Below are 144179 nucleotides of genomic sequence, written 5' to 3' on the forward strand. Positions count from 1 at the left end.
GGGGTACAGACTTTGGGATCCCGAATCCAGAAAGGTTTTCCGCAGCAATGATGTTCACTTTAATGAATCCAAATATCATTCTAAACCAGAGAGGGTTGAGGAGATTAGAAGAGTTGTCTTCCAAGAAGATGGACCTGCACGTGCAAGACAAAATGTCAGGGCTCAAGAGGAGCAAGGACAGGATAGAGTGGAACCACAGGTTGTGGCTGAGCCTGAGCCACCTATTGTGCATAGATCTGGACGCGTCACGCGACCTCCTGATAGGTTTGTTCCATCTATGAACTATGTCATGTTGACTGATTGCAATGAGCCTTCATGTTACAAGGAAGCAGTGCAAATGAAGGACTCCGGGAATTGGCAATTGGCCATGCAGTCAGAGATGACAGCTCTGCATAAAAACCAGACATGGAAGCTAGTTAAATTACCACGGGGCAAAAAGGCTCTACCCTGTAAATGGGTTTACAGGTATAAGATCACCGCTCATGATAGTCAGCCAAAGTACAAAGCAAGGCTTGTTGCCAAGGGCTTTAAGCAAGAACAAGGCATTGACTTTGATGAAGTCTTCTCTCCGGTGGTCAAGATGACTACATTGAGATGCTTTCTTGCTTTGGTTGCCATATTAGATTTGGTGTTGCACCAAATGGATGTCAAGACAGCGTTCTTGCATGGTGATTTAGATGTGGAAATTTACATGCAGCATCCAGAAGGGTTTGTTGAGAAAGGCAAGGAAGATTGGGTATGCCAGTTGTTAAAGAGTCTTTATGGCTTAAAACAATCACCGAGGGCATGGTACCATAAAGTCCACAAGTTTATGCTTTCTCAAGGCTACAAACGTAGTGAGTTCGATCATTGTCTATATACAAAGAAGGCTAAGGATGGCAGTTGGCTGATCCTTATTTTGTATGTGGATGACATGTTGATTGCTGGCAAGCACTTGGAAGAAATTTCAGCTTTGAAGTCAAAGATGGCAAAATCGTTTGACATGAAAGACATGGGTGAGGCAAGTCATATACTTGGTATGCGCATTAAGAGAGACAGATCAAAGAAGTTGATTTGGTTATCTCAAACAGAGTATATTGACAAGGTTTTGCAACGTTTCAATATGGAGAAGGGAAAGGCACTGAGTGTTCCATTGCCACCATATGTGAAACTTAGCAAACAAGATTGTCCTGTGTCTGAGGAAGAACGGGCTGAAATGGATAAGATTCCATATGCGTCTGCAGTGGGTAGTTTGATGTATGTAATGATTGCTACTCGCCCAGACATTGCATTTGCAGTGGGAGTAGTAAGTCGATACATGTCAAACCCAAGCAAGAAACATTGGGAGGCAGTGAAAGGAATACTGAGATACCTGAAAGCTACAAAGAGTATGCGTATATGCTATGGGAGTCAGGAGCTAAGTGTAAAGGGTTTTACAGACTCAGATTATGCAGGTGACTTAGACAACCGAAGGTCTACGTCAGGGTATGTCTTTACATTTGCTGGTGGAGCAGTATCATGGCATTCTAGATTACAAGATTGTGTTACTCAGTCTACTACAGAGGCTGAATATGTTGCAGCATCAAAGGCATGCAAAGAATCAATTTGGCTTAATCGACTAGTAACAGATTTAGGAATCAAAGAAGAGATGCCTGTGTTATATTGTGATAGTCAAAGTGCTATACAATTGGCTCGCAATCCAGTTTATCACTCAAAGACAAAGCATGTGGATGTGAAGTATCATTTCATCAGGGAAATGCTCGAGGATAAGCAACTTCAGCTTGTCAAAGTTCACACCACAGAAAATCCTGCTGATCTACTTACAAAAGGACTTCCCTTAGAGAGCTTTGCGCATTTTCGCAAGCAGTTAGGTGTAGGGTAGTACATCACTTCTCTACATCTCTTGTATATTAGCTTGTTATCGTAGCTTCTCTCACACTTAAAGTACCACATTGGACTTTAAGTGGGAGGTTGTTGGGGTATAAAGCCCAATGTGGTCGCCTAGGTAAGTGGGCGGGCCGCCAAGTATGTACACATATTCTTTTGTAAAAACCTAATAAGAACTCACTATGCTCTACACATTACACTAGAGAGAGTTCACCATATCGTCGTGCTCTTCTTCTCGCACTCTCTCTCGCGTCGCACTTCCGCTCGTACTTCTTCAAATTGATCTCATCACTAATCTTCGTACAAAGATTGTTCGACCAACTCCATGGGTGGTTGATCTAAGCAAACTTCCTCAATTGGAGCCGACTTCAAAGTGAGGCTTCCGTCCTTTATTCCCTTACTTATTTCCATAGATGATTTGTCCAATCTTCCTTTATTGAGGAAACTTCATCTAGCCATTCCTTACTATCTGGAACTATTAATTCAGATTTGTCATTCCTTACTAAAGATTCCCTCGATTCTTTAACATCCTTTGTTTCTCCAAATTTTGGTTTTGTTTCTCTTTCAAATAGTTTTCCTATGATTTCTAGTTTTGGCTTTTGTGTTTCCAACATTGGCTATGTGATTTGTACCAAGCTTCTTATAAGCTTCAAGTTTTGTGGCTTCCATGTGAGGTTTTGGGTAGTTTTTCCATTTTGTTTCTAGTGTTTGACCCGCTTTTAGTCCTGCTTGGAAGTCTTCCAAGGCTACATTGATTGGTTCATATATTTTTTCTACCAACACAAATCCTCCCAATCTTGGTTTTGATTCTTTAAATTTTGATGACACTGACTAAGTAAGTTATTTCCTCAACCCTATTCTGAACTTTCTCTTCAACTTCCCTTTGTTGTTTTTGTATTTTAAGATTGTATCATCTACATCTCTCTTTCTTGGAGTCTCTCAAAGGCTTTTTTATTATATCTAACTCGCTTGAATTGTTTTGCTTGCTCATCTTGGCCTATGCCCTGGTAAGTACTCAAATTGCACAAGAGTATGGGGAAGTCTCATGCCTTGAGGACATGATCAGTCCACAAAGGAAGTAAGCTCAAAGCTTTGAACTTCTCACGAGACAATTTCTTTGTGAAAACATTAGGAAGAGGATGGGGTCTAGGAGGGCCTCTTTATTTGCCATGAAATTATGGAGGTAATTAGCATTTTGATGAATAGGTGCATGCCATGTGTGCAAGAATGGTGGGTGTGCGGTGTAAGAGTGGTCAAAGGATGCACTTTTCCCCCCCAAAAAAAAAGGGGGGGGGGGGGGGGGGGGGGGGGGGGGGGGGGGGGGGGGGGAGGGGAGGGGACAACTTATGGTTTTTGGCCTTCCATAACTTCTACATACTATCTCCTATTTGAGCGAAGACTATAGATCTATAATCTACACACCAAGCTCTTTCCATAGATATGCTACATGATATGGTTTTTCCCACTAGATTTTGAATTTCATTTTGGGGGAAAACTTGAATTCAAATAAACTAGTCGTTTTACCTATTTGAATTCAAAAACTATTCTTTGATTGCTTTCTTAATACTAAAGGTTTGACTCTCTTAAACTGCCAAATAAAGAGGCACGCCTAGACCCCATTCTCTTCCTAATGGATCTGCAAGGTTCTCCTGTGTTGGCACATAAGCCAAGCTGATCTCTCCTACTAAGAGTCTCTCCGTAGCATAGTGATAATGCACCTCAATGTGCTTTGTGCAAGCATGAATAACTGGGTTCCTTGCAATGCCAATGCGCTTTGATTGTTAGTGTAGATGATGTTGGCAGTGTCCTTTACAACACCCAAATCATCCATAAGGCGTCTGGGCCATGCACACTCAATCGTAGCTGTGAAGACTGCCCTATACTCAGCCTCACAACTAGAAGTGGCCACAGTAGGTTGCTTCTTGATCATCCATGAAATGCATGAACTACCGAGTATGAAACAAATACCGCTCATGGACACTCGCATGTCTTTAACCAACCCGATCTGAGTCTGAAAATGCATGTAAATCTGGTGGCAATGATCCCCCCTTGGGATAAAACAACCCAAGATGTAAAGTGCCATTCATGTATTGAAGGATCCTCTTGAGAGCCTGCCAATACTTAGCCTTGGGCTATGCATAAATTCTGCTGACCTGTGAGACTGCAAACTAAATATTTGGCCTGTATTGCATACATAAATAATGCATCCAATAGCAGTTTGGTAAAGGGTGACATCAACACAGTCAGCAACATCATGAAGACTCAACTTCAAACCTGTTTCCATGGGAGTGACAATAGGTTTGTAGTCCTCAATTCCAAACTTACATAGCAATGTCTCTATGTAACGTGTCTAACATAAGGCGATACCACCATCACACTACTTAAAGTGTATGGCCAAGTAATGATGCAACATCCCAAATCTTTCATCTTGAAAGTAGAATATAAATCAGCCTTAAATTCAGCAACATGTGCCTCATTTGGACCATTGATCAACAAATCATCCACATATAGAACAACAATGAGAAGTACATGACTCTCACACTTAACACACAAAGTGATTGGATTGTTATTACGAAAGCCTCGTTTGACTAAATGAGTGTCAGCTTTCTGACACCAAGCACGAGGAGACTACTTCAACCCATACAAAGATTTCTTACATTTTCACACTTTATCCTCTTGTCCTTTCTTGACAAAAGCATGAGGATAAGTTATAGAAACTTCCTCAAATATGTCACCATTCAAGAAAGCAGTAACAATCTCTGATTGATGTACATCCCGTCCAAATTGAGTTGCCAATGCACATAGGAAACGCACACTAGTCATACAACAAGTGGGAGCAAAAGTCTTTTCATAATCTTTGCCTTTCTTTTGTGCATAACCTTTTACAATAAGTCGAGCCTTATAGCGATCAATCTCACCATCCAACTTACATTTCAAAACTTGTAAACCCCTTTTGTACCAATAGCCTTTTTCCCAAGAGGCAAATCACATAAAGTCCATGTGTCATTTTCTATAACTACATCATATTTTGATTGCATGGCAACCATCCAAATTTTTGAATTGTGTGCTTCATCAAAAGACAGAGGTTCCTCTACATCACACAAGCTAGAAACAACCAAATCATAACAATCTCATGCATAAGATGCATGTTAAGAACCTTAGCGAATACAGCTAGACAAAGGTGCATCCAATTTATTGTCACGCAAATTATGCACCAACCATTTTGGCATACCGCTAGCCTACTCATTATTGACCCTTTCCACATCAAGTACAACAAAGAATCAAGAACGGTCTGCACAAGGGAATTGTCAGAAATGACTTCACCTGCAGCAATAAGTTGCTCATTTAAATCCTTGACACTAGCAAGGAAAGTGCCCATTTCATCTTCCTGATGCATAATTTTTTATTCCAGCTCTTTACACAGCAATGGAATTTTAGCCTCATTGGGACTTATGGCGAGCTATCATAAGGTGTGGACTTATGGTGAGCTTGTAAATAATAAGGTGTGGACTTATGGTGAGCTATCATAAAGTTGGTAGTGAGTTCTTTTATTATTCCATTTATAAAATGAGTACCATTGTCACTCACAATCTCAAAGGGACAACCAAATCTTGTAATAATGTTCTCAAAGAGAAACTTGGCAGTTGACCTTGCATCAGCCTTACGTGTCGCCCTGGCTTCCGCCCACTTTGTCACATAGTCAGTGGCAACGATAATATATCGAGATTGAGTGCTACGAGCTTCCCGACTAATTGGGACTACAAAGTCCAAACCCCATTTTTCAAATGGTTGAGTCACTTTAACAGGATGTAAGGGTATCCTATCCTTTCGTTGTGTGATCTTGTAACATTGGCATCCATCACATCCTTTTGCAAAAAGTGATACATCCTTGAATAAGGTAGGCCACCAATAGCCTGATTCCAACACCTTTCTAGCTGTTAGTTCCCCTGAGAAATGTCCTCCGGCTATACCCATGTGGGCTTCTTGCAGTATATATAAATACTCATCCTCACGGGCAGAATGTCTAAGAATATTATCCTTCCCTAGCCTGTAGAGAGTTCCTCCAATGAGAGAGTAAGGTTCACATTCTTTTAACAGTTTTTGAGCTATGTCTTTACGAAGCTCTTGGGTGGAAAACCATTAACTAGAAAGTTCACAATCTTCTCACTCCATTCAGGTATGGTTTCGACTAGGAATAGAGAAGTATCGGGCAACTCATCATCGACTCCAGTAGGGGCTTCACCATGCGAGACAAATGATCCGCCATGACATGTCTTTTACTAGGTCTCTCCACAACGGTAAAATCAAACTCAAGGAGAATTAACAACCATCGTGTAATTCTTCATGTGGAACAAGGTTTATTTACTAGATACAACAAGGCTTGGTGATCAACATAGAACACAAACTTGTTGGCCAGAAGGTAGTAGTGAAATTTCTTCACTGCATAAATCATACCTAAACCTTCTCGCTCTGTAGTGGTGCAGTTTCTCTTTGCATCATTCAATTGACGACTTGCAAAGCTAATGGGGTAGTCCAGTTTATGTTCTCCTGGTTGAGCTAGAACACACCCAATAGCAAAGTTCGATGCATCAATATGCACATGGAAAATTACATTTCAATCGGGCACTTGTAGAATAGGAGCTCTAGTCAAGGTCTTTTTCAATGACTCATAAGCATGGTCACACTCCGCAGTCCATTGGAACTCAATAAGAAGCTTGTACAAAGGACGGGCTATCTCGGCAAAGTTTAAAATAAACCATAGGTAATAACCAACATGGACCATGAACCTTTGAACTCCTTTATAGTTTGTAAGTGGTGGCAATTCAGCAATGGCTTTAATTTTGCTCTCATCTATGGAAATCCCATTTTTGGACACTATATGCCCTAAAATGACTCCATGTTTAACCCAAAATTGGAATTTGAAAGGGTATAAGGAGATGCGATACAATCTACACTTCTCAAACACTTTTTGTAGGCATGATAGATGCTCTTTCCAAGAGGAATAAACACAAAGGTCATCTAAGAAATCTTCACAAAACTCCCTCAAATATTCTCTAAAAGCAGTGTTTATTAATCTTTGAAAGGTAGCAGGGGCATTGGTTAAGCCAAAAGCCATAACACGAAATGCGAACACTCCAAATTCGGTTATAAAGGTTGTTTTGGCTTAGTCCTCTAGCGCAATTGTGATTTGATTGTAGCCAGAGTACTCATCTAAAAAGCTATAAGCTTCCTTTCCTGCAACTCTTTCAAGCACATGTTCTGAATATGGCAAGGGGTAATGGTCCCTCCTAGTGGCGGCATTGACCTTCTTGAGATCCACGCACACTTTGAGTTTCCCACTGTTTTTTGGCACAATCACTATTGGAGACACCCATTCTGAGTGCTCAATAGGGTATATGAATCTGGATTCCACAAGCTTTTCAATCTCTTCTTGAACGATTTTTGCATATTTAGGATTCATTGGGTAGGGTCGTTGATGAATTGGTTTAGCCATGCTATTCATGGGGATTGTGTGTTGCACCACGGAAGGTGGAACACCTCTCATATCATGATATGTCTAGGCAAATATATCCCTGAATTCTTTGAGAATTTCTTTAAGTACACACTCCTCAGTCTCTGTCAGATCTTGGGCAATCAAAATAGGTTTGGACTATTCTCCTGGGTCTGCTAACTCTATTTCCTTAACTATCGTTGGACCATCATAGACTCCATTGCTTCCATCGATAGGTTTTCTTTGAGCCTTTGTATACACAACCTTACGTTCCTCTGTGGTGTAGGATTTGAAATGTTCAAGTGCAGGGTATAAGTTTGTGGGGTCCTGTTGTTCTGTGGACTGTGATTTCATTTCCGATTCCTTTTGCTGTTGAGCTAACTCTCGATTTTGTCGTCTCCTTATGTTACGGCCCAACTTTGGCTTCTCTGTAGCCTCTAGTTGTGCGATGTCAATGGGTTGTGGGCTACACCACATAACACTTTGAAGGTATTCACCCCAGTTATCTACCAACTTTCAATGAGCATCACATGCCCCTATATAATTAATCCATTCTGCGGTAGATTTCTTTTCATTTATTCTAGCACGCACATTTGCTCAATATCGTCGCCTCTTATATCTCTTACTCTTCTTGTCTAATTTTCAATTACAACAGATCTCTAATGAAGAGTCACCTAAATGAATCGCTTCTTGTGTCTTCTGCTCCCTTGGACAGATTGTCATCTGGGGTACCATTGGGCCCTGAATGGTTTGTCCCTACATATGCACTAAGATTTAATTCAGATTCTTCGTCCTCAAAGTCAATTTCAATTGATGATTCTGACCCCAAATCGTGTGGGCTATAGTCTTGTGAGGCGCTATTGGTTCCAATGCCAGTCAAACTTTCATCTTGTAGGTCATCACAAGCTATATTCATTGCTTCTAGCATATTTAAGGGTACGAGTGGTGGCATTTTATCCCCCTCAGGTGTTACCCAAGTCGTCCCCCTATTTCCCCAAGTGTCTATGGTTGTTGCTAGGTGGACCCAATCCACATTGTCTGACTCAGTCATCCCAGGTAGTACATCCATATAAGGAGAATCTTCCCCAACATCAGTGTCCGCTTTACATGTGTAACAATACTGCAATGGGGCCAAGTGAACTGTGGTTTCAGATCTATGCTCAATTATAAACCTGTTTCCTAGAGGATGTGCTCAACGAGTCACAAGATCCACTCGAATGACAGAATTTTGGAACTCCAAGTAGACATGTTTTTTAGACCAGTCATGCACCATTTTTGCTTCCCTCATGAAAGGACATCCTAAGATCGTCTCCAATGCCATAGTGTGTTTGGAGAAATCCATAACAATTAAGGTAATCCTTATTTTATGTCCAAAGACCTTGATCTTGAGATCTTCTAGCATCCCAATAGGTTTAACAATAGACCCATTGGCCATCTTCACTACTATGGTTGTGGTCGCAAGGTGAGGTCTTCCCATAGTTTCCCATCAATTTTTAGTCACAATGCTAACCCCAACGCCACCATCAAGGATTCGCTTCACAATTAATTCCTTAGTAGTGATTGGTATGGTCGCATTGGATTCATCACCCTCAAAGTATTGTCCCAACTTGTTAACATGTATTTCTATAACAAGGTTCTCATCTAGGTTGGGTTGTGGATCTAAGTGTTCCTCCTCTATTGGCATCTCCCCAGCTCCATCCATCTGTGCAAATTGTGGTAGCCCAAACTTTAGTTCTCCATTGAGGAAGGCTCGAAGAGCTGAGACTAGCTAAGGGTCTTTATATAGTTTGGACATGATGGTGGTTCTAAATTCTGAAGACATGAAATCCATCAATTTGGCAATGTTTAACGGCACCTTTTGGACTTCAGCCCCTTGATGTGGGGAAGATGGGATCTCCATTTCTTCGATAGGATCGGGTAGTCCCTCTGTAAACATTCTTTCCATTAAGAAGTGAGTACGCCCACTTTCCCATGACTTTAAGTCACTTTCTTCTTGGATGACACTAGGTATGGCTAAGGGTCTATGGACTTGGTAAGGTTGTTGTTGCATAGGGAACACGGTGTCTGTAATCTGGATCTGCCTAGGTGCTGGTTCTAGATCCCTTTGGATATCTTCTACCAAACTCCTTAATTGCTTGACTCGCTTAATCTCCTCTATAGGGTTTGGATAAGTTCATATCTTCTTCTTGGATCCTCGCCATTGTGGATCATGAAGATCTTCCTTGTTGGTTTCTATCTTAGTGGTCATTTTGGTCTCCATGGTTTCACCTGAATCAAAATCTTCTTCAGCGTCGTTCATATATATGGGGTCGTCACCAGTCCCTATGTTGGTCTTTGAACTGGGGTCTGACTTCGCTGCTTTTTGCGATCTCTTCCTTCGTGTTTTCTTCTTTTTCTGACATTGGGCAATTGATGCCGTGTCTCTTTCCTCAAGAATATAATTTTGTTTTTGGAGCATCGATCGTGTGAGTACGTTTACTGGTACCACATGTGTACTTTGTGATGGCTCCTCGGTAACTTCAATCAAGTTTAATGGTGTGATCTTCGGTGCATTTGGATTATTTGGACATTAGGCAATCAACTGATCTATGCCACATCAATTACATATGAGTATCGGCATTGTAGATGTGCTCGCTTGATTGGTTTGCATTAGTGTGCGTTCTTTTGTAGCCTAATAGGACACTCAGCTACACGATGCGGACCTCCACACTCATAGCATTGAAGAGGTGGTCTCTTAGCAGTGTAATTGATATTTTGGCCTCTTTCCGCAAGAGCAGCTACTTGATATACAGGTTTGACTTGTCCCCAATAGTCCTCCATGTAGTATTGTGGACTTTCTTCAAGCACATCCATCCCATAGGCAAAATTAGGGTCCATATCTTCCTCACAGCATTCCAAACAAGCAATAGATGACTCACAACCCACGTGATTCATAGAAGTGATTCTCGGATGTGATGGTTGCACGATTGTCTCTAAGACTCTCTTGAATAGCCTTGGTGAGATCTGCTAAAGTCATCTCAGGTATCTTTGGCTCCTTAGCAATAGGCTTTAGGGTCATTGGCTAATGCCCTGATGCTTGCGAGCTAATAGATTTAGGCTCAATAGACACTCTTTCTCCTTGAATCATTAAATTATCCTCCAATTGGATCGCATTGGTGGTGACTGCGTCCCAAGTGGTGATACCTCTAATGACTAGGCCATTGTAGATATCCTCCTGTCGTAACCCCCTGATGAATCTATCAAGAAATTGATTATTATTGAAGTGCTCATTTGGATTACAACGAGAATTCAAATGCTTCAAGCGACTAATAAAGTCTCTCACCGACTCTCCTTCCTCTCGTTGGGCTTTCTGGAGCTGAGAGGCTACACCCCAAAGCACTCCCTCTCATATGTATTCTTTCAAGAACAGTCTCCTAAGAGTAGGGTAAATCGTTTTTTCTTCCACCCTTAGGGTTCTATACCAATCCCCTACCTTCCCACTTAAGGTTAGGCTTAAAGCATTACTCTTATGCAGGTCATTGTGTTCTCCTTTGAATCGCATATTTGTTCAAACACTTCGATCTGCTTTCTCACATCCCTGTCTCCCCTAAAGTTTTGTGTGAGCTTGGCTATTTGTACTGCCTTACTTCTAGGCTCTCTATCAGGTGTGTTACGCATATTCTCAGCAATAGATCGACCAATAGCTTGAACAAATGTTGCCAAGTCACCTAAGTGAGCAGGCACCGTGGGTGAAGGCGCTCCAGAGACTACATGTGGAGTAGCTATTGGCATTGGGCTTGGCGCATAGGAAGCCCTTGGGTTACACGTTGGGTACAATGTTGTGCCATGTGGTGGCCCAAGGTTCATATGGGTGGCCCTAGGCATAGCAGACGTCGATGTGACATACTAATGCTAGCCGGTATAGTCCCATGGAAATAAGAGCTTGGGTGTTGTGGTTGTGGAGCATAGGTAGTTGAAACAATGGGAGGAGTAGGGACTACATGAGTGCGATGACCCATAGGTGCATACGATTGGTACACACTTGTAGGTACTGTTGCAGGCATTGAGCTACCATGTAGTGGTGCTTTACTAACAAATGAGGTCCATGGCGTGTTTCTCGGCATGCCCATCATTAGGGTAGGCATGGTAGCCGTGGTGTCATCAAGGGAAAGATGAGTTTGACTTGGAAAGGTAAAGCTATCACTTGTGGGCTCAGATTGCACCGAGACCCCTGGTGAAACAACATATGGGGGATCCATCGGATTTACCGAGGGAGTCTCCATTTGCGATAAGGTCGGTTGTTTAGCCTTTCCTGTATCCAAGAATCTCATGAGACCCGTTGAAGGCATGTTGATCCCCTTGTTCTCTCTCTCTAACTCAATGACCCTATGGATGACCTCACAAACTCTTTGTTGTTGATCCTCCACACTAGTAGCACCCATTGTGGATTGTAGGACATCTAACCAACCCACGTGATAGGTGTGACCTGTGTATAGGTCGGTTAGAGTTTCTGTTTGTAGTTCGTACTCCCAATTCTCATTTAAGAACGCTCCATCTAGGATTGAGGTGCTAGGGGTGTCCTTTGAGCTAGATGCAACGTTGCTTTCTAGGGGTTGGCCCTTAGCGGTTGCTAAGTCAGGAGCACTCGATTGCTCTCTTAGCAAGGATATTGACATAGGGGCTTTCTCTTTTAACTCTCTTCGTTGCTCTGCCTTGCGTAAGCTCTCGACTTCCTTTTCCCTAGCCGCAATGATATATCGCTCAACCCTCTTGCACTTCGGTAAGGCTTCTACCATCGAGTAATATGACCTCGGAGGGGAATAGCTATGAAGAGTCCGGAGGTGCAGTGAATGAAGTATTCACGTGCACATTCTCTAAGGGCATAAGGTCTACGTTGGTCATGAATGGAGAATTTACTTCCCCACCCCCCTCATTTACCTTATTAGCTCCATATTCGGAGCGAGTGGCTCTACTAAAGGTTTCCTTCAAGCGGCTAAGTACGCTCGGCCCGAACCGCGGGCCCATGGCATGCATGTCTTGGCTTGAGCTATCGGGATTAGGCATTGGGAAACCCATGACGTCGTAGTCAGAGGAAGAGTCACTAGCCGCTATGTTCAGGTCTTGGTTTGTACTACCTTGGGTCCCCGCCGAGGGCCCGGAACCTAAGGTAGGTGGATTCAAAACTTGCGTTAGTCAAAATTCTCTCTAGTTGCTCCATCTCTAGCACACGACAAGAGCGCAAATGCATGCGCCTTTGGCACCCTACAAGCATCGGCGAATAACCTCGAAGGTTAACCGCTTACTTTTTTAAGCGTCCGTTTTCACTCGTTTTTTAATGATTTTAATGATCAGTTTTTTTATTAAAGTGTGTGATAGCTCAAAACGAGCTTATCACTCAAAGGGTCACAGTGTGCTTTACAGCACAACGTTCGGTCACCTGAAGCTCCGTTGGTCCTCAAAAAGGTCGATTTTTAGCTACGTGTGAGGCTAAAAATACGTAATTTTAAAGGGCGACTAAGGCCTAAGCATGAGAGTGAGCTTGGGCTTGGGTCTGGGAGATATTCTCGATCTCGGTCCTACCTTTTTTTTCTTTTTTTTTAGCGATAAGGTTGCTGCGGCCTGCGCGCGAGCACACACACACTCTACCTACCTACTTACAACTAATACACCTACTGTTACACACTAACACACTTCATTAGCTCTAGCAGATCTACTTCCTACTTATTGTACTTTACATAGAACTAGCAACCTTAATACTAACACCTTATCACAGAGAAAACACAGTACCTTTCAAAACCTCATTAAAAAAGAAATACACAGTAGCAAAACAAAATCCTTCTTCTCAACACACACACACCTTCCTTCCCTACCTTTCCTACAATTGAAATTGCACCACAAAGAAGCACAAAGTGCCACTCAAGCTTAGTGTATGGCATTTCCCAAGCAGCGGTGCCAAAAATGTGCGCGTCTGTCACACATGTCAATGCAAGGAACTTGTCGATACACTGTGTGCGAGCCACAAATGGTTCCAAGCACGCAACTAACCTAAACTAGTAAGCTCAAAGATGGTGATGGTGTGTCACTCACCGCTCTACGCTTGCTGTCATGGAGGATTCCTCGCCGCGAAGAAGAAGAAGACGTCGCTACACCGCACTCAACCGCCTCACCGCCGTCACAATGCTCGATCGCACTCTCTCTCTCTCTCTCTCTCTCTCTCTCTCTCTCTCTCTCTCTCAAGGATACACACACACACAAGGAGATGAAGAAGAAGAAGATGGAGCAAGAGCAAGAGCACTCTTCAATTGCACAAATGAGAGAATGAGTGAATTTTAGGTTTAGTTGACTTTTATATGAGCTCTCCCCATTCACACTTGGACATGTACCCATGCTTAGCCAACTAATCCCTTGAATGTTCTAGTTAGAGTGCACCTCTCATCGGCGATCACTCTTACCCTTTTCCTATTGGACCGACAAGCCCGGTATCTGACTCTACCAAATAAATAATACAACATCCGTCGTAGGTGATAGGAATGTGCATAAGGGTTAACACATCCTGTGGTGAATAAATGTTTATCCATATGGTTTCACACTCCTTTTGATGTGTGCGACCATAAAGTGATGCTACAAATGATGGGCATATGATCAAGGCTAACTCAAATTGCACTCTCATAGTGTCTTAACGTAGTGAGAGTGGATCATGTGTTGAACGCTAACCAAGGCATTACACTCATAAATCATATTATACCATCTTGTAGAGATACTATAGTAAAAGGTGTAATAGAGTGGTGAAAAAATGTTTATCCATATGGTTTCACGCTCCTTTTGATGTGTGTGACCATAAAGTGATGCTACAAATGATAGGCATATGATCAAGGCTAACTCAAATTGCACTCTTGTAGTGTCCTAATGTAGTGAGAGTGGATCGTGTGTCAAATGCTAACCAAGGCATTACACTCATAAATCATATTATACCATCTTGTAGAGATACTATAGTAAAAGTCATAGTAGAACTACTTGCTATGTGTCAATTAACTTAGTATAATGTGTAAAAGACCCTAAAAGTAGTACATATCTTCAATGCCTCTTGATCTACAAAAGTCTAGTGAAAGATAGTCCTTGGAAGAAATTCCTACCAAGCAAATCATAAAAAAGACACTTTGCTTAAGCACCAAAGTCTTGCAAAAAGAAGTTAATTATTATAGAAGCATCTATGGATACTTCTCTTGGCATCATATTAAAGAAAAAAATTGCAAAGCTACAACAAAGCACAATAGAGAGGTGAGAGTAGGAGCCCTTGGCAACAACTCACCCAATGTCCATAGAGTATTCTCAAATAAACCTTGCCCAATGCTACCATGACATACAAATCTCCAAAATATGCTACATCCGTACCAAATTACTAGTGGGATATGGCTCGAGGTTCCACTTTTGGCCTTACAAGGGGTGACCAACATTTTTTATGTTGTCACTCTTTCAAGAAAATAATTTGCCAAACCTTGGTTTGTGCCACAAAGGCATTGATATCCATTATGTTAGCTGCTCAATCAACAGAAGCCTCAAAAGAACATCGTCATCATTTTTTATTCCCACTTATTGTATCAAAACTTCATGTATTTATGGGCTTCCAAAGTTGTAATTAATTGCAGTTCCCAGCCTTATTACCGAGCCAATCAGCTAGGGATCCATTTCTTAAACCTTGGCTAAGGTATAAAAGCCAATTTTTGTAACTTTTGACCTAAGTTTTGGATATGAAAGCGAGCATATGACTATTGAGTTCATTGCATGCATTTGTTTTCTCTTCTCTTTCCCTCGTGGGTTGCCACATTGGCATTCCGTGAAGTGCATCGGACTCGCAAGTGAAAGCTCTTTGATTTGACGTAAGTTTCTCACATCATTTTTGTGTTTTTAGTTGTGCTCATCTACGAGCTATTTCGGCTCATAACACACAAATTGACATTCTAAATCAACTTTTAATCATAGGAGGGGATAGAGCACGGTCTAAAGATGTTGTAGAGTGATTAGGAGACCAAAACAACAAACCTAATTTTTGTTGTTTATTTTTGGCACAATTTTTTCCGGATGTCAAAATTGAAATTTATGAGTTTGAACTCGTCTTATATGACCTCGTAAGTTAGTGTAGCAAGTTTGGGTCCATTCGGACACTCCTAGCTATCTCAAAAGTGATGTGACAGACTAGCAGCCGTATTGACTAGTTTTTAGTAAGTGACAAATCCTTGAGAAAGATAGGATAAAGAACACTTGGGCGAGGGTTTTTTGAGAAATTAGCTATCTCGTGTAGCCTCCATGCACTAGCCAGGTCAGCTACATCCCATGGATTGACATTTTATGTATGTGGTTGTCGCTTTGTTAGCATCGATATGGTGAGGCTTGGTAGATGGGTGACATTTTGGTGCCATTACCGGGGATGAGGCAACCTAGACTAGAGAAAAACCCAAAGCATTCACTAAATTTCCATTACTTTCTCTAGTTTCAACTAGAGGAAAATACTTTTTGACTTTATCACTACTGAGAGGTGCTTGAGAGTGAGATACTCAATAAGGACCTCGGGAGCATTACTTAGGTAGGACGGAGTAGGTGAAGGACTAGGTAGCAGTCGGGAAGGATATTACCTAAGTAGATATTAGAGATTTGGTAAGGAAAGTTTATTTTTCCACATTCAACACTCTTTTTTCAAGTTCAGTAGGAGTAGGGTAAGTAAAAAACAGTCAGGACTGCATCTGATCTGAGGTGCACTAGAAAAAACCAAAAAAATATCAAACTTATCTTTGGCACGCCAAAGATAGATAGAGGATTTTGGGGGATGAAATTGGGAAACTAAACCTACAAGGTGAAAGGAAAACTTGTTTAGACCATCCCCATTGATTTTGGTATCGTTTGGACCACTCAAAACCTGGTAAAAAACCACCAATTGTGAGGAAATTAAGGAAAGTAAAGCAATTTTTGGACCAAACATTGAAACCAAAGCAAGGGTAAACCTTAAACCAAGGGAGAAGTCAGGCTGTGAAACCAAATCTACAAAAGATTCATAATTCTGGAGAAATTTATCTTTGGCACGATAAAGATACATCTCCCACCAAAGGGTAATTTTGCAAATTTTCAATTGATAGAGCTTCATTGAAACATTATACAGCTCTTGAGCAAGTTTGAACAAGTTTGGAGTTGTGCAAGGGAAAGAAACACTAAAAAGTTGAAAGCCTTTACCAACAAGACCAAAAAGGGTGGCAAAGCACTGGTGAACAAGTCAAACTTTGTGGAACTCATTGGACAAGCTTGAAATCACATAGAGAAACCTAGGCAAGTCACATTGGGCAAAAATACTTGAAATAGGGAAAATTTATATTTGGCGCGCCAAAGATAAAATTTTCACCAGAAGGGAAACTTTGTTGATTTGATACCAAGGTTATCTTTGTCATGTTATGAGGACCCCATCCAAGTGATCAAAGTTAAATCTACTCTCTCAATAAGTTGTAGCCATCTTTGGCACGCCAAACATAGCATGCACACAATTACAAAGTTTGGGGCACATTGAGTGTATCCAGTGATTGGTGATAGGAATTGTTAGATATTTTATGACTTCACATTAACACTATGGAATCACATACGGTTTGAAGTGCTGGTGTGCAGGAAACCACGTCTTGGTAGAAAAAGGGCTACACACAGAGCGGAGGCACCGTGACTGAAACAAAAGGCATTTTTCCAAGTTTGAAATATCTATTTAATTAAGTTGTTTGAGTCCATATATGAACATAAGATTTGGTAGAGTGCTGGGAAATTTGGGCACATTGGGAGAAAATAGTAGAGCGTCCACGGAAGAGAGCGTAAACCAAGGGAGACCTTTAGAGACTATAGCGGAAGAGGTGCCAAACACTTACTCGGACTCAAGTTCCAAGATGTCTTATTTTTTCACTCAATCAGGGACTGGGACCTCACTCAAGTTCAAGCATATTTTGACCTTCTTTAAGACTAACAAGTACTGGATTTATTTGGATCCTAACAAGGAATTTGTCATTAGGGTAGATGACCATACGGTTGAGTTTTAAGAGGAGGTTAAAACAAACAAACAAGATAATTTCTACAGGGATTGAAATGGGGTGCAATACCTCAAGATACAAGATCCTAATTCGGTAGACAGATGGGGATTGGAAGTTGACACTCTAATTCCAAACAATGTTGTGAAGGAAGGACCACATGCGCTAGAGTTAGAGGGATACAATTTGGTAGACACTAAACCTCTAAAGCGTATACCCACTGACAACCCTAGGCTTGGAGTCTATTTGGAAAGCCAACAATGTTAAGAACTTGATATGGACTACTCATGCCAAACCAGGGCAGTTGACACCCTTGAAAATTGCATAAATTTTCAAGATAAAAGAGGAGGGTTTAGCAGAGCTTCCCACTCACCTCTTTAGGGATTGTTATAACAACAATTTTATTATGATGACTCCAAAGGAGATTGAACAAATAAGATACCGCGGATATTCAATCCGAGAAGTCATTACAAGGACAATACCTGAAACTGAACAGAACATGGGATCAAATGAAGGAGCCTATGATAGCATGGTCAATCAAAGAGAAATCACCACCATACGCAATCACCTCAATGATGGAAACCACCTTTAATAGGGGAAGAATGAGTGACACTAGGAGAAGAAGAGGTCCACATGGGTCACACATACCAAGTAGCTGGTTTGAAGGCCTAACAAGAGAAACACCAGTCAAAAGAGCGGGTGTAGAACACAACCGTAGAGTCAGACCAATAGATTTCCAAAAATGGATCACAAAATACAACAGTTTAGGGGATCCGTATGACCACTTAGCAAGCTTCAGGCAATTTCTGAGAGCCATTGAGGGAGATTGGCTACACCACTTTTGGAACGAGTCAGGGAAGCGAACGAAGGGAGTTTGACTCTAAAATCGGCTTCAATTGAAGAAGTATAACTGTATAGACCACCCATGGAATTAGATGAACAATCTTTGTATGGAGATTGGGGATCAGAGTAGTCAAGCTCATCATAAGCTGGAACCTTGCAAACAATGCCTTCATAATTGGGAGAAAACAAAGAGAAATCATTGGTTTGCAAAACAACAAAACTAAATAGACCAAAGCAAACTTTGGATATGGTGAATTTGCAATCCATTGTGTCAACTCCAATCCAATGCACAATCACATTAAATGAGTTACTTACGATACAACCACACCTATGGGGAGATTTTCAATCTACTATGGAAAAGATAGGCTTAAAGGGAGCAACCCAAGAAAACTTAGACAAATTACAAAACAAAGAAAAACTGTACGCAAAAATTGTTCACTCTATGCCCATGAGCAAAGTAGGAGACTATTGTGAAGAGAATGAAGGAAACATGACCCTTCCAATACAATACAATGGCGTAACAACCATGGATGTTTTGGACACTAGAGCAGGCATTGCCATAGCAACGAAAGCTATCTAGGAAGCTTGCGGGAAACCAGTAATTAGACAAACATGTATGAAACTGCAACTGGAAAATGATCACATTGAGATATCGATGGGCTTACTAGAGAATGTGATAATCAACTCTTATGGAATTGACTACCAACACACTTTCTCCATTGTAGATTATGATAAGAAACTCAACTACAAAATTGTCCTGGGAAGACCATTCATGAGACAAATACAATTGATCCAGGATATGAAAAATGATTACCTTTACCTGAAACAAGTTGGATCAATTACTTGGGTAAATTTGAAGGATCATTCTTATTAGGATGTCTTGAGGACACCAATCCAAGAGTTGGATTCAAAAAACTTAGCAAAAACTAAACTACCATCATGGATACAAAAAGATACTCCAATTTGGATGTGTGGGGCTTCTGAATCAAGCAGTTTACGACAAGAAGACTACGTACTAAACAGAGAAGTAAATGAAGCACAATACACACATGAACCGTTCCCTGAGCATCTGTTTGAACCACCTTTGAGTGGACTTAGATTTTTGGCCACTATGGATGTGTGTGTTAACAAATCCACACCCACATAATTTTTTGATGAGGAAGGCTATGACATAGTTCCTATCTGGATGGTATTTATTGAAACGATCAAGGAGCAACAAGTCTTCTCTGATCACTACTAAGATGCCATGATTGAGCTGGAGGAAGAAACACAGACAACGGAGGGAACAGACTCTGAAAAGGAGCATGTAAGAGAAAACCTTCTACTCAGGAAGGTGAAAAAAAACTTTGAATCCTCAAACCAGCATCGTAAATGTCAACAAGGATATCAAAGAAAATGAAAAAATAACATGAAAAGGAAAACATCAAAACCAGCAATGGAGAACAAAACTCAATTATTGATGAAAGTCGATGCATTGGATTGCATCACCAACGGGACGATATACAACAAGGAAAAACATGGGACGATGCATGAAAACAAAACAAAAACTGAGCAAACCTAATGAAACTAAAGGGAAGGAACCTCTAATGTCAAAAATCAAGGAGTTGAAACGGACATTAAAAAAAAGTATGGACCACGGAGATGGAATCAGAAAGCGATAAACCAGGAGCAATTAGTGTTCCATCTCATTACAAAAAAGACACTTTGCAAGAAGAGGAAGAAAATCTCATTCGAGCGTTAAAAGGAGTAAAAGGATGTTTTTGCCTGGTCCTATAAAGATCATCTACACCTCATCATCTACCTCTACTTCTATTATTTCAGAAGACATGTTCAGACCTACTTGCACCAAGTTATGAAGATTATTCTTCAACAGTGTTTTTTGCTTCCACAATCATTATAGACATAAGATCTATAAAACTCAAAATGTTTTCAGAGTACAAAGGGAGGTCTTGAATTGCTTATACATTGGCCCTAGACCACACTAGTAGGTTTCCACCTTATCAAAACAACAAAAATCTCCCACATGTGTCCTTTATCTTCAAGACATATTCTTTTGCAAATGGGTCATTTTTTGCATAGTATTGAGCTTTGTCTTCAACTGGAAATTCCTTTCCTTTTTATTGGTCATATCAAGTGAGTTCAATTTGTTCCACGCCTCCTTGGGGGAATTGGCATTCTATTTATAAGCAATCATGGTATCTTGTGGGTTGTCAGATAACCAATACATAATCTTCCATGCTTCTTGGTTCCAATCTTTAAAAGATTTCACCTATTGAGGAGTAGGATTCTCCCTAATCAATGTTGGTGCATCTTCTTTTTGCCTTTAATGTACTCCCAATAACCTCTACTTATCGAAAAATTGGTCATTTGAACTTCCAAGCATGAAAGTTGTTCTTGTCTAGCTTCTCAATGATAATTGTGTTGATTCCATCATTGTTAGACATGTTTGCAAAAAATAAAAAATTTGCACAAAACCTTTAGTATCGGACCAAAAATATAATGTATTAGTCCACAACCTATGACCAAAATATGCCTACATATACACAAAATACAATGTTTTACACGACCATACAATATTATGAAATCACCACACCAACCAAGCTTCTTGAAACACCAAAATGGGAGATTGATAGTACCCCAAAGCTTAGCATTCCTACAATAAAAAACACTTTAGCTATAAAATGGAGATTGGAACATGCCCAAAATGGAAATTTTGTTGCACAACTACAGTCTAAAGGACTAAAAATTTTACACGACATGATCTTCCATAAAAATTGTTGAAATAAGATATTGTTGTTGACACCTCCCAAGAATCCCCAAGGTGGGTGTAGCATCAACACACAAGGGAGGAGAGAAGCCCTTACCCTCAACTACTTATTCCACTGCTTGTGCTAGCTATTCACAACACCTTAGCCACAACCAAGCTCTCATATGCTTTAAACAAATAAATAAGGGGAGGGATTGAGCTCTTTCAAGGACACATGCACATAACCAAGAGAACACATAGTGGATATGGAGGCTAAAAGATGCTTCTTCTTCTTCACTACTCAAAGTGATCATAAAGTCTACAAAACATAATAAGGGAAACACAATACAATAGGAAAATATGTACAATGGTGAATGTGAAATTTCTAGTGAGGTGAGCTAACAAGATAAGGGGTCATTACTCTTGATAAGTAGACCATGTTAGTGAGGTCCAAATGCTATGGTACATATGGTGACGATCCTCTGTCCACTACCTCATGCCACTGATAAATTTAGGTGAGAGGTCACCCAAGCATACCATGTGTTGAACTTAATATCTCAAAAGTTTGTCCTTCATGGTTCATAGTTAATTTTGAGAGCTCTATAGTCACTATTTTTGTTGCTTGTACTCTGGAGTTTAGAATCAATGCTTCAAGGGGGACGCCCTCAAAAATTCCAACCCTCAATACTATGTCACTTGTCTAATTAAGCTTGATTTTAATAAACATATTTTTTGCTACTAACATAAGTAGTTAAGGTAGGTCCAATTTGACTTCGTCGGTATCAAAGCTTAGGTATTTCTTTCTTTTTGAAAAAGGAAGCAATCAAATAGAGTAGACCTTGAAAGGGGAGTCTGACTATAAGCTAGATTAGGAGAGAGGTACTGGAAGTTATTCACAGCTCCTTGTTCCATTAAAAACCATGATTGTATTACCAGAGAGGCATGATATATGTATTTTCAACGTATCACTTGCAAATCAAACACAACATGGAGAAACTAAAAAAAATTAAGAGAAGATAATAGGTCAAAAAGCGAAAAGTGTACAATTTGTTTCCATGTGTAAAATAATGGATCAACATGAGGAGGTTAGAATCACAATGGAATTTAGACTCGATTTAGATAGGTAAGAGAACTTCGACCATAAACACAATTTTTGTGGTTGTGGTGTAGTTGTGACTTTGATAATAGGGTGCATTATGTCTATTCTCTTTTGTGTAATTTTCTCTTTCATTTGAACAATGTATGTGAGTTTGTTTCTGTGATTTTTCTAGATGCATCGATCTACTCTTCTGCAACTATTCGGGGGGGGGAGCGAATTCTTGTGTGTACAATCATCAACAAGAAAAATTAGGCATGAGGCAATGGAGGAGCTATTTAGCTCTTAGATAGAAATGGATATGGAGGATAAGTCACCCAGTGCCACTTTTATAGGTAATAGATAGCAAAGCATCAAAGAAAAAGTAGAAACTACCGATACATAACTTTCAGCAAGAGTACACACGAAGATATGCATTCCTAAAACACATTGTTCAAGGTAAAGAAGAGTTGATGAATTATGGATGGTGTGAAAGGTAAAAACTAAAAGGTCCTTTGGGTAAGGGTGGTGGTTTCAAAACCACCATGTTGTGCTATTAGAAAGCATAGAGTCTAATGTGCATGCATGGGCTGCAACATGATTTCATAGTGAGAATGTTGTACAATTGCCCACACACGGGGACATTATGACAAGTGCAAATTCTTTGAAGGTAATCACTATTAGGTCTCCCCAATCTCATAAAAAATGAAAATTCTTTCAAAACATATTAAGTGCATAAGTAAAGGGTGAGTTTTAAGAAATGAAAAGACAGATGAAGATGGAAAGTCAAAAGACATATGAAGGTGGAAAGTCAAAAAACCTTTTGTGCCCATATAAAGAGATGTTTGACTTCACATTGTTATATTTGTGTTTCTCTTCTCCCTTATTTTTCCTTTAGCATTTTCTTCTCTTTAAAGCGCCCTCTCTCTCTCTCTCTCTCTCTCTCTCTCTCTCTCTCTCTCTCTCTCACAAAATTGTATCCTTCCTTCTCATGCCTAGCTAATACTGCTGCAAATTTACGTGCTTCATCATTCACCATTGCTGCATTATATAAGACTAGCATATCTCTTTTGTTGATGTTGAGGGAATCTTTGAATTAGGTAAACCTTTTAATTTTTTTTGAAGCCATTAGGAATATCTTTTAATTTTACGTGTTATGAAACTTGCATGTTTTAATGCAAAAGAAGATGGCCTTGAGAAGGTATGGAAATTATGCAAGCTAACTTATGCCTTGGGTTTGGACAACATACCTATTCAACATGAGTGCTTACTCTTCTTACACAAGTACAATAACATGACAAAAGAGTTTTGTATGTTTGCATATTTGAGTATGTAAAGAAGTGTTAGATTGAGAAAATGGTTCAAAGTCCTTTCTATGGTGTGGTCTGAGTGTGGTTGTAGATGAGACAACATGGGCTTGGACAACATACCTATTCAACAAGACTACTTACTGGTCTTACACAAGTACAATAACATGACAAAAGAGTTTTGTGTTTTTGCATATTTGAGTATGTAAAGAAGTGTTAGCTTGAGCAAATGGTTGAAAGTCCTTTCTATGGTGTGGTCTGAGTGTGGTTGTAGAGGAGACAACATGTTGAAGTCTTGAGAAAAAAATGATTGTATGTATTTTCCTTTTTACTTATGAAGGAAAAAGGTTATGGAAAACGTTAGTGGAATTGCAATTGATGGAGATAGCTCTATGCTTGGATACCACGACGGTTTGGTAGATAATACAAAGCATTAAATTCAACAACTTTTAAGCATACTTTGCATTGCACATAGTGAAGTCATTGCCATTCTTGATGCAAAGCACTTTGACTACCTTTCATACATTGATTAGATTGCTAACAATGTTTAGTACAACAAAGTTTCAAGATTTTTTACAATAGTTTGTAGGTTCTTGAAGTATTTCAAATAAATGAGGTCAAATGGCTTGCAAAGAGGTAATGTTATGGCAAGATTGACTCAGGTGATTCGTATGTGGCAAGATGGTGCACCTTCTTGGTATAACAAATAAAAAATATATAAAGTTCTCTTTTGCACTCACATGCTGGAAAATATTCTACATGATATGAACATGGTGAGTAACTACTTTTAGAAAAACATTATTGACCCGTCTTCTATCAATATTTAAAATGATGTTATTGTAACTTTATTGAGAAGGAAATTCTTGTAGTAAAATTTTGGAATTGGCACTATCTACCTTAAGGAGTTTATGGATGATACAAAGTGTGGAGCATCAAGATGACCACAAAAAGATTATGTACATAATATTTCTTATAAGAGTATTCTAGCAAAGGATAAGAATGGGATTGCTTGATATTCCTTTTAAGGTGTTGTCACATGTGAGTGACGGTTTTTCAAACAGAACACCACTAGAATCGATAAGCACCTATGTTTGGATGTAAAGACCCTTGATGCACTATTGGGGATCTCACTTCTGGGATTGAATGTGAACGATATAAATTGGAATTGCATTCATGTGTAAGGATATGAAGATAAGAAGGGTCTGTGATAGTCTTTGAGTCAATTTCCCTCGTCATCAACATGACTTGGAGATGTGCTATAAAAAATTATGCAATTTTTCCTTCCCTTTCTCTGCTCAAACTAGTGCATTTATGTATAATATTTCTAGAATTTGTTCTGTTTTTTATTTGAAGATATTGACTACTGGTTGCAATGTTCCATCCTCTTAAGTTTGGTGATAAGTAGACAAGTTTTCACCATGTATTCAGAATTTGTAAGTTTAGAGGAAGAGTTGTTTATGCCAAATGTAGGATGTGCAAGCTTTTGTTTTCAAGCACATCTCGCATGCTAGCCCTTTTGATGCTAGGTGGTTTTTGTTGGATGCTACATTCTGTTGGAGCCTATGTTTGCTTGCAAGTCCATCTCATGTTCGAGTTACCCAAGCTCTTATTGCTATGTGGTTTTACCATAATTCATGTCTTGTTGGAATCTATGACTCTTATGTTTGATGTACTCTTTACATGACTTATGAAGATGGGTAAACCAATATCACTTCGCCTCCTCTAACAACCACAAAATTTGAGAGTGTAGTGTACAAATTGCAATACTGCAGTTTTGCAAGAGAAGGTACTTGAACAGTCATTCACAAGTGGAGGCATTATAGTCCAAGGCCTATTTAACCAAGTTCTACATTGCATAATGTGGAAACCATCGAACAAGAACATAGGCAGCAACATTGGTTTTCTAGCCAACTGCTTCTCAAATCATCATCGATTCCTTTTCATGTGAACCGCAAACAAAATTGGATTGATAGAAAGTATTAGATCAAAGTACTTTACTGTCAAAGTTGCCATTGCTATAATATGTATCTTGCTATTTCATTATCGCCCAACATGCACATGGACAATACTACATGTCACATTTCTAGCATTGACTTAAGATACATTCGTTTACATGAGCCAATAGTTAATTGATATCAGTCAGCTTTATTCTCACACTTTCTATCACACACTAAATATAACCCCCCCGCATGCGCTTTCTTGCTCTCTCTCTTCCATACTTTTAGTCATGAGGGGCTCTTTTTTGGCCTCTAAAGGCCTTAGTATCCATATGGATGAAGATCGTCCAAATCTTGGTGTTTGACAAGTGTCCCTTAAAGGAGTCTTAAAAGTCTTGAAAGCATTGAAGAGAAAGCCTTTCACATGATCTTTCCCAACGCTACATTTACTTTATTTTGGAAAGGGTGCGGCAGATAATTTGAAGTTTGTACATAATAAAAATTTTAAAACTTTTGATTTAAAAAAAAAAACCACAAATTGTTTTAAACTTTAGAACAAGGCTTACCAAAAGCATTTTTCCTAACCAAAGAAATTAAGGGCACACTTGAAAGTCTTTTGGTTTTTAGGTCAAAATATTAAAGATTTGTCGGTTTTTACATTAAAACTTGTAAATATTTACAGGTGTTTGTCAAGGCCATCTCATAATCTAGCCAGTATTTTACAAATCTAACCGATTAAAAACACACTAAGCCCCGTTTTCTTTCTACCACTGCTTAAGAAGTAAACTACTTCCACAACTTTACATAAAGGACTACATAAAAGATTTCTTTTAAACAATACCCTCTCTCTCTCTCTCTCTCTCTCTCGGAGATCAGTATGAGCTTTGATTTTGAACTCTCAAGACCCCTCAATAGCTAATTCGCCTTTTTGCCTTTTGAAGGCCCTGTGAATGTTTTTTTTTCCCCGTCTCGCTTGCACTAGCTGGGTGAGTGGGCGCAATCCCGTCGTGAGGGGCTCTTACAAATGCAGCTCGTGTTATTAGCACTTCAGGATACACTTGGGAGTGTTTGAACTAATTGTTTGACATTCCAAGCAGCGACGCAAGCAGCGATGGGTTCGGCAACAATGTTTATACTGGCATTGGCATTCCTTGCCTGTCTGAAAAGCAGTGAGGCCATCTACTGCGACGATGCCAACTGCTATGACCTTCTCGGGTATCTTTTTATTTGAGAGAGAGAGAGAGAGAGAGAGAGAGAGAGAGAGAGAGGATCTCGAACACCATGCCCAAGAACCAGACATTGAGCTGTTCATAGAACATTGTCCACTTTAGTCATTGAGATTAAAAGTGCCGTGCAGCAGATCAACACTTTTTTTTGTGTGGAAAATGCAAATATAGCAAGCAATTCCCGTCAATTAGCTCATTGGGTCCATGAGATATTTGGGGCCACGCATCTTTTCAGCTCTAAACACTTTGGTTAAACAGTGATGGATGTACAACAATTCTAGGATAAACAGAAAACACCAATGTACTTTAGAAATTGGGAGTTCCAACTCAAGATGATCTTGGGATGGTCAACAAGTTTGGGATCATAAATGGCTTCTAGCACATAATTGTTGCCGAAAAAGACCCAAAAAGCATTCTTCTCAAGGCTCTTTAACAATTTTTATATGAGGAAGTCATTTGTGACTTTTATTCTTTGTACATCTTCTAAGCCTCAAAGGAACCTTACACATGGTGAATAGAGATAAAATGTTGCACATAGTTGTTATTGAAAAAGACCCAAAAAGCATTCTTCTCAGGGGTCTTTAACGATTTTGAGTCTTAGTTAGCTTAGGATCTAGCCTAGCAATTTGTGAGCCTCTAGAAGGACGTGCATGATCAGGAAGGTCATAGTTGCATACCCTAACTTGCATAGTAGAGTCATTTGTCAGGTGCAGCGGAATTGAAATGGTGAAGATCTAGACTTTACACTTCCACAAATCTTTACTTCTTTCCTTGCTTGAATGTGTGCTACTTAGCACGAATGAGGGCCTTTATAAAGAAAGAATGTGTGAGAGAGAGAGAGAGAGAGAGAGAGAGAGAGAGAGAGAGAGAGAGAGAGAGAGCCGATGGGGTCCCAACGAATCCTCTCAAGGCCTCCCCACACCGCTGTCGATGTGGTATTTGCATTAGATTGCGTAAATGGAATGACACCCGATGGGGTCTCTCAAGGGCCCCCCACACCGCTGTCGATGTGGTATTTGCGTTTGATTATGTAAATGGAATGTACGTAAATGGAACCTATATAAGCAACCCCTTAGTCCCCATTGGGAGCATCAGAAGATGAGAAGGTCAGTATCCAATACCCAGTACCCTAGCGTTTTCCCTCAGCATCCATCACCGTTTCCATCACCAACACCTTCAGCATCAGCAAATTAGCCCTAGAGTGTTTGCATCAGATCAGATCTGCCAACGTTTTTGCACCAGATCAGCTAGTGTTTTTGCATCAGATGTCACGTGCACATCTAACCCTATGTGTACATGGACAAGCTACTTCATGACTAGGGTTCAATTCAGTTAGCTTAGGAAGTGTTTTGGCACTTTTGTGAGTCTGTTCGCAGACCATGCATGTCCAGGTACTTAAGTGTAGATGCATATCCTCTGGTTGCACACAACATGATCATCAGATTACCATCATAACCCATCAGGAGCATTTTACAGTGCACAGGAGCTATTTTCCCTATTTTAGCCATTTTTCACTTATTATTAATAAGTGACTTTGTTGGGAAACTAGGTAGGGCAATTTGACTAAGCAGGTATATATAGCGCTAGTGTTTTCTGGTAGAAGAGGCAGCAGGGAACAAGTGTCCAACAGAGCACCTTCTCAACAAGACTACCCCGGCAGGCAACCTAACGTTTTCAGCCAACAAGGACCAGCGTTTTTCAGCATTGCAGATCAGCCCCAGCATTTTGCATTTGCAGATTAGCTTGGCGATAGCAGGACCTAGCAGATCCCATAGCGTTTTTGCAGCATATCAGAATCAGCCCTAGCGTTTTTGGAGTTGCAGAGCACCTAGCGTTTTGCAGTCCCTTGGCGACAGATCCAACCTTTGCTTCAGTGTTTTCAATTTTCAGCATATAGACACCGCAGAATAGTCCCCCAAACCTCGCAGATCTCACCTTCCCGCAGCAGATCCTCGCCGCACGATTAGATCAGCCAAAGTTTGCAGATTCAGCCCGCTATTTGCAGATTTCAGCATCTGCGTTTTTAGCGCGCCATCGTTGCATCGTCGTCATCGCCGTCGTCACCGGCATAGAGTAAGAATTCAACAGATACAAGATTTGCAGATTTCAGCTCTTAGCGTTTTCATTTTTCAACGCTTCTCATCGTCGTACTCATCGTCGTCGACATGGTCAGCAAGTCCATTGCATTGTAGAGATTTGTGCAATCAATAGTAGACCACTCGCGCCATAGAGAGTGGGGCCTTCGAAGGAGGGTTTGACAACATTCTGGTGTCGTACTCTTTTCTCTCTCGCTCTCAGTCTCAGTACCTTCATTCACAGTGTTCACCACTTTGTTTGTGATCATTTGCAGTCTCTCACTAAAGGAACGGAAGGCTCTGCCTTCCATAAGTAAAAGGAACCCTTGAGCACAGTTTGGAGCACTCATCTTGAGCAAAGTTCAACATTCACTTCCGCTGCACCTTACATTGGTATCAGAGCTTTGGTAGTGTTCTGTATCACTCAAGGAAAGAACCACAAGAATTTTTTTTGCTTGTGGTGGTTGCACGTAACCCAAGTCCACTTGGTTGTGTCGATTCCTAATCGTGATTTGAAGAGTGACAGGAAACCTGTTGCTAAATTGGCTTTATCTTACAGAAAAAAAATTCTAAATGAATTATTGGATTTATAAGTGAGAGGGTTTTCTCGCTTGGAACACCAAGGAAAAATAATTCTAAATGAATTATTGGAATTTTAAGTGAGAGGGCTTTTCTCACTGGAGGCATCCGAGTACAGAGTATTCCTAGTGCGTCATTCAAAGTAATGACGGGAGTACTGAGAACGGGAATATCTGTAAGGCCACCAGGAACGGGTACTTCTGATGCGTCATATCGGATGGGTGACAGGGAGCATCGGAAAGAAGTATCCGACCATCCGGGAACGGACATCTCTAATGCGTCATAGGATGGGTGACATAGAGCATCGTGAAGGAAATTGTACCGTAAGTTCAGTAGGAAGTGACTAGGTGATGGGTATTCCTGATGCGTCACAAGGTGGGTGACGGGTGCATCTGAAAGGGAATATCCATAGGTGAGAGGAAATTCCGAACTGTGTTAGAATTGTGCACAAGGAAAGGCAAGCACTTGAATGAAGATGGGTTCAGAGGAAACTTTGAGGAAAAATAGATGCTTTCTGAGAAAGCGGGATTGCTTTTCGGGAAAGCAGATACTTTCCCGCGAGGAAGTCTATGTCTGCATTGCAACTGTGCATGTGATTGCATCCAGGGACGCCTGGGAAGTGCTGTGAAAGCATTGTTTTTAACTTATAAGGTTTTATTGAGTTTTTGGGCAGGTTCAGACTATTTTTAAAATACGCCGGCCGCCCACTTAATAAGTGGGCAGCCATCTTATAAATAAGGCAACAGATCAGCCAGCGTTTTCTCTCTCTCTTTTTCTGGCAGAATGAAAAAAAAAATAAAAAAATAAAAAAATTAATAATAATAATAAAAAAAATGACCACGATCTCTACGCGAGCAGCTATTCGTGCCCGTGGCTAGGAGCTATAAAGCATCACATGCCCTCACTCAGAGAGGAGGACCAATCTTTGCAAGGAGGAGATACTGCTGCAGATTTCAGCCGTAAAGAAGACGTTGCCGGTGATGTCCATGGCTGCCCCAAGTGTACCAGATGTCGCCAAGACCCAGTGAGTGAGTTCCCTCGCGAAGAAGTGCCTACGAAGCGTGTTTCCATCGCGACAAGTTGTTGTTTTTCTCTGTTTTCAGCCCATAAACGTCGTAGACGGGGCTGATTTACGAGAAGGAATCCGAGAACACACCTCTTTTGTGTGTAGGATTGGAAGAGAGGATTTTCTATGGAGAGATCTCTTCTGGGGAATTGCTTTTCGAGAATCGAGTTGCGTTTCGATCGTCGAGACTTTGAAGGTAACGATTTTCATGTTCTGATCTTTGAGTATTTGATTGTAGGTGTACTTCCTCTTCGTGAGGGAGTAGGAGCAGAGGAAGGCATGAGCCTCTGCAGGAGAAAAGCGCTATGAGGAACTAGAGCCAGATCAGCCCAAGGGTTTCGTACCCGAGTTTGGGATGTAGATCCACGGATCGGAGAGAGGTAGTCTCTCAAGTTGTGATCCGAAAGTTGGGATTCCCAAGTAAGGACTTCGTGTCCGGGAAAGCAGAGTTGTTCTGCGGGAAGAGGACTCTGGAAAGAGAGTTAGAAAAGAGTTGCAGGGATGCCATGCCCTGAGTCTGGAAGGTGAGATCCAGAGGCGAGAACCTTGATTCTCGAGGAATTGGAATAAGGAACGGAAGTTCTTTGGAATAGGGTTTTGCCCTAGGAATTGGAAGCTGAGGCTTCCAGGAACCATCAAGTCTTATTCTAGAACGAACATGGTAATACGTTCGGTTCAAGTGCTTGTATAGACTTCTCCTCAGTGATAAAGATACTATTACGGGGGGGGACCAACCCATCTTCTGGTCCCAGTACTGTGTCGATCTTCTCACTCTCTCTCTCTCTATTTATTTCTCTCTATATCCTCTGGCTTCAGTATAAGTGATAAATCCTATTTATCCGAATGTATTTTATATTGTTATGCGCTCCCGTTTGTGACAAAACCCAAGAAAGAAGGGCTTGTTCAGCCTCCCCTTTTTCTCTTTTCACTCGTTGAGAGCGGACCGTGCACTTAGCGGCTGGTCAATCGACGTGAGGTGGGAAAAAGCAACCTTGGTGTGAGCGCAAGGCCGCCAAGTGGTGCGCCCGCGGGAAAGAGAAGAGCTTGGGTAAGAGAAGATCCTTCTCTAACATAGATTGCAAGCTAAGAAGAACCTCAAGAACTCAAGAACTCAAGGACTCAAGAACCCAAGAACCCAAGACCCACAAGAACCCAAGTTCCTCGTGAACTTAAGAACCCAAGACTTCAATGTATGGTCATCACCCGAAGCGGAATGGATACTTCGCATGGAGGTGATGAGCATTGTAAGGTGCAGGGGATGTGGATGTTGAACTTTGCTCAAGATGAGTGCTTCGAACTGTGCTCAAGGTTCCTTTTACTTACGGAAGGGAGAGCCTTCCGTTCCTATAGTGAGAAAAAGCAAATGATCACAAACAAAGTGGCAAACACTGTGAATGAAGGTACTGAGACTGAGAGAGAGAGAGAGAAGAACACGACACCAGAATTTGTCAAACCCTCCTCCGAAGGCCCCACTCTCTATGGCGAGAGCGATCTACTATTGATTGCACAAATCTCTACAATGCTTTGGACTTGCCGACCATGTCGACGACGATGAGGACGACGGCGAGACGGGCTGAAATCTGAAAACGCTAATGGCTGAAATCTGCAAATCTTGTATCTGTTGAATTCCGACTCTATGTCGGTGACGACGATGCAACGACGATGCGCTGAAAACGCAGATGCTGAAATCTGCGTTTTCCCAACTGAAACTGCAAACTTCGGTGGATCTGAGCGTGCGGCGAGGATCTGCTACGAGAAGGTGAGGTCTGCGAGGTTTGGGGGCTGCGGTACGGTGTCTGAATGCTGAAAACTGAAACCCCTGATGCTAATCTTGGTTCTATCGCCGAGGAACTGCAAAACGCTGGGCTGCTGTGCTGCTCCAAAAATGCAAGGGTTGAACTGGGGTCTGCTGCAAAAACGCTAGGCTTCTGCTGATGCAATCTGCTAACGCCAAACTTGATCTGATGTGTGCAAACTCCAGGGCTGTCCTTGATGAAAAACGTTAGGCTGATCTTTGGTCTGTGGCTGAAAACACAAGGTTGACTGCCCGAGGGGGGGGGTCCTTGCTGAGAAGGTGCTTGCTAAGCACTTGGTTCCTGTTGCCTCTTCTGCTAGAAAGTGCTAGCGCTAGGGTTTCTTATATACTTGGCTTGCTAAATTGCCCTACCCAGTTCCCAACAAAAGTCACTTAATAATAATAAGTGAAAAATGGCTAAAATAGGGAAATTAGGTCTGTGCACTGTAAAAATGCTCCTGATGGGTTCTGATGGTAATCTGATGATCATGCTGTGTGCAACCAGAGGATATGCATCTACTGTAAGTGTCTGGTCATGCACGGTCTGCAAACAGACTCACAAAAGTGCAAGAACACTTTCTAAGCTTGGCTGACTGAATTGAATTGAACCCTTGTCATGAAGTAGCTTGTCCACGTACACATAGGGTTAGATGTGCACATGAGATCCCCTCCTTTTGAAAGTGAGGTACTGGTACCGAACTGTATGGCGTCGAGGGAGATCGCCGACAGCGTCTGGAATCCTGGAAAGGACTCTTCGTCGGCCCACTCTGATGCGTGGGTCATGCGATGCTTGAACTTCATAAAGGTCTGCAACGCTTGCTTCTTTTGGCCGCACCGAAAGCGACACAAAGTCATTTGTGGCTCCTTTAATGCTTCAACTTCGTCTATAGTCATGCGTCTACCTTCTTCAAGGATCTCCCAGGATGAAAATTCCTGAAACCACTTTCAACAGAAAAACATGAACATACCCATTTTATGTAAGGTGATTGGAAAAATTCTAATCTTCTTTAAAGACTGTGCATGCAATGTAGATGAACATATAGATGGAGTGCCAAACCGTTCATCAAACACATGCAAACAATGGAATTGAAACTTGTCTTTCTGGTCTAAATCAATCAACTGTGGCAAAACACAATGGAAATGCCAATGCTTGATGCTCAATCCTTCTTGTGCTTTTTCGGATATTGTGACATGCCAAGGAAGAGACATGGACTGTGAATTCCTTGGGTGCAAACATTTCATCTTTTCATGAGTAATCCGTATACATCCGTGCTCTTGCCTATGAAAAGGGATCACATGAAGACGGTGACTAAAATACAGGAAAGCATCACGATTGAAACACTAGAACAATGCGTGTTGACTAATCATTCGAACACAAAATACTTCCTGTGGGGTTCTTTGGACCTCGACTCGAAAGCCAAGATTGGTTCTTCGTGATCGATTGAATCTACAATGAGGTATCGTCACTAGACAAAGTATCAACTAAACCATCATCCTAGTGAACAATCACATCTTTATCTTGCAATTCATCATGCTCGTGAATAATCACATATGGATCATGCAAATCATCATGCTCGTGAATAATCACATCTTGATCATGCAAATCATCATGCTTATCATCTCGCTTATCATTATCATGCAAATCATGTGTATCGTGCTTTGGAGAAGAAAAGATTGAGAGAGTCTCCTTCTCCTGATTCTTTGCGATCTGCGCCTGCACATTAGAAAATAGTAGAACCAATGCGGCTTATGGTTGCCATTCTTTCTTTATGTTCACAATCAAATGCTACCTTTCTTTCTTCTTTTCTTTCTTCACGCTCGCGCTCCAAGGCGGCGCGTTGCGCTTCTTGTTGTAACTTCTTCCTGTCCATCATCGTCTTGACCAAAGCCACCATAGGATTTGGTGCAATCCTTGGCGTAGATGGGGAAGGGGGAGGGTCGGAAAAAGCTCCTGGTGGGGAAAATTCTTCTTCGCCACTGCCATGCTCATCACCTTCATGCGAAGTATCCATTCCGCTTCGGGTAATGACCATACACTAAAGTCTTGGGTTCTTAAGTTCACGAGGGACTTGGGTTCTTGAGTTCTTGAGGGTCTTGAATTCTTGAGGTTCTTCTTTCGCTTGCAATCTGTGTTAGATTCTCTTACCCGAGCTCGTCTCTTTTCCGCGGGCGCACCCCTTAGCGGCCTTGCGCTCACACCAAGGTTGCTTTTTCCAACCTCACGTTGATTGGCCGGCCGCTAAGTGCACGGTCCGCTCTCAATGAGTGAAAAGAGGAACAAGGGGAGGCTGGACAAGCCCTTCTTTCTTGGGTTCCCTGTCACTCTTCAAAAACACGATTAGGAATCGACACGCCCAAGAGGACATGGGTTACGTGAGATCGCAACAAGCAAAAAGAAATTCTTGTGGTTCTTTCCTTGAGTGATACCGAACACTGCCAAAGCTCTGATACCTGTAAGGTGCAACGGATGTGAATGTTGAACTTTGCTCAAGATGAGTGCTCCGAACTGTGCTCAAGGTTCCTTTTACTTTCGGAAGGGAGAGCCTTCCGTTCCTTTAGTGAGAGAGTGCAAATGATCACAAACAAAGTGGCTAACACTGTGAATGAAGGTACTGAGACTGAGAGAGAAGAATACGACACTTGAATGTTGTCAAACCCTCCTTCGAAGGTCCCGCTCTCTATGGCGAGGGCAGTCTACTATTGATTGCACAAATCTCTAAATGCTTTGGACTTGTCGACAATGTCGACGACGATGAGGACGACGACGAGACAGGCTGAAATCTGAGAACGCTAATGGCTGAAATCTGCAAATCTTGTATCTGCTGAATTCTAACTCTATGTCAGTGTGACGACGATGCAACGAGGACGCGCTGAAAACGCAGATGTTGAAATCTGCGTTTCCGGGCTGAAACTGCAAACTTCGGTGGATCTGACCGTGCGGGGAGGATCTAGTGCGGGAAGGTGAGATCTGCGAGGTTTGGGGGCTGCGGTACGGTGTCTGAATGCTGAAAATGCTGATGCTAATCTTGGTTCTATCGCCGAGGAACTGCAAAAAGCTGGACTGTTGTGCTGCTAAAAAAACACTAGGGCTGAATTGGGGATTGGTGCAAAAACGCTAGGCTTCTACTAATGCAATCTGCTAACGCGAAACTTGATCTGCTGTCTGCAAAGTCTAGGGCTGTCCTTGATGAAAAATGCTAGGCTGATCTTTGGTCTGTGGCTGAAAACACAAGGTTGACTGCCGAGGGGGGGGGGGGGGGGGGTGTCTTGCTGAGAAGGTGCCTAGTGAACACTTGGTTCCTGTTGCCTCTTCTACTAGAAAGTGCTAGCGCTAGGGTTTCTTATATACTTGGCTTGCTAAATTGCCCTATCCAGTTCCCAACAAAAGTCACTTAATAATAATAAGTGAAAAATGGCTAAAATAGACAAAATAGGTCTGTACACTGTAAAAATGCTCTTGATGGGTTCTGATGGTAATATGATGATCATGCTGTGTGCAACCAGAGGATATGCATCTACTGTAAGTGTCTGGTCATGCACAGTCTGCGAACAGACTCACAAAAGTGTCAGAACACTTCCTAAGCTAGGCTCACTGAACTGAATTGAACCCTTGTCATGAAGTAGCTTGTACACATAGGGTTAGATGTGCACGTGACAAGCATGGAAGTGGCGAAGAAGATTTTTCCCCACCAGGAGGTTTTTCTGACCCTCCCCCCTCCCCATCTATGCCAAGGATTGCACCAAATCCTATGGAGGATTTGGTCAAGACGATGATGGACACGAAGAAAGAATGGCATCCTTAGAGCGTGAGTGCGAGCAAGCGCGCTTGGCGGCCGAAGATAGACGAGCACAGAGAGACCAACACATGCAATAGTTGGTCCTACTATTTTCTAATGTGCAGGCACAGGTTGAAAAGAATCGGGAGAAGGAGACTCTCTCAGTCTTGTCTTCTCCAAAGCACTACACACATGATTTGCATGATCAAGATGTGATTATTCACAAGCATGATGATTTGTATGATCAATATGTGATTATTCACGAGCATGATGAATTGCATGATAATGATAAGCATGATGATTTGCATGATAAAGATGTGATTGTTCACAAGGATGATGGTTTTAGTTGATACTTTGTCTAGTGACGCTATGTGTGCGCATGATTAGTCAGCATGCATTGTTCGAGTGTTTCATTCGTGATGGTTTCCTGTATTTTAGTCATCGTCCTTATGAGACCCCTTTTCATAGGCATGCCATATGGTACGATGAACACGATTCACTCATGAATGAGCACGGATGTATGCGGATTACTCATGAAAAGATGACATGTTTGCACCCAAGGAATTCACAGTCCATGTCTCTTCCTTGGCATGACACAGTATTCGAAAGAGCACAAGAAGGATTGAGTATCAAGCATCAACATTTCTATTGTGAATTGCCACAGTTGATAGATTTAGATCAGAAAGACAAGTTTCGAATCCATTGTTTGCGTGTGTTTGATGAACAGTTTGGCACTCCGTCTCTTTGTTCCTCTACATTGCATGCACAGTCTTTAAAGAAGACTAGAATTTTGCCAGTCACTTTACAGTCACTTTACAGGGAATGGGTATGTTCATGTTTTTGTGTTGGAAGTGGTTTCAAGAATTTTAATCCTCGGAGATTCTTGACAAAGGTAGATGCATGATTATAGACGAAGTTGAAGCATTGAAGGAGCCACAGATGGCTGTCGCTTTCGGCGCGGCCCAAAGAAGCAAGCGTTGTAGACCTTTATGAAATTCAAGTATTGCATGACCCACGCCCCAGACTGGGCCAACGAAGAGTCCTTTCCAGGATTCTAGACACTGCTGGCGACCTCCCTCGACGCCATACAGCTCGGTACTAGTACCTCACTTTGAAAAGGAGGGGATGTCACGTGCACATTTAACCCTATGTGTACGTGGACAAGCTACTTCACGACTAGGTTTGGGTTGGGTTGGGTTCAGTTCAGTTAACTTAGCTTAGGAAGTGTTCTGGCACTTTTGTGAGTCTGTTCGCAGACCGTACATGTCCAAGCACTTAGAGTAGATGCATATCCTCTGGTTGCACACAACATGATCATCAGATTACCATCAGAACCCATTAGGAGCATTTTACAGTGCACAGGACCTATTTTCCCTATTTTAGCCATTTTTCACTTATTATTAGTAAGTGACTTTGTTGGGAAACTGGGTAGGGCAATTTGACAAAGCAGGTATATAAGAAAAGTTAGTGCTAGTGTTTTCTGGCAGAAGAGGCAGCAGGGACTAAGTGTCCAATAGAGCACCTTCTCAACAAGACTACCCCGGCAGGCAACCTAACGTTTTCAGCCAACAAGGACCAGTGTTTTTCAGCATTGTAGATCAGCCCCAGCGTTTTGCATTTGCAGATCAGGCTGGCGATAGCAAGACCCAGCAGATCCCATAGCGTTTTTGTAGCAGATCAGAATCAGCCCTAGCGTTTTTGGAGTTGCAGATTTTGGAGTTGCAGATCACCTAGCGTTTTGCACTTCCTTGGCGACAACTTCAGCCTTTGCTTCAGTGTTTTTAGTTTTCAGCATATAGATACCGCAGAATAGTCCCCCAAACCTCGTAGATCTCACCTTCCTGCAGCAGATCCTCGCCGCACGGTTAGATCGGCCAAAGTTTGCAGATTCAGCCCGCTATTCGCAGATTTCAGCATCTGCGTTTTCAGTGTGTCTTCGTTGCATCGTCGTCATCGCCGTCGTCACGGACATAGAGTCAGAATTCAGCAGATACAAGATTTGCAGATTTCAGCCCTTAGGGTTTTCAGTTTTCAACCCGTCTCGACGTCGTACTCATCGTCGTCGACATCGTCAGCAAGTCCATTGCATTGTAGAGATTTGTGCAATCAATAGTAGGCCGCTCTCGCCATAGAGAGTGGGGCCTTCGGAGGAGGGTTTGACAACATTCTGGTGTCGTATTCTTTTCTCTCCATCTCTCAGTCTCAGTACCTTCATTCACAGTGTTTACCACTTTGTTTGTGATCATTTGCACTCTCTCACTAAAGGAACGGAAGGCTCCCCCTTCCATAAGTAAAAGGAACCCTTGAGCACAGTCCGGAGCACTGAGCAAAGTTCAACATGCACTTCCGCTGCACCTTACATCAGATCAGCTAGCGTTTTTGCACCAGATCAACCAGCATTTTTGCACCAGATCAGCCCTAGCGTTTTTGCATCAACATCATTATCTTGTGTTTTTTCAGATCATCGGCATGGAGCACTTAGTATTCAGCATTTACCCATTGTATCAGCATTTGTGCAGTAACCAAAGCAAGTACTTGCTTTGGCAACAGAGCAAGGGGCCCTTGAGGGTGGTTGGGACCCTACATGCGGTGTTCTCTCTCTTTTCTCTCTACCTGTCTCTCTCTTCATCTTCATCGTAAGGTGCAGCGGAAGTGAATGTTGAACTTTGCTCAAGATGAGTGCTCCGAACTGTGCTCAAGGGTTCCTTTTACTTATGGAAGGGAGAGCCTTCCATTCCTTTAGTGAGAGACTGCAATGAACACAAACAAAGTGGTGAACACTATGAATGAAGGTGTTGAGACTGAGAGATAGAGAGAGAAGAATACGACACCAGAATGTTGTCAAACCCTCCTCCAAAGGCCCCTCTCTCTATGGCGAGAGCGGTCTACTATCGATTGCAAAATCCTCTACAATGCAATGGACTTGCCGACAATGAGGAGGACGACGACGAGATGGGCTGAAATCTGAAAACGCTAAGGGCTGAAACCTGCAAATCTTGTATCTGCTGAATTCTGACTCTGTCGGTGACGACAACGCGACGACGATGCGCTGAAAACGCAGATGCTGAAATCTACGAATAGTGGGCTGAATCTGCAAACTATCGTGGATCTGACCGTGCGGCGAGGATCTGCTGCGGGAAGGTGAGATCTGCGAGGTTTGGGGGCTGCGGTGCAGAGGCTAACCGCTGAAAACTGAAAACGCTGATGCAGAAAAGGGTCTTGTCGCCTGGAATCTGCAAAACGCTAAGGCTGATTTACTATCCCAAAACGCTAGGGCTGAAGATGGTGTCTGCTGCAAAAACGCTATGGTATCTACCGTCGCTAGGCTGATCTGCAAGCGGCAAAACGCTGGGGCTGATGTGCACTTGATGAAAACGCCAGGCTGATTCTAATGGCTGAAAACGCTAGGTGTTCTGCCCGGGGGGTCTTTCTGAGAAGGTGCACTGTTAGACTTTGTGGTCTCTGCTGCCTCTTCTTCTAGAAACTGCTAGCGCTAGGTTTTCTTATATAGTTGCTTGGTCAAATTGCCCTACCCAGTTTCCCAACAAAGTCACTTATTAATAATAAGTGAAAAATGGCTTAAATAGGGAAAATAGGTTTTTTGCATTGTAAAATGCTCCTGATGGAATCTGATGGTACTGCTGATGACAAAAGTGCCAGAACACTTCCTAAGCTAAGCTAATTGAACCCTTGTCATGAAGTAGCTTGTCCACATGCACATAGGGTTAGATGTGCACGTGACATCCCCTCCTTTTTAAAGTGAGGTACTGGTACCAATCTGCATGGCTTCCTTGTAGGCTGCCAACAATTCGGGATAATCTTTGAAAAACTCTTCATCAACCCACACTACACTGCTTCGTGGGTTCCTCGATCCTTGAACTTCAAAAAGTCCTGTCTCACTTGCTTCTTTGAACCATGGCAAAACCGATGCAACAACACTTGCTCCGGCTCCATGATTTCAGCTTCATCGATGATCTCCGGTTATTCTTCTTCCGGAATATCCTTTGGAGGTGTTCCCTGAAACACTTTCAACCAAGAAACATGGAAACCATTGTGCATTGACCATGAGTTAGGCAATTGCAATTTCATTGAAACCTCATTTATCCTTTTAATGACAGAAAATGGATCATACATTCGAAAAGACAACTTAGGACATTTCTTTCCAACTTGCTTAAGACGTTGCTTCATGATTCTTAAATACACCTAATCCCCTTCCTTGATCGAAACATCCTGACGATGCTTGTTGGCCTGTGGTGAGTAAGACTCCTGAGCCTTGCTTAGCCGAAGCTTCACACTCTCAAAAATCTCATCCAACGATCGACTTTCAACATTGGCATCAGGCATTCGACTGACCGAGCGAGTAAAAGTGATTGGAACGGACGGCCAAAAGCTACCTCATACGAAGTTCGACCAATTGCAGAGGAAAAAGACTCATTCAAAATAGCCTAAACCAATGGGAGACAGAGCTCCCAATGAGACTGCTGATCATGCACATATGACTTTAAAACATCAAAAGCCAACTGATTGTAAATCTCTGTCTGACCATCTAACTGTGGATAAAAAGCCAATGAAAAATTCAACTTAGTGCCAAAATTTTGAATGAGTGCGTGCCAAAAATTGGACGTAAACTCAACATCGCTATCTGAAACCATCGATTTTGGCAAATCACAGAGGGGTTACCAATTCTTAATGAACAACCGTGCTACATGTTTGTAAGGCGCAGCGGAAGTGAATGTTGAACTTTGCTCAAGATGAGTGCTCCGAAGTGTGCTCAAGGGTTCTTTTTACTTACAGAAGGGAGAGCTTTCCGTTCCTTTAGTGAGAGAGTGCAATGAACACAAACAAAGTGGTGAACATTGTCAATGAAGGTACTGAGACTGAGAGATAGAGAGATGTCATGTGACACATCCAACTCTATGTATTCGTGGACAAGCTACAGCATGATCAGGGTTCAGTTCAGTCAAGTCAGTTTAGAATAGGAAGTGATCTGGCACTTTTGTGAGTCTGTTCGCAGACCGTGCATGACCAGTCACTTAGATTAGATGCATATCCTCTGGTTGCACACAGCATGATCATCAGCATTACCATCAAAATCCATCAGGAGCATTTTTACAGTGCATAGACCTATTTTCCCTATTTTTGACATTTTTCACTTATTATTTTTAAATGACTTTTGTTGGAAACTAGGGAGGGCAATTCTGCTAAGATAATATATAAGCAAAGCAGAGCTAGCACTTTCTGGCAGAAGAGGCAGCAGGAGCATCTTGCTCAACAGGCAACTTCTCAGCAAGACCCCCCACATCAGCAAGGCTAACGTTTTTGCATCTGCAAGGACCTAGCGTTTTCATCCACAGGCAGCTTGGCGTTTTGTGCACAACAGATCAGCCCCGGCAACAACAAGACAGAACAAGAAGCCTAGCGTTTTGCATTTGCAGGACAACCGGCAGCAGTAGGACAATTTTCAGCCCTAGCATTTTTGCATCTGCAAGACAATTCAGCGTTTTTGCAGATCTTCGCGACGGAACCTCATTAAGCATCAGCGTTTTCAGTTTTCAGCAGTCAGACTCCGCAGTAGAACCCCTGAACCTCGCAGATCTCACCTTCCCGCAACAGATCCTTGCCGCACGGTCAGATCCAGATTCCAGCGTTGTTTACAGATTCAGCCCAAAAAACGCAGATTTCAGCATATGCGTTTTCAGCGCGTCGTCGTCGCATCGTCGTCATCGACATCGTCACCGACATAGAGTTAGAATTCAGCAGATACAAGATTTGCAGATTTCAGCCTTTAGCGTTTTCAGATTTCAGCCCGTCTCGTCGTCGTCCTCATCGTCGTCGACATCGTCGGCAAGTCCAAGCATTGTAGAGATTTGTGCAATCATAAGTAGACCGCTCTCGCCATACTACATAGAGAGTGGGGCCTTCGGAGAAGGGTTTGACAACATCTCCGGTGTCGTATTCTCTTCTCTATCTCTCAGTCTCAGCACCTTCATTCACAGTGTTCATCACTTTGTTTGTGTCCATTGTACTCTCTCACTAAAGGAACGGAAGGCTCTCCCTTCCCCTTCCGTAAGTAAAAGGAACCCTTGAGCACAGTTCGGAGCACTCATCTTGAGCAAAGTTCAAACATTCATTCCGCTGCACCTTACATTGGTATCAGAGCTTTGGCAGTGTTCTGTATCACTCAAGGAAAGAACCAGAAGAACCACATAATTTTATTTTCTTTGCTTGTTGAGGTCGCACGTAACCCAAGTTCTCTTCGGGATCGTGCACTTAGCGGCCGGCCAATCGACGGGAGGTGGGAAAAAGCAACCTTGGTGTGAGCGCAAGGCCGCCAAGGGGTGCGCCCGTGGAAAAGAGCAGAACTCGGGTGAAGAGAAGATTCTTCTCTAACATAGATTGCAAGCGAAAGAAGAACCGCAAGAACCTCGAGAACTCAAGAACCCCAAGAACCAAGACCCCCAAGAACCCAAGTTCCTCGTGAACTTAAGAACCCAAGACCACAAGAACCCACAAGAACCCACGACTTCAGTGGATGGTCATCACTTGAAGCGGAATGGATACATTGCTTAGAGGTGATGAGCATGAGAGAGGCGAAGAAGAATTTTCCCCACCGGACGGTTTTTCCGACCCTTCCCCATCTACGTCAAGGATTGCACTAACTCCTATGGAAGCTTTAGACTAGATGTTTATGGAAAGGAAGTTAGAACGCGAAGCACAAACAACAGAAAGAAGAGCTTCTAAAGAAGGGTCTCACTCAGCTCAGTACACCACCTTATTATTGCCAATGCTGTTGGTTTTGAAGAAAGATGGATCTTGGAGAATGTACATTGATTATAGAGCTCTCAATACAATCACCATCAAGGACATTCTCTATCCCAAGGATCGATGATATACTCGATAGACTTCAGGGGTCTACTTGCTTTAGCAAAATCGATATGAAGAGGGGATATCATTAGATCCGAATTGCTCCTGGAGACGTCTACAAGACAACTTTCAGGACTACTTTTGGTTTGTACAAATATTTGGTGATGCCATTTGGCCTTACGAATGCTCTAGCAACATTCGAGCGCATGATGGATAGGATTTTCAGAGAGTACCGATCATTTTTTTTCCAAGCATTGTGGCAACATAAATTGGTTATAAATGCGAAAAAGAGTGTTTTTTCTTGCTAGAGATACACTTTTTGGGACACATTGTCTCAACGAAAGGTGTAGAGATGTATCTGGCCAAGGTTGAGACCATTCGTGATTGGCCCGATTTGAAGAATGTTCATTGCAAAATCCATTTGAAGTTTATTGTGATGCTTGTGGTCGCAATCTGGGAGTAGTCTTGATGCAAGAAGGCCATGTCATTGCTTATGAGAGTAGGATGTTTTCACGTCCTGATACTGACCCCAGGCCTGTGTAGAAGTAATGGCAGGAGGGGGGGGAGTGCTCATGAAAGAGTCGCCATGCCTCACCTAAGTCTTGACTCAAGAATAGTTGATATAGATCCTGCTCTAGTCGAGCCAAAAATGCCCCCATCTTCCGCTGCTCTAGGCGTCAGAAGGCAATCTGTGACCGTCTACGAGTGATGTCCCACAAAAGCACCTCCCTCTAAAGCCTGTCTCTCGTCTCGTGGCACTCCTCATCATACCAACTGTTTTGGGGCATGCTCTCAGAACGTCGTCTCTGCTCAGGCTGGGTGTATGGGTATGCCTCTGCTGCTGCATCATGCAATGTCTGTGTCAGTATAGTAGTAAGCTCCTCTAGAGATCGCCCTGGCTCCTCAGTGCACAGGTGTCTGTAGATCCCATCTATGTAGATAGAGTCCGTCTCCCGTGTAAAGGTGTAGCGAGTAGGGGCACACACACACAGAGAGAGAGAGAGAGAGAGAGAGAGAGAGAGAGAGAGAGAGAGAGAGAGAGAGAGAGAGAGAGAGAGAGAGAGAGAATGAAATGTAATATTAATGTCTTCAAAAGGCCAAAATGACCTATGAGACCAAAAGGTTACATGTGGTGAATCTAAAACTAGGTCTTAGTACCATAAGTACAAAGAACTGAAAAGAAAATAGTGGGAAGGGTGGGGTGAAAGCTGATACAAAGGGAATACAAAGGGTGAGGTGATACAATGGAGCTCTTTGACAGTAGAGGCATCATATACATATACATCAGTATCCAAAAGGCTATAGAGGTTCAATGTCCTCCAAGGTAAGCGCTCTGTCGGGACGGCTCCTATGTCGCACTAGTATGGTATAGATCCTCTGTCGCAATCTGCGTCAATGTCGAGAGGGCCCCCTCATCCATGGACAACAGGACTGCCCCAACTCTATCGCCCGACCAAGCAGTATGCCCACACACACACACTTTTTTTTTGTTGAATCTACTTTGATTAATTTACAAGTGGGAAACCTCAAAGCGAGGAAAACCCACGAAAAGAAAGGGATACAAAACACGGAGCACTATGAGGCTCCGAAGGCTAGAAACAGTCAAAGTAAATCCTGTAGGTATCAAGAGTGATGTCTCCAGCGTCATAGGCAAAATGCAGCGCTTGACCAAGAGATAATTTGAAATAGGGAAAGGGGTCAACAAAAGTACCCTGGAACATTAAGGAGTTCCTATGATGCCAGATGGCCCACATAGTCCAAAATCTGACCCAGGTGAAGAAGACCGCAAACTGAGATTGTGGTGACCGAAGCACCCCAAAAAGCCAAAATCGTCTGTGGAAAGAGTGGAAGGAAAACACAGTCGAAGAGGAGTCGACACTTGCCGAATGAAGGCTCTGGAGTGAGAACAACACCACAGTAAGTGTGGCACAGTCTCCTCAGCTTCAAGGCATCTGGGGTAGCGGGAAGGCGCAATATGCCGAGCATGCAACACACTGCCAACAGGTAGAGCTCCCACCAAGCACCGCCACAAGAAAACACGTTCCTTCAAAGGCAGACGACTCTGCCAAATGCGAGACAATGTGTGTTGCCACCACAAGGATGACTCGGAAAGCGACAACACTTGATTACCCCGATGCACAATCCATACATCAGATTGAAGGATGGCATAGACACTGGCAGCTGAGATGCAATCCAATCTAGTAGCCAGATTCCAATCAGAGAAGCGAGAGTCCACATCCAGAGGAGGAATGGGTGAATGAGCAGCAAGCATCCTTTGAATCTCCCGCCAGAGAGGAGAATAGTGAAGGCCCAACCGAAAGCGGGAGACGGCATCAGCGAAAGAAAGAACATAACCCGAATCATCAACCACCTAATGCACCTGACAGATTCCTTTTTGGGAAAGAAAATACGCTTGGCGAGGAGACCGTTGAACCAAAGTCAAAGCAAAAACCCTGCTCCAATGCAGACTCTCCAAGCGAAGAGAGTTACCCCCAGAGGATTGTTGACCATCCCAAGCCAAATGCGAAGTGACAACCTTCCAATCAACAATTAGAGAAGAAGTAAATGGACATCCAGGAATGTGTCCTTCAAGCTTCCCAAAAACAACACCCCAATAAGTCGGTTTCCAACGACCAAAAGAAGGGGTGACAATGTGCGCACACAAATGTGTTACCATGAGAGTCCAGGGTTGCTGCTGCTCCACCAAAACTGACAACAATATAGCTTTCCGAGCCTGAAGATGATGTCTCAAAGTCCAAAATATTCAACCCTCCTAGCCGCTTGGGAGAACACAACTTGTCCATAGATAGAAGCCGAAGGCCCCTCTTGCTAGACGAGATCCCCAAAAATGCTTTAAAATATTGGACATGAGGGATTGCAAGCGCAACCGAGGCCAGGATAACAAAGGCAGGTAAAACTGCACATAAGCCACAAGGATGCATTGGACAATCCTGAGACGCACATGAAGTGGCCACGTGGACAATTTCCAATAATTCAACTTGGAATGCAGATGTTGGATCACCCAATCCAGTTTCTGCATAGCCGATACATTCCAACCCAGTGGATAACCCAAATGGCGAACCAGAACATGTGGAGGAACAATCTCCCCAGGCCACAATATCTTATGCCAGTCACACTCTTTCAGAGGCAATAGCTTGGATTTACAAAAGTTAACTTTGAGACTTGTTGCCAATCCAAACAAGTGAAGAGTATGCATAATCTGGTGTACATCATCATAGCTATTACGAGGCATGAACAAAGAGTCATCTGCATAAGCCTGACCAGCAAACTGTCGACTAGAAGGTAAAGTTAGGCCATGTAGCCTACCGGTGGAGGTCAAGGAATCCAAATACATAAACAAGGGATGAGTAGCAATCGCATAAAGCAAAGCACTCAGAGGGCAGCCCTGCCTTACCGACCATCCCAAAGGTCAAGATTCTGTGAGAAAACCATCCAACAAGCCTGCAGAAGTACTGTATGCATACAAGAAAAGCACGACACGGGATAGCATAGGCCCAAAGCCCAAACATCTCATGGTATCCGCAATGTAATCCCAAAGAACAGTATCAAATGCCTTTTCAATGTCGACCTGCATGATTAAGACATTCTGTCGAGTATATTTTGCATATTCCATACCAATGATGACATTCGCGAGGTTATCAGTAATTTGACGCGGAATGAAGCCATATTGAGATTGATGCAAGCCTTCATGCAGAAAGCACTTGAGTTTGTCAGCAAGCATTTTTGCAATTAACTTATATACCACAGGCATAAGCGTAATAGGCCGCCAATGTGAGAATTCTTCACACAATGCATGCTTAGGTATTAGCTTGAGCAAACCTTCTTTCCAAGAGGAGGGCAGCTCCTGTTTTTCCCAGGCTGTATTCATCATTAACAATAGAGACACCTTCAAATACTCCCAGAAAGGCATGAAAAATTCCACAGAGAGACCATCCCAATCAGGAGCTCTCCATCGACCCAAATCAAGCAAGCTGGCATACAATTCCGACTCCGTGAAAACAGCTTCCAAGTCTTGAGCCTGCCACATCAAAAGAATGGAAGTAACATGCGATAGAAACATGTGACGTGCTTGGCGAGCTTCTCTCGTAGGAGAAGAAGGGGCCTCAAAAATCTTGCCATAATGAGAGTGTAGGGGTAGTGCTAGCTCTCGGAAAGTGGAGGTCCACTCTCCTGACGGTAATGTAACTCTCCGTATAGCTTGAGACTGCCTCGAGTGATGCAAATGCTGAAAGAATTGTTTAGAAGCACATCCTTTATCTGCAAAAGCTTGTTGACGAGCTCGAGTCTGCCATTTGGCCGATTTCCTCTCATCATTGTGCCTTAATATAGCGCGAGCAGAAAACAACTCAGTCATTTGAGCGTCAGTAAGAGAAGTATGATTAGCCAAGTGCATTAATCGGGTACAAGCATCCTTTGCTTGGTTAACCTGATCCCTTAATTGTGACAAATAATCCCTGCCATAATCTTGTATAACTGATTGAACACGCATGACAAAATGGAACCAGGCTATGTCCATGTCAACATACATCTGGGAGAGCAAAGGCGGGATGATATTCACAATCATAGTGCGAAAAGGCTCATGCTTGAGATAAGCATTATTGATATGCAAAAGTCTCTTCTTGGGTAGGCGATCATTGACATCAAAAGAGCAGAAACGAAGTTTCAAGCATACGGAAAATGATCCGAGAGACACATAGCATAATCGATCCTCATCTCGCATACAAAGTCATCATATTGTTGCATGTGAAAAAGATACGAGCGATCCAGCCGAGCGCGATACATAGATTGAGCATGTGCTGAAAAGTGAATCCTGGATCAGTTGGATGCAAAAAGGGCCACAAATCAAGCCCATTATAGGTCGACATAAATTGGTCCCATGATTGTCGTTCCATATGAAGCATGTGAGAATGGCGAGTAGTATTATCCGCAAGGTTTGGTGCATTATTAAAATCTCCGCAGAGAAAGGCATTGGAACGCCAACAATAAGAAGAGATAGCACTCCACAACCGTGCCCTATCTGCAGAAGCTGTGTATGCATATAATCCTCCAAATTCGAAAACTTCCCCATTAACAATACATTGGATGACCATCCATCTCCCAACCGGGTCATTAAAAGCAAAGGTCGGGAAGAGTTCATGTCGAACAAACATAAGCACTCCAGAATGGCCAGCTGATCCTGCATAAGCTATCCAGTAGCCCGCAAAGTAAGAAGTCTGTCCTGCAAATTGATGTTGGTTATGCTCTTGAAGAACCACAATGTCTGCTTTACATGTATGTACATAGTGCCAGGTAAGCCGCCACTTGTCTTGATTACATAACCCACGCACATTATAGGAGATGCAATTCAAAGAACTATGCATTCTATATGGTATATACAGTGGACGAGGAAACAGGAAAAGAAAGGGGGGAGAAAACTCAAGTACCAGTGCCCATCGACACATCCTACCCAACTGTAGGTGCCTGAGAAGGTGGGTCAAGACCTGGACCTAGATAATTGAAAGTAAATGCACCTTGCGATAAAGAAGCTTCTCCGGTAACAACTCCCTTGTAAGAGCGAACCACCTTGTCCCAATCTTCAGCCAAAGAAGTGTTGTCATTACAAGGGAGTTTTTTCTGAGCAACATTCTTCAAAGGAGGCATATAATTACGAGAAGATGCCGGAACACGAGCTGTAGCAGCTTTGGCGGGTTTCTTGGGTACTAGCCAAGTTTGAGAGGTCGAAACCTGTTCTTTTCCTTTGTCTTTAATATTTGGAGAAGCAGAAAGTGCAGACAATTGTAATTGTTTCCCCTTGCCTTTAAACGCCTCAGTTGTGGGGGAGGAGGGTGAAACTCCTTTAGTTTGAACCTCAATAGAAGATTTCGGAGGCGAGCGAGGTTGAGGAGCAGGGACGGTTGAAGGAGGTGGTTGCAGATTTGGTTCCGGACATTCGGACTGCATATGACCAAATTTGCCACATCAGAAGCAAGAATTTGCAAACTTGCCCCATTTAAGCTTAAATGGGCGCTTTCCAACCACTGCATCCCCGGAATCGATCCAAATACCTGATGGAGTGGGGATATCCGTGTCCCACAGAATACAAAAACGGTTTGTGTTTGCTTCTAGCTTAGGAGGGCAAATGACTTTGCCCAGTTGAGCAACCAACAAAGGAAGAAAATGACGCCAAGTGCGAGGAAAGTCGACCACCTCAACCTAAACGGGACACTTATGAAGAATGAGACTTTGATAGTCCTTGGTAAGAGCCGATGGCAGCACATGAGTCATGTGCGTATTAAAGAAAAGAGGAGAATTTCTAGCAAAGCATCCCGAGCATCCATGTCAGCCAGCAAGACTTCGTAGAACCCTCGCGCGCCAAAGTAAACCCCTCGGATTGCTTGTTGTTTGAGTAGGAAATCAACCCATTGACCTACATCCTGAGCCGTAGGCATTCTACCCGGGAAAAAAAGAATCACCGCATTAAGTGCATATTGAGCAACAGGATCCATAAGCTCCTATATAGGGATGCGCACTTCCATCACAGGAGCGGATCCTTCCCAGGCTTGACGTGCATCCTCGAAGTCCTCATGCAAACATTCTTTGATAAGACTCAAAGCTTTCATCTCTGAAGTTTCCATGGCTTTCCGACGCTTATATACATTGATCAGTCGAATCCACATATGAAGCTCTCACACTCACACACTCTTTTGTTTGGGAGGTTTTTGATATATGACTGCTATAGACACAGACAGACACACACACCGGCTAGCTGTACAGAAACACTCACACCTCTCTCTCTCACACAAGACGACGGAAGGACCGCGTGCAGGCGAAATCAAACTTCAACCCCCGACGCGCTGTAAAGGGCCTGCACAGGGTAGATGTTGTGTAGAACAGAGTCGCGCGACAGACGAGTGGCCGAAGGATTCACCACACACCCAAATCCCCCACGAACGTACACACATATGCACCCGACATAGACACACCCACACACGTTGGCTGGCTAAATTGCTGTTGGTCTCTCTCACACTCACACACTCGCTACACAAACACACACCACACTCACACACCCACACACCCACACACAGCTAAGCGAGCACCAGCAGCTGAAATCAGGTCGTAGGGTCTGGCTGCGCAGAACTGGAAAACACGCAGGTTATGCACTGCGCAGGATAGGGCAGCGCACAGGGGCTGCAGGGCGTGGAACAGGGCAGCGCGCAGGCAGGCAAAACGTGCTCAGGGGGTGCAGGGTGCAGAACAGGGCAGCGCGCACACTCTTTCACGTCACCAGAACTTGGTCGCGAAATCACACACCTAATCTACCTCACAATCCACACACACACACACACACACACACACACACACACACACAGAGAGAGAGAGAGAGAGAGAGAGAGAGAGAGAGAGAGAGAGAAGTACGAAAATGAAATGAAATGTATCAATGTCTGTGCTACAGAGTGACGCAGTCTGCAACCACTGCTGACATCAAGAAGGCTTACTACAAATTGTCCCTGAAATAGTAGGCTTTTTACTTCAATCTCCTAGATTGACTCCTTTCATACTGCAAAGATATATTGTCTAAACTCAAGTGAAAAGTCAATGTTTCTTATTATATGTAGCCATCCAGACAAAAATCCAGACCCAGAGGCAAAGAAGATTTTTGTAAAAATTGCAAATGCTTACGAGGTATTAACATGTTACTATTCCTTTGTTGTCATGGCTGTGACCGATCATATGCACACCTTTATTTCATTGAGATTTTCTAAAAGCAAGAATTAAGTTTGCATACATGGCTGAAATTTTTTATATGTTATATGCTTATCTAGAGCTTTTTGTAAACTGTCTCTACTGTTTCAGTTGGTGGCAAGAGAACTTGGTTTTTGGGTTTTCTCAAGGGGACAATGTTTCTTTTCGTTTGTGTTTTCAAATGCTCATTATTGGAAATAAAGTGGGCGGAATCACTTTTTATGACTTGTTACACTCTGAATGTGGGTCCATTTGGCCGTCAAATATTGGAAGGTTCTTTTAATAGAGCGTGGCCTAGTTTTCAGATCTGGTTTGTGTGTGTGCATATTTTTTCCAAAACCTTGGCAGTCGGTGGCTAGAAATGTTTGAGTGTTTTACAATCAAGTAGCTGCTGTATGATCTTCGGTGTTTATACAGTAAAATTTGTTATGCGGGGAGTCTAGATATATACTTATGCGTGGATTATCCTAGTTGATGAAGAGAGTCAAAAAGGTGCCTAGTTTAAATTCTGTTTTTGCAGATCCTGAAGGATGAGACTACTCGAGAACAGTATGACTATGCATTAGCTCACCCTGAACAGGTACTTTTGTACTCCTGCAGCTCACATTGTTTTGGTCTTATGGCCCAATTCATTTTTCCTTGGGATGTTGATAGGTCTTTTACAACACAGCAAGGTATTATCAAGCTTACTATGGACCACAGACAGTACGTGCTAACTTTATGTCACATTATTTAATTTGTACTGAATCTTTTGGATTTCATTTGCTGATTAGGTTTATTTTGTATTGGTAACAGGACCTGAGGGTTCTTTTTGCCGGGCTTCTCATCATACTTTCAGCTTTTCAATACTTGAATCAATGGACTCGATACAAGCAGGTAACCTGCTCCATTAATAGCTATTTTGCTCATCTCAATGATTTAATAATGTCAAGAAATAATGTACCGAGTTACACATTTATGTTTGTTGGATTTCATAGAAAACAAAAAAGGTTAAATTTTCAAAATCCCTCTCGTTAATAAACTCATAACCATAGAATCTTTGGTCGTCAAATGTCTCTTGTGACATCAAAAACTATATGGCTCTTAGGTTCTGACCTTGCTGGGATTTATGCAAAGAAGGTTATAGAGGTCCTCACCAATCGAATGGATCCATCCACACTAAGTTCCCCTAGGCTTTTGTAGTCCATGGGTAGCATGCCCACATGGCACTCAAAGCCAGTGTGCATGGGATATAGACGATGTATAACAGGTACTACTGCTAAGCCAACTCGTTGCTCTTTCTCTATCAAAGTTTAATAGCAGCTATTGAAGATTCCTCACAAAGGTCATTGTTGTCTATTCTTTGGCCAACACTTTCCCCTTTCTCTATCAAAGTTTTATAGCAGCTGTTGAAGATTCTTCACAAAAGCATATGGCTGTGAGGCAGTAGCTATCTATCTTTTTTGCGTATGATCATGGTGATTTTTCCAGTGTCATAATAATCAATATCTAATTCTCCTAAATGATTTTCTCATGTTAAACTGATCATTTAATATGGGGAAGTGCCAGGGGAGAAAAAGCTAGAATATTGGTTAAGCTAGCAGACCGAACACAGTAGGGATCCAAAGGGGGGGTCATCTGTAAAAGAGCCATGTGCAACAATGGGCTTAAAAGACCCAAAGGTTCAGCCCATTAAGACTTCCAAAATGTTAAGGTTCCAAAATTCAAAGGTTGTGTCCAAAGGTCAAACATTGGGGGAATTGGATGCTTTGTGTGTGTCACAAAAGTCTTTAGCAATCCCTACATAGGAGGGGGCGAGCCTTGCAAGTAGGAGATGACAGAGAAACTCACACACACACACACACACACACACACACACACACACACACACACACACACACACACACACAAGCTCCCTTTACACAAGGGAATGAGGGACACATGTTAGCTCCCTAGCCCAGATGCCCACAAGGTGTACCCAATTCCTATTGGATGGCCTTGGAGGTGGACCAATGAGAATTAGGCTAGAGTAAATCTAGTTTAATTAATTTAAAAACACTTAATAAAAGAACCAATAAGAATTAAGCTCTCTAGAAAACTATTGGACAGTCTCCCAAGGGGACCAATGAGCATTCAGCATCCCAATGGCTTGCCTGATTCCTATTGGCCAGGAGGCAAAGGGATCCAATGAGAGTTTAGTTGAATTAAATAATTACCTAAAGCTCTCACAAAAGGGGAAAGGGGGACACATGTCAGAAGGCTATCACTTATGCTGCTTAATTACCATTGGCTAAGCCTGGGGAGGTCCAATTGGATGCTAGCAAGAGGGGTCGACCAAGAGAGAGAGGGGGACTGATTTTTCAAAGGCATTATCACCTACACACTCATACTAGCTCATGTGTGAAGAAAAGAAGACTCTCTCTTCTTCTCAAGCTTTAATGGAAAGCTTATCACCTACTCCAAGCTTGTGAGAAGGGAGGCCTACACCAACAACTCTTGGCTTTGTGATGCAAATCCAACCAAGAGCCAAGCTTCAATGCATGCTCATCTTCTCTACCATGCTAATTACTAAGCTAAGCTATGCTAATATGAGTGATTATGTGAGGAGATGTACATCTTTCTTGTAAGAATAATCTTTCCTCCTCTCAATCTACTCTCATACCCCGCTAGCTCTCACCATCTTTGAAGGTGTGTGAGGTCTTGGGTCTGAGACCGTGAGGGAATTGATGTTGTGTTTGATAAGTGTTTTGCATAGTGCATGAAGTTTCCATCTTCATTGCACTAGCTAGTATTGAAGGAACACAAGAAATTATATTGTAAAATGTCTCTCTTGATGGGAGAAACCATAATACAAAGCCTTTTGGAGGGGGGACCAGCTCCATGCAAATCCGGTCCTCAAATATTGTCAATTGCTTAATTTCTCTCTCTTTTGAAGTATTGTTCACGCTATCTAACTAGGTGTTATGCTTTTTGTTGCTTTCTCCACCCAAGCACTCTTGTTAATCTCATTAGGAATCTATTCTAATGAAATGCTCACTATGTTCATGCTATTTTCCGCTACACACAAGTTACTAGGCCATTAAATGTTACATTGGTATCAGAGCACAAGGTTTCTCTTTTCTTGCTCAAGAAGGGAGGTCCTCAAGCTAGCTATAAATGGTTGGTACTATTAATTGCATGTGAGTAAGTAGAATAGGGCTTTTTCAGCCTTGTAGTGCGCCTGCCTTTGTGTAGTTAACGGGGCATCACCGTTGAGAGCTATGGTCTTAATAGTGGAGTCCTACGAGGCTTGCCTACGGCTTAATCACTATTGAACTATTAGAAGCTTGACAAGAGCCGGTGCTGTTTTGGTGTTGAACGACCCTCTCTTCTATTCCTGCAATTAATGTTATTCGAGCCACGGCTACAGTAGCTTGAGTGCTTTTTCTAAAGGGGTAAAGAGGAGTAGCAACTAGGGCTTGAAGTGCCAAAGTACACCTAAAAAGTTTACACCTAAAAGTTGTTAGAATGGCTGACAATAGTAAAGAGAGTGAAAATAATGTTGATAACTTTGATTTTGCTAATGAGCAAGCTACTAATGATGCCCCGATGCTTGTTAACTATCCTGTTTCTAGGCTTCAACAAGCCATGGGCAATCCATCCCTCCAAAGTGAAGTGGAACGGCAGCTTCGTGTTCATGGGATTCTCCAAGCTCCTCACCATGACGAGAGAACACCTAAGAAGCCTCCTTGCGAGACTTCCAAAAGAGGTCTCTCTCCGATTTGGGAAGAAGAAGAGGATCCCTATGAAGGGCTCAAAAATTTGCTCCTTGATGACGCATCTCCTTCTCAAAGGAGAATTCAAGAGCCTCCACCGAAGGAACGAGAAAGAATTGAGTCTCCCGCCACCTCGGCGGAGATGGCTCCGCGAAGACGGCGAGCTAAACGCTCTCCATTACCTCCAAAACGGAGAAGACCATCGCATACTTCTCCACACTATACTGCAAAGAGGGATGACAAAAAGCAAGAGAAGAAAAAGGCGAGAAAGAGGACACCCTCTTCTCCATCTTCTTCATCCTCTTCCTCTTATGAAAGTGATGGTCAAGACAACGAAGATCAAGGCAAGAAAAAGGCGAGAAAGAGGTCATCCTCTTCTCCATCTTCCTCAAATTCTTCATCTTCTGAAGAAAGTGATGGTGCAACCTTTGAACCATCAAAAAGAAGAGGCCATAGGAAATCCTATGCCGCGTGGAAGAGGTCATCCAAGCTCAAGAAGTTCAAAGAGGGAGGGAAGAGCATCTCTTTCCTTACCTACGATGACACTTTTGGTGCTACGGACAAAGTCTTGGGCTTTATCCAACAATTTGATGTGGCTTTTGGAGATGAGGGCTTCACAGAGTCCTCTAAGCTACGCCATGTAGCTATGCACTTTCAAAAGTCCACCAGGCAATGGTGGTCTAGCCTCCGGGCCAACGGTGAAGCTCCACGAACATGGAAAGCTTTAAGAGCTTCCATTATGAAGCAGTTTTTGGCCACCGATGCCAAAGACAAAGTACTCACCGAATGGCGAAGCTTAAAGCTCTCTCCCTATGAATCCATCCACAAATATGTAGACAAGTTTTGGGACCTACAACTCAAAGCCACTGTCTTCAAAAAGTTGGATTTTGGAGAGCAAAAGCAGCAATTTTGTGCGGGCTTAACCGAAGAAATGACGGAGTATGTCAACTCCCAAAGGCCACGCACCATATCGGCGGTAATACATCATACTATGGTGGCCTCTCGAATCAATCTCCAAACAGGGGCTAAGAGGAATTCTAAGCCCCCTGAAAACAAGGGGTCCAATGAGCCTAAGGGGAAGGACAATGTCCAAAAGTCTCCTAAGGGCAATTCCAACAAAGCTAAGGAGAAGGTAGTTTACAAAGGCAAAAATAAACTCTCTCCTAAAGAGCTTGAACGTTATCGCAAGGATAACCGATGTGTCAAGTGCGGCGAACAAGGGCATGCGTACCGCACTTGTCCCCAAAAGAACAACCGCCATGATCCTCCTAGAGCTACCTTGGTCGAAATCCAAGAGGAGGAAACTCACCACAAAGGATCTCCTCTATGCCATGCTTGGGGAAAGGTAAGAGAACATGATGCTTTTATTCTCTTTGACCCTGGTTCTATTCACAATTTTATATCTATAGAGTTGGCCACCAAGGTAGGCATACAAGCCTACGAGATGGGAGATGTCCTACCCTCAGACGGTGCTTTCAAGGGGCAAGAAGCTTCAGTCACTCCTTTAATCGGGAAATGGAGGCTCCATGTCCAAAGCTATGTGGACAAAGAGGACTTCTTTATCTCTCCTCTCAAGCATGAGGATGTAATCCTAGGGGCACCATGGTTTGATCGCATGGCTACCAATGTTAAATTCCCTGAAAGCAGAATCTCCTTTAAGTTCAGGGAAAAAGATATGTATATAGATGCTAAGGAAATGGGTAACACTATACACATTGTACATACACAAGCTTTCAACAAGTCAATAAAGAGCTCTATTTCCGTGTACATGATTTTTGTTAAAGATTCTCAAAATGAACCTAATGTTTTAGCAAAAGAAAATATACACAACCAAAAGGAATTAGAGTTATCCAATTTTCTCAAGGGGGTTCAAGATGTCTTTATTGACGACATCCCTTGTGAGCTACCTCCTAAACGAGGCAATGATGACCATGCAATTGAACTTCTTCCAGGAAGTCCACCGCCTAACAAACCTCCTTATAGAGTTTCTCAAGCTCAACAAGAGGAGATTATGCGGCAAGTGCATGAGTTAGTTGAGAAGGGCATGGTTAGGCCTAGCTCATCTCCATTTTGTTCTGTTGTGCTACTAGTGCAAAAGAAAGACGGCACATATCGTATGTGTGTCGACTATAGAACACTAAATAGGATCACCATCAAGAATAGGTTTCCCGTTCCACGGGTAGAAGACCTATTTGATAAGCTACAAGGGTCCACCTACTTCAGTAGGATTGACCTAAAAAGTGGCTATTATCAAATAAGGATAGTTGATCAAGACATTGTAAAGACCGCATTTCGCACTACGTTTGGTCTTTATGAATACACTGTCATGCCTTTTGGCTTGACCAATGCACCAGCCACATTCAACCGCTTGATGGAGAAGCTAGTCAGGCCTCACTAAACCTTTACTGGAGTGTTCTTTGATGATATCATCATCTACTCTAATTCATTAGATGAACACAAGCGACACCTCCAGGTAATATTTCAAGTTCTAAGAGAGAATAAACTTTATGTTAATCGAAAGAAAAGTGAATTTTTCTTGCAAGAGATTCAGTATTTAGGTCACATTTTCTCTCAAGATGGCATCCAAATGGATCCATCAAAGTTAGAGGTAATAAAAGGATGGCCTAAACCAAGGAATCTTCATGAGTTAAGAAGCTTTATAGGTATGTGTGCATACTATAGACGCTTCATAGAAAAGTTCTCACTAATAGCAGGACCATTACATGACCTAACAAAGAAAAACGTTAGGTACACATGGTCTGTCAAGGAGAACAATGCTTTCGAAAAGTTGAAAGAAAAGCTTCTCTCTCAACCTATGCTTACATTACCGGATCTCTCAAAGCCATTTGAGGTCCAATGTGATGCTTGTGGTGATTGCCTTGGAGTTGTTTTGCTTCAAAAAGGGCACGCCATAGGCTATGAAAGTCGAAGGCCCGACCCTGCTGAGCAAGCTCTAGGCATATATGAAAAGGAACTCCTCGCAGTTCTACATGACTCATGGAAGCACTATTTATTGGGAACTCCTTTCATTCTATGAACGGATCACCAAAGTCTTAAGTACTTCATGACACAGACCAAGCTCTCCGACAAACAAATGAGGTGGACAAATTTCCTTTCGGAATTTCACTTTCATATTGCTCACATTGCTGGCAAGCATAATCAAGTAGCCGATGCACTCTCAAGACGGCCGAGAGTGAATGCGGTTTCCATAGCAACTCACAATGATCTATCTTCTATGATAGATGAGTATGCTATTGATCCCGATTTGAAAGATGTGATTTCAGCCCTTGCACTAGGGAAGAAAGAGGAACCATTTACTTTACAAGATGGTTATCTTCTCTATGGCAATAGACTATACGTTACTAGCTCACTACGTGAGAAAGTAATGTATGAATCTCATGCTCCTCCTTATGCAGGACATAGAGGGATTCAGTCTACCCTAAAGGGGATTGAAACATATTTCTATTGGCCTACCATGAAAGCAAACATACAAGAGTATGTTTCTAAATGTGTGGTATGCCAAAAGACGAAGTTTGATAGAGGGAAGCAACTTGGATTGCTTCAACCTTTGCCAATCCGTAGTTCACCATGGGAGAGCATATCCATGGATTTCATCTTTGGATTGCCTAAGTCTATCCATGGGAATACGGGAATATGGACGATAGTAGACAAGTTCAGTAAACAAGCTCATTTTAAACCTGTCACAAGGACTATCAAAGCCCATCAAATGGCAACCCTCTTCATTTCGCAAATCTTCAAGTACCATGGCTTGCCAATGTCCATAGTGTCGGATATATATCCTGGAATGACAAGTAACTTTTGGAAGGGTCTCTTTGAGAATTTAGGAACAAAGCTAAACTTCTCTTCGGCCTATCACCTGCAAATGGATGGCCAAAGTGAAATAGCTAACCTAACAATTCTCGATCTACTAAAAGCCTATGTAACGAAAGTAGATCAAAGATCCCAATGAGAGAAGTACTTACCTTTAGTGGAGTATGCCCACAATAACACTGTACATACTTCCATGGGAAAAGCACCTTTTGAGGTAATTGAGGGAAGATCAAAAAGTCCCTTGCTACTTAAGGTACACGGGAAGATCTTCGCTGCAGATGAGTATAGCCGAGACCTACAAGAATCTTTCCAAAAGATAAGGATGCTATCTCTATCTCACAACAAAGGCAAAAGGCTGTTGCTGACAAGCACAGAAGAGCCCAAGCCTTTAAAGAAAATGATTGGGTCTTACTCAAATTTCCCAACGCTCGATTAAGGCACACGGCGGGCAAGAATCCTACGGGACACCAAAAGTACTATGCTAAGTTAGCAAAAAGGTACTATGGTCCCTTCCAGATTCTTAGACCAATCAATGAGATGGCCTATCAACTCAAGTTGCCCAACCATTGGCTCATACACAATGCTTTCCATGTGAGCCTACTAAAGCCTTACAAAGGAGAGCCACCTCAAGAACCAACTATAGAAGACCCACCGGAGATCGAGGACCAAGAAGAGGTGCTGCAGCCCGAGTCCATTCTCCGACATGAAGACAAGGTACTAAGTGGCGGTAGGACTATCCGACGATATCTTATTATGTTTAAGAATTATCCTTTTGAAGATGCTAGATGGATGCAAGGCATACAATTAAAGGATAACCTAAACCTCATCAATGCTTACAATGCTTCCCAAGAGTAAGCAAATGTACAAATGTTAAAAATGAATAAAATTTTTGTCTTATAAGACTCTCTTTTTCTTTATTGTGCACAAAAATGAAGTAGTATGCATGCTTAGATCAAGTTTGCGGAGACGACGTCTCCCAAATACCAAGTAGAGCTTGTCACTCTACCATTGAAGATGATAGGACTAATGTGCAGACATGCTTGCGGCAGCCTCAGGCTCTCAAGCGCCAAATGGACTAGTCATCCATTGTGGAATGATGTCGTAGGGTAACATAGGGATCCTCTACCCGCTAAGAAAAGGACTAATGAATATGCTTTATCTTCTCTACCCCATAGTCGAGGACGACTATGATTTCAAGAGAGAGGTAATGTCATAATAATCAATATCTAATTCTCCTAAATGATTTTCTCATGTTAAACTGATCATTTAATATGGGGAAGTGTCAGGGGAGAAAAAGCTAGAATATTGGTTAAGCTAGCAGACCGGCCACAGTAGCGATCCAAAGGAGGGAAAATAGGGATTCAAAGGGGGGGCCATCTGTAAAAGAGCCATGTGCAACAATGGGCTTAAATGACCCTAAGGTTCAGCCCATTAAGACTTCCAAAATGCTAAGGTTCCAAAATTCAAAGGTTGTGTCCAAAGGTCAAACATTGGGGGAATTGGATGCTTTGTGTGTGTCACAAAAGTCTTTAGCAATCCCTACATAGGAGGGGGCGAGCCTTGCAAGTAGGGGATGACAGAGAAACTCACACACACACACACACACACAAGCTCCCTTTACACAAAGGGAATGAGAGACATGTCAGCTCCCTAGCCCAGATGCCCACAAGGTGTACCCAATTCCTATTGGATGGCCTTGGAGGTGGACCAATGAGAATTAGGCTAGAGTAAATCTAGTTTAATTAATTTAAAAACACTTAATAAAAGAACCAATAAGAATTAAGCTCTCTAGAAAACTATTGGACAGTCTCCCAAGGGGACCAATGAGCATTCAGCATCCCAATGGCTTGCCTGATTCCTATTGGCCAGGAGGCAAAGGGATCCAATGAGAGTTTAGTTGAATTAAATAATTACCTAAAGCTCTCACAAAAGGGGAAAGGGGGACACATGTCAGAAGGCTATCACTTATGCTGCTTAATTACCATTGGCTATAAGCCTGGGGAGGTCCAATTGGATGCTAGCAAGAGGGGTCGACCAAGAGAGAGAGGGGGCTGATTTTTCAAAGGCATTATCACCTACACACTCACACTAGCTCATGTGTGAAGAAAAGAAGACTCTCTCTCCTTCTCAGCTTTAATGGAAAGCTTATCACCCACTCCAAGCTTGTGAGAAGGGAGGCCTACACCAACAACTCTTGGCTTTGTGATGCAAATCCAACCAAGAGCCAAGCTTCTATGCATGCTCATCTCCTCTACCATGCTAATTACTAAGCTAAGCTATGCTAATATGAGTGATTATGTGAGGAGATGTACATCTTTCTTGTAAGAATACTCTTTCTTCCTCTCAATCTACTCTCATACCCCGCTAGCTCTCACCATCTTTGAAGGTGTGTGAGGTCTTGGGTCTGAGACCGTGAGGGAATTGATGTTGTGTTTGATAAGTGTTTTGCATAGTGCATGAAGTTTCCATCTTCATTGCACTAGCTAGTATTGAAGGAACACAAGAAATTGTATTGTAAAATGTCTCTCTTGATGGGAGAAACCATAATACAAAGCCTTTTGGAGGGGGGACCGGCTCCATGCAAATCCGGTCCTCAACTGTTGTCAATTGCTTAATTTATCTCTCTTTTGAAATATTGTTCATGCTATCTAACTAGGTGTTATGCTTTTTGTTGCTTTCTCCACCCAAGCACTCTTGTTAATCTCATTAGGAATCTATTCTAATGAAATGCTCACTATGTTCATGCTATTTTCCGCTACACACAAGTTACTAGGCCATTAAATGTTACATCCAGTCTCTTTGTTGTTGTCTTGTGCAATGAATAAGTGTACACTGTCAATATTTTTTGTAGACCATATATTTGTTGTTGTCAAGGTCTTTCTAACATCTTGGACACATGTTGGCTTATATAGATGATGGACATGGTAAAGCAGACTCCAGTTTATAAGAACAAACTGAAAGCGCTTGAACTCGAGAGAAATACTGTTTCTAAGGGCAAGAAGAAAGGTTTAAAAGCAAAGAACAGGTGTTTATCTTATTTAGGAGTGCAGCATGTTTTTGTTCACCTGATTTGTGTTTTTAATTTGCTACTTGATTCAAGGTCTTATAAGTTATTGAAGAGCTTTCTGTAGTAAAGTTGGCTTGAGAATGTAAAAGTTTCTATCTGAAAGAGAATGCCAATGGTTGGGATTCTTCAATAGAGCTGTTTCGGACGTTACTTCTATTATTGGGCCTTTGATACTTGGGACGTGTCACACCAACCCTTCATATCTCATTTAAAATTCGGATTAGATTCAGGTGGCCTTGAGAAGTCAAACTCTATTATGGCCTATTCTAGGGTTTTTGCAAGCATCCAAAAAGGGAATTAGACGTATAGTTGCCTTACTGGGGTCCGAGTGTGCAAATGTTCTGGTAGCTCCTTTAGAATTTCATAAAGGCCAGCAGGTATGGTATTTATCATTGTGAATGTATCCCCTTTGAGAAGAAAGTGTTCAAGGCGGAGCTTGGGGCATAAAGAAAGGCTGTGAGCCTCTTCCATGGAGTTTTCCTATGGGATATTTTGGAAAATTGGTACAAGAAAGTAAAGCATATTGAGTGGGATTGTGGACTCCAGGTAGCAACTAGATTTCTTGGACTTAAAAGAGTTTCTATCCACAACCATGAGAAAGGGAGAAGGTTGGTAGCTGTGATTAGCAAAAACAGTGTGATTGAAAACTACGAATCACATAGTCACTCTGGGGATAATCCCTGTCAGGCTCAGTACAAAACTGCTTTGCAATAACTTTTACAGCAACTATTGTAAGGGGATTGATATTAACAGAAAGAATTTCCACCAATTTTCACGTTATTTCGGAAGGGTCATCTTGCTAGAGATTGTATGTGTGGCAGAGTATCTCTAGATAAGAAACAATGAACAATGGAGTTGGTAACCTCAACCAGTCGAAAGTAAAAGAAGTAGAAGGAGAAAGAGGTAAGAAAAGAGATGCTTAAAAAAGGAGACATAGGAGGAGACCCGAAGGCATATTGACACAGCTGATCCTTTAATTAAAAAGAAGAAAAAGCACATTCCTATCATAGAAAAGAGAGGTGGCTTAGGAACAACATGGTATTTTGCTCATAAATCTGCTGGCACCAGTTACAAGTAGTATATATGATGCCTTTGCATAATAGTTCTGGTCTTTACCTAATGAAGCCAATAGCATGGAGGTTTCCCTGACAAGAGCATGTTAATGTCCGGCTAAGGAAGATCAGCCCACTACGTGCATTGGGAGACATAAGTCTCAACATCTAAAAAACACTTTGGTCTCATACGTTTGATTTCTACATGGTTTCCAAGGCTTGAGATATGAAAGCCTTCAAAATATTTATTGCCCAAGAAGATAACCTGAGAGAAGGCGTTTGTTGCTTTGTGCATGCTCTCTGGTCTACACCACGATCAGGTGCTACTTGGTTGGTTGCTGTAGCTGAGAGATCAAAGAGAACCTTTTTAGTTTTTTTTTTGGGCATAAATTTTTTTAAGTGCTTGCTATCTTTAGGGAAAGTCGTATAGTCAATGCTTTACATTGTGAAGAGTTTCTTGACTTCCAATTGGAATCTAATATACCACTGTAATTACAGGGAAAGCGCCACTAGTGACCTCAGCAAGGAGCTAGAGCTGCAGATAGACGGAGCAGAGCATCCAGTTGTATGGAAACTTTTAGGTGTACAGATTGTTCTCCTTCCATACACGCTTGGAAAGGTTCTCTCTCTCTCTCTCTCTCTCTCTCTCTCTCTCTCTCTCTCTCTCTCTCTCTCTCTCTCTCTCTCATTTTGTTTAGGACGTTAGTCTTTCTTTCAGCACACAGACTTTGTATTAGATTCACCAGTTTGTAACTTATTGGTCTCATAGGTCATTTTGGCCTGTTGTAGACGTTAATATATCATTTCATTTCTCTCTCTCTCTCTCTCTCTCTCTCTCTCTCTCTCTCTCTCTCTCTCTCTCTCTCTCTCTCTCTCTCTCTCTTTCGTAATGTGTAATAATATTTGTTGTGTATAGTCGTACTTGCTGGTTATGTGGAAAATAATCTATGCAAGGTTTTCAGTACAATTCCCCATGTGGATTATTGGGTCGAGTTGCTGTTAGGGCCAGTTGTAACTATTAGATTTTCTTCTTTTTGTAGCTTTCAAGGCCCTAGTGCCTATATAATGAATGGCTAGGGGGTCTTGAGGTTCCTGAAACTGAACCCGCGAACACATCTTCTACAATCCTCCCAAGGCTGCATAAGCTCTCGTCAATCTAGTCTCTGCTGATCTCCTCAATGAAAACACCGGTCCACTGAAGACTACCCCAAGATAGGTGTATGCATCTGCATACTCCACCGTCTCCTGGCCATATGTAAAAGTGAGTGCTGACCTCCTAACCCACTGTGGTGTGGTGTTAAACACCATAACCTTGGTTTTCTCCAGGTTAACAAACAATCCACTATCGTGGGCAAATGTGTACAGAGCATCTAAATGACGTTGCGGGGAGTCTGAAATCAACACAATATCATCACATATAACAATAGTGGGATCCATGTCCCTACCAAGTGTGCTCCTCTATCAACATCCCTCTCAATGTAGTTAGCAACCTCATCCACATACATGCCAAATAGTGTAGGAGATAGCAGGCAACCGTGTTTCAACCCGATAGTGGAGTGAACCAAATCAGAAATCCCCTCTGGAGTGCGTACATGCTCCACTACTGACATGTATAGAGCCATGATCCCCCAAATCTACTATGTGGGTACCCCCATCTCCTGGAGTCCGCGCATCAATCTAGCTCTGGGCATTGTATCGAACGATTTGCGGAAATCCACAAAGCAATAATAGAGCCGTCTCCCACATGATCTCCCTTCCTCAATAATGGCTCTGAGTGTCAGAATATGATCAAGAGTAGAGAAATTTCTCCTGAAACATGCATGTCCTGTTGCTCGTATAGCCTCTCTCTCTGCCCATCTACTCAACTGCTGCTCAAGGAAGAATGTGTACAACTGTGCCAATGTGTGTCCAATCATGATAGTGCGGTAGTTCCCAGGTTCCATAGGGTCCTTGACTTGAAGATAGGTATGATAGTAGACAAACTCCAAGTATCACTGCTAGAAGCTTTGCAAGTAGATCTCTGGCATGTATAAAATGATCTGCTACTAGGCCATCGTGATCATATGCTCTCCTGGTTCTCATCCTCTCAATGGATTTCTTTACCATCTCGGCTGTAAAGAAAGCACATGTATGTGGGCATGGCTCTGGTGGACCTGGAAGAGGTGGCTGCCCCAAGACTATATAGAGAGATGATGCATATTGACCCCATACCTCTGTAGAAGTGATGATTGGTACCGAAAGGGGCGCCTAAGTTAGGGGCCAATCTGGTGTCCGTCTACTCATACAGGTGCAATCTAGCAGCCCGTATCCCTCTCCCCTTTGTTGTGTCTTGAAAGTACAGGTAAAATAGACGACTAATAATGGGTGAAAGCTAAATCAAGGTTTAAAGTAAAGTCTACCGCCCTTTTTGGATTGAACAGGCCGGTTTCATCGGATCATCTACCTTAATTTGAATAAAGAAATACCGAAAGGGGCGCCAGTCTTTGGGGCCTACAGGGTGTCGGTCTCGTGTGCGCAGTGACATTCTAGTCACTGGACGCAACTGTGTTCTCTTCCCTTCTCAGTGCTCTGTGTAAAGTTAACAGGTAATTAAAATAGTACCGCCGTCTACGTTGTACAGGCCGGTTATAGGGATACTGAACTTTCAAAGCTCTGACCGATTCCCAAGTAGCAAACTGTTCAGATTGACCCTTCCACTTAATTAAGTACTCGTCATTAGCCTTTTGGTGCGAATGATGGGTACGATGATCTAAAACCATCTCTGGTTCTCGAGGAATATACTCAGTTTGCATATCTTGCCATACATTTTCCTCGATGGGCACAACAACGTCGGCTTCACCTAATTTTTCTTTAAGGCAGCTGACTTGAAACACTGGATTTACACTAACATCCGAAGGAAGAGCTAGTTTGTAGGTAGCCTGGCCAATTTTCTTTATGATCAAGAATGGACCACAATATCTAGCTGAAAGCTTATAATGCTTTCCCGTTCGCATAATCTTGGAATCCTGGGGTATCTTCAGATAGACCCATTGTCCCACCTTTAGAGTCTTGGGAGATCTGTATCAATTAGCATAAGTAGTGACTCGATCACGAGCCGTTCTTATACTATCCTTAGCCAATTCGAGCATTTCTTGCATGTCATACAAGAAATCACGAGCTTGGCGATCCTTGACTTTCTCTAAGCCAATAGCAATTGAGGATTTAGGCTCAAATTGATACATCAGCATGAACAGGCTAAATCTAGTAGCATAATGCTCACGTCTATTGTAGGCAAACTCTAATTGTGGAAGATATCTTTCCCAATCAGACTGCTTGTGAGAGACGTAAGCCCTCAACATATCCTCTAACATCTGATTCATCCTCTCAGTTTGTCCATTGGACTCGGGATGGTCAGAGGACAACATAGTCAACTTTGTCTGAAAATGAGCAAACACATCTCGCCAAAATCGCCAAGTGAACTTGGTATCTCGATCACTGACGATATCCTCTGGCAAACCATATAGCTTGTAAAGCTGATCGACAAATAAAACCGTGAACTCATGGCTTTTTACTATCGACTTCGTTGATATAAACTTGCCATTTTTGTGAGTCTATCGACCACAACGCAAATGGCGTCATTGCCCTAACTAGTATTTGGCAAACCAACGATGAAATCCATGGAAATACTTTGCCACTTGGCATCTGGGATTTCCAATGGAAGTAGGCCAGCTTTCCTAAGGTGCTCTGCCTTATTGATCTGACACTGGGTTCTTTATTGTTCAAAAGAGGGAATAAACGTTGTGGTTCCCTACAAGCTGCCCCGTACAAACTCGGCTGAATTTCCACTGTTCCAGCCCGATTTCGGCAGCATAACTGTACTCGAACCCTTCACGGTCAGTATTCCCACGCATTAAATGACTTTCCCGACGCATACGGGCTCTTTGCAAAGCCTGGCGAGAATCTGCAGCATGCTGAATTCTCTGTTTTCAGCCCTGAAAATGCGCCAGATCACCTGTACAGCGGTCCCCTTGCGTCCCCGAACCTCCTGGGAGTATTAGGGTCCGTTTAGGGCTAAAACCCTAAACCTGCAAAAATACACAGCAGGCTGTAATTTACTGTTTCGGGCTCCGTTTCCCGTGCCGGTCGCATCCTTAGCAAGTCCTCGAGCTCCCGCACCTGTAGGGCTACTTGCCCTTTGAATCGGACGAGATTTCTGGCGTGAAACCTCTCCGAATTCACCTGTACCTGCAGGGGGATTAGCCGCTAGCTAATCCAGTACCTGTGCAAGAGGCTCTTGCCTCGGCAATCGCGCATGAACCCACACAACTGTACATTGGTCAAATGAAGAGCCCACTAGAGGGGCATAACATACTGCCAAAGGGGAAAGAGAGGGCAGTGCGTAGCGTGCAGGGCATCACTTCTGGCACCGCACTGTGCATAAGAGGGAAAGCAAGCACTCCATAGCTCTTAACCTGTGACAGGAACTTGCAAAATGAGCCTCCCAGCTATAAATCACGTTTTTGCCTTCTCTATAAGTAGTAAACTGGCCTCAGAGTGCCAAGTGTCACTCATTTGTGCATTTTCCAGCTTTAGACCCTCCGGTCTAAAAATATCTCACCTGCAGCCTCTGTTGACTTGGCCACAGAGTAACAAAATGATCCCCATGTCAAACTGCACGTAATGACGCGAAGACATTTTCAGGTCCCAAAATAGCAGTTCCCTAAATTTTAGGAGATGCTGCCATTGTATCTTTCTAGGTCATCCGACCCTCTTTGTACACTGCGGCCACATCCAGAATTGAAATGTAGCCTCTGTAGCAAAGGATTCCACTTTGGCTAGTCAATGACCCCACTTGGCTAACCATAGTCCTTGTCCAACCTTAGTGCTCTCTTGCCCTCAGGCCTGGACTCCCTCTGGACAGTTCCACACTAGCTATGCAATGCAGGGCAGTTAGATTTTCCGAGGGGTGTTTCCAAAAAGTGAAAGTAAATAGATAATAAGAAAGAAATCAACAAAAAGGATAGATAGTAGTCACACGCTGGTGACATACCCCCCTCTTGAAATCTCAAACGTCCTCGTTTGCATCTATGTCGTACATGCTCCTAGTCAACACTGATGTATTCAACACCTGTCGACACATATACGACACATACATGCTCATTGTCAACCCTGGTGTATTCAACACCTCGTCGACTCATGTATTGCTTGCGTGTGAACCCTGTCCCAATGACATAGTGGTAGCTTCGCACTCTGCCATTGCTTTGAGTCACTAACTTTCCAATGACAAAATGGTAGCTGCACATTTTGCCACTGTCTTATAGTACACGTTGGATCCCGTAACACTTTCGAGCATACCCAAACCGACAGTTTAAGAATGCAGTTACACATGTACTCTTCAATAGAAGCGATCACTGTATCCTTGACAAACTGACAAGAAATACTCACTTCTATAGCACTAACCAAACTTTTGGACATTCCATAAGAGCAATTGCCAAACTGACAATCTGTACAGCTCTAACATTCATGTAACAGGTATTTGATTTGAGCTCACTTTAAATACCATGTACATCATTTGTTTCAGAAGCCATTGTCACACTGACAATCCATTTAGCTTTGAAACTCAAGGGGTCAAGGTAGGTTGCAAATCGAAGGCTTCCAGGTAAAGTGATAACACAGTTGGTGACTCTGCAAGTTCACCTTCTTCCATCCACTTAGCATCCATTGGTGGATAGTTTCTGAACTGTACCAAGTAACGCCTAGCAACCTTGCCTTTCACTTTCCTTTCTTTGTGTGCCAAAATCTGTTCCGGGACCAAGATCTCGTCAAGTTCCTCGACTTCCGGCTGATCTTCAGCTGGCATATCTTCTGGCACATCACCCACATAGGGTCTGAGAAGACTCACGTGAAACGCATTGTGAATCTTCCAACTGTCAGGCAATTTCAGCCTATATGCAACATCACTGATTATGTCGCATACTTGAAAAGGCCCATAGTAACGCATGCTGAGCTTTGGAAACAGTCTTTCCTTGCCCTTCATCTTCTTTAACCTTGCCTTTTCAAAGCGCAAAAGCACCCAATCACCAAGTGAATATACCACTTCACGACGGTGACGATTAGCTGCTTTCTTTTGCTTTGCCTGAGTCTTTTCTAAGGCCACTTTGACCTTCTTGTACATTTCATCCATGTCCTGAACATACTTATCTGCTTCAAATATCTTGTCCTTTGTATGCAGTATGGGAGGAACTTTCTTGCCACCTTCAACTATCTCAAAGGGTGCCTTGCCAGTTCTCGGAAGATCAAAGATAAAATCCATAGCAATACTTTGCCATGGTTTATCTGGAATAGGTAGTGGTTGCAATAACCCTGGTGCCTTTTGCCTGTCAAACTTGACCTTCTGGCAAATTAGGCATTCTCGCACAAAGGCATCCACATCTCTTCTCAATGTAGGCCAATAGAAGAATGTCTCAACCGCTTTAACTGTAGCATCGATACCACGATGCCCTGCATTACGTGGGACATGACTCTCTTCTATAACTTTGCGTCGCAATGGCTTTGTGACACACAATCTGCCATGCATCATCATGAATCCATCTTTAAGAAGATAGTGTTCATGACGTTGTCCATCCATTAGCTGCTCGAAGACCCTTGCAAAATCTTCATCATTTGCATACTATTCTCTCATATCATCAAGTTCATGATGATAAGGAATTGACACAGCTGAAATCTGTGGCTTTCTTGACAAGGCATCAGCCACAACGTTCTTCTTGCCTTCCACATGCACAATCTGAAAATGGAACATTGGACAAGATATTTGCCCATCGCATATGCTTCTCAAATAACTTTGTCTGTGTCAAGAAGTATCACAAGGTCTGATGGTCCGTTTGGACAACAAAGTCTGCACCTAGCAAATAGTGTTTCCAACTTAAGAGCGCATGAATCACAGCTAGTAACTCTTTCTCATAGACCTGCATGGTTATCTCTGGCCCTTGCAAAATTCTGCTCTCATAGGCTACTACCCTGCCATCTTGCATTAGCACTGCACCAATGCTACTACCACAGGCGTCACAATGGACCACAAATGACTTCCTAAGATCTGGCAACACAATGACCGGATCTGAAGTCATCTTTTCCTTTAAGAGATTAAAAGTTGAAATCTCTTTCTGTGTCCATCTAAAGGTGACTGCCTTCTTTTGAAGAGCATGTAAAGGTGAAGCAATCTCATTGAAATTTTGGATAAACCTTCTGTAATAGGAGCATAGTCCCAAGAAACTTCGCACCGTCTTCAAATCTGGCCATGACTTGATCGCTTCAACTTTTGCAGGATCCATTCTGACACCATCCTTTGAGACAATGTGTCCCAGAAAGTGGATCTCTTCCAGAAAAAATTCACTTTTCTTTGCATTGATGAGCAACCTATGACTGCGTAGCTCTTCGAACACAATGGCCAAGTGATGCCTATGCTCCTCTTCATTCTTTGAGTAGACTATCATGTCATCAAAGAATGTACCAACAAACTGCTGGTGTGGACGGAAAATTCTGTCCATCATCCTATTGAACGTAGCAGGAGCATTTGTGAGACCAAAGGGCATCACTAAAAATTCGTAAAGGCCAAACGTTGTTCTAAAAGCAGTCTTGTGCACATCCTCTGATCTAATGCGGATCTGATGGTACCCACTCTTTAGATCTATCCTGCTAAACATAGCTGCTCCTTTTAATTTGTCTAGAATATCATCAATTCTAGGTATAGGGAACCTATTCTTGATGGTATTCTAGTTCAGTGCACGGTAGTCGATGCACATACGCCATGAGCCATCCTTTCAACACTGGAGAACAGAATGGGGATGAACTGGGCTGAATCAGCCCTTTTTCTAACAGCTCCTGTACTTGGCCCATTATCTCTTTCTGCTGAGCCACACTAACCTTGTACGGAGGCTTATTTGGTGGGCTATTGCTTGGCACCAAATCTATCGCATGGTCCTCGGGTCTCTGTGGCGGTAATTGAGACGGTAATGAATCGGAAAAACAGTCACTATATTGTTGTAAAAACATTGACCTTTCTTTATCTAGCAGAGATAAATTTGATTCATCACAATCTGACACTTCACGTGGAAAAACCAAGTACGCAGAAAGATGCTTTTTCATTACAGAAGTGATAGCAGAAGCTGATACAGTGGGAATAGACTCCCCTTTAAGCTTTACATCCAGAATGTGAGTCTTTCCCCTGCTCTGTACAGTGATCTTTTTGTTGTAGGCATCCATGATTCCCTGTACACGAAACAACCAAGGAATACCTAGCAACACATCACATCCGTCCAGTGGTATGATGTAAAATTCTTCAGCATCTACATAGGACTGGATATGTAGGTGCAACTTTCCAATGATGGGTGTCACAGTCTCTGTATGGCCAGGACATGCCAAACCTGCCTCTGCTGTATACCCCATCTCTTCAGGTCTGATTCCCAACTTTGAAGCCAATTCTGGGGAAATGAAGTTGGCTTTGGCCCCTGGATCAAAGAAGATAAGCATTGTTTGATCCCTGACCTTTCCCCATGCTCTGCAAAGCTCACTTGCATCTGAATTTGGCTTATCGCCCACCATATCTGGCACTAGACCAGCCATGGGCTTCTTTCCTTTCCTGTCTTCCTTGTCTTCAGAATCAGCTGGCCTTTTCTTTGTAGGACAATTGTAAGCAATGTGGCAGGCTGCTCATAGATAAAGCATTTGTTCTCTGACCTCAGGACCTTCTTTTGCTCTTCCGACTTGCGAGGAAAACGTCTTTTCCATTTCTTCGCTGGTCCCTTTTGTGATTCAGCCGTAGCTTTGTCTTTCCCTGCGTTGACTGGCTCCCGAGTAACTTTAGGAACCTCTTTGGGAACATACTTCTTCGCTGAATTTTTCTTGGCTGATCCTTCCTTGACGCCAGTATTGAATTCACAATCCTCTCCCTTGAGCAAACCATTGCCAGTGTTTGCTACCTCGATGAGCTGCGTCAAAGTAGTGACTTTGGTCTTCGTGCAGTATTTTCTCAATCCTTTGGGTAGGCCACAACAGTATTTTTCAATCTGTTCTGTCAATGGCACAAACCTATAGGAAGTTACTGGAAGTAGAGCTTTCCAAAACTTCCGATTGTAATCATCCAGATTCTAAGTGGCAGCATTAAGCTGGTGCCATTCTGTCACGACATCTGCTTCAAAGTCATCAGATAACCTTGCTGCTGCAAAAATCTGCTTGAAGTAAATCCATGTGGACGGAGCTTGCCCTGAAGCAATAAAGTTGTCCACCATTGTCCCGCATTCCCTGTCAAGAAAGTGACTGCCTTGCGGACCTTTGAAGCCTCTGTAAAGTTCCCCCCTGCATAGGCCTTGTCAAACTGCTGGAGGAATGAGAGAGCCTTCTTCCTGTCATCAAACCCTGTAAAGGTCGTGAAAGTCACACCTTTGCCACCTTCTTTGTACGGAGTTGGCCTCTCCAGCGGCGTTAAATTGTCATATGGAAGTGACTGAAACATGGGAACACTGTTAGGGTTCATTTGTGTTCCTTGGCCGCTATTAAGTTGACCTGGAAATGCCATATTTGGCTGTTGATTTGTAATTCCTACCATACCAAAATTTGCCTGTGGCATCCCAAATTGGCCCCGAGTGCTTTGAAACCCTGATAGCATGCCCGTGACACCATACATGGGGTTAGGCATCATCGTTTGAGCACCCCCAAACACTGTTCCTGGCGTGTAAAACTGATTTCCAGGTGCATGACCAGCCATGCTCTGGAATACCGATCCACCTCCAAAATAGCCAGGGTGTACTGAAGGTGGTGGGAAGACCTGTTGCATAGCCTGTAGGTTGCTTCCCTGCCCATTAGAACCAGCTATAGGCTGCTGAAAAGTGGCGGACTGAACTGGTACAGCTTGAAAGATTGGCATCTCAGCCACCTGTTCTTGCACCTTAGGCACAGGTTGAGGAGATTGCATGTTCTCCGTCAAGTGTACAGGTGTTTCCATTGACTCTGCAGTATGAATCACGTGTGCTTGAGCCTTAACAGGCTTTTGAATATGATCCAGTGACCCGACTTGCTGAGACGGAACAGGAGGTTGCAGAAAGGCTAAAAACCTCGGGTTCTGTATTACTTGTGTGAACATAGCCACAACAGTAGCCAACTGGGTCCTGAATATATCATCATCCGTCTGTGGTGGTCTTGAAGACTCACCCACTTCATGTGTCTATTGACCCTGTGAAGAGGAAACCTCTTCAGCCATATCATCTGGTCTGTCAGCCATAATTGCAATTTCGTGTGTCTGATATATGATCCCCTGTGTCTTCAAGCTCAAACTGACCAAGGCTCACTTCTATGGGAAAAAGTGATTTAATCCGGTCGATGGAACCATGTAACCGGCCTGTTCAATCCAAAAAGGGCGGTAAACTTTACCTCAAACCTTGATTTAGCTTTCACCCATTATTAGTCGTCTATTCTACCTGTACTTTCAACTTTCAAGGCACAACAAAGGGGAGAGGGATACAGGCTGCTAGATTGCACTTGTATGAGTAGACCGACACCAGATTGGCCCCTAACTTAGGCGCCCCTTTCGGTATTTCTTTATTGTTTAAAAGAGGGAATAAACGCTGTGGTTCCTTACAAGCTGCCCCGCACAAGCTTGGCTGAATTTCAACTGTTCCGGCCTGATTTCGGCAACATAACTGTACTAGGACCCTTCACAGTCAGTATTCCCACGCATTGGATGACTTTCCCGACGCATACGGGCACTTTGCAAAACCAGGCGAGAATCTGCAGCACGCTGAATTCTCTGTTTTCAGCCCCGAAAATGCGCCAGATCACCTGTACAGCGGTCCCCTCGCGTCCCCGAACCTCCTGGGGGTATTAGGGACCGTTTAGGGCCAAAACCCTAAACTTGCAAAAATACACAGCAGGCTGTAATTTACTGTTTCGGGCTCCGTTTCGCGTGCCGGTCGCATCCGTAGCAAGTCCTCGCTCCCGCACCTGTAGGGCTACTTGCCCTTTGAATCGGACGAGATTTCTAGCGTGAAACCTCTCCGAATTCACCTGTACCTGCGGGGGATTAGCCACTAGCTAATCCAGTACCTGTGCAAGAGGCTCTTGCCTCGGCAATCGCGCATGAACCCACACAACTGTACATTGGTCAAATGAAGAGCCCACTAGAGGGGCATAACATACTGCCATAGGGGAGAGAGAGGGCAGTGCGTAGCGTGCAGGGCATCACTCCTGGCACCGCACTGTGCATAAGAGGGAAAGCAAGCACTCCATAGCTCTTAACCTGTGACAGACTGAAAATGAGCCCTTCTCCTCTCTAAAATCAGCACCCCCTTCTCTTGCATGAGGAAAGTGCACCAGAAGGTGCCACTTGGCACATTTATAAGCATTTTCCCGTTTCGGGGTTGCCACCTAAAAATCTCCCAATCGGTTGCCCAGCTGACTTCACGGCAGAGTAAGAAAATGTTCCCCTTGTCATTCCGGAGGTAATAACGCAAACACATTTTCAGGTCTCAAAATAGCAGTTCCCTAAATTTTAGGAGATGCTGCCATTGTATCTTTCTAGGTCATCTGACCCCCTTTGTACACTGCAGCCACACCCAAAACTGAAATGTAGCCTCTGTAGCAAAGGATTCCACTTTGGCTAGTCAATGACCCCACTTTGGCTAACCATAGTCTTTGTCCAACCTTAGTGCTCTCTTGCCCTCAGGCCTGGACTCCCTCTGGATAGTTCCACACTAGCTATGCAATGCAGGGCAGTTAGATTTCCCGAGGGGTGTTTCCAAAAAGTGAAAGTAAATAGATAATAAGAAAGAAATCAACAAAAAGGATAGATAGTAGTCACACGCTGGTGACATTAGGTGCAGCGGAATGAATGAACTTTGCTCAAGATGAGTGCTCCGAACTGTGCTCAAGGTTCCTTTTTCTTATGGAAGGGAGAGCCTTCCGTTCTTAATGAGAGTGCAATGATCATAAGAAAGTGAATGGACACTGTGCGTACAAGTGTATGAGACTGAACCCTCCTCCGAAGGCCCCACTCTCTATTGCGAGAGCGGTCTACTTATGATTGCACAAATCTCTATAATGCTTGGACTTGCCGACGATGAGGATGACTACGAGACGGGCTGAAAGTTGAAAACGCTTATGGCTGAAATCTGCAAATCTTTATCTGCTGAATTCTGACTATGTCGGAGACGATGTCGATGGCGACGATGCGACGACGACGTGCTGAAAACGCAGATGCTGAAATCTGCGGTTTCCGGGCTGAAACTGCGAAATTCGCTGGATGTGACTATGCGGCAAGGATCTGTTGCGGGAAGGTGAGATCTGCGAGGTTCGGGACTACTTCTCCGATGTCTGACTGCTGAAAATTGAAAACGCTGGTTCTAGGGCTGAATTTGTCGCGAAGATCTGCAAAAACGCTGAGGTTGATCTGCAAACCAAAAACGCTAGGGTTGAAACTGACCTTGCGGGGAAATCTGCTAGCGCTAGGAAATCTGTTGTGTTGCTGTGGGAATCTGCTAACGCTAGGGCTGATCTGCTGTCTACTGTCGCCGGGAATCTGCAAGTGCAAAAACGTTGGGTGATCTGGTGCAAAAACGCTAGGCCTTTTGTTGAGAGAAAACGCCAGAGTTGTCGCGGGGGTTGGTCCTGCTGAGAAGTTGCCTGTTGAGCAAGGTGCTCCTGCTACCTCTTCTGCCAATTAGTGCTAGTCTAGGTTTGCTTATATACAAACTTACTCAATTTGCCCTACCTACTTTCCAACAAAAGTCACTTAAAAATAATAAGTGAAAAATGTCAAAAATAGGGAAATTAGGCTAAATGCACTGGAAAATTTCCCTGAAGGATTTTGATGGGAATGCTTATGATCGTGCTGTGTGCAACCAGAGGATATGTATCTACACTAAGTGCCTGGGCATGCACGGTGTGCGAATAGACTCACAAAAAGTGCCAAAACACTTCTAAATCTAGACTGACTGGACTGATTGAACCCTTGTCGTGCTGTAGCTTGTCCACGGACACATAGGGTTGGATGTGTCACGTGACAGGAGAAGTATGCTATAGGAGTGGGGATCTAGCCTAGACGCCGCCGGGATGGGCGTCCAGTCTCGAGGCGGACGTAGTGTGAACCTGGCCAGTGTGGCCCGCCATTATTATAAAAGGGGGGCCCAAGCCAAGACCCCCACTGGCAGAGTGCCAATGGCTAGCCCGTGAGGCTAAGAGTACGCGAGGTCACCTTGAGGAGGTGAGGCCGGGTGGTATGGGATGCCCGGTCTTACAGGTGCACACCTACGTCCTCAAACGCTGGCCCTAGCACAGGGGAGCTTCGGATGGTGGCTATGGTCGGGTGGTTTGTTCGACGTGTCTGTAGGCGGTCCGTTTAGCCGGGAGGTCCTCTCCGCTTGTTCGTTTCATAGTCCTTAGGCCTCTCGGCAAGTTCCTACAAAACTCAATCAAGTTAGTCCAAGACCCGAAGGTCACACAAATTTTCCTAGCGTCATGCAAATGTCTTTAAATGCAAATTTCACATAGAAAAACTGATCATGGAACAAAGGATTCCGGCTTTGACCAAGAGATTGGGATGGACCACCTTCCTAGGGAGGGGCGGGCCAAACGAATGCATTGATCCGATCCGTCTATGACCTCGACACAAAAAAACTAATTACCCTAAACCAGTCACAGTCAGCACCAGCATAGTGCTCAGCAGCAGCACGATGTTCATCAGACTTAGAGGCAAGGATAGAGACAGGCAGGTAGACAAGTACAAGCACAGCCTATTCTTGTTTACAGACAGGTAGTGAGACAAAAGTCGGCAAAGGTAGAGCAACCTCCCGACAGACCTCCAGAGGAGAGGATATCAGATCAGGATCGAGAGGAGGTTCTAGGGCAGTTGGATAGAGGGATAGAGGAGGACCAGCAGTCGATGGCCATCCAGGAGCAGCCTAAGTTGTCCAAGATAGGATAGTCCAGCAGACCTTGGATCTCTTGGAGATTTATTCGCAAGTGCCTCTCACAGTAGGTGCTCTTTAGGGGGAGCAGAAGAGTGAATCTTTCCAGTTTGCAGAGGATTTTGACTATTGAGCAGTTTTTGCATCTCCAGCAGATGTTTGAGTTTCTAAGATCTCCAGATGTTTCTTTGAGGAGTGGGATGTTTTTCTTGCAGCTATCAGGAGCACGACATATTTTCCTCGGTCCAAAGAGAGCTCCCATGATCACATTTTTACAGTGCAGGTTTTACATCATAATTCCTTTTGGACAAGGGAGGCTATCTATGATATCATTCAGGAGCAAACAATAGTTGATGCCAATTACTTTATGGATATCAGACAATTTGCAGATTTGTTTGAGAGTCATATAGAGAAGCCTTAGGGAAGCTAGTTTGGTCAGAGAAATGTGCATCTTGGTACCTTCCCTTGGCTCTTGAGGTGGATAGTGAGTGGGTCTCTCCAGTCTCTGTAACAAACTTGGACACTCCAAGTCAAGAATCAACCGCGACAGCACCAAATAACCACTTCAAAACAATTCACAGATCACAATAGATTTGCACTGGCCCGGCGGAGTTCCGTGCCTAGAGATATTGGCCCCAAAGACTGGCGCCCCTTTCGGTATTTCTTTTTGTATTAATCAATCATCAAAGTACAAGAGAGCGGTTAGGGTTTCACTCTCAGACTCTGCGTCCAGATGCTTTGAGAAGTGAGGCCCTCACCACTAATTTAAAGGTTACAAGGGATGCCCAAAAGCAGAGCCCCAAAAGCTTTTAAAATCAAAAGCATCAGTTCTCTCTCTCTCTCTTAGAGAGTCTTTTCTCTTTTTTTTTATAAAAAAAAAAGCAAAAGCAAAATTCGCGTCGCTCATCATTTTCCAAAAAAAAAAAAAAAATTTTTTTTTTTTTAATAATCCGCCTCCGCGATTTCCGGAATTTAGGGTTTTTGGCAAAAATTAGGGTTTGCAGGAATTTTAGGGTTTTTGGCAGAAATTAGGGTTTCTGCTGTCCGCCACGTCATCACTTTGTGACATACCCCCCTCTTGAAAGCATTGTAATCGACCGCGATTTACGCCTGCAAAACCGACAAAAGCCATAAACCGTCTTAGCAGACACTGATTGTTAGTACCTACGTACTAGGAACACACATCTAGCACATGTACAAAATCGACAGTCACATCACACGACATCACAGGACATCACCAGACATCACAGGACATCACATGACATTCAACATTCATTCGGATCTTAGACCATGATTTATCGGCAATGTAGCTAGCAATCACATCTAGGTCCAATCGGGACCTCATCGATGTCCGATTGACTAACCCCTATTGCAACCATGTCTATTCGAGATCAATCAGACCAAAATGCTGCAGTCATTTCGTCTATCAGTTCCTGTACTCACAAGAAGTCAAGAACAAATCAGTATCATAATCAGGAATTCCATTTCATAAAGTCATCCAGCAGAATACTGTCAGCTCTCAGTATCCCTGAAGCTCAAAGAGACATCAGTGACTTTAGTATCAAAATCGAGGCATCTGTTGACAAAGGAGTGGAGCGACTCCCCTCTTGTGCATCCCACTGCACCAGATCTTCGGCCAAGCTGAGTTTCTGGGTTCCGTTTGGAGTAGACTATGCTAAACCAAAACATCGAGGTAAAGTTTCACAATCCGAGGAGTATCTGCTAGGTCCTCCTCCTCCATCCACTTCGCATCAAATGCAGGAAAGTTCTTGAACTTAACCAAGAACCGCCTTCGGACTTTACCTTTCTTCGTATCATTATGTGCCAAAATCTGTTCAGGAACAAGGATCTCCTCGTTTTCTTCCACTTCGGGTTGCTCATCAGGCTCCCCATCATCAGGCACATCACCCTTAACAGGTTTCAAGAGACTCACATGCAATGCATTGTGAATCCTCCAAGTATCTGGCAGTTTCAGTCGGAAGGAGACTTCATTTATCTTTTCAGTAATCTGGAAAGGGCCGTAGTATCGCATACTAAGCTTTGGAAAAAGCCTCTCCTTTCCCTTGTTCTTTCGTAGGCGTGCCTTCTCAAAACGTAAGAGCACCCAATCATCCTCCTTCAATTTCAAGTCGCGACGATGGCGATCCGCTGCCTTTTTCTGTCGTTCTTGAGACTTCTGTAAAGTCTCGCGAACCTTGGCAAAAGCCGTATCCAAATCTCGCGAATATTCATCCGCTTCAAATTTCTAATCTTTCGTGCTCAGGAAGGATGGAACCTTCGCAGCAGTTTCAACAATCTCACATGGCGTCTTCCCCGTCGAAGAGTGTATCGTGCTATTGTAGGCAAATTCCACCAAAGATAGGTTCTTTTCCCATTGAGTCTTCTAATCCAAGATACAAGACTTCAATAAATCTAAAATCACTGAATTGGCAATCTCAAATTGCCCGTCAGTCTGCAAGTGGAACGATGACGAGAACTGCAACTACGTGCCAATGTTCTCCCAAATTGCCTTCCAAAACCAACTCATAAATCTGGGGTCTATGTCGGAGAGAATCGTCTCAGACGTGCCATGTAATCGGAAAATCATCGTGATCATTCTGTGTTCTCGGGAGATCAAAAATGAAATCCATCGCTATACTTTCCCAGGGGCGGGTGGGTATGGGTAAAGGTTGTAACAATCCCTGTGCCTTATGCCTGTCAAACTTGACCTTCTGGCATACCAAGCAACTGCGCACAAACTCTTCCACATCCTTTTTGAGTCTCGGCCCAAAGAAGTATCTCTCTACCCCCTTCATGGTGGTAGCAATGCCGCGGTGACCCGTAAAAGGTGGACAGTGGCATTTAGTCATAACCTTATCCCTCAACGGCTGTGTAACGCACAACATAGTCTTTTTCATCAAGTAGCCTTCCCGAAGGGAGTATCCAGCTACTGTCTCCCCATCCCGTATCCGTGTGAAAATATCTGCAAAATCTGTATCTGTGGCACACTGATCGACCATATCCTCGAAGCTCCTATGATGTATCGCGGAAATAGCCAGAACCAACGGTTTCCGAGACAAAGCATCTGCCACCACATTCTTCTGTCCCTGCACATGGACAATCTGGAAGTGAAACTGTGACAAGATGTTCGCCCACCGCATCTGCTTTTCCGAAAGCTGCTTCTGTGACAAGAAGTAGCGCAAACTCTGATGGTCTGTAAAGACAATAAAATCCGCTCCGAGTAGGTAATGCCGCCACTGAGTAAGAGCATGGATAACCGCCAAAAGCTCTTTCTCATAAATCTGTGCTGTCATCTCCGGCCTAGAGAACAAACGGCTCTCGTAAGCTATGACATGGCCTTCTTGCATCAAGACCGCACCCAGACTACGACCACAAGCATCACAATATACTTCGAATGACTTCTGCAAGTCCGGCAAAGTCAAAATAGGTCCCGTAGTCAATTTCTCTTTCAATGTCTGAAAGGCAGTCACCTCTGTGGGTCCCCACGAAAAAGGTACTCCTTTCTGTGTCAAGATATGCAAAGGGGAAGCAACCTCTGCAAACTTTCGTATGAACCGCCTGTAGTATGAACATAGTCCCAAGAAGCTTCTAACTTCATGGACATTCCTCAAATCGGGCCAATCACGGATAGTCTCTATCTTGGCCGGGTCCATTTGCACTCCTGTTGTGTTGCTGACACAATGTGTCCCAAAAAGTGTATCCATGGTAGGAAAAAAAATTCACTTTTCTTTGCATTAATCACTAGCGTGTGATCTCGTAATGCCTAAAAGACTTGAAGCAGATGATCTCTGTGTTCTGCCTCATTCTTCGAGAAAACAATGATGTCGTCAAAGAAAGTGCCAACAAATAGCCTGTACTCTCGAAAAATCCTGTCCATCATCCGGTTAAATGTCGCAGGAGCATTGGTTAAGCCAAAAGGCATCACCAAAAACTCAAATAACCCAAAAGTCGTCCGAAAAGCTGTCTTGTAGACATCTCCTGGCGCTATCCTGATCTGATGATATCCACTCTTCAAGTCAATCCTGCTAAAGCACGAGGATCCCTGTAACCTGTCGAGTATATCATCGATCCTAGGAATCGGAAATCTGTTCTTGATGGTGATTTCGTTGAGAGTGCTATAATCGATGCACATTCTCCAAGATCTGTCTTTCTTCAAAATCAACAACACTGGAGAGCAATACGGTGAAGTACTAGGCTGGACAAGACCCTTTTCCAAGAGGTCTTTCACTTGGTTCATAATCTCTTCATTCTGTACTCGGCTCACACAATAAGGTGGCCGATTCGGTGGTGTGCTTCCAGATATCAGATCAATGGTATGATCTTCAGGCCCTCTCAAAAGCAATCGGCATGAGCGTGGAGAAAAAAAATCTTGGCGTTCTTTTCTTCAGGTCAAAACATATTCAACTTTTATCCATGGTTCAGTTCTCCCAAAAGAATGAGTAAGAAAACTGAAGTTCATCAAGTACAATCTCTAAGCCCTTCATTTATCAAAGTCGCTTTCTCGGCCCGGTAGTCAACCACGGCGTAGTTCTTGTGGTACCAAGGGATCTCGAGTAGAACGTCACTCACGTGCCCTGAACACCCCTGTCATTGCAAACGAAGTTTGCCAATGCTCGGTGTAATGGCAACATCCCATCCGGGTGCCAGTCGAACTACCTCCGCCAGTGGCGTCAGTCTGTCGGGCGCAGTTCCAAATCGAGCCGCCAATTCCAAGTGAAAAGAAGTTGGCCTTGGCTCCTTCAAAAGAGCTTCTACATCCTTCACTTTGCCCCAAAAAAAAAACGGCAAAGTTTGTACTTTCATTCATTTGATTCGGTGCAAGTCCCACGCCATGTGGTACCAGTTCTGCTTTTCTATCTGCCTTTTCTGCCACATTCCTCAGCTGCTCTCGAACTCTCAGACCTGTCGTCGTCTTTATCATTCTGTTCTTTCTGTGCCTTATCAGGGCACTTTGCGGAAATATGTCCATGTTTCCCGCATCCAAAGCACTTCCCCTCTCTGATGAAGCGAGCTCTCTCCTCAGGAGTAAGCTTGGGTCGTGCATCCTTTTTTTTTCTCTGGGTTGCTCTTTTTCATTCTACTTTCATTCCCAGAAGTCTGTTTGGCTCGTTGTGTCATGGCCTCATTTGTGGGGTAAGTCAGACTGCCAGAGTGAATGGCAAAGCCCCGCTTCGCATGACTCATCAACTCCTGAATAGAAGCTGACTTCTGTTCCAAGCAGTGATCTCGGATCTCTGTAGGTAGACCCAAGGTAAACCGCTCAATTTGTTCTCTGAACGAGATCTTCTTGAATGAAGAGGCGGGTAGAAAAGAGCTCCAGAATCTTTCACAATAAGAATTCACTGTATCGCTCTTGGTCATCCGGAGATGGTTCCAAGCAGCTCGTATATCTCGCTCAAACTCTTGAGTCAACCAAGAAGAAATAAAAAGCCTCTTGAATTTCAGCCATGTAACTGGCACAGTCTTGCTTAATAGAAGCGTGGACCACCAAGTACGAGCATTCCCCTCAGAGTAAGAGGCAGCTCTCCGAATCTTGGAGTGCTCTGAATAGCGTCCTCCCGCGAAAGCGATGTCAAACTGCTGTATAAGAGACAAAGCCTTCGAAGCATTTGAGTATCCTGAAAAGTATCAAACTTGATCGAGTGGCCACCTTCCTTAAACTCTCGGACTTTCTTGCTGTTATCTTCGAGAAAGTCATACTGGTTGGCTTTGTAAAAATTCTTCTTGTTCGCATAAAACTTTCCGTCATCGGAATCTGAGCTGTCTGTAGACGAGTCCTCAGTAGAACTGTCAGTCTCTGGGCGATATGTAGCCTTCTTTGCCTTTTTCTTGCCCGTTCCGAAGCTTTGTGTCTTGCTTCGCTTTTTGCTTTTTTTCTGTCTTCTTCGCTCTAATCCGAGGAGCTAGAAGAACTGTCAGAAGAAGAAGAAGAAGAACTGGGTACTCCTTCAAATCGAACACGCTTCTTCCGTTTCTTTGCTTTGTCGAATGTCGACTGACGACCCAAATATCCCGGGAAGTCAGTACCTTTGTTCTGCTTTTTGCCCTGCTTTTTGCCGTGCTTTTTGCCTTTCTTTTGCACGTCGAAAAGCTGAGCAATCCGTGCATCAACCACGTTCTCCAGTTCCTTCTCCGTATATTTCTTGGAGGTAGAAGGTTTCTTGAGAGCAGGTTTCGGGAGTGGTGTTGTGGTTCTCTGCCACTTCATCTGTACCTCTTCCAAAGGGGTCTGGTTCATATATTTTGCCATCTTCGGGTCCTTGGCAAAATTGAGCATCATCTTTGTTGCATCGCCGATCAACTGGCGACGCTCTATCTCTCGCCGCTCCGCCTAAGTAGGCCAAGGCGGGCCATACTCTTTGTCTGAATCTTCGTTGTGATCCCAGCCCGCATCTCCAGATGCAGAGGGAGTCGACTGATCATTGCCTGAAGCCATAGGTGCCGCGGAAAAAAATTTCGGGGATCGGATTTCCCGTAGAAGAGGAATCGGCCGTGCTCTGATACCACTGTAACAAACTTGGACACTCCAAGTCAAGAATCAACCGCGACAGCACCAAATAACCACTTCAAAACAATTCACAGATCACAATAGATTTGCACTGGCCCGGCGGAGTTCCGTGCCTAGAGATATTGGCCCCAAAGACTGGCGCCCCTTTCGGTATTTCTTTTTGTATTAATCAATCATCAAAGTACAAGAGAGCGGTTAGGGTTTCACTCTCAGACTCTGCGTCCAGATGCTCTGAGAAGTGAGGCCCTCACCACTAATTTAAAGGTTACAAGGGATGCCCAAAAGCAGAGCCCCAAAAGCTTTTAAAATCAAAAGCATCAGTTCTCTTTCTCTCTTAGAGAGTCTTTTCTCTTTTTTTTTATAAAAAAAAAAGCAAAAGCAAAATTCGCGTCGCTCATCATTTTCCAAAAAAAAAAAAAAATTTTTTTTTTTTTTTTTATAATAATCCGCCTCCGCGATTTCCGGAATTTAGGGTTTTTGGCAAAAATTAGGGTTTGCAGGAATTTTAGGGTTTCTGGCAGAAATTAGGGTTTCTGTTGTCCGCCACGTCATCACTTTGTGACAGTCTCTCTTACAGTTTGGTTGTGTTGTAGATCTGCATCCTTTTTTGAGGTAAATGTTGGAGTGGATGCACATAATTTTGCGGGAACTGCCAAGGGGTTTCACAGTCCCTTGGCTTTTGTGAGCTGCAGGAGGTTTTCACAGCGAATGCTTTATATCAGTCAGATATATAGCACTGGACCTTGTGGTTTTCGCTACATTGCTTGAGGTGGACAGAGCTTTGGTCAGATTTGTGTAGACTTGATCACTATCCAGATAGCTACATTTCACCACGTGATTAGGGTTTCTTTATACCCAAATGTTTCCTGTGGTTTGTTGAGGGATTTTTCTTCATGATCTCGTTGTAGATCTTTCAGGGTTTTCCCCATATTTCATGTAAATGGACCGATGTTCAATTTTTATGTAATGCAAAGGGTCATCCGTCAAAGCCCCATTTTTATTGAGAGAGAGAGAGAGAGAGAGAGAGATTATTGAGCTGATTTATCTTTCCTAATGCTATACAGTTGCTGTATTGGCAAGCTTGCTGGATTTGGAGGTACTGGATAAAGAATGCACCATATGCGTGGGAAGATGCTGCTCTCCTAACCAGAAGATGCCTTAGGATTCCTTATGCCTCCTGGATGATCATGAGTGAGTCAAGACAAACTGTATGCCTTATTGATTTCCAGTGACGCGCATGACTGGTATTTTCGAGTGGTATTTGGCATCCCTGCTTGATTATACAAAATTGTTTTTTGACAGGCGAAACAGGAAAGCGCGATCTTGTTTGGAAGCGGTTGTGGATTAGGAAAAACTTACAAGCCTATCAGTTGGAGTTGAAGAATGCGAGGAAAAGGCGATAATTGCCCCCTGTTTTGGCAAGTGATATCCAACAAAGGATAGCACTAGAAATTGCTTGTGCCCTTTGTGAAGTGCTTTGTAGTGCTATCCGGAAAAGGGTGGCACCACAAAGTGCTTGTGCTCACTCAATTATGGCAGTTCTTTTCTTTCAATGCTCTTAAGTGCATGAAGCACAGGAAATCATCAAAGAGGCCTTCTTGATTGAGGCAAGGAGGTTTAAAGCAGGGGAAGAATTTGAGCGGGAAATATTTTAGTAGGGGGTTCTTAGCTCTTTCTGAGATGTCATAGGTAAAGTTTTGCCCTTGGGATTTGATATTTTTATGCTTGTACTGATCGTGCAATTCTCACATGTAAGCCTATCTGCACATTGAATCTTACAACTCAGTTGTTATTTGGTGATTGAGTAAGAATGCGCACACAGAGATTTGGACTTCTGCAAAAACGGTTTATGTTTTGACAGTATTGAATGTTGTTTGATAGATTTTATTACTTAGATCCAATTTGTATATTACAACTCTTAACAATTAAAACATTCAGCGCCATTGTCTTGTTGGGCCCAAATTTACTTGTCAACGAAGTTTAGGGACTAATACACTTGACACCCTACATTTTTCAATATGTATATTAAGCAAAGTGAAGTGTTTCATTGGAACTTTTTTGATTGCTATTGTAGCTTACCTCACATTTTAAATCTAAAATGTGCTGTAAATAAATTTTGATTTGTAGTTCACATTGCCTTTGATTCAATGCTAGATAATAATGTTTTCATGCAGTTTTTTCGGGATTATCAGGTGTAATTGGCCCCAGATTTGATAGCAACTTGCAAACCAGGTTACATCATAACGCAAAATCAATTGTTGTACTCTTGCCTCAAATTATTTCTTCTTGCTTTTTTCAAAAGACAACACAGAATTGCGAAGGCTCTTTCGATCAGCACAGAAATGAAAGTAAGAACTGAATATGTATATTGGTGGCTTTTTGCCCCTGAATCTTTCACAGATCCCTTTGAGATCCATTCGATTCTCCTTATGTGGAGCAAAAGCTCTTCATATCGTGAGGATTCGAACCTGGAGGCAACTATGAACTATTCATCGCTGTGACCATCCCAACCAGAGCTGCTTGGTGTCGCAGTATTGAAGCCTTACATATTTTTAAAAAGTACTTGTGCCTGTCCTATCCTCCACGCGCAGGGCCCTCATGCTCTGCCCCCGCCTTCGTCCGATCGTCACCCCACTTCTACGCTTGCCCTTCCCTGGCGCCTCCTACATGCACCCCTTGCCCAACACCACACGGCCCCTTCACCCTCCAGAGTGCTCACATCTTCAAAGATTCTTATATCTTACAAACTTTTTAAAATCGTGGAAACATATGTATACAATTTTCATAAAATTTGTAAATATACTTTCTATTAGAAATTGCTTGTGAATCTCCTTCAAGGCCTTACATGTATGCTTAAACTTTTACAGTAGGTACTTTTCCAGATGCTGCTGTAGCATGCTTTGTGTAACATGATATGTGCACATAGATGTATTAAGAAAGACAAGTATCTACATAGTTTCACATTCTCTACCACACCCACATGTATATTCACATGAAAAAGAACAGATGACTTATCCATTCTAGCATGTCAATTGACATAGTTTCTCCTAGCATTTGTTTTGACAGGCTAGCCCTTGATAGGAATAACTACCACCAGTTATAGGCCTTGATCGCCTTTATGGGCTTCACTTTGTTAGAGGGTGAAAATGCAGGTATGGGCAAACAGCACATGGCAAAGGAGAAAATTCTATTACATGTTTACCATGGGCAAGTATCATATGAAGATCATATAGTAGAATCGATCACATAACTAGGTAAAAATTCTTCCATTTAGATGCGACTTACAACTAAAGGTTAAAAGGTACCCTTCCCCCCCCTTTCAGCACACACTCACGCACCCCTCATTTAGCTTCTTCCCTCACCCCAGACACCATGCATCATCAAGGCATGGTTGCTTCTCATCTTCTCTACAGTTTGACCTACCCAATAATAGTATTAATGTGTGGCTGACCATACCGGACTGATGACGACAGTCTCAAACCTTCAGCTTTGCTTCCGTAAGGTTTGGCTCGTCACTTATATAGTAAATGCTATGCTTTGAGTGAGGCAAGAGATAAGATTCAAGAGTGGAGTAATAGGAAATGTGCATAGAAATTGACAGTATGTGAAGCATATTTGCTTACATATCCACTTGTACAAGTCGGATATTCTGACCTGAGTCTGCGCATCTTTACCCCGTTCATGATCATCGCCAAACTTTTTTCTTTAGAGAAAAGAAAGAAAAATTCATCACATATTAGCAATTATACTTATCATTCAAAACACATTCAATCATGGCCCCAAAAAGCAAGGACACTTTCCATATCAATACACCATATCACTAGCTCCGCTACTTACAAAAAAAACACCACAATCTTGTTCACAAATTGGTGGTTTTATAACACAGCATCCACACTCTTGATTACTTATAACAACAAAAACGACTGTTCAGCACATGAGACAAAACCTGAGCCGCCTCAAAGTTCAATCTCATGTCATTCAAAAAATGAAGTCTCCATGGCTCAAAATGAAAAACAAGAAAGGGCATAAGCTTTACGAGACTCCAAAAGACCCAAACTACACTACACTTAATCATTTGGCTGCGCAATATTGTTCCCAATCCCTCCTAAGATTCACTCGCAGCCACCAAACTGAGCAAAGCAAGGCTTGCTGATGGGGAAGACCTTGCTCTATGAGAGCTGTTTTCATGTCTTCGACAGGCTTCGCGTCAATCCCACCAGAATATGTTGACGCATAATTATGCAGCGCCTGCAAGATAGAACATCATCATTCAGCAGTTGCACCAGCAAAGCAAGAGTTGTTCAAGCTTTTCGGCCAAAAGCATTTTGCATTGAGCATGGACAGTACCTTTGCGCAAACCTCTGCTATTCGTCCACGGGCATCTGAAAGATAGTCGTATTTCCCAAGTTCCTCAGCAAGAAACTCACGAAACTGAGGAGATATCTGTTAAGCGTATGCAAAAGAGCAATCTAATTTCAGTCATCTCTGCTCTATGAGCTGAATGATTAGCTTATTCAAGCATGCATTGTCAAAGAAACAAGCGCAACTTTCGCAAGCACCAGGCCGTGTAAAGCGACAAAAGTGTTCTCTAGTATACTTAGTCATTAGCAGTGTTTTCTCCTTAAGAAAAAATGGAAGATATGCATACATACATATCTTCAAGACAAAATGGAAGATATAAATGCATATGTGCATATCCTTTCAAGCAAAAATGGAAGACATGCTTACATAGATATAGACTGCATTGTTCTCTTCAAGCAAGAGTAGCAGATACGGATACATACATAACATACATACATACATACAGGCATTCATGCGCACAAAATGTGTGTGTGTGTGTGTGTGTGTTTAAGGAAGGGGCCATCACCTTATTAGCAAACTCTGACGACGCAGCTATGGAGAGAAGGGGACTTCTGAAGGCGCTGGGTCCCTGTGGCCGCAGCGTCAGATCCAACCGTCGGCTTCCGAAGCACAGGCGGTGCGCCAATTTACGCGACGCATGTTGGCCATGACGAGCCTCACAGACGGACGACGAACAAGCAGGCACACGCGTGAACGCTGTGGAGGCCGCCATTGCAGCTCCCTCCTCACTCCCTTCACTCTCGTGGCTGCTCAACTTTATCTGTAGAAAGCTTTGGCTTATGATAAATAACTTGCAAGAGAAATGTGTGCATTTATATACACTAGCTTGCGTGGCCCCCGCCTAACGCTTACTATGACACAAATTAAATTAACGACACACATGCCAAAACTCTGAGTAGCTCTTTCTTTGAATGGTTGTCACACACACACAATCCTATATCCAATTCTCGTGGGTGGTCCTCTCTCTCTTTCTCTCTCTCTCTCTCTCTCTCTCTCTCTCTCTCTCTCTCTCCCCAGTGTTAAATCACTCGTGCGCCTATGTACTCTCTTCAGTTAATATTGCAGAGCAAGAGGTTGTGTTACGTCGCGTTCAATAGCAAAAAAGAACTAAAAATACCTAGTAGTATATTTATAATTGACTTCTGACATTTAAACCTGCATTGGCACTAAGCAGGTTGAATTACACACTTTAGAACAATTATCATGTTGTCGATAAGCTGAATGAGTTCACCTTGATGGTTCTCATAGCAATGCAATCCATGTTACCGTGACTGATTTTCCCTAATTCTCTCATGTTTTTACTCAGGCTAGACTTGTAAAGACCTTGGATACATTCACTTCTTTGTCCTCCCATGATTTCTAACTATCACGCTTATGCTTTGCAATTGCTTTTAAAGTTTTCTTTTTTAATACATGATCTCATAAAGATGATAAGAGTATAGGTTTCTAGAATTTTTGAATAGATATAATAACTGGTTGTTAGACAAAGCGAAAAAGGTTTTATAGTCTTTTGTTAATGTGGTTATGTATTTACACAACCGTGTATGTAGGTGTGTTGGTTATAGGATTACGTGTTTTGCAAGGCCTATCTGTGTGTGTATCATTAACTTATATAATAATAGACCTAAGGTATGTGATGCCTTCGAAGCAAAAGTACAATAGGTATCAAGAGTACATCTTCTTACTTTGCAAAAATGTCTAAGATATCATGTAGAACCTTTATCAAACTCTTTGCACTAATATAGATGTTCATGCAGTATAGATGCTTATATCATGTGAACACACTTGCATAAACATACATGCACATTCAAAACTAAATAGGCCCTCCTCACTAACGGATGCAAAAAGACGACCTTCATGTGTAGGAGACGTCTTCAATATCTTTCCTGCGCCACGATTGAACGGAGCATGCATGCTAGAACATAATGAAAGGGGGTGTGTCACCAAAGCTGTCAGTAAGGTGCATGGGCATGTTGGGCCAGTAGTTGCCAATGCTTCCCTTTCTGCACTTTTTTACTGACACACGCATGAAATAGGTGCATGTGCACGTGCATATACACACACACACAATTGGATAAAGGTTCTCGCCACCATCCCCTGCATGCCTTCTACTACAATGTCTGTTGTCCCAAGTGTTGCCCTATTCGACTTAGCGTGTGCATGATCATGCCATATATATTGCCTTTGCGAGCAACACACATTGAGAATGTTGCTAAATATGTGTTGTTAGATGGCATCAAGTTTGAATAATCAGTTGCTATTGAGGGAAATTATGTTGCTATTGTATAGTATTCAAGTTTGCAACCTGGAGCAACTCGCAAGCATTCTTTGCACTAACGCACGACACTAATCATGTAGATCATCACCAACATCAATAATATTATAACACTTATCATCTTCCCTTAGAAAATGGGGCTCAAAATTTGCTTCTATTATAGCTACTACGTGAAGCACCTTTTGGGTTTGGTATGACACAATTTATGGGGTTGCCGCATTTAGTTGCAATAGCTGTGTGCTGGAGTAATATAGTGCCTTTAGTGTACTTTTAAGGACAAAAATTCAAAATTCTTGACTGATTTGGAGGATCGCCTTGACGGAAATCGACTAAATTTGGAGGATTTTAGTGTAAAAACTGATAAAAATCCTAAAATTTTAACAAAAAATCGGGTGATTTTCATTGGGTTCTTTTTCCATTGGTTCAAATAAAGTTTTTGGTGAGCATTGGTTGCAATGTGTAGGGTTTTTGTTGCAGACAATACTTGTGATAATATCGTTGGGATGACTATTGTCGATGTCTCCCCTATGATTTACAACTTCTTGTTCCTGAGCACGTCGTTTAGCTTTACTTATGTGCCTGCTGCTCATTCTACACAGTACTATAACTATTGTGCAGCCGCATGACAAAACAGTTATTACAGCCTTTGCCTCCACTAATTATCCCACCACCGTTTCTCCATCTCAGATGACCTACCCTACTCACCTCTTTCGTTGCCTTAGGACGATCATCTCCATGTGGCTGTTAGCTAAAGCCCACCTGCAAATGTGACCACCTCCTCGGCCCTTCTGTGCTTGATCGCCTCTTGCTGCTCTCCGCGACGTTTCAGGCCGGGCTGCGAAACTGACAGGTATGATGTGCTTTCTTGGAAGTTGGGTTATCCAAGAAGCTAGGTGTCTTACTCGCTCTCTCTCTCTCTCTCTCTCTCTCTCATATATACCGGAACTCACCGGATGCAGCAAAGTTTGACACATGGCACTGGAAAACCAGTCTCCTTAATAGTACAGATGACAGAGGGCTTGTCGAAGTAGTTCAACTCCTAATTCCTATAATTAATAGGATATCACTTGCCCACCTCCTCAAGGTGTTGAAGGCACTACATTGAGAGAGAGAGACCCTCACTCCAGGGTCTAGATTATGTGCAAAGAACCTAGTGCTTCCTATCCTTGCCTTAATTGATGGCCATACCCTATGCTTTTTTGCCATGACCCAAACTTGGGGATGATACACCTCTGTCTCTCGAAAAGGAGAAGTATTCTATCAGGCAATGGATATAATCAAAGAGGTAACATAAGAAGATCGAGTTCAAGGAGACTCCTGAAGCACCCCACTCGTGTAATTACATATGTGTGACAAATCTTGTGGAAACACTTAGCATAGCAGTTCAGTGGAATATGTGTGCATTTTCCACTACATGTAGTACTACCCTAAGCCACAACCAAAAGAACAAAAAGATGTGAAGGTAACTCTATACATAACAATCTGGAACATGTGTACAACTTCTGCAAAGTCCAAACTCGATATCCTCCAGCAACAACCCAATTCACAACTTGCTTCACATGGATCACGAACATGGACCTTGTAAGTGTGTACACGTGTCTATAGTCACGTCTTGCTACGTTTAGTGGCACTCACTCTCTGTGTGTGTGGGTGTGGGTGTGTCGTGCTCGCTGTTTAATTTAGTTTCTTCCACGTGGCCCGAGAGGGTGCCGAAATCCCTCCCCCTAGTATCTATAGTATAGATATATATATCAACTTCTCTATCTTTCTTAATTGGCCCTCTCTCTCTCTCTCTCTCTCTCTCTCTCTCTCTCTCTCTCTCTTCAAAACCATCACAAAAGATCACAAATCTACTAAAAACATTATTATTTTTTCTAAAACCATTAAAAAAAATTTAGAACGATATAAATAGAGAGAGAGAGAGAGAGAGAGGAAACCTATGCGTGATGATGATGTTGTTGATAATGATGATCTAGCGCTCTCTCTCTCTCTCTCTCTCTCTCTCTCTCTCTCTCTCTCACACACACACACACACACACACACACACATCTGATTCACCAGTTTACGTCTCATAGGTCATTTTGGCCTCTTGAAGATGTTAATATATTATTGGAAAAATTATCAAAATACCCCTCTAATTTGTGAAAATTCTTAAAATACCCCTAAAATTTCAAAAATTCACAAAACACCCTTGTATCTATTTTGGTTGGATTGATCAAGATTTTCTAATCATTATTCTTTTTTGACAATTGAGATTCGTTTTTGAGTGTGTAGCATGTAATTTGTCACAAATTATCCTGCAAAAAAGGCAACTAGGTTCAAAAATAATGAAGCAATTCATCTCCAAAGCGTAGCGACATAACCAACTCAAATTCTTGTTATAGCATCTTGTATTGATAGACAATCAATCTTCTTATGAAAAGCTACAAAAAATTTCATCTTTGGAGAAATTTAATCCCACGGGTTTTTTGGAAATTTGGAAAATTTGAAAGGCATTTTGGGAATTTATGACAAAGTACTCTTGGGAGTTTACGAAATTTATTTTGGAAATTTCCACAAAATAGATTTTCGCTACATTATTTTGGCCTCGATCTTAATATATCTCAATCGTCAATTTCGGCTTGCTCTCTCTCTCTTTCTCTCTCTCTCTCTCTCTCTCTCTCTCTCTCACACACACACACACACACACACACTTTCTCATGTGCGAATACACAGACGGGGGATTCTCTCTCTCTCTCTCTCTCTCTCTCTCTCTCTCTCTCTCTCTCTCTCTCTCTCTCTCTGGTGGGCAGCCCCTTTAGGATGCCTGCTGCTGCTGGCGACAGATCCCTTGCCTTCGCTTCTTGCATTTCGTAGTCGGTTTCCTTTCTGTATGCTCAGCATTGAACGGTGCGGGCGAGAGAGAGAGAGAGAGAGAGAGAGAGAGAGAGTGCACCTGGCCTGCAAATCTGATCGTCAGTCTCTCTCTCTTGAAGGTGTCTCGTTCAGTCACCGATGGGGCTCACTTTGTGTGTGTCGCGCTCGTTGTCTCGCCGCGCTGACTTGTGAGACTCGGGGCACACTCGCCATCTCCCCTCACTCATATATACCGGAACTCACCGGATGCAGCAAAGTTTGACACATGGCACTGGAAAACCGACTAGTCTCCTTAATATATATTATAGATATCTATACAATGGCATATATCTATATATCTATACTAGGACGGCCGGCTGGCGGTCGCCTTCGGGCTTCGGCAGCCTCTCTCTTTCTCTCTCCCTCTTTAATGCGTGCACATGGACTTCTTTCAGTTTTGGAGTTTAGCCTTCATGTCACAGATTAAGACAAGTGTAAGGGGCTCCCCCTTCTGCCATATTATGTTAGTTTAGATACCTCCAATGACAAACTTTTTACCATTCTTGTATTTGAACAAGAGCAAGTTTTAAACTCGTATTGATGATATATAAAAAATGTTGTTTTTGCTTTAACTTTTCGGGCCTGGGAGTAGAGGTCCTGTTAAACGCGATACCCAAGTCAACCCAAAAGAGATTCTCTACATGCGACTGTGGTTCCTGCAAGTGTTTTTGGCAAGGAGAGAGCATATCGTGATGATCCCTTGCTTCTTGCTCCTATCCATATGAACGTTACTTGCCATAAGAGGGTTTTTGTGTATTCAACACACATTTGGCCATAGTTGCAACCATAAAAGTGCATACTAGATGATTTGCTCAAGTTAGAGAGTGATAGATGCGCACTATTTAGATACTATGCTCCTAGCATTCTACCAACCTCCGCACTTTCATGCCATCCTTTGCCACACCATGGGGATTCAATTAGGAAGTTCTAGTTCCTCAATGATGCATGCGCAACAATTCACCTTCATATCTTGGCCCACATTTGGGAGTGTGTTGCCTAAGTTTTCAAGGCTCCGCTAATGACCATGGTTGTAAAAATTTATCCATGTAAACCACAATTTGTAACTTGAAACAAAAGAAATAACGATCAAGCACTATTCTTGTTATTGTGTCACCAAATGTGAATTTTGTCAAGATTTCAAAGGAATCCTACCTATAAAAATTCCATTTTAACCCACATTCATGAGTACGTACTTGTGATCCAGATAAAAATTTGAGGCTATAGACATGATTTTCTCTATCTAATCTACTAAGGGGGAAATCTTTGTAATGCCTAAATCAAAGTCGTCAAGCAAGGATGGCCATGTTGCGCTTTCAAGCATTGCTGACAAGTTTCCAAAATTATCCTAAATTTGTTAGGGACATTTCTATGCAACTACAATTGAGCTATGTGGCAATGTCCAAGTTGCCTTTAAAATTCCATAGAGAGCCGAAGCATTCTAAGGGCACTCGTGAATTTTGAATGGACTCTAAAAAGTGTTATGGGAGTCAAAACGGCTCGGAAATGTCTCCGAACCATGGATTTTATGAGCCTAACATGTTTCGCAAGCGAGAGGAATGGATCGAAAGGCGTCCTTAGGATTCTAGTTTCCAAAGACTATCAAAACGTCAAAATAGTTTTGTGAGATAAAAACTTCTCTAGAATGATCCCAGAAGGAATAAGTTCAATACCTGTAGCAGTTCAGGAATGGAGGAAAAGGGTCACACAATGGGACTAGGATTGGGAATCACCCTAGGTTTATTTTCATGCAGGTTTGAGAGGATGAGATTAAAGTAGGTAGAAAACGCTCCTTTGCTACTTCTAGTTTTCTATTTTGGCTTATCTTGGAGTGCTTACCTTGACCACGAAATGGACGCTCTACGATTTTTCAAGAATGAAAGAGCGGATGTAACATCATCAATGTGGTGGATGAAGTCATTTTCAAGTGTTGTGATGATGATTCCAAGTACTTGCTCATCTTTGGCTTGCTGTTGAGCATTCAAGTTCGTGTAAAGGCTTCCCCCTTCTAACTTTGTGAAAAAATTCAAGTATGAGAGGTGTGGACCCCAAGTTTTCAAAACACTTGAAGAAGCCATAGTGCAAGCACATATTCATGATTATCTTGAGATGAAAATTCGTTGCATAGTGCACATATGCCTAATAGTTTGCACGCATGTGCATCTCATGGTAATCCTCAAGCATATACTAAAACAAAAATTATGGTTGCATCATTTGATGCGTCCAAAAAGCCCAAGGGGCCTAGAGGTCATCTTTGAGCTAAGGGATTTGAAAAATCAAAGAAAAATGTTATGTTTTACTTGCATGGGAAGTGGGCACGGCAAAAAGGATTCTCCCAAGGGAAATTTTGCTCTAGAGCGTAAAAAAAAAGTTGTGCACATGGTACAATTTCTCCATTGACAACATAATCAATGAAGATGCATTTGTGTGATTTGGGGTCTAAATTCTTAGAGGTACTTCTCTCTCTCTCTCTCTCTCTCTCTCTCTCTCTCTCTCTCTCTCTCGCCAAGCGGGGCGCTAGAAGGCTCTCTCTGTTTTCCTTGCGTTGAGGGGGTCGAGCGGGTGCTAGAAGGCTCTCTCTGTTTTCCTTGCGTCGAGGGGGTGCTAGAAGAGAGAGAGAGAGAGAGAGAGAGAGAGAGAGAGAGGGGGGGGGGAGGGAGGGAACAAAAAGGAGGTAGAGAGAGACAGGGGGAATGGACGAGTAGACGCACGTGGATGCCTATATAAAGGCCTTGAGAGGCAATAATTCTAACTTATTGTGAACAAGCTTTGAATAAACTTTGGGTAAATTTTGTAATTGTTTCTTCCTTCCTCTCTCTCTCTCTCTCTCTCTCTCTCTCTCTCTCTCTCTAACAAGAAACACAGCTGTTTGTTGACCTAGTAAACAGCAGTTCACTCTTTTGATCATAACTTCTTCATCCGAACTCCGATTTGGGTGATCGATAGACTCAATCGAAGAGCACAAAACCCTCTACGCATTGATGTCAAGACAAAAAAATTTCAGAGTTATGGAAGACATTTCTATAACAGTATTTTCGAAGTGAACAGGTTCAAGAAAATTGACTCTCCTCTCTTATTTTACATACAATGTCTTCCGGCACTCGCAAGGGTTCACAAGGTTCACAACCATTGTGAAAAATGATCCAAAATCTCCTCACTGTGTAGATAGCAACACAACCACCCAACCAACAACATCTAAAACCATGATCATGGCATACTTAGTATCATTGCAAGAAACCGTAAACAAACAAGGCGAAGACTTACGAGCACTTGCACTGGAGAATGGCACACTAAGGGTACTTGTGGTTGAGAATGAGAATCTCAAGAGGACACTTGAGATGTAAACAAAATGTTTGATGCAACTTGAAGAAGAAGTCAAGGAATGTAAACGCTCTCTTGTGGACTTGAATGCTTTGAAAGAGCGGATGAGCAAAGTAGAGCATGACCATGTATTGAAAGAGGAGAAATTTGACACCATGAGCCAGGATGTATGCGGCATGAAAAATGTATGCACAAACAAGTTTTGGGTTAATGTATGTGGTAGCAATGTGGTTTCTAATTCCTCACTCATGCAAGATATGGTTCAAACAAAGAATGTTGAGAATGTGGATGTGGAGGCGTGAAGGAACGGGAGCGGCGTTCTAAGAACATTGTTACTCGTGGAATTCCCAAAGAGAAGCTAGAGACACCTCCTTCTCTTGCCATTGTTATCGAATATTTCTTCAAAACCCACTTTGGCATGTCTCGAGTTATGGTCTATGGAGCACATAGAGTGGGGAAGCAAGGAGCTCCTCGCTCAGGAGAACGGCCAATTGTATGCACCATGCCGGATGAGACCAAGCAAAAGATTATCCTTGATAATAGTTGGATCTATTTGAGGGATAAAAATTGTTTTGTATGTGAAGATCGCACTATTAAGCAGCAAAATATGCGTCTCAAGGCGTATGAGGAAAAGAATAAGAAAAACAAGGCGATCTCTCATGAAGAAAATGTGCCCAAGGAGGAGGTAAGTCCCTCGAGAAAATAGGGATGTGTGACCTATGAGACCGTGTTACAATTTAAAATATAATTTTGGAATTGTAATGGATACCCATGGAATATGGGGGTTGATACAAAATCTTCCAATCCTTTCTTAACCATACATGCTACCCCTCCTTGTCCTCTTCGTTGCTTATGATTCTTTGACCACATCAATGAATGTACATTGTAATTCTCCAAGCCGTTAATCCTTTGTGTATCATGCTCCCAAGTTTCAACAAGTATAACATCAGCTTTGCTTGTTAGTTCATCAATGCCATGTATGACTGAAAATTATGACACCAAAAAGAGCACCCATTTTTGTAGTCGGTTGCTACATTCCTCATCATGATTCCCCCCTTTATGCTTGCATGGATAGAGATCAGCCATTTTTTTATTTAGAAGAGGACATTGCTTATTTCAAAGGTGAAGGAGATGTTATTGTATTTGGGGATATGAATGCTCGTAGAAAAACATTGCAACATGATACTCAACAATTTGATATGTCATATATTTCAAGGGAGTTGGAGGAAGTTCACTTGTATGATCGTTCTTCAATGGATTAGAAAAGAGCTGGATCACTATGGAAAGTTACTTTTACACATGTGTAATTGTTACCATATACATGTGGTAGTGGTGTGTGTGAACACACTAGGACCGTCGGGGCATTTTTTCCCTCTTTAGGAGGGTTTTTTCCCCGTGCATTGTATATATGCCCATCACTCTTGGGCTATCTATCTTTCCATTGCACACTAAGTAACACACTCTCTATTGTGTGCCTTGAGCTTCCTTCGTCTTCTCCAAGCTGTGTGTGTTTCTCTACAACCCTAATTCCAACAATTCGTATCAGAGCAAGTTGCGTCCTCCCAGGTTTAGTCGCTAGCTGCTCCAGCACACGCCTGCTCACTTTCTCCGATTTTAGTGAGGTTTGGCAAGCGTTTGTAGGTCGACAAATATTTCAGGTAAGCTCGTAGAGCTTATTCTACACAGATTTCTGATTTGGGCTCATTTTGGACTCCGTTTCCACTACAGGTAGGTTTGCACAGGCAATTCTGTCATTTTGTGCAGAATTTTTTCCAGTGTCGTTTTCTGCATAATAGGTGCCTTACAGTCTTCTATGGTTTGTGCTATATAGCATGTGTTGTTCTCGCTCCATTTCTCCTCTTTTCGGGCAGTTTTCACATCAGGTGCAGCATTTACCATGGCTAACAACAACACAGATGTGTTCAAGATGTTTGTTGTTGAGGACAGGTTGGATGCGGACAATTACCCTATGTGGGCTTATATGATGCAGCACGTTCTTGTGTCAAAGGGCGTCTTGAATATTGTGGAGGGCATTGATGTACGTCCTGGTTATGAGGATGTAGGCGATGTTGAGGATGTTGTAGGTCTTGCTGCAAGGATTGCTGCTATTAGAGTTGTTTTTCCTACGATAGGACAATCTTGTTGGGATGTAAAGGATGCACATGCTCATGCATTGATTGTGTTTTCTATGAAGCGCACCATTGTTCCTCACATCAGTTCAAAAAAATCTATAAAACAGGCTTGGGATATTCTAGCAGGTCTTTATGCAAGCCGCAATGAGGCTAAAATTGCTTTGCTGCGTAAAGAGCTGGAGTCGAAGATTATGCATGAGGAGGATGATATGGACACATTTCTTGGATATCAATGAGCAACTTATTTGTGCAGGTGAAATCATTTCAGATAGTTTCCTTGTGCAGACTGTTCTTGATGCCTTACCAGATTCTTACCAGACTTTTGCTAGTACTTGGAGACTTATGACCCAAGGACATCCGGAAGTTGTCAAGTTTGATGCATTATGCACATTGCTGTTGCAAGAGTCACTTTCCAAAAAAAAAAACAGGACTAGACAACGTGCAGTTGAATAGGCTTTTATTGCTTCTCAAAGAAAGGGTGGTAACAACAATGCAGCCACTTCTTATGGTTCTGCTGCGAGTGGCAAAAACTCTATTCCTAATGCTTCTGCAGGCAGCACTTCGTCTAGAAATTCTGGTGATAAGGGCAAAAAGAAGATGCATTGCCATTATTGTAAAGCTAATGATCACTTGATTAAGCAGTGTCCTAAGTTGAAGGCCAAAGAGGCTAAAAAGAAAGAGGGTGGTTCCACTACAAATGCAGTCATTGTTGAGTCTTCTGTAAAAGGAGACCGTAATGCTGATGTTGATGCAGAATGGGCTTTTAGTATAGAGTGTACTTACAATCCTGTTGTCCATGATGCATGCATGTTAGTTGTTGCTGCAGATTCACATGTGTGGTATTTCGACAGTGGTGCTACAAAGCACATTACCTCACATTGTGAATTGTTCATCTCTCTTGAGTCTGTCCCTCATGGGAATTCAGTCACTTGTGCCAATAATGCCTCTTATCCGGTTCAGGGAGTTGGAAAGATTGTGCTTACTGCTACAAATGGAAATTCTTTCACACTTGTTGATGCACTTTATGTACATGGGATCAAGAAGAATCTTTTGTCTGTATCTGCACTTGCTAGACTTGGACTTGTAGTCAACTTTGTGGATGACAGATGTACAATTCATGATCTCATTTTTGGTAATGAAATTGTTGCATCTTGCTTTTGTACCGTGGGCTGTATAAGCTCACTTTGTATGACAAGTGTGGAAAATATTTTGCAAATGTAGTTGTAGATTCAAGGGCTATTTTAGATGCAAAACTTTGGCATGCACATTCTGGTCATCTGATTTTTGCCAGTTTGCAGAAATCTGATATGGTTGCTTCTTTGCCACCTCTTGAAGCAATTGTCAAACATGTTTGTGAAGGCTGTATTTTGGATAAATGCAGCGTTCTAAGTTTCCAAAGGATGGTTCAGTTAGGTCCACATGCAGGTTGCAGCTTGTGCATAGTGATGTTTGTGGGCCCATGCAAACTCCGTCCTTTGGCAATTACCTTTATTTCGTGACTTCCTTTGAAGATTACTCCAGGCATGCATGGGTGTTTCCACTTAAAGCAAAGTCCGAAGTTTTTATGTGCTTCAAACAATTTCTGGCTATGGCTGAAAATGTCTCGAAATGTACTATGGGCACCCTCCGTTCCGATCGAGGGGGGGAGTATATGTCTCATGAATTTAATGCATTTCTGGCTAGTCATGGGATAAAACACCAATGTACAGTGCCTTATACGTCTCATCAAAATGGTGTTGTTGAGAGGAAAAACAGGTCACTTACAAAAATGGCACGATGTATGGTCAAAAGTCAAGCTTTGCCGCATTCCTTTTGGCTTGAGGCCATCATGTGTGCCACTTATGTACTAAACAGGTATCCTACAAAAGCTTTGCAGTCTATTCCTCCATATGAAGCATGGCATGATGGAAAGACTTCTATTGAGCACATGCGTGTTTTTGGATGTTTGGCATATGCTTTGGTGCCACAAAAACAGCACAGAAAATTGAATGATAAAGCTGTCAAATGTGTTTTTGTTGGTTATAGTGCTGAAGCAAAGGTTACATGTTGTATCATCTGCAAACAAAGCGTATTCTGGTTTCACGGAATGTAGTGTTTGTGTAAGATTCTGTTCAGCCCTTGTTGTCATGTACTAGAGACAGTAATGTAAGCTCACAGGACATTTATGACACTTTGTTGCCTCTTTCAGTGGTGGAAGTTCGAATGTAAATTCCAATGAGGCAAATGTACAACCTATGGGGGTTTCTTAAAATGTTACAGATCAGCCTATTACTGATGCAGATGTACATTATGTACTTGATGAGGAAAGGGCTGAAAATGAGCAGGCTAGAGGTATGCCAAAATGGTTGGTACGTGACAGTAAATTGGATGCACCTTTGTCTAGTCGTACTCGTTCAGGCTCTTGCCATTCATCTTATGCATCAGATTGTTATGCTTTGGCTGTGTTTAGCTTACATGATGTTGAGGAGCCTCTGTCTTTTAATGAAGCACAGAATTCAAAAAATTGGATGGCTGCCATGCAATTAGAATACAATGCACTTATAGAAAATGACACATGGACTTTATGTGATTTGCCTCCTGGCAAAAAGGCCATTGGTACAAAGTGGGTTTACAAGTTGAAATGCAAGCCGGATGGTGAGATCGATCACCATAAGGCTTGACTTGTTGCAAAGGATTATGCACAGCAAAAAGGCATAGATTATGAAGAGACTTTTGCTCCCACTTTTCATATGACTACTATGTGTTTTCTATGTGCATTGGCAGATCATTTTGGTTGGGATGTACATCAATCAGACATTGTTACTGCTTTCTTGAATGGTGACATATTTGAGGAAGTTTATGTAACGCAGCCTCGCGGTTTTGTCGTGAAAGGACAAGAGGACAAAGTGTGCAGATGTAAGAAGGCTCTGTATGGGTTGAAGCAATCTCCTTGTGCTTGGTATGAGAAAGCTGACACTCATTTGGTCAAACTAGGATTTCATAACAGTCCAACAGAAAGCACATTGTATGTAAAGCGTGAGGGTGATGTACTTCTAATTGTGGTTATTTATGTAGATGATTTGCTGATCACTGGACCAAATGAGAGGCATATTGCTGAATTTAAAGCTGATTTGAATGCTACTTTCAAGATGAAAGATTTGGAACTATTGCATCATTATTTGGGCATACAGTTTAAGCAATGTGATGGTGGTATTGCCTTGTGTCAAAAAAGTTACATAGAGTTGCTATGTAAGTTTGGACTTGAGGATTACAAACCTATTGCCACTCCCATGGAAACAGGTTTGAAATTAAGTCTTCATGACGCTAGTGATCCTGCTGATGTCACTCTTTACCAAACTGCTGTTGGATGCCTCATTTATGTATGCAACACAAGGCAAGATATTCAGTTTGCAGTCTCACAGGTCAGCAGATTTATGCATAGCCTAGGGTCTAAGCATTGTAGACATGTAGTAGTGTTAGTGTGTATACGCGCTTCACCAGGGGCACTTTTCTCCCACTGGGTTTTTCCCCCTGGACATCCGGTGTGAAAGGACACCTTATCTCTTAGGGTTTCATATAAGCTTTGTAGCTCTGAGTTTGTATACACTATTATTCTGATACAGAGAGAGAGACTACAGAGATCTCGTACGCAAGCTCTGTGTCTTCTCCTTCTCCATCTTCTTCCTACTTTGAGTTGTTGTCTTCCTTCTGTTTCCCGTTTCATCATCTTCAACAATTGGTATCAGAGCGAGGTGATTTCCAGAGCCTCTACTTGCGTTTTTGCGTCCGCGCGCGCAATCACAGTTTTCAGGCAGTTTTCGGAAAATTTACTCGTGGGAGCATCCTCGAAGTTCTGGGAGTATTCTAATCAGGCGACCTTGGGTTTTACCCCCCTTTCGAAGCCGTTCCAGCCCTCAGAATTTTGTTCTGAGTAGCGTAGCAGAAGTTACTTTTCGGAGGCGTTTAGATCAAGAGGGTGTGCCTTTTGACAGATTTTCTTCAGGTAAACAGTTCTTTTGGGAAGCAGCTTGTCTTAGCTTTGTGCTGAGATTTTGTGTAGAGTTTTGCTTGGATTGGAGAGGAGATTTGTGAATCTCTTGGAGGTTCTTTTGCTCTCTTGTGTGCATCCACAGTATGGCTCAATCTACGGAGAAAGAGATTTTTGGTGCGTTTACATCCGAAGACAAATTGGATGGTACCAACTATTCTCTTTGGTCTTTTATGGCCAAAAATGTTTTGGTTGGTAAAGGATTGTGGGATTATGTATCTGGAGATGAAGTTCGTCCAGGTAGCATTGCACCTGCCACGCCTGGTCATGGTGCACCTGTTGGTGCAAGACCCTCACAAGTCACTCTAGAGCAAAAGAGATGGGATACTAAAGATGCACAGGCTATGGCTGTGATTGCCTTAACCATAAAGAGGACAATCACACCACATATCAGATCTTGCAGAACTTCTGAGGATGCTTGGAACACTCTGCAAGCTATGTTTGGAGGAAGAAACGCTGCCAGAATAGAGTTTTTGAAGAAACAACTTGACAAAATACAGATGGACGAAGGTGACGATATTGTCGAGCATCTTACAAAAATCAGGGATCTTAAAGAGCAATTGCTTAGCATTGATGAAGTGATTCCAGAGAAGGACTTGGTTTCCAAAACACTCAATTCACTACCACCATCTTATTTGACTTTTCAGACTTCTTTGACTCTGTCTTTGCGAGCTAATCCTGAGCCTCTTCATTTTGAAGAATTAGTGGTTTTGCTATTGCAGGAGGATCAATCACGTAAGAACAAGTCTTTACAGGTGGATGGTATGGATCATGCTCTTGTTGTACAGAACAAAAACAAGGATAAAGAGAGTGCTCATCACTCCAAGTCTAGTGCAGGACAATCTTCAGAGAAGTCTAAAGGTGATTCCGACAAGTCCAAGAAGAAAGGTAAATGTCACTACTGCAAAAAACCTGGTCACTACATTAGTGAGTGTAAAAAGCGAATTGCTAAAGAAAAGAAGAAAGAGTCAAGTTTGGTTGTTTTAGCTTCTGGTGATTCTTCTACAGCTAAAGAAGAGTCTGCAAACTTTGTGCAGGATTCTTATGCTTTCGTAGTATGTTCATATTTTTTTGCTTACAGTGTTGACAAGACACAAATGATTTGGTACTATGATAGTGGTGCATCCATGCATATTACGTCAAGGAAGGATTTGTTTTGTTCATTGGATGCAGCTCCAGCAGGAAAGAATGTGACATGTGCAAATAATGCTTCTTATCCAATCAAAGGCGTTGGTAAGATTTTGATTACCATTTCAGATGGTTCAGATTTATGCTTGCCAGATGTCTTATATGTTCCAGGGATCAAGAATAATTTGTTGTCTATATCCTCTCTTGCAAAAAATGGTCTTCGGGTCATTTTTGAGGATGACAGATGTGTTGTACGAGATCGAGAGAATGGTTATTCTCTTATCACTACAGGTACGCTAGAAAATGGACTATTTGTGCTAGATTGTTATGAAAAGCAGATTCAGGTATGTATTGCAGAAACAAAGACTCAGGCCATGCAGGATGCTGAGTTGTGGCATGCTAGATTTGGGCATGTTAGTTATGGCAGTTTGATGACTTTACAACGTCATAATATGGTGCATGATTTGTCTTTATTGGAGATGCCACCAAGACATGTATGTGAAGGTTGCGTTCTTGGAAAGATGCACAGATTTGCATTTTCACAGGATGGTTCAGTAAGAGCGACACGAAAGTTGCAGCTTGTACACAGTGATGTATGTGGTCCTATGAGGACGCCATCTATAGGAAATAGACTTTATTTTGTGACCTTCATTGATGACTTTTTCAGGTTTTGTTGGGTGTATCCACTCAAAGCAAAGTCAGATGTGTTTGCAGTTTTTCAACATTATGTCGCCATGGTTGAAAATGAAACAGGTTGCAAAGTACAGACTCTTCGTACCGATCGAGGAGGTGAATACATGTCAGGTGCATTTAAGGATTTTTTGGGAAAGAAAGGCATTAAACACCAATGCACTATGCCATACACACCACAACAGAATGGTGTTGCAGAAAGGAAGAACAGGTCTTTAATGGAGACGGCTAGATGTATGCTCAAGGCTAAGAGTTTGCCTCATAAGCTATGGATGGAGGTAGTTGCTTGTGCAGCACATGTTTTGAACAGGTGTCCTACTCGTGCCTTGAAGACCATTACTCCATTTGAAGCTTGGTATGACAGAAAACCTTTAGTCAGTTATCTTCGTGTTTTTGGTTGTCTTGCTTATGCTCACATCCCTCAGCAGTTACGTGGGAAGCTTGATGATAAGGCAATCAAATGTATATTTGTGGGGTACAGTAGTGGAAGTAAAGGTTATAGACTTTACAATCCTGCTACAAACAAGATTTTTGAAAGTCGTGACGTAATTTTTGCAGAAACTACTGCTCAACCTATGGTTGCTTTTGATGTACCTCATATGCAGACACATGATGTATTTGAAGGTTTGCTTCCTTCTTTTGTGGAGAATCAAGAATCACAACAGGTTGATAATCTTGATCAATCTTTTGATCAGCATGTGACACCTCATGATGTAGAGGAAATTGTGCGTGAAGAGCAAGAAGTTCTCAGGGAAGAAAGAACCTTGCCTAAATGGGTTCAGAAAACTTTGCAGGATAGCAAGTTGGATGCACCGTTGCCACGAAAAACACGTGCTGGTACTACTTTTGGCAGAGAGCAAGTAGATTTGGCTTGCTTTAGCACTCTTTGTGATGCAGATGAGCCTGATTCATTTGAACAAGCTTTAGAGAGTGTTCAGTGGAAAGATGCTATGCAGCAAGAAATTGATTCTATTCATAAGAATCATACATGGGATCTAGTGGACTTGCCTACAGGAAAAAAGCCTATTGGTACAAAGTGGGTTTTTAAGGTAAAAAGGAAACAAGATGGTATTGTTGACAGGTACAAAGCAAGGCTTGTGGCAAAAGGCGATGCGCAACAGAAAGGCATAGATTATGATGAAACCTTTGCTCCTACTTCTCGTGCGTCCACAGTTAGATCACTAGTTGCAATTGTTGCTCATCATGGTTGGAAAGTGCATCAGTTGGATATCAAAACTGATTTTTTGAATGGTGATTTGTAGGAAGAATTTTATGTAATTCAACCAAGTGGTTTTGTTGTAAAAGATCAAGAGAAAAAGGTATGTAGATTGCGTAAAGCTTTGTATGGTCTCAAACAGGCTCCAAGAGCATGGTATGAGAAGATACATACTTATTTGATTGGCCAGGGATTTCAGAATAGTCCAACAGAAAGTACTTTGTATGTCAAAAAGAGAGATGGAGTTCTCATTATGCTAACACTTTATGTGGATGATATGCTTCTTACAGGAAATAATGCAAATGAAATTGAAGCGTATAAAGATGCTTTGAGAAAAACCTTTGAGATGTCTGATCTTGGTTTGCTACATTATTACTTGGGTTTTCAGTTTGTGCAATCAGAGGATGGCATATACATGTTGCAGGCAAAATATTTGCATAAAATTTTGGACAAGTTTGGTATGCAAAATTGTAAACCAATCTCTACACCTGTAGAAACTGGATCAAAGTTGAGCATGCACGATGCTGGAGAACCTTTTGATGTACATACTTATGCAGCAGCCGTTGGTTGCTTGATATATTTGGCAGGCAACACTCGTCCAGACATTCAATTTGGGGTTTCACAAGCAAGCAGATTTATGTACAGCCCAGGTATGCATCATTGGCAGGCTGTGAAGCGCATACTTCGTTACCTTTCAGGTACCCCTAATCTTGCCATGTTCTTTCCAAGGGGGGATATGTATGGAAAGCACAATTCTATGCAGCTTCTTGGTTACAACGATTCAAATTGGGCTGGTGATTTTGACACACGACATTCCACAAGTGGCAATTTTTTTTTCTTGGGAAATGCATGTATATCTTGGCTAAGCAAGAAGCAACCCACAGTGGCTACACCAACTTGTGAAGCTGAGTACAGGGCAGCTTTCACGGCAACAGTTGATTGTGTATGGATACGCAGGTTATTGGCAGATCTTTGTGAGTGTCAACAGGCACCCACTACCATTTTCACTGACAGTCAGAGTGCTATGGTAGTTGCAAGGAATCCAGTATTTCATGCAAGAACAAAGCACATAGAGGTTCACTACCACTATGTCAGGGAAAGGCTATATGTAGGGGAGATCACACTAACTTACTGTCCTACACAGGATAACATTGCAGATCTATTTACGAAGGCGTTATCACGAGAAAAGTTTGAAGCTTTCCGAAAAGCTTTGGGCTTACTCTCATACACATGATGATCTGCTACCTTGTACGGATTCACACTATCACTACAGGGGGGATTTGTAGACATGTAGTAGTGTTAGTGTGTATACGCGCTTCACCAGGGGCACTTTTCTCCCACTGGGTTTTTCCCCCTGGACATCCGGTGTGAAAGGACACCTTATCTCTTAGGGTTTCATATAAGCTTTGTAGCTCTGAGTTTGTATACACTATTATTCTAATACAGAGAGAGAGACTACAGAGATCTCGTACGCAAGCTCTGTGTCTTCTCCTTCTCCATCTTCTTCCTACTTTGAGTTGTTGTCTTCCTTCTGTTTCCTGTTTCATCATCTTCAACAAGCATTGGCAGGCGGTCAAGAGGATTTTTTGCTACCATAGTGGCACTTTACATCTTGGCTTGTTTTATCCCAAGGGGGGATCATTGCCGCCAGACTTACATGCTTTTTCGGACTCACATTGGGTTGGTTGTTTTGACACGCGAGTGTCCACAAGTGGTTTTTGTTTCATGCTTGGCAGTTCATGTATATCATGGTTGAGCAAGAAGCAACCTATTGTGGCCACTTCGAGTTGTGAGGTTGAGTACAGGGCAGTCTTCATAGCTACGGTTAAGTGTGTATGGCTCAGACGCCTATGGCTGATTTGGGTGTTGGACAGGACACTGCCAACACTATCTACATTGACAGTCAGAGCGCATTGGCAGTAGGGGCTTAGATACATATTGAATAAATGTCCATTGATACCACATGGCACCAATGCACGTATGTCATGTGCACGATATATAAAACTTTAGCACGCGTTCATTTTCCATCGATTGTAATAGTCTCCCCATTGCTTTTTGTGCTTTCCTAAAATCTCTCACCCTCATCCCGCACAGTGCAATAGCATAGCCTTGAACTTTGTAGAAACCCCCTCCCCCTTGCATCATTTGAGCTACCTTCTTCATCTAGGTTTCACCCCGCACGACGTGATAGCGATTATTTGATAATTCAAGAATGCCTCCTCTTGCTTCATTTGGGGTCTTGGCTTCTTTTGGGTGTCATCATGCATGATGCGATAGCAATGTACAAGATATTCAAGAAACCCCCCTCTCTCTTTTTTTGGGCAATCCTCACACACCACCCCCCGCATGACGTGATAGGAGCTTGTTTTGCAATCTTGAACCCCCCCTCACACCGTGTGGGCTCCTTTCTTGTCTTGCAATCTTGAACCCCACCTCTCGCAGGGAAGGCAGCCTCTTACTTTCTAGACCACAGCCCCACATGTCAATTGGGAGTCTCACCTTGCCCCCTTGAACTTTGTTTTCTACAAGCTCTTGTTTTGCCTCCTTTTCTCTCACATGGCTAAAAGAAAACAAATGGCAAGGAAGGTTTATAAGGCACCAAAAGAGTAAGAGAAGCAATAAACAAACAAGAGAAACCACCTCCAAAGCCTCATGCCAAGCCCAATGCTAGGAAGAGGACGATTATGTGAAGTCTCTTAGAGATAAGGAAAGCACAAAAGTCAACTTGTCTACTTATTCCCAGGTTGCCCTTTATGAGGGTTGTCAAGGAGATCTCGATAGGTTGATCAGCATGATGAGAAGTAGCACCCTAGTCAAAGTGAGGTGGAAATCCTAGGCTTATGAGCAAAGGCTTGGTGCTTGTGTTAAGGCTCGTGTACAAGTTTGACAAGGTTCTTGAACCCATTCCTCGTAAAGACTTCAAGGCTTACTAGATTTTGAATATTCCTTCTGCAAGACAACCAAAGCCATGTGTTGTCACTGAAGATATTTCACACTTGTAATACAATACAAGGAAGGCCCGTGATAACAAAGAAGGCAAGGAGCAAGAGAAGATCTCAAAAGATGCTATCTTGACAAAGCAAGAAGACATTCTAAGGGCACCCAACTCCTCCTTTTTGAAAATGTGACACGCCAAATGGTTGTGGATGTCTCCATGCATGGGTAGGATGAGGTGTACTATGACATAGCCCTTGAAGCCACAAGTATGCTTGTAAAGCACAACATTGAGATTTCTAACATTGTGTTATTTGTATGTCTCAGGTTGTGTTGCTCCCTTGGCTATTTGTTGGTGCATGCCTACATAGGCCTCATTAGGGGATGTAATGCCTTTGTCTCCAAGTGTCTTTTGAGGGATCTTCCTGAGCCTATGGCTATGCAAGTACCCATATTTGATCTTCTAGTTGCACAATGCCAATTCTACAAGATGGGGGCACTTTCAAGTTTTTTTGTAGAGTTTGACATGCTGACAAGAAATTTCATAGTATACCTCTATGTTGAAGTGTAAGTCTTACTCCCAATATTTTTTTCCTAATATTGTGGTGTTATTCCTGACTAATTTCTCTCTTCTTGTAGAGGCCCTTGGAGTCTAATTCTCTTCAATCTATTGAATAGAGATGTAATATTCATGAATTCATTGTCCAAGCATTCACATGAGAAGTAAAATGTAAGCATGAGTCATGTGGCCTCTGTTTAGTGCCCCCCTCCTATTTTTATTTTCAACTTTGTTTGATTTCCCTTTTTTTACTTGCAATGCTACCAAACTTATCCTTAGTCACCTGAGTACCACTAACAATGATTACAAGATAGAAGCATTCAAGTACTACAATCAAGAAGTTACTTTACATACAAACTCAACATCTTGTGAATGGATGGTGCTTGCTAATACATGGATCTTTCTTGAGTCAAGGTTCATGATGGTGCTTGCTAATGCATGGGGATTCCTTGAGTCAAGGTTTCAGAGGACTATATGCATTGTAAGTGTGCATCACATGTGCCATTGTTGATTGGTTTTTATTCTTGAACTTAAGTACTCATGTTCATTAATTTTCTTCTATTTGCTACAGTTGCATGAATATCTAGAGTTTTGGGTAAGGGGGTGAGGGAGAAGGCTGTTTATATGGTCTTGGAAAGATGAATAAGCCCAAATGATCTAGAATCTCCTTTGCCACCAAAAAAAGGTAAATCCACCAAGTGTGCAACTACAAAGGAACATGAAAAGAGAGGACAAGAAGAAAATCCCTACAAAGAAGAGCCTTGCAAAGAGAAACATCCATACAAGGAAGAGATCTACCAAGGAGAAGAACTCTTCCAAGGGAGAAGCTCTTGCAAGGCCCTCCATCCCACTCACCACTCAAATTCAAAGTTCAAAAGCCTCGCTCATCTAAGAAATTAAGGGGACAGAGCTTGGCTCCCCTTTCAATCTTCCATTTATGTCTTCCAAGACAGCTACCAAGTCTCCCAAGCCAACCCCTCATGAGCCCAAATTACCACCCCCCAAGGAACCCAACTCACCACCACCCCCTATTGAACCTCTTCCAACAACCTTTGATCATAGCAAACAAAAAGGATACAGGGTCTCTGAGGATCAAGGATCCTCCCATGCAACAAGACAAGTGGATTTTGTTGAGTGATTACATGTTACCAGCAAGCTAACTCGAATACCATTTTTCGGAGCTCTCATTGTAAAAACATTTATTTGATGAATCGAGAATATTGTAACTTCTATTTTCCAAATAAACTTTGTAGTTGATGATCCGTGGCTACAAGCTTCCATATTGTATCAAAATGTCTTTAGTTAGAGCTCCCAGATTATTAGTTTTGACCACCAAAAAACTCTGGCTCAGGTATAAAATCAAATTTTTGTACGCTATTATTAAGTTTTGGATAATAAAATACACAGCGTGAGCTAACGGCGCTCACTTCTCTCCTTCTCGTGCTTCCTACTCCCTCCTCAGTTGTCACATTGCAGTCGCTTCTGTTGTGTTGCAACCACAAGTAAGAGCTCTACGCATTGATGTAAGCATTTCACGGTATTTCGTAGCTTTTGGCGTCGCTGACCCGCGGCCTAATTTCATCATAAGTAGGAATTTACACTTCAAAATAAAAAACTAAGCATATGCACGGTATTGGGGCATCATTGCTAAGCATTTAGATGCATTCTGGGTTGAAAACGACTAAGTAAAAAATCCATTGCTGTTAATAATCATGATTTTTACACTTGACCTAAAGTGATATTTGACACCGTAATCATGTGTACTTAGGTCTTATAAACATGTCCTAGAAGTTTCGTCACGTTTGGATGTCATTTGATGCTATAACGGATGTGATTTGTTTGCAGATGAGCGATTGGCTTTTGGTGATTTTGGTCACCTGAGTGTAGCTTGAGTTAGATGCGAGTTGTTTGTTGTTTTCCAAGAGATTGACAACCTCTTGTAGCCTCTATGCACTAGTCGAGTTAACTTCGTCCCATGGATTGACAATTTATTCGTGGTTCTCGTTACATCTGCAATAAGATAGGAGTGACGTTAGACACCAGTCCCACATTTGGCGCCGCTGCCGGGGATCAAAGAGACCTAAACTAGGAAAAAACATATTTAACTTCCTCTAGGATCTCATAGAGTCAAAACTTTTATTTTAAAACCGCATAGCTTAAGATTGTCGTCTTTTGCTGTGTAGAGGTAGCTTGGAAGTAATTATACTTGCTGAGTACCTTTAGGATTGTAGGATTGTAGAATTAGATTAGGGTTTTGAGAATGATTGAAGGACGAGACAAGTCTTAAGATCAAGGCTCAAAAAACCATAAAAATTAGAAAAACGATAAAAACCATAAAAACCATTTGAACAAAAATTGTCCAAACTTGATAAAACCTAGCTAAGGAGCTTAAGTCGAGATACTTAATAGATCTGTGTCAAGATTGGGGCAAAAACTTGTAAAAAAATAGATGGAGTAAATAATCGCGATTATTTACATCTGTCTCAAAAATTGATAATCTTACACAATTGAGTATACCACAAGGTCAAGCATATCAAGTAGACCACACAAATCAATTTTGGTGGAATTTGGATCACAAAAGTGAGACTTAAGCTAGATTCTTGAAAAGTGAGTCTGCGGACACAAAATAGTTGCTAAACTTGAACAAATTTTGTTCAAACTTAGTGTGTCCAGAGACCTTAACAAGTTCTATACTTTGCAAAACAAGCCAAAAAGTGTAAAAATTTGAGAAAAGTAAATAATCGTGATTATTTACAATTGCTATAGAGAGACACAATTTTTTACTTTTAAACTTGTACAGTCTTAGACCAATATAATACAAGGCCACCGAGCAATTTTGGGTTCAATCGAATCCAAATTGGTACATGTTCACTCAGTTTTTCAGGTTGCAAATTAATTCTTTGGCTTTTCGCAAAAGTAGAATCTGAAAGTCTCAACTGCTGACTCACTTACTCAATTTGAAATGATACACATAGACCAGTCACAATAGTTAGCAAAAACTGTACAATCTTTGTGAAGAATAGCTTACTTGATCAAAATTGATACAGGAATCAAGTTGCAGACAAGGAATTCGCAGCTTGATAGAAGTTGCAATCAAGTCAAGTGGAAGATATTGACAACAAGTCAATCTGAGGGTAAGTACTCTAAAAAGCACTTCACAAGTCTATATGACCTTAGATCTGGTCATATACTAGCAAATCAAGGCATATTTGGGGAGACCGCTAGTAAAGTATCCACCAAAGAAAGTGTGAATCAGCCAAATCCCTTGCACACTATCCTTGAAGAAGTCTCAGACACTTTTTCAGATTCAACATCAAAAATGTCTTCCTATTCGACTCACTCAAAAACCTGAACGACAGTGCGCTTTAAGCATATACTCTCTTTTTATAAGACTAATCGCCATGGAGCTTAGGTTTACCTTGATCCTAATGAAGAGTATGCTATTCGCATTGATGACCATGGTATTGAGTTTGAAGGGGAAATCAGGGCAAACAAACAAGGAAAAATGTACATGGATAGAAACAGAACTCAGTATTTACAAGTCTAAAAGCCTGACGTGATAGACGAATGGGGGTTAGAGGTAAATACCATAATTCCATATATGGAAGCCAAGGAAGGACCACCGACTTTAGAATTCGAGGGATACCATCAAGTTGATGTGAAGCCTTTGAAACAGCTTAACACAGATAATTCTAGGATCGGATTCTATTGTTGGGAGGATAGAAACATTAAAAATCTTTTGTGGACTTCTCATGCCAAATCAGGACAACTAACACCCATGAAGATCATCTATATCTTCAAAATCAAAGATAAGGATTCAGCAGATCTATCGACCTACCTGTTTAGGGATTGTTACAACAATAACTTTACTATGATGACTCATGAGGAGGTGGAACAAACCAAATACCAAGGATACTCCATAAAGGATTAGATATTGGGCCAAGGACCAGAAACTATTCCACGAGAAGAAATCCGTGAGAGAACTTTCAAGAGTAATTTTAAGAAACCAAAAACCACCTCATTATGAAGGAAACCGGGTGACACTAAAGCCAGAGTCCAGGGCTACATGAGTCACTATTTCCAACAGACTGGTTTGAAGGACTTGGAACAGGACCAACTGCCAAAAGACCGGGGGTTGAACCAAATAGACGTGTCAGACCAGCTGATTTTCAAAAATGAGTCAAAAAATACAGTGGATCTGAGGATCCATATGACCACCTAGCAAGCTTTCAAGAAGTGCTAAGAGCAGAATGCATATTTGATCTTTATACTCAATTTGAGGGGTTTGGAATGACATTAGAGAGAAAAGCATTGACATGGTTCCAAAACATTCCACCAAGGTCAATCATGGATTTGAATACATTAACTCAAGGATTTGTAGCTACTTGTTCCAAAACGGGGATCAAACACAACATGGTAGCTCAAATCTATAGCTTTAAACAAAAACAAAGTGAATCTGTTAGGGATTGTGCAACTCGAATGAAACAATATATTGCAGATGCCCAGAGCTAGAGATACCTGTAGAAGAATGACTAGTATCATTGTTTCTAGAAGGACTGCTAAACAAAGAACTTCATGCTATACTATATAGCAAGAAGCATACAACCCTAGAAGAGTGCGTGTCAGATGCTATTGACTTAGGAGAGAATTGTGATATTTTCAACGAAGAAGATGTCCCTAAGGATAACCAAAGCAAGAAAACAACATCCACCAAACCAGCACAAGTGGGAATGGCTGCTGTAGTACCGCTTTCAGTCATAGAATACATGCTCAAAAGGATGAAGGACATGATGAATAACATGCAAAAAGCACCTATGAGGGGAACAAGGCAAGGGATACCTCAACAGGGACAACCAATTAGGCCACAAAAATGGTGTGCAATCGAGTATAAATGGACCAATTATTAGACCAATAAAATGTTCAATACATGCCTATGAGGCCACAAGGACAACCCATGTACAGATATTAGCATGATATGGCCCCAGCTCAAAGACCGCTGATGGGTATGGAAAGAACTCAACCCGTGTTGGGTCAATAACCTCCATATCCTGGACATAATGCAGTGCCTGTAAAGTACATGCATTTAGAGGGAGTTATAGATGAACAAGCACTAGTGTCTGTTACACCCTATGCTGAGCCTAGTCCATCTACAGTAATGGTAGAAGGAGATTAGTATAATTCACATCCACCACCAATGGAAGAACCTGTGACTTATACTACACCAGAGCTTGCACCGATGTACTATGTAGCTAATCAAGGTGTTAGACCTCCTATGTTAAGACCCATGGTTAAGCCAAGAACTGGAAACTGTCATAACTGCGGTACAGATGATCATTAGAAAAATGAATGCCCAGAGCCATACAAGAACCTTAAACCAGTTGTTTTGAAGATCATTGCAATCAATGTTACAAAAAGGGAGGACACTTCCCTGAAGATTGTCCAAAAAATCCTTTAAACAAGGGTAAAACAGTAGTGAGCGTAGTTCAAGTGATACCTAGTAGCTCGTTTGAGAGTGAACCGATTGTTCCAATCAAGGTAATCACCAAAGCCCATGCTAAGAAAAAGAATCATAACTCCTCTGATGATTCGGAGCATACTGAAATTTCTTCTCAGAAGAACAAAAGAAGCGGAAGCAAAAAGTATGAGATGAGAAAACAAAAACAAAGGATTAAAATCGAAGAGAAAGCAAAGAAACTATTCCAGGAAAAAGTAAAAGAAACTGGAAGTGAAATCAAGGAAATCACAGTGAAATCTGGAGGATCAATTTTGGTGGACAAAAGTTTTGAGCCTATTAATGCAGTGTTGGAAGCTTACCAAGTGGGACTTAAAGCAGGCCAAAACATAGAAAACAAATGGAAAAACTATCCTTCTCTAAACATGGAACCAACTAAACTTGAAGCTTATCAAAATTTGGTAAGAATCACACAAGATATGCTAGAAAAACAAAAACCCAAGCTTGAGAGTATGGCAAAACTTGAGGAGCTAGTGGTAGGAAATAGCAAAGAAAAATCCGAAGTGGTGGTAGAACCCCACCTTGAAACAAAAGAGCCAGAATTTATAGTGCCAGACAGCAAAGATGCCTTAGACCGAATTCCATTCATCAAAGAAGACTCGCTAGGACAATTATGGGAAAAAGTTAGAGAGATTAATAATGGGAGCTTAACTCTGAAGTCACCTCCTATAGAGGAAGTTTGGTTAGACAACCTACCTCCTGATATGGACATGGATGTACAATCCTTGTATGGGGATTGCGGATTTGAAGCTTCAGGTGTCTAAATCGGTGACCTTGAAAACATTATCCTCTTACTTGGGAGATAATGAAGATGAATCCATAGTGTGTAAAACCACACAAGTAAAACGAGCTGAACAAACCCTAGAAGTAGACAACATCCATTCAATCATGTCTACACCCATCCACTACTCTCTTACTTTAGGAGAACTGTTAAAAATCAGACCATATTTATGGAATAATCTACAGAAAACTATAGAGAAGGTGGGAATAACAGGGCTAATTGCAAAGAATTTGGGAAAATTGAAACACGAATTGGATAACAAAGAGATTCGATATGTTCCAATGAACAAATTCGGAGAATAATACGAAGAGGAAGAAAGAAACACAACTCTTCTAGTGAGATATAATGACATAGAAACCATGGCAATAGTGGATAGTGGGGTAGGCATAGCCATAGCCACGAAAGTAGTATGGGAATCTTGGGGACAACCAGCCATTAGACAAACTCGAATGAAATTGTTGTAATTGGCTGATGGACACATCAAAAAGCCCTTAGGAATGCTTGAAAAAGTGATAGTTAATTCCTATGGGATTGAATATCAAAACACTTTTTCCATACTAGACTTTGGAAAGAAACTCAATTACAAAATCATCTTGGGAAGACCTTTCATGAGACAAGTACAACTCATCCAAGATTGGGGAAACAATTATAAGTGGGATTAATAACAAGGGTTAATCTAAAAGATCACACTTATAGAGATGTCATGAAAACACCCATACAAGAATTTGATTCAATCTTTTTGGCTGAAACTAAGCTTCCATCTTGGTTGAGTAAAGCACAACTATTTGGATGTGCAGAGCCTCAGAAAATGAGAGTTTAAAATGAGAAGAATGTATCTTAGAAAGTGATTGCATAGACGAAGCCTATGTACCTGAACCCTTTCTAGAGCATTTGTTTGTGACATTTGAGTGGACTCAAATTTTAGCAACAATGGATGTATGTGTGAACACGTGTATGCCTACTCAATTTTGCAATGAGGAGGGCTATGACATAATTCCCATCCAAATGATCTCAACCCTTCACATTGAAGACAAAATTCTAAAATCCAAGGACTTGGTGAAAGCTCAACAAGTCTTTTCAAACCTCTACTATGATGCAACCTATGAGTTAGAAGAACACGCAGCTACCTTAGATGATTCGATGTCAGAAAAAGAACATGTGAGAGCTAAGCTACTCATAAAAGGAGGAGAGGAAAAGTTTTTTGGCTTTCCAAACCAGAAACCAAAAAGACAGAAATGGTATAGACAAAAAAGAAACACGAGAAACTTGAAAGCTAGACCTATGCCATCAGTCTCTAGTAGAACAGTTTATGATGCAGATAGATGCACATGATTGTGTCAAGGACAAAATCACTAGTAGATATCCTTTAAACGAAAAATAGAAACTATCAAAAACATTGAGAAAAACGAGAAAGGAAACTCAAGCAAAACCTAAAAACCAGGACAAGGGTTCAACCTTGACACAAGTTGAACGAAGAAAAAAATATCAAGAGTTAAAAAAAGCTCTAAAGGAGATATATACAACAAAAATTGAAACCACTGAAGAGGATGGTAAAAATGTAATGAGTGTTCCATCCCATTACAAGAAATATACTCTTCAAGATCGAAAAATCATATTGAACAACCTGTCAGGGAACTACAAAAGCAGGGTGAGTCCCACGAGGGACCTGAAAACGCAAAAAAGATAGATCTGGCTGAACCAGGAGAAGAGCCTAGACTAGCCTACATTGCAATTGACCTTATGGAAGAAGAAGAAGAGATTTTGTTAAGCTTACTAAAAGAATACAGAGATATCTTTGCTTGGTCTTATAAGGATCTCAAGGGTGTTGATCCAAAAAATCTGTCATCATACCACACCGATGAGAGATGATGCTAAACTAAGTGGACAAAGGCATACACATATAATGAAACATTTGCCAGAAAGATCAAAGAAGAGATTGAAAAACTAAAGGAATCCGAATTCATTTATGAAATTGAACACACACATTGGGTTTCTCCAATTGTGGTAGTACCCAAGAAAAATGGAAAATTACGAGTGTGCGTCAACCTCAAGAAAGTGAATGTAGCTACCACTAGAGACAACTTTCCTCTTCCAATCACTAAGCATGTTAGAATGAGTTGCAGGAAAAGAAGATTATAGATTGTAAGATGGCATTTCGGGATACAATCAACTTTTGGTTGATCCCAAAGACTAGCATAAAACTGCCTTTGCAACTGAATGGGGTATTTTTGCCTATTGGGTTATGCCTTTTGGGTTAACTAATGCTCCTATCACCTTCCAAATATTGATGAGCCATGATTTTAAAGAATATCTTAGGAATTTCTTGGAAGTATATATGGATGATCTATGCGTACATTCATCAATCTGGGCTGATCATTTTGAACACCTCAAAAAGGTATTCAAAAAGTATAGACTTTATAGGATTTTCTTATATCCAAAAAATGTACATTCATGGGTAGACAAGGAAACATTCTTGGACATATAGTGTCTAAAAATGGCATAGCTACTGATATGGATAAAATTTATGTTATCGATGATTTTCTTAGACCGGCAACAGTCAAGGGGGTTCAAGCCTTCATGGACATGTGGATATTACAGACGATTCATTTACATGTACGCTATAATTGCAAAACCCATGTACAACTTGATTACACACTTTGAATGGACTGATGAGTGTGAAGAATCCTTCATGAAGCTGAAGCAAGCTCTTACTTCAGCTCCAGTATTGAAAGCACCAGATTGGAATAAGATATTCCACATACATGTAGATGCTTCCAATTTCGCCATCGGGTGTATACTAGCTCAACCAGGAGACAAGAAAATTGATTTTTCTATTTCTTATGCTAGCCAACAGTTGAATATGGCAGAGAAAAACTATACCACCACCGAAAGAGAAGGATTATGAATGACCTATACCATCAAAAAGTATAGGCATTACTTATTAGCTAACAAATTTGTGTTCTTTGTGGACCACCAAGCCTTATTGTACTTGATCAACAAGCCATGCAAGAGGAAGGAAGAATCATGAGATGATTCATCATTCTTCTAGACTTTGATTTTATTGTAGTTGTAGAAAAGGGCACTACTCATCAAAGAGCAGATCATTTGTCAAGGATTTTTTCAAGAGAACCACCTAAAGGAGTAGATGATGATCTACCAGATGCTTATCTGTTCTCCATGAAAATGATACCTTGATGGTCGAAAAATATGGTATCATTGATGACCATAGCTCAAGTGGATTTGCAAATACCACTTCCTATTACAATCGAATTAATTGAGCAATCGGCTATGTATCAATTACTAGCTGGAAGGTTGTATAAAAGAAGTCGAGATGGAATATTGTTGTTGTGCATAAATCCTGAGGAGAAAACCCAATACCTAAGTCAAGCACATATTATAGTAGTAGGACTTCACTTTGAAGAAGATCAAACTATGCAACGGATCTTGAGACTTGGAGTATTTTGGCCAACTATGAGGAGAGATGTTCATTTATTTGTAAAAAATTATCCTCAATGCCAAAAATAAGCACCCATACCTCATGTGACATTGTTCCAAATATCACATGTTCCTAAGTGAAGTAATTATCTAGTTACTTACTTATGAAGCCGAACATTTTCTGAGGATATGAGTAAACACCGGCAAAGAGCAATTGAATTTGAAGCAAGAGACTATGCTCTTATTGGAAACCAACTATATCGAAGAGGTAAGGATCAACACTTGTGTTACGACGCTGAGCACCCTCCTGTTGTAATGGTTAGCTGCAATTGGGATAGTTGGCATAATGGTTAATTATGTGTTGTCTATTTATTTTCTAATTGAGTTAATGATGATGATTTTGTAGAGTGGAATGCGGGGAGTTGATGAAGAGGCGCCGGCAATTACTCTTGGCCATTTTTATTCGCACAGTATTTTAGAATTTCATTTCAGTAAGCCACTATGGCTCTGTAAATAATTGTAGTGGGAACTCCCCTTATTATGGGTCATGCAAGAACTAATGAGCTTCACTCATTTACAAAAGTGAAGTGGTTGTAAAAGAGAGGCCTCAATTTTTGACACCTTAAACTCACAAATAATATATTAAATACAAACTCCACAAGAGAGGTGCCGTGGAGTTTGAGGCTAGATTTAGGCCTTTCTCTTGCAAATTCTCTCCTCTACTCTCTTATGCTATGTTCTATTTGTTGTGTACTCTCTAATCTAGTCTCCATCTCTTGCAATTCTCTTACACACTCTTACAACCTTGTTTATGTCAATTATATGTTCTCTGTGTGTGTGTGTGTGTGTCATAGTCTAGGTGTGTGTGTGTGCGCGCTTGGAAATTGGGAAAAGAAGTGGACAGGTTGATGGTGATGTTTGTGAGCATGTGTTGAATAATTTAAACAACCGGTCTCCCCTCTTCTCCCAACAGTGGTACCAGAGCAAGACAATGCTCTTGGAAACATGGAGACCATGGAGATAAAGATGCGAATTTGGAGCCTTTGGAATTCTCTTCAAAGAACAACAATTCACAACCATGTAGACTCTCTTGATCAATCATTATAGCTAAATTTAATTTTGTTTATATCTTTTTATGTAATTTGTTTCCAAGGTATTTAGATCTTAAAAAGTGCCTCTTACATCCAAATCGATACAAAAATCAATATTTGCTTCCTCATTTTGTATTGGTGCAAAGGGGAATAGCTTTTCAATAAGCCTAAGAGAGAGAAAACAAACTAGATCTAAAAACAATCGTCTCAATATTGCATGAAGCATCAAGATGTACATCCACACAAAAAAATGTCGGTTGAGGCAAAGGGAAAAACGAGAAATTCCACCCCAAAACAAAGAAAAGTAGTGTAAACACTCAAAAAAAACCCTAATTTCCTAACATTTCCTCTTAGCAAATTCAAGAAAAAGACTTTTGTATATTTACAAGAATGATATTTCTTGAACACTGTTGACTACCCACTTCATACTCAAGGAACAATCCTCAAGGGCATGTCCACCCTATTATACCCTTGATTGGCCGTCCCATTTAAAAACCTTCTCGATCGATTACCTAACCAGAATTGCACTTGACCAAACTTCAAAGCCAATCACTTAAAATTCTTTCGACCACCCAACTTACACCTTATTTTGACTGCCTAACTGAAGGTGCCATGGGAAGTGTGTGCGAGTGCAAGTACGAGAGCACACACACACACACACACACAGAGAGAGAGAGAGAGAGAGAGAGAGAGAGAGACCTGCTTTGGGTGGAGCGCACAACAACATTATCCTGTTGCAGCTCCTTATTTTGTTGTATTAAAGAATAAGTGTATACATGGTTAAGTTAGTAGATGGGTTAGTAGTAAGTGGGATGTCCGGCCAGTTGGCCTGAATCCCAACAAACTCCCACTTGAAGGCCAACGCAGCCCAAGTGACCTGGTATGTACAACCGTGAAGCAATCTAGTGGCTTCAACCTATACCCATCAACTCACTGCAATGTGTAAACCACTCCAAAGCTAATCCTTTTGTCAAAGCATTTGATGGGTTGTCGTTAGTGTGTACCTTGACCAAATCAATGAGCTCTTTGGCCAAGAAATCTCTCACCAGATGATACCTGACTTCAATGTATTTTGATTTGGAGTGAAACATGGGATTCCTTGCCAATGTAAGAGTACTCTGACTATCACAATATATCACTCGAGTCTCATCAATGCCAAGATTTTTGACCAAGCGAGATAACCATACAGCCTCTTTACTTGCATCCGACAATGCAACGTACTCTGCTTCCGTAGTGGAAGACGACGTACAATGTTGAAGACATGACCTTCAAGATACTGCTGCTCCAGCAAATATGAAGGCATAGGCAGATGTCGATCTCCTATTGTTGGCACAACTCGCATAGTCTGCGTCAGCATAACCCACAATGGATGCATCAGTGTTCTTGAAGTGTAAACACCTGCCGACCGTACCTTTGAGGTACCTAAGAATGTGCTTCACTGCTTTCCAATGCTTGGTGCCAGGATTTGCCATATATCGGCTCAGCACTCCCACTGCAAAAGCAATGTCTGGTCTTGTGGCCACCATAGCATACATGAGACTGCCCACAGCCAAAGAATATGGTACCTTTAGCCATTTTAGCTCGCTCAGCATCAGATTTGGGTGCATCTTCGTTGTTGAGTTTCAAGAATTCCTGCATTGGGGTACTCAATGCTTTCCCCCCTGCATATTGAAATGCTGCAAAACTTTCTCAATGTATGTTTCCTGAGATAACTCAAGAATACGACGTTTGCGATCTCTTTTGATTCGCATGCCAAGAAAGTGTGTAGCATCCCCCAAATCTTTCATTGCAAAATTATTGTTAAGTGTTTTCTTCAAGTTGGCAATTTCCACAATGGATTTCCCAGCTATAAGCATGTCATCAACATACAAAACTAGAATGATCATCGAGCCATCATCTAGCTTTCTTGTGTACAAGCAGTGATCCTCTTCGCTCTTTTTACATCCTTGAGACCTCATACATGCATCAAATTTATGATACCACTGCATTGAACCCTGCTTTAAGCCATAAAGTGCCTTTTTGAGCTTACATACTAGCTCCTCACGAGATGCGCTCTCCTGAACAAACCCTTCAGGCTGCTGCATGTAAACATTCTCATATGTTGGGGTATAGGCGTCTGTGCCTTGCCCGGCCGCGCAGAGTCTGGGCGCCCACTGACTTGTATACCTTATACATAGCATAAGTGTATAGGGGGATGCTCACTCTTTGAGTCTCCCCACCCACATCGTGTGTGTCTCCTTCTCTCTCTCTCACTCTCCGTCTGTGGTGCTCCCCGATCCCCTTCAATTGGTATCAGAGCTATGGTGACCGCGGAGAGCACGACGGCTTTGAGAGCTTCGAGACGATAGCTCGCTCGCTCTCGACGGTGGAGTTTGATCGCGGAGTTTCACGGAGAGCGATTTTAGCTTGAGGAGCATTGTCTTTGGAGCTTAGGAGCTTGGTGTGGTCAAGCTTGGTCGAGGAGGCGGTTGCGGCTTCCTTGGTGAGAGGAGCTTTTGAGCTCAATGGAGCTCGTTAGAGAAGTGCTCGACGGAGGAGAGCTTGACATTCGAGTGCTTGGATGTTGTTGTGGCAGAGCTCTTGTGTTGGAGCTTGCATTGAGAGGACATTGCATCACGCAGAGTGGAGCAGGAGCAGGTTCAAGACTGTGTGCAACTCGTTTTTGCCATTTTCGGGCTCTAAAACGCAGTTTTTTGCTTAGCTCTATCATACAGAGTCAGATCTACATGATCCAGGAGTCTAGGTCAGGGTTTTGGCACGCTCCGGACGCGATGGTGATGTCTATTTTCTGAAATTCCTCTTTGAATTACAGTAGGTACAGCAGCAGGTTTATTTGTGCACTTTCGGGTCCCAAAAACACTGTTTTTGGTATATCTCACACACACGGAGTATTTTCTGCAGCAACCAGCAAATTCATAGGTGTACACAGGTTTTTGGATATGCATTTGTCCAGAGAGACACTCATGCGAGAGTGAGCTATGTTGCCATGGTCTTGGCAGTTTATGTATGCCATATATGAATTTGTGTATTTGTTTATTGCTGAGATTATTTGAGATATGGCTCAATTTATAGAAGAAACTCTGTTGGATTTTATCCAGGTTCTCGCCATAGCTTCTACGTATCCGTAGGTTGCTCTTTGACAGTTTAGTGGTTGAGTTTACTCCCACTTTGACAGGTGATTTTCAGTCATCATTTGGTTGGAGTTTGGAGTCACTTGTGTATGCCCTTGTGTGCCGTATTTCGTATTGCGCATAGCGACAGATCTTGCAAGGTTTTGCGAAATGTTGCTATAGTTATCTGGCAAACATTTGGTCATTGATTGAAAGGTATTTTGGCAGCAATCATCACTCACATGTATGTCATTTGAGGTGCCGTTGAGTGGTACTCCGGCAAGAGCGGGTATGCTCATATGTATGACTTTGTGAGGTGATTCCGGTCGAGTTTATTCCCGGATTGGCCATTGTGGCATATATTATTGTCTCTTTGAGGTTTACTGTTGAGATTTTGCTCCAGTTACAAAGGAGACTCTGCCAAAATTTTGTCAGATATTTATGCGCGATTGAGTCATATTGACTTGTGATTTTGTGCAAGGCTTTGCACGGTTATTGGTGCAACTTTGCATCAGATTTTACAGCCATATTTGTAGACTTTTGTTGATGCGATTCGAGCCAGTTTAGGGCTGATTTGGTTGACATTTGCTACTCATTGTTGGTTGCTCTTTTGTGAGCATTATGGCTGATTTTTCATTTGACTTCCAGCGTTATGGTCTGACACAGTTTGATGGTGCAGATTTTGTTGCTTGGAAGAAGCATATGCTTGTTGCATTGGCGGATTTGGGGCAGGATAAACCCTTGCGTGGTTTATCGGTGAAGCCCAAGTCTATGCGTGATGATGATTGGCAGGATCTTGATGAGTTAGCCATGTCTACGATTTGTTTGCATCTGGTTGAGTCTGTTTACTGGCAGGTCTCGAGGGAGACTACAACTCATGCTTTATGGCAGAGTATACATGCTATGTACGCGACATCCATGTCTACAGGGAAGTCTAGTCCCACTTCTATGTCCATGGGAGAGATTGATCCCACACGCAAGTCTCGACAGCATAGAGACTTGACATGTTGGCATTGTGGACATAGAGGGCACATTAGGCGTCGATGTTTCAGGCGTTTGAGACAACGGTGGCGACATATGCGTGATGCAGATTTGGGCATGACAGATGCTAGTGAGATCAGTACAGTGGTTACTGAGTATGCTTGTGACGGCGATGTCACATTTACATCTAGATTGTCTTCAGACGATCTTATGTCTACGGATTGCATATCGGATTGCACATTGTCTTCACATTGGTTACTAGATTCAGATGCTACTTTCCATGTCACGTCGCATCGTGAGTGGTTTAGCACGTTTTCTAGTGGGAGACTTGGTTGTGTGCACATGGTTGATGGTGTTGTGTATGACATTGAGGGTACAGGAGACGTATGTTTGTCCTTGCCCAGTGGTATGAGATTTACCCTGCGTCATGTGCGTTATGTGCCAGATCTGAGACGGGATTTGATCTCAGTCAGACAGTTATGGGATAGTGGATGTCGGGTATCGCTGCTTGAGCGATCTTTTGCGTTGCATTTGGGTTCGCTAGTGATTGCGAGAGGTGCCAGGAGTGGTACAGGTTACCCATTGCATGTGGATCACGCGAGAGACGGTGTTGTCTTTGTGATCATGCAGCCAGGTAGAGAGCGAGAGAGCAGGCGAGTCTCTTTGCTTGTGGGTTGCAGGATGCTTTGCATGGAGTGCAGAGTAGTGAACTCGTTGTGTACACAGTTGGGGCACGACTTGAGCAGTCACACAGAGAGTTGACAGAGTCAGACATGCATGCTTTGCTAGTGACTGAGCAAAGCAGAGAGTCAGTTGTGCGAGATACTTCTATGCAGGATAGACAGGTAGAGCGGTCTTGCTCTAGTGAGTCATGACAGGAGGACGTTGTGCAAGAGTCTATGCATACGGAGTTAGAGCATGAGAGCTCTCGTGAGTCACAGTAGATTGAGTGGTCATGTTTGCATTGGATGATTGCAGAGGAGGCTGAGATGTCAGCGATTATGCAGCCATTCCTTTCTATGCTAGACAGTGAGCATGGGGATATAGTTGTGCAGGATATGTCTTCCAGCAGACACCTAGAGCAGCTGGTTTGCTCTGAGGTTGCACGACAGGTTGATGCGTCTTTTGTGGACAGTCAGGAGATGCATGTGGCTGACACGCCTTGTCAGTCAGAGATGCCTATTGCCAGGGATATATATGTTGATGCATGCTCCGTAGAGCTAGCAGGGCCCGCTAGCATTGCATCGGCATTCGGTGGTCTCATGTATGAGATGTTGATCTTGAGACCGGATATCGCAGCTGCAGTGGAAGCATTTGCAGTTGGGGTTGTCAGTCATTTTTTGATTGATGATGGCATAGTGCACGAGGGAGATATGCAGGTATTGCGTACATACTTGTAGTACGTGTGCGGTACGTCTGGTGGTGTATGGACTTACACGGGAGCAGGACAACTGGATACACACGATCACAGCCAGCCAGTGGGCATCGGTTGAGAGCGGTTTTCTCTCGCCTTTTGTAGTCTTTAGACTAGGTTCCCTTGCTTAAAGGCATAGTCGCCTTTAAGTGGGAGGTTGTTGGGGTATAGGCGTCTGTGCCTTGCCCGACCGCCTAGAGTCTGGGCGCCCACTGACTTGTATACCTTATACATAGCATAAGTGTATAGGGGGCTGCTCACTCTTTGAGTCTCCCCACCCACATCATGTGTGTCTCCTTCTCTCTCACACACTCTCCGTCTGTGGTGCTCCCCGATCCCCTTCATCATCAAGATCCCTGTGAAGAAATGTTGTCTTCACATCCATTTGGACAAGTTCCATGTCCTCAATCACTACAAGACCAAGTATGGCTCTAAGCATTGTCATCTTGACTACAGGCGAGAAGATTTCATCAAAATCGACTCCCTTTTGTTGTTTGAACCCTTTGGCTAGTAGCCTTGTACTTTGGATTTGGATCACCTGAGGTAAATTTCTTCTTGTAAACCCATTTGCAAGGTAAAGCTTTTGCATCATTTGGCAGTTCTACCAAGTCCTAAGTGTCATTAGCCAGAATCGAGTTATACTCAGATTCCATAGCCTGTTCCCACTTCACCACATCATCCGTCATCATGGCTTCTTGGTAGCAGCTTGGCTCACCGCAATCGGTCAACATGATGTAATCAAGACCTAGCTCAATATGCACAGGTGGACGAGAGACTCTAGTAGACCATCTCACTCCTTGACCATTGATATCCGCTCCCTTTGGAGCATTGCTAGTGGAAGGTACATCACTAGCCCGCTGAGTTGATTTCACTGTCTCTGAGGCAACATCCTCAAAAGTGACTCTTCGAATCTTTATTTCCTTGATAGGTTGTTTATGCATCTTCGACTCATTGAAGATCACATCTGAACTACGGATAACTTGACGAGATTCTAGGTGCCAGAGATGATATCCCATCTCTCCATCTGCACCATATCCAATGAAAATACATTTGTGTGACTTTGGCTCTAACTTTTGGCGAAGTTGTTTAGGCACGTGAGCATAAGCTTCACAACCAAAAACACGTAGATGGTCATAGTGGGGCTTACTTCTAGACCATAATTCTTCTAGAATCTCATAATTCAATGGTGTACTAGGCGAACGATTTATAATGTGCATTGCAGTCAAGACGACTTCTGCCCAAAAGCCTTGTGTGAGATTTGCCCTAGAAAGTATGGTTGTGACTCTTTCCTAAATTGTACGATTCATGCACTCAGCAACTCCATTCTGAGCTGGTGTGTATTGTGCAGTAAATTGCCTTTTAATCTCTCTTTTAGCACAAAAATTGTCAAACCCATGGAGACATACTCTCCACCGTTGTTAGATTGCAACCTCTTGAGTTTCTTGCCAGACTTATTCTCAACGAGTGCTAAAAGATTTTGGAACACAGGAAGAACTTAATCCTTATGTTTCAAAGGATATGCCCACACCTTTCGAGTAGAAGTCACCTATGAATGTCACAAAATAGTTGGCCCCCCCTAGAGGTTTGGTTGACATAGGACCACAAACATCACTATGCACTAAATCTAAGGGTTCAACTCGCTTTTGACCCAATGGTAAGTGCACGGACCTAGTCTGTTTTCCATAGATACAGTGCTCACAAACAGGAAAGTCAACATAAGACAAGACAGGTAAGTAGCCAAAACGATTCAAAGTTCTCATTCCTTTTTGGCTAATATGACCTAGCCGGCAATGCCACAACTCAGTAGATGGCAGCTAGACTATAATTATGTAATCATGACCAACATCTGACACATGCATGGAATACAAGGTGCCATGCTTCTGACCTCTTAGTACAACAAGATTACCTTTGTGTACTATCCACGAACCATTGCCAAATGTGGTGTTGTAGCCCAAATCATCAAGTTGGCCAACAGAAATCAAGCTTTTAGTCAACTTGGACACATGTCGGACATTACATAAAGTAAAGTGCGTGCCATTCATTAGATGCAATTTGACGGTTCCGACACCCTCAATGTGTAGTTCATAAGCATCACCAAGTCTCACTTTGCCACAAGAGTGAGAAAAGTAGAGAACCACTCTCTATGTGGTGTCACATGGAAACTCGCACCAGAATCTACTATCCAATACTGTGCATACTGCGCATCTTCTGTAACAAGAGCCTCGACAGGTAGATCTTCTATGAAGACCAATACGTCAGAGGTACGTGGCATAACAACCGTTGGAAGAGTCTCTACAATAGGAGCATTTGAAGACTCTAGCACATTGATCTCCTCTAACTTTGCTTTGCCCTTGTTTGAATCATCAGACTTAAAAGTTTCACCGGATTGTTTATCCTTCTTGCTTTGCTGCCATTTCCTGTAATCCTTCTTCACATGCCCTTTTTTATGGCAGTGATAGCACTCAACATTATGCATAGAACCCTGAGACTTACTGCGTGAGCCCCCACGTTCCTTGCTTTTGGCATGATTTTGAGTGCGACCCCTCTGTCTATCACTAGCAACATACGCATCACCATCCTTCTTGCCTTCGAGAGATTTCCTATGAATCTCCTCGGTAAACAGACTCCCAAGGACGTCATTATACACTAGACCAGTACCAGGTGCTGAGTTGTTAATCGCAGTACAGAATGTATCCCAAGACGAGGGTAAACTACATAGCAAGAATATACATTTGATTTCCTCATCGAAGACCAAACCCTGAATGGTCAACTAAGTGAAAATGATATTGAACTCATTAATGTGAGTAGAAATAGTGCCCTCTTCCTTCATATGAAGGTCAAACAGCTTCTTCATCAAGAAAACCTTATTAGTGGCACTTTTGTTCTCATAATTGGAACACAACTTATCCCATACATCTCTAGCAGTTCTTTCTCCAACTATAGTAAAGTACACAGATTTGGCCAAATGCAAACGGAGGGTAGATTTGGCCTTAGCATCAAGTTTCTCCCACTCAAATTCTGTACACTCGCCCTCTAGGCGCTCCATGATAGGATCCAGTTGGCCTTTTTGTATAAGAACATCTTGAATCTGCTCTTTCCAGATAGCAAAATTCGTCCCATCAAATTTCTAGATATGGTAAATATCCTTTTGACCACTAGATGACATGGCTGCAAGCTAAAGATAATATGGCAATAAACACTGGTAATTGTGAAAAAAATTTGGCAAAGTTTCCCCAGAAAAACTGACAGAATCTCAATCCAAAACTGTCACAAGAGATCAGTAACACATAAAAGTAATGCTCTCATAGCATAAGACAGGCGCATCAACCACTAACTGTGAATAAAAAGTCAAAAGCTGACCCAAGACTGCCAACACGGCGTCAAATGCACCTATTCCTCTCTATACATGTCCTATGGCGAGGCCACGAAAAAGGGGTACTCCAGCAACTGTATCACGGAAAGGATCTCAACATTCGAGAATCCCCCAGCTCAAGAAAACCTCACGCTATCGACCCTCACAAAAGGTTATGCAGACAAGAAACCAGCCCAGTCTCAGAAAGGCCTCCAAACCGAGTCTCAAAAAGGGTTGGGATTGCCTGAAACAAGCCAAATCGCCTCCACAAAAGGTACATATGGCAGTTTTTGCAACTCAACCTACATCCACTATCAAAAATACTGCAAGGTGCAGTATACATGCTCAAATAGGCGCCAAACGAAATGTGCAAGCAGTAAAACAAATCCTTGCAGTGAGTAAAACCGCTCTCAAAAGAGCTCAAGCACTATCAAAAGTGCCAAAACTATGCATATCCGCATCAAATACTCCCACTGAAATCTGTGTTGATGCTAAACATTGCAACCTGTAAGAAACCTGGATGTCCTGTATGTATGCAAGAACCTGTGAGGAGATGGATGCCTAAAAAACCCGAGACAATCTCGATGCCAAAAAGTGCTCCTAATCAGCCCATAAACACCGTCTCAATAGCACATAATAGCCATAAAGCAGCTATATACCATCCCAAAATAGTCTCTGAACAACCTACACATGTGTCCTGTACCTGTACCTGTACCTGTACCCATAGCTCTAGCAAAAGTGGAGTTGAAATACAACTCTTGAAGTATAGCTCGGATTAAGCTTTCGACTGCACGAACAGCTTCGAAAGGGGGCATGTTGCATCATATAAGCCCACATAGGGTAATTGTCCCCATCCAACTTGTCCTCAGTAGCAAACATCTTGAACACATCTGTGTTATTGTCAACCATGATAAATGTTGTACTTGATGTGAAAACTGCCCAAAAATAGGAGAACCGGAGCAGGAACAACACGTGCTATATAGCACAAACCGTAGAAGACTATGAGGCACCTGTTATGCAGAAAACGGCACTAACAAAAATTTTGAACAAAATGAAAAAATAGCCTGTGCAGTACTAGTAGCCTGTAGTAGAAATGGAGGCCAAAATGAGCCCGAATCAAAAATCTGAGCAGACTAAGCTCTATGAGCTCTCCCGAAATTTTTATCGACCTGCAAATGCTTGCCAAAGCTCACTGAAATCGAAGAAAATGAGCAGGCATGTGCTGGAGCAGCTGGCGACTAAGCCTGGGAGGATGCAACCTGCTCTGATACCAATTGTTGGAATTAGGGTTGCAGAGAAACGCACACAGCTTGGAGAAGACGAAGGAAGCTCAAGGCACACAATAGAGAGAGTGTTACTTAATATGCAATTGAAAGATAGATAGCCCTAGAGTGATGGGTGTATATACAATGCTCGGGGGACAAAACCTCCTAAAGAGGAAAAAAATGCCCCAACGGTCCTAGTGTGTTCACACACATCACTACCACATGTATATGGTAACAAGTCTTTTAAGACCTTTCAAAGGACCCCTACCTACTCATCACATTTATGAAGGCCCACCTTCACTTCTAGACCAAGAAGACCAACTCATCCCTGCAAAAATAGTTGACACGAGACCACCACTACACGCATTGGCATGGTTATAACCGCTACCTTTTGACTTTCAAGGGCCACCCTAGACAGGATGCCAAATGGATGCCTGAAAAGCTTTTTTCGCAACTTCCCCGACCTTCTCCACAGTTTCCATCACTCACGGTCCATTTGATTTCTCTATTGAGCAATTGAGGACAGTTGCTATCCCTGGTGGGAGGGATGTTATGAGTCTGGGCACCCTCCTATTGTAGTGGCTAGCTGCAATTGGGATAGCTGGCATAATGGTTAATTATGTGCTGTCTATTTATTTTCTAATTGAGTTGATGATGATTTTGTAGAGTGGAATGCGGGGAGTTGATGAAGAGGCGCCGGCAATTACTCTTTGCACAGTATATAGAATTTCATTTTGAAAAGCCACTATGGTTCTGTAAATAGTTGTAGTGGGAACTCCCCTTATGGGTCATGCAAGAACTAATGAGCTTCACTCATTTACAAAAGTGAAGTGGTTGTAAAAAGAGAGGCCTCAATTTTTGGCACTTTAAACTCACAAATAATATATCAAATACGAACTCCACAAGAGAGGTGCCGTGGAGTTTGGGGCTAGATTTAGCCCTTTCTCTTGCAGATTCTCTTCTCTACTCTCTTATGGTATGTTCTATTTGTTGTGTACTCTCTAATCTAGTCTCCATCTCTTACAATTCTCTTACACACTCTTACAAGCTTGTTTATGTCAATTCTATGTTCTGTGTGTGTGTGTGTGTGTGTGTGTGTGTGTGTGTGTGTGTGTGTGTGATAGTCTAGGTGTGTGTGTATGTGTACACTTGGAAATTGGAAAAAGAAGTGGACAGGTTGATGGTGATGTTTGTGAGCATGTGTTGAATAATTTAAGCAATCAGTCTCCCCCTCTTCTCCCAACAACTTGCGTCTTTGTGCAAATGAAAACGAATACATTCCTATTATAGAACATGCTGGATTTGCGGGAGGTCACTTTTCTAGTGAGACCACTGCAAGAGAAATCTTAATGGCAGGCATATGGTGGACAACACTTTTTGCATATGCCAAAGAATATATTCGAAGGTGTGATGCATGTCAACGAGAAAAAATGCCAAATCCGCGTGGATAGCATGCCCTTAATAAGACCAATGATGGGGGCAAGAGCTTTTGCAAAATGGGGTATAGTATTTGTTGGGCCAATAGAGCCACCTGCTTATAGAACCCAAGCTCAATGTATCATTGTAGCTACGGACTATTTGACCAAGTGGGCCGAGGCTAAAGCAACTCAAAAGAATGATGCCAGAACCACCACCGCATTCTTATATAAGTATGTGTTCATAAGATATGGACTGCCAATAGGAATTGTCAGTGACAGGGGAACTCATTTCTTGAATGAGGTAATTGAGTATTTGCTTAATGAATTTATGGTCATCCATAACAAATCAACTCCCTATCATCCACAGCAAATGGACAAGCTGAGCTTACGAATAAAATTCTTAGCTCGGTATTGACTAAAGTGGTTAGTTCAGGAAGGACCGATTGGGAAATGAATCTCCATGTAGCTCTATGGGCTTATCGAGTTTCATTCAAAACATCTTTAAACGCTACACCCTTTAACCTTGTTTATGGTCTTGATGCCATATTGCCAATAGAATTTCTATTGTCGACTAAGGGTAGCTAAGGATCTTGAGTGGACTGGACATGAATTGTCAGAGAGACTTGAAGATTTAGAAAAGCTAGATGAGCAAAGGCTAACTGCTGTAGCTCACATCTATGCACAAAAGAGAAAACAAAAACAATTTTTTGAATCCCATCTAATTACAAAAATCTTCAAACAAGGGGACTTAGTTTTAGTCTATTCCCTTAAGCAACACATTCCCAAGTTTTAAAAAAAGGGAAACGGAATGTTTATCATTGGAGATGTATCTCCAAGTGGAGCAGCTAAATTGTCCACCCTAGATGTCGTTTAAAGAAGTACAATCTGTCACTAACCAATGAGTTGCTAGAAAGGATGTATGCAGCTAAGCAAAGAAAGATAAAACGACAGCAGGTTATTGATGAAGCCCAAGAAGAAGCTCAGCTTCAAGTACTCAAAAGGAAAGATGCTCTCAAGAATCAACAAATACCTATTCCCACCAACACTCTGGACCTAGATGATCGACAATGGGAATTGCAGAAAGATGCAGTGTCAACAGATGATGAATTGTTAGATGAAATGGACCTTCGCATCAAAGTACATTTGAACAATATAGCACGAATGCATTGATCAATACAAGAGCTTGAGTAAATGCAATCAGTTATTCCACATACAAGAAAGCAACAAGTCAGTCCTTGACAGCAGGAATAGTGACTATCAAAGGGTGCCACAAGAACCCAACACCAACATTGGGAGTAGTCAACTTAAATGTGATAGTACATGGATGTTCATGTCCTCATCAGTTTGTATGCTTACCAGATGAATACATGAATGAGACAATGATTCTTGAAATCTCATGGATGCGGACATACAAGACAATACCAGATTGGGATACCAATCAGCTCAAGCTATCACCTAAAGGCGAACAACTCATTGTTCCAATTGCACCAAGCAAGGAGGAATGAAAAGGGAGTTACCAACAGAGCAAACCACAAAGCAATCAATCTTCTCCATCCTATTGACATGCAAATGCTACATGTAGCATGCAAAGAGCCAGGAAAATTTGGGTACCAAAAGCAGAGCTTAAGGATAAGCCGATTCAAATTTGGGTGCCCAAAACATCATTGATAGTACCAAAGCCAGATCCAAGGTTCAAGAAACAAAGAAGAACACCTCCGAGCAGGGAACCCAACACGAAATGGATTTGGAAGAAAAAGGAGCACTTATCTTCTCCGCAAACTGTAAAACCAATCAAGCAATGGAGAGTTAAGTCTCAGAAGACTCCACCACACCATTCTGCACAAAGTAAACCAAGATATCAATGGTGGATAAAAGCTCGACAACATTCAATATTGATACCAACAGCTCAAGAAATCAGCATGCCAAAGCATCCTAATGGGATAATCAAGCAAAGAGCACACAAGCTACAGGATTTCCTCTTTGGAAGACAGCATAAAAAAACCTCGACATCAAAAACCCTTGAGTTAATTACTCAAGACCCAACTCTTGCACAACATGATGCTTTGAATTGCATTGATCTTCAAAGCATGATAGAGCCAACCAAGGCTATGCATAGACACAATTGTTCAACCCATGCACACAGTCGTCCCGGAGTACGCCATCTAGGAGAGGTGGAAGGGAACTAAGTAATTAAGGGCAATGTTTGAAGAGGGAGAAAAAAGTTTGATGTTAACGTGTGATTTTTTCAAAATTACCTAATAATGCCCTTATAAATCATCCATAGAGGAATTTAACTGGTAATATCTCCTCGATGAGGGTAAATAGTGTATATACTATCAAAAAATCATTAAAAATTAGTCTTTTTTGGTTAATTTTCATCATTTTTCTTGATATTGGGACTTAAAAATGGACAAATCCAACAAAAAACAATAAAGCTGTGTTTTTCAATGGATTTTCTTAATTATTGAATTTGCACTTTGATTTTTCAATAAACAGGTCAAAAATTAATAATAAATACCAAATGAGCTCAGATGGAAAAACTGAAGATACATTGATGATCAGAAGGACAACGCGCACACGCACAAAAAGTTTCAATCAAATCGGCAGATGGAAGCGGGAAGCCTAAATTAGGCGGCCACACCTACGTTGGCAGAATTCTCGCAGAATGAGCTACAAGAATCCGATTGGAAATTTTTTTGAGTCTAACATAGATTTCACAGCCTAGTAGGACTAACAGGGGAATTTGGGGAAAGGGTTCGGGAAGTCCGAGTATAGATACCCAAGGTAGACTAAAATCACCTCATTTCCACTTGTCGCCTTTGGAGAGAGAGCTTTTTGACCTTCTTCGCGTGCATTTTCTGGAGTTCATAGTCGCCTGTTTACAACGCCGTCTCACACGAGGCATGAGGGGTAAGTTCTATACTTATCAATGATCCATTCTATACGGCTGGTAGCTAGTCTCAACCCCAGGAAAAAACCCTAGAATCCGAGCAGTGCACGAAGACCTACGACCAAAAACTAACCATATCAGTATGTCAGCTCAACCAAATCAGACGAGACTTAAAGTGTAGCATAACCCTAGATAATAGAACACTTCTATATCAATAGTTGACCATTCGGTAGGGGTTGAGGGGGGTCCCAAGTAGAAAAGCTAGGTTTTTTACAGATGCCAGAATTGGATTCTGCCTCCACAAATAGCTTATAGACTAGGTCTATACACAATGTGTATGGTTGATTTCATAAATTCAATCAAGGCAAGCCCTCGGAAAGCAAAAAAAAAAACTCAAAGGCTGCAAAGCGTCAAATTTGACATACCAACTCAAACTGATTCTAAATGGGCTAAAATTGGATGAGTTGCTTCAGGACTATGTAGCGGGCAAGTCCATAGCCTCAAAAGTGACTAACCAACTCCACATACCATGTACTCACAAAAATCGATGATTTCAAAGTCGACAAAGCACGAAGTAATGCCGATAGGACAAAACTTTACCAAATTCAATTTAGGACTTGTTTTAGGTGTATTGAATATGTTTAGGTCAAAATTTGTCAAGTTTTGCAAAAAAGTTGAATGTTGTAAATAATCGCGATTGTTTACCTTTGTAAATTTTTGGCTTGAAAATGGTACCTTCACATCACCCATCACTTTTTGCACACCTATTGCATGCCACATTTCAAGTGTGAACTAAAATGATTAATAATGACTTGGAAAATTGTCAAAAAACGCAAAGAAGCCCTTCCAATGCAAATTTTGAGTTATCAGTCACATTTTTTGATCCAAATCACCTCATATCTCATACACACGGTCTATATCATGCCTAGAGCTAAGTTGCACCAAGAAATGTTCATTTTGATGATGAAAAAGTTAATAATCGCGATTATTTACTTTTTTGCCAAGATGGGGAGAAATTGATATTTTGCCTTCATGGGACCAAAACACATGATGTCCTAAACACAGTGACCAAGTTTGAACAAATTGGACCTCAAAATTTCAAAATTCTCTTATACCTACTGTTTCAGAGACAGAAAGCCTAAATCTGGCACCATTCTTACCTTGTGCATTCACATTTGCCCACACTTCACTCAGAGTATCTAATTGATATATATTTCAAGCCTATGATGCCGAAATTACAAAGAGTTGGAAAAATTCATCAGCTGCGATTATTTACTTTAGTTGCAAATTTTTGCTTGGACTTCGTGATTTTGACCTTTACATGTTTTTATGCATCTATGCATGTTCAAAAATTGACTTGAAGCAAATTGGACTTGATTTGTCAGCAATTCAGACTGAAGGACATTTCAGAGCGGTAATGTCAGAACTTTTTAACTTTGGTACTCTATTCACTTAACATGAGCAATGCAAGCTGCGGAGAAGGCCAAGAAGAGGGTCTCTCAAAAGGATAAGCTGCAAGAGCTACCACCATACCAACTGGACCCCAGTTCATTAAACACGGCCAAAGAAACATATCTATCCAAAGAACAGCTTGAAGAGCACAACACCACAGTTTTCATAGGTAGGTTTAAAAGTGAAGAAGGACACCAGGCTGAACTACAGCTACTGCCAAAAGAAATCTATGATGTCGCGACAAAGCCCGACACAAAAGAAGCTAACAGAAGGCTCGGCCTCAGGGAATTCTATGACCAAGAACCATGTGGTGTAGACTTCCAGAAAGTCTACGAGCTCTTGTCTACAATCAAGGAAGACGGATCAACCCAGATTACTGACCAACAAGGGCAGAAGATAGAAGTGATAATAATGAAAGAAATTGTGGCCAAGGTTCGGCTCTCAAGTTGCCAACAGAGGGGATGACAATGAGAACCAGAGACAGGAAGACAGCAGGACTTTCACCAAAGAGATTGTTGAGGCAACATTTGCTGATCTCATTCAGAAACAAGTGGAAGAACCATCACGGTTGTATCACCAACACTTCCACTTTCTAGCAAAGAGACCACCAAGATATACAACACCCAATCATGCAATTCCGACTACCTTCACACAAGTGTTGAAGTCGACAACCAGACAACCCATTGATCACACTTAGTATGTGCTATCCACGCTAAACGTAACCAAGAAGGAGGGTAAGATAACTTATCTGGGTGCACCTGAGGTACTCACAAGAATAGCATACCATGCTATCGGCATGGCAGACAATTTGCCGCATGTCCCAGATTAGAACACATGGATTGTGTTTGCACAACCATCTCCTCGAACCACAAGGTCAACAAAAAGAGTTTACAAATCCGATGAAGAATCTGCAAAGAGCTCTCCTGAAGCACATAGCAGCGAAAGCTCAGATAACAAGGAAAGAAGAGCCGGGATTGAAGACATGAAGAGAAAAGCAGTGGCTGCACACCAAGAGGAACCTCAGCAGAAAAAGGCAAGGTTTGAAAGGGAAATAGAAACCTACCAAAGAAGCCGCCAAGCTGCAGGTGAGGACCCTAGAAAGTGGGTACCAAAAGAGATAAAGGGGCCAAAAACAAAGAACCCTGGAAGGAAAGAGGTAGATGACCCCACTGAATTTCTTGAACGCATGTACGTAGAAGCAAAAGCGTTATGATTAAAAGAAGCTCAAGAAGCCAAAAGAAAAGCGAAGGAAGATGCGGCGGAGCAACAGAGACAAGCTGAAGCGACACAACAAAGTGAATCCCAGCAAGAACAAGGTGAGATGTCTCCAGACCATCATCACCATATACAGAATGGGCAGACCACCCCATGCCAAGCCCTCCCCCATCACCGACAGATAGACCCGCAGAGGGCGAGCAAGCCAAACAAAAGGAGCCTGAACCTGAGGAGGCAACAAAGTTTGAGCAAACCAAGGCAACAAAAACAAAAACCACATCCTCTACAACCACACAGCAAGAAACGATAGAGGCATCCATGAAGCCTCAAGAAGACGAAGTAGCAGAGGCAACCGCATAGCCTCAAGGAGAGGTACAAACCCCCCCGCAACCGCAAGTAACTGCTAAGGAGCCACCCACCGAGACTGTTGAAACACCTAGGCAGCTCACAAAGCAAGAAGATTGGCAAACAAATGATGAAGTCATCATATAGGTGAATGAATATGCAAAACAGATGCAAGAGATGACTTAGAAAATGCGATTAGTAGCACTTAGCTGCAGTGCTAAGGCTAGAGAACTGGAAATGGTCATCGACGCTCTGCAAGGAGATCTAGAGGACAAAAGGACTATCATCACCGATCTACAGAGACAAATCCAAGAGCTCATAGCTGAAGCTGAACAACATCAGCTAGCCAAAGAGAAGCAACAAAAGGAGATGGAGGAACTAGGTGAACTTCGCATGAAGTTATAAAATGCCTGCAAGACCAAGGATGAACAACTGACAGAGGTTACCAATGAACTCTTACCTACAACTCTGTCAGTTCAAAAGATCCGAGTGCAGCTCGACGTGGAAAATGCTTCACTACAATATTCAGAGCAGAGGATCAACGATCAGGCAACCTTCTTGCGACATATAAAAGAAAATCCCGCAGTTGCCTCAATCCAAGGTACAGATGAAGTGTATAAAGCACTAGAAAAGAAGAATAAATATCTCGAGCTAGAGCTAAAGCTAGAGCAGTACAACGAAGAGACCTAGCATTGATGCGGGTACAAAGAGAGGAACAACTACTCAAGGAGATATGAGAGCTCAAGAGAGTAAATCAGCTACTGCAAGACGGACAGCAAGAGATGGAGGAAGAAGCAGGCACTTCAGAACAACCCCACATTGAAATTCCCTTAGTCTCTTTCATTGAGATGGAAACACAGCCGGCAGAAGGGCTTGGTGGAGAAGAAGACTTTCATGTACCAATAATAGATGCCGATCAAGTGCCAATGGTCCAGCTGTCAAAAGATGAAAAAGATGCACTTAAGAAGCAGGTTGCTTAAGAGATGGATGAGCTATGGAAAGCAGCGATGGATTGGGAGTTGAGAGTTCTTCATTCTATCAATGTTACTCAACTAACTCCCAACCAAATCAATGCACAATGGCATCAACAATCATTACCATATCCTTTGATCAAGATAGAGTTGCTACAGGTTAAGGAATGACTATATAAATACATGCAAGCAGAAGGCACAGATGAAGTCCACCCCAAGTGGAGAAAGAGCTTATTGAACAAGAATCCTAGATACTTGATTGTGTTCACAAGAGCACCTGCAACACTTCATAAAGACCCGACTTTTTGTCATGTACCAAGAGTGAGGACGTGGCAAGCACATGAAGCAATGACAAAGAAGCGGCCTACATGGCTGAATTATCCGCGATTGCCAGCTCCAGAAAAGGGAACTCCGACAGAGGAATATATGGTGAAAACCCTAATGGGAGCCATGGCATTCTTCAAAAGTCTCCCTGATCTCTCATGTGCTATGCTCTACAAAATTTACCGAATGCTGCTCACATGCATTGAAGCCTTTCACGAGCCAGAGCAAGCAAGAGCACCGTGGATGTCCTTACTCAAGGAAAATAAGGGTCTATGCTACGACCTAAGCGTCCAAACTTCCGAAGAAGTCCTTTATGGCTTCTAAGCCCGCTACATGTTCTTGCCATCTCATAATATGTTGGCGTCCGAGGAAGTGTTCTACATAGGGTTTTTCACTTGGTGAATGAATATTTTTGGGCTAGTGATCAGCAACTTAATCTCTAGATTTGTAGGCTACTTAGCCATTGAGCTAAAAAACAGGGTCGCCATGCAATTCTTGCAGGTTCCAGACAAAGAAAGAAAGATCAGATATGAGAAGGAACTCCATGCACTTAAAGACCCCCTCGCCATCCATCAACCCGAAGACTACTTTAGCCCATAAAGTTGTGTCAAGGGATGACACAGGCGAGAAAGGGGGGAATGTTAGCAGCAAGCTAACTCGAATACCATTTTTCAGAGCTCTCATTGTAAAAAACATTTATTATTTTGATGAATCGGGAATACTGTAACTCTTATTTTTCGGATAAACTTTGTAATTGATGAGTCGAGGCTACAAGCTTCCAGATTTGTTAACCCTCACGGCTCACGGACACCCTATCACCTACGACGGACGTGTATTATGTATTTGGTAGAGTCAGGTACCGGGCTTGTCGGACCAATAGGGAAAGGTAGAGTGATCGCCGATGAGAGACGCACTTTAACTTGGACATTCAAGGGATTAGTTGGTTAAGCATGGGCGCCCAAGTGTGAATGGGGTGAGCTCCTATAAAAGCCAACTAAACCTAATTTTTACTCATTCTCTCATTTGTGCAATAGAAGAGTGCTCTTGCTCCATCTCCATCTCCATCTTCTTCTTCTTCACCTCCTCGTGTGTGTGTGTGTGTGAGAGAGAGAGAGAGAGAGAGGGAGAGTGTGTGTGCGATCGAGCATTACGAAGGCACGACGGCGGCGAAGCGGTTGAGCGCGGCACGACTGCAGCTTCTTCTTCATCGCGGCGAGGAATCCACCACGAAGGCGAGCGTAGAGCGGCGAGTGACACACCCTTTGCTCTCTTGAGCTTGCTAGTTTAGGCTTGTTGTGTGCTTGGAGCCGTTTGTGGCTCGCACACGGTGTATTGGCAAGTCCCTTGCTTCGACAGTGCGGCAAGGAGCGCACATTTTTGGCGCCGCTGCCGGGGATATGCCCTACACTAAGCTCGGTTAGCACTTTACGCTTTTTTGTGGTGCAATCTCTATCATAGGAAAGGCAGGGAATGAGGGTGTGTAGTTGTGTGGAAATTTCTGTTTTTTGCGTTTTCTACGTTTTCTGGTTTGTAGTGCACAGTTAGCATTTCTTGCGTTTTTGCATTTTATGCATTTTCTGTCAAGTTTCAACTTCTGCAATTTTCTGCGTTTTCTGTGTTAAATTTTCTGTCAAGTTCCAATTTCTGCAATTTCTACATTTTCTGTGTTTTTTCAATTTTCTGCATTTCTTGCGTTTTTTCAATTTCTGCAATTTCTGTGCGTTTTCAATTTTCTGCATTTCTTGCATTTCAATTTTTGCAATTTCTGCGGTTTCTGCATTTCAATTTCTGCAATCTCTGTGCGTTTTCAATTTTCTGCAATTTCTGCGTTTTCTGCACTTCTGAATTTTTATAAAAATAAAAAATAAAAAAAAAGTTTTTGAGAAAAAAATAATAATAATAATAAAAATCGGAAAATAAAAACGCAAGTGAGCGGGCGGTTAAATTTTTCGAAAATAAAAAACGTGACTTTTAAAACGGACGGGTTGGTTTGTATAAAAGATGGATCGGGATCATTTCCCCAAGCCCAAGCCCAGGCCCAGGCCTCAGTCCTCAATCTTATGATATATACTAGACTCACTCTTATATATATACCCTACTCCCTCAAGAGAGAATGAGAGCATGTGGGACAAGTCCTCCACTCTCCTCCTTTCTCTTCCCACTTGCACCCTTAGACTTTCTAGTTTGGGCCTAGTTCCCTACTGGAAATTGACAGTTTTAGGGATTCCGAGGGCATAGAGTGACCAAACGGAGGGCTGTAAAGCACGGCACGACCCTCTGACCGATACGCTCGTTTCGAGCTATCACACGGCCCATTCCACGACACGCTCTAAAAAATCTAGCAAAAAAACAAACAAAAAACACGCTAAAAACTAGTCACAAGGCCTCCTAGAGCAGCTTTTTGACACCTTAGGGTATCAAAAGCACATGCACTTACGCTCTAGGCGGGTGCTAGAACACGAGCATATTGAGGGTGCCTCTGTTCATACGGACACCCATTACCCATCCACGATAAGCTCTAGACCCTCAACGGGGACACAAGGTAGCACCACCCAAGACCCTAAAATAGCCGCTAGTGATTCCTCCTCCGACTCAGAAATCATGGAAGCATACCCTACCCAAAACACTGAGAGAGAAGGCCATGCACCTCCCGAAGCTCCACAGCCTAGTACTAGTATGTTTAGCCGTTTCATGGAAACATTAGGTAGAGCTACTCGCTCGGAACCTGATGCAAATGAAGCACACGAAGGGGGTGGGGAAGTGGACTCTCCTTTCACATCGCACGTGGACCCCACACCCCCAAAGAGTGTCCATGTGGATATCCTACCAACTTCTTACCAAGAAGGCCCTGTTGAGCTGCCTCCTTCAGAAGTTCCCTCTAGAGTACCGTTGGTGACAAGTAAAACCACGGGGAGCAACATTGCTTCTACCTCACAAGAAACCGTTAACACGTCGACTCTAGAAGGATTGTTCATTAATGATCATTGGACATACGATCTCCACACTGAGGTGTTGACGGATCTACACTCTGGCCACGCCTACCATGTAGGATGGATAGAGATTGTACAATCCACCTCTAGTGCCACGAGCATCGAAGATCAACAGAAAATGATCTGTAATGTTATCCATGGCATTATTCAATCAGAAAGGCAAAACCGAGGGGTAAATATACTCTCAACTGGCCCCATGAGATTTCTGGATACGAGCAAGGCTCAACAGCCTACTCTATCACAAATGGAGACTCCTCTAATGAGCCCCATGGACCCATTTTACGTCATTTCACCTGGGGTCTCTATGCAATCTGAGCCTCCGAGCGAAAACTTTAGCTTCCCTAACTTGGCTCAACCCTCTATTAAGGAAAACACAGTGCTCACTCCAGGGATAAGCCTGACAGAGAATGTACCGATGACATCTACGGTTAGCGCAGTGCCACTACCTAGTGTCGTAGTACCTAATATGGGGCCTCGACCATATGTGCCTCTAGCCCCTTATGCACACATGGCCCCCACACCTCCAATTGTACCACTTGCTTATGCTCCTCGAGTGCCGCTCCCTAGCTCTTATCCGAGTGGACCTATGCCCGGTTATGTTCCATATCCTGCATCATCCACACATATGCCAATACCGGTACCCGTTCCTCTCCCACATATGATTCCAAGAGTACCTCCACCGGCCCTGCCTCCTCACATAGGTGACTTGGCAGCGTTTGCTCAAACCATAGGTCGATCTATCGCGGAAAATATGCGTCATGCATCTGATAGAGAGCCTAGAAGTAAGGCAGTACAAATTGCCAAACTCACGCAAAAATTCAATGGGGATGAAGATGCTAGGAAACACATTGAAGTGTTTGAACAAGTATGTGATTCCTTAGGGGAACGCAACGAACTACATAAGTGCAATGCCTTAAGCTTGACATTAAGTGGGAAGGCTGGAGATTGGTATAGGACCCTAAGGGTGGACGAGAAAACAATCTACCCTACCCTTCGAAGGTTGTTTCTAAAGGAGTACATACGAGAAGGTGTGCTTTGGGGTGTAGCATCTCAGCTACAGAAGGCCGAACGTAAGGAAGGAGAGTCAGTAAGGGACTTCATTAGTCGTCTAAAGCACTTAAACTCTCGCTGCCCTGTAAATGAGCGCTTCAACAATAACCAACTGCTTGATCGATTCATTCGAGGGTTGAGGAATGAAGGAATCTATAATGGACTAGTGATTAGAGGTATCACAACCTGAGAAGATGTCACTGCCAATGCAATCCAATTAGAGGACAACTTGATGATAGCAGGCATGAGGCTGTCTACTGACACGAGATCCACTAGCTCACAAGCCATTGAGTATGAACCCATGACTGCAAAGCCCATTGCCAATGAGCCAAAGGTATTTGAGACATTCTTGACAGACCTCACCAAGGCAATCCAAGAGTCTCTTAAGGATAATCGACCCCCTCAAAATAGTCACATGTATCCAAGAAGGGAGCAACAATGGTGTTCCATTTGCTTAGGTCCACATAGCACTAGTGAGTGCCCTACGTTTAGAGTAAAATTTAATGGAACTTGCAACGCATGTGGTAGGTATGGTCACCAAGCTAAGGATTGTTTAATGATCAAACGTATGATGGCAAATAGAACACCTGTAGCCTGGACGGATGCGCCTCGAGCTCCTGTATTGATGCCTACTCCACCTGTTGAGCAACTACCGCAACACATGGTCCCTAGATCTCAAAATGTTGTACAAGCTACACCGCTACCACCTCCTGTGCTAGGACCGCAGCCCCCGCATCCAAGAGTCGCCCCTATGAACCAAGTGGGTTGCGAGCCATCAAATGCTTATCCAGATGGCTGTGAGGAGGAAATAGACACTAGTATTGCCTACGGACTTGATACAATGGAAGAGTGTCCTATATACTACATGGAAGATTGTTGGGGGCAAGTCAAGCCAGTTTATCAAGCTGCTGCTCTCGCATCCAGAGGTCAAAATATCAACACCCAGGCTAGGAGGCCACCTCTTCAATGCTACGAGTGTGGTGGACCACATCGAGCAGCGGAGTGCCCTATTAGGCTGCAAAAGAATGTTGCACAGATGCAAATGAATCAAGGGAGCACGTCTGCAATGCCAATACTCACATGTAATCGTTGTGGCATAGATCACTTGATTGCCCAATGCCCCTATAATCCAAATGCGCCTAAAATCACACCCCTGAATTTGGTCGAAATTGCTAGTGCGACATCGCCAATACCACCCGTCGCACCCGCTTATGTGATTACACGGTCCATGTTTCAAGGGCCAGGCCATATCCTAGAAGAGAGAGATACCGCGTCAGTTATCCAAGCAAAGAAAAAGAAGACACGAAGGAAGAAGTCGCAGAATACGGAAAATTCAAAGCCAAGTTCCAAAACAAACATAGGAACAGGAGATGACCCCGTGTATATGAATGACCTCGAGGATGATTCAGATTCAGTCGAGACAATGGAGACTAGAACCAATACCACAAAGGGAAAGACCGACAAAGAAAACCGTAACATGGAACCAAATGAAAACCAAATAAGAGAAAACCATAAAGAGCCTCTGAAAACACCACAAGTGTTTCCAAATCCAATCCAAGACCCCCAAGATAAACCGCAGGGGCAAAAAGGGAAGAATCGTAAAAAGAAGATTGGGACGTACCCAAACCCTGTAGACGAGATTAAGCAGGTGAAACATCTAAGAGGTTTAGTGGAGGAGACTCAAAGGAAACTAGAACTAGAACCCATGCATATCAAAATTCATGACACAGTGTTTCCCACGCAAGTTCATCCACCCCACATGAACCATAGACCGTTAGCCATATCTAGTATCATCCAAGAAGGGAGTGAGGACGGGACATCAGAAAGTGAGCATACACCCTTCTTGTTGGAAAGGATGTTTAACGAAGGAATACCTGATCCCATTGAGGAATATGAGATTCCATCCTCACCAGTTCCTAGTCAAGGACCTACACCCTGCAAAACGCCAATGAATGTTGCCAAACTAGTGGACTTCATGTCTTCTGAGGTCCGAACCACGATCATAGCAAAGTTGTATGGAGATCCTGAGTTATTCCTTGCACTTCGAGCATTCCTTAACGGAGAGCTACGAACGGGATTACCACAGTTTGCGCAACCAAATAGGCCTGACTCGATTATGATTGATGAGGAAAATCATGTGCAATCACTTGACTTAGATGGACACGAGTCTGTGATTGAGGTACCCATTAACGAATTAGGGCAGTATTTTGAAGGCGACGAGTCTAATGCGACCCTACCCATCACTACCAAGGGATTAACTATAAAGGGAATTCTTGATGGTGGTGCGGGAGTTAGCATCGTTACAAAAGATTGTTGGGAATCCATGGGAAAACCCCGCCTCAGTGTTACTAACATTGTGGTAAAGATGGCAAATGGTACCATAGCCAAACCTATGGGGATGCTCAAGGATCTTAAGATCAAAGTTCTAGGACACAAGGTACGACATACGTTCATTGTAATGGATTTCTCTAAACACCTTATGTCATATGAAATGATTTTAGGACGAC

General features: G+C 42.4%; 2 protein-coding genes across 3 annotated transcripts; one reads left to right on the forward strand and one right to left on the reverse strand.

Moving 5' to 3' along the window:
• The first annotated feature begins 26165 nt into the window (after positions 1-26165).
• LOC147437260 (Chaperone DnaJ-domain superfamily protein) lies at positions 26166-84436 on the forward strand. Of its 2 annotated transcripts, XM_086486840.1 has the most exons (11): positions 26166-26279; positions 26391-26508; positions 50128-50190; positions 50291-50357; positions 50938-50997; positions 51072-51122; positions 51213-51293; positions 60895-61007; positions 62600-62720; positions 83605-83731; positions 83843-84436. In XM_086486840.1, exons 2-11 carry the CDS (start codon positions 26405-26407, stop codon positions 83941-83943), a joined length of 888 nt encoding a protein of 295 aa, XP_086342966.1. In that variant the 5' UTR covers positions 26166-26279; positions 26391-26404; the 3' UTR covers positions 83944-84436. The 2 variants fall into 2 exon arrangements, with proteins under 2 accessions (XP_086342966.1, XP_086342965.1); XM_086486839.1 differs by lacking the exon at positions 26166-26279 and having other exon boundaries at positions 26286-26508.
• A 1959-nt stretch (positions 84437-86395) lies between these two features.
• On the reverse strand, positions 86396-87676 carry LOC147437261 (uncharacterized). The gene is made up of 3 exons (XM_086485892.1): positions 87408-87676; positions 86888-86983; positions 86396-86788 (listed from the first exon to the last, which is right to left on the reverse strand). Exons 1-3 carry the CDS (start codon positions 87612-87614, stop codon positions 86612-86614), a joined length of 480 nt encoding a protein of 159 aa, XP_086342018.1. The 5' UTR covers positions 87615-87676; the 3' UTR covers positions 86396-86611.
• Between the last annotated feature and the right edge of the window lie 56503 nt (positions 87677-144179).

The sequence above is a fragment of the Adiantum capillus-veneris genome, chromosome 17 (genome assembly GCF_014529385.1).
Source record: "Adiantum capillus-veneris isolate H3 chromosome 17, ASM1452938v2, whole genome shotgun sequence".
NCBI lineage: Eukaryota > Viridiplantae > Streptophyta > Polypodiopsida > Polypodiales > Pteridaceae > Adiantum > Adiantum capillus-veneris.

What these genes read in the sequence shown, in the direction of transcription:
- LOC147437260 (XM_086486840.1), top strand. Translation starts at nt 26,405, where the DNA reads ATGGGTTCGGCAACAATGTTTATACTGGCATTGGCATTCCTTGCCTGT. An exon ending in AACTGCTATGACCTTCTCGG is followed by an intron (nt 26,509 to 50,127) that starts GTATCTTTTTAT and finishes TCTGTGCTACAG; the next exon opens with AGTGACGCAGTCTGCAACCA. An exon ending in GGTTTAAAAGCAAAGAACAG is followed by an intron (nt 61,008 to 62,599) that starts GTGTTTATCTTA and finishes CTGTAATTACAG; the next exon opens with GGAAAGCGCCACTAGTGACC.
- LOC147437261 (XM_086485892.1), bottom strand. Translation starts at nt 87,614, where the DNA reads ATGGCGGCCTCCACAGCGTTCACGCGTGTGCCTGCTTGTTCGTCGTCC. An exon ending in CGTCAGAGTTTGCTAATAAG is followed by an intron (nt 86,984 to 87,407) that starts GTGATGGCCCCT and finishes TACGCTTAACAG; the next exon opens with ATATCTCCTCAGTTTCGTGA. An exon ending in TAGCAGAGGTTTGCGCAAAG is followed by an intron (nt 86,789 to 86,887) that starts GTACTGTCCATG and finishes TCTATCTTGCAG; the next exon opens with GCGCTGCATAATTATGCGTC.